Genomic DNA, 121,896 nt, shown 5'->3' with positions numbered 1-121,896 from the left:
ATTTCCAACTCAAAGATTTGGAAATCACAATTTGAAGAAGATTGCTGCTTTCCTACAGAAGTTGAAGTGAAACGCCCATCATCTTCAGAAATCCATGATTCAATTTATTGCTCGTATTCATGACCTAATCAGGAGTGATCAAAAACTAAACTATTATTTTTAGGCCACCCCCACCCGAATAATTAAATTCATCTGCTGTGCTGTGTGTCTTATGTCTGTTAATTGCGTGTGTTCTATGGTCGATTTGCCCGTTTTGCTGAGACCGACTAACTCAGCCACGGAGTGAAAAAAAGCCCATTAAAATTCCTCGCGTCATCGACGGGATTCGAACCCGGGCCTTTTCAACCCGATGTGGGGAGGACGGTGACGATATCACTGTGCTACTTGCGCAGACAATCAGGAGTGATTGACGTGTAACTACCTGTAAAGTTGATAGTGCAATTGGTATTCTTATAAGACACTTCATTTTAACACTGTATTTGGCGACGCATTTCAGCGAAGTTTGTGCCTCGCATTCTCACTGATGATCACAAAGAGCCGCGAATCTCGCATGTGAGGATCATCCTCAGCGTTCTGCTGCTGGCCCACACTTTGTTTCTTTCATCATTACTGGTGACTAATCATGGTATATGGATTTAACCCAGGAAACAAAGGTCTAGTCCTTTCCGTCTTCTCCAATCCTCCCCTCCCCCAAAAGAGCAAAACAATCCGGGTCAAATGTGACAATCGTGCTTATCGTGTTTTTTACTCTAGGGCATTGTTCGTTATGAATTTATCACGCATAGTTCAACAGCGAACCAGGAACACTACAAAATGGTGGAAATTGCTCAATGCTACTCTGAGAAAACGGGCGGAAAAGTGGGCTTCAAAGACGGACAATGTTCTTGAAGCCTCCATTCAATAATTTCTTTGGGAAGCATTCCAGAACTGTGATCCTCCGTACTCTTCCTCTAAGAATTATGAACCTCTTTGAAAACTAACCTAAATTCTCTGCCCTTGTGGATCTCGTCTATCACATTGAGATCTCTCAGGCTAAATATGAATTAGCCATTTTTATTGAGTTCGCGGGCGCTTTTGACTCCCTGTGGTGGGAAAGTGCCCTCGATAGGCTCCTCAAGGTAAATTGCTCCCGACACCTGTTCCACCTAAGTAGAAGCTACTTTCAAGACAGATATACAAGAGCCATTTCAAAACAGCAGTCTCTAACCAGAAAAGTCTGCAGAAGATGTCCCCAAGATTCTGTCTTGGGACCTCTCATTTGGTATATAGACTTAAACAGTTGGTTTCTTTGTAGTTTTGATAAGAAACCTGCAATAGCATATGCAGACGATTTGACTCTTATCTTTGCAGGCAAATCTCGCGCGTATATCGAGTACTGCTCCAACATGGTCCTGTCTGATCTTGCTTGAGCAGCTACTAATAAGCTGAGTATATCTCCTTCAAAGACCAAGATGATGACTTTTATGGGAAATTTTGACTATGAAAGACTCGGCTCATTAAAATAAATGGCATTTCCATTCCATTGGTTTCAGAACTTATATATCTCGGAGTTATTGTGGATGACCAATTAAATTTTGTGTCCTCAACCATCTGACTTCAAAGATCAAAAAGTATGCAAACACTGTAATCAAACTCACCAAGACCAAATGGAGATTCAATGCGTGGTTTCTCAGGGCAACAGACATCAAATTTAAAACTAAACCGATCACACTTCAAAGATTCATGCTTCGGGCCCTGCAAGACAGTATCCTCTGCTGCACTGCAGGTCTTGGAAGGTGTGCTTCCAATGGACTTTCACCTTGTTTACAAAGGTCTCTGCTACCAAATAAAACACAGAATCTCTACTGGAATTCTTAACATAACTTGTAATTTAGATGCAGACGTCAAGCAAGAGAAACATCTGGCAAACCAGATGAAATACCAACCACACTGGATCCTAATGCGAAACTCTATACCAGATGTTACCTTTGCCACCAGAAGTGATATTAAGAAACGATTCAGCCCTAGTCTTTAATCTCCATTCTTAATCGCTGGTCACGGATCTCTAAATTAAAAATTATTTCAATTCGGCCTTGTCCACTCACACCTTTGTTCTTGCGGTGCCGAGGAAACTTGGGTTCACGTGATTTATTATTGCTACAACTACAATGACCAAAGATCAACAATAACATGTTATCACAATAATTTTGCTGAAGGAAATTAAACTATTCTCGTGGAAAATGAAGAATCCTTTCAGGCATTCAAAAGATTTGCACTAGAAGTATTTACAAAAATAAAACAGATGTTTGCTAGTCCACCCCTTGGTTCTTCTCCAATTGTCAGACCTCTGGCAAACGCACCTGCGCCTTCTACAGCTATCTCTTAAACTTCCGACGATCAGTACTTTATGTTTACTGTTCCACAGACTTCTTGCAAATATCTAAAATGCAGAATTCGCACTGATTTGAAAATGTGTTCTAAACTTCAAACCATGGAAGAAATCTTATATTGATTTTTCGTTTAGGCTTTTGGATTCTGCTGAAAAAATTACGAATTCTGCGTACTTATCACTGTTATTAAAGAAAATCATGAATAGGTCTGTTTACCTGACAGAGCGTACCTGGATACTTGCTAGATATTTCTATTCAATTTTTCAAGAGTTTTCAATGTGGCCTTGGGATGATTTACGATAGGACGCACCTGAATGGACTACCTGATTGGGCTTTACCGGTTCCACTTACATTACGATACGAATTTGCTTTCTCTTTCCATGGATTGGAGATTTTATTTTCTATTTATTCACAGTCCGTTAAGGGGCAGAAATTGTGGACTCAAGAGGCGAACCCTTTGCTGGTACCCAGGATTTTGGTCTCCTGTGGTACGGAATTGCTGGCCCTCCTGGTGTTTGCCTGTGGGTGCGGGATTGTTATTTTTATTATATTTATTTTACTAATTTATTTATTTAATTCTTTTTCCTAATCTATTCGTATTTTAATTTATTTTATTTTTCTTATTTTATTATTATTATTTATTTATTATTTTTGTTTTGTTTTTTTTCCCGCTTTTTCAATCTTGTGCAGGGGCCGATTCTTCACTTTGATTGGACCTCAATCAAATTATATGCTTCCCTCCTCAGACAGGTAACTAACCAGTTGACTTTTGAATTTATTCAAGCTGTTAGCCTCAACTTCCTGAGAGGACGGGAATGCTGACACCAATAGGACTTTCACAACTGCTTGTGGGTGCGGAATTTTTTTTTTTTTTTTTTTTTTGCTAGCCTCTTGCCCTTCGCCCGAGGGGAGATTTTGATGGTACCTGGGTTTGGGCTCCCTAGGTTCGGGATCGTGGCATCCGCATCCAATAGTCTTGCACTCCAGCACGTGGGATATTTTTTATTCCTCCCACATATTTGAATGATCCCAAACACGTTTTGGGCATTCAATATGAGTTGGTCGAGGTCCGCCACAGCACATGCGTAGTTGTGGCCCACCTCTCCATGGTATAAACGGACACTGGGCAGGCTTTCCAGGTCATCTAGAAACACACACACACACACACACACATTGCACAGATATAACATTACACACATTTCTCGAATTTTACAGAGGTCTGTATTTAACTTAGTGTTCTAAGACGGAGTTGAACTGGCGTTCAAATGCCGCCCTACATAAGATGCCCTAACCCACAAATAAATTATAAGCTTGGTGGGGTTGAATTAAAAACAGTGGAGGAGGAAAGGGATCTAAGAGTTACAATATGGGCAGCTGTGAAGTTTTCTGAATTGTAAACAGGCTGCCCATGGTGTCCTATTGATGATTTATCGAATGCTGTCCTGTAGAGACAGGGAGGTCGTAATCCCACTGTATAAGACAATTTTGAGATAAACATTTGGAATACTGCGTATGGAGACCTCATCTGAAAGATATTGAGCTTCTTGAAAATGTCCAAAGACGGGAAACTTGAATGGTGAAATCGGCAGAAGGAAGACCGTATGAGGGAGCTTGGAAACCAGACACCTCAGAGATGACCTGATGGAGGTTTATAAGGCTCTGAGATGGATTAGTAAAATGAAGGAAGGCGGAATTCTCACTGTTATAAAGAATTCCAAAACTAGAGGCCATAAATTCAAATTGCAGGGCTTGAGGTTTAGATTAGATTGTAGGAAGTTTTCTTTTAGCCAGCGAGTTATTGAAACAAGTTGTCCTCTCAGGAAGTTGAGGCTAACAGCTTGAATAAATTCAAAAGTCAACTGGTTAGTTACCTGTCTGAGGAGGGAAGCATATAATTTGTATTTTCTTATCTGCTTGGTTTTTTTTTTGCCAGTGCAGCGAAAGCCTGTGGCTTCCTTGCACTGTATGGCAAATACTACTACTATTACTATACATGTCTACATCCTCCGTACCCATCGGATTTAGCTCCCTATGATTTATTTTGTTTCTCAAGCTTAAAGTCCCCTTCAAAGGTCAGATTTGCAACGACTAAGGAAATTATTATTTAGAATACGACATAGGAACTATTAGCAATTCCGAAAGATCAGAAATCCAAAATTATCAGGAATGCTTTATTACATCCCAAATTTTAGTTCAGTCCCGCGTATTCAACTAGTTCCCTTTTAGGTGTGTTCTCAAACGTCTATATAAAGTGCCTCAAAAATGTGAGCACATTTTAATAAATAAATAAAATTAATTTTAAGCTTCAAAACTATTATTGTTTTTTGTGAACTTGCAACAGTTTTTGGCACATGGTGAACTAGTGCAGAAGCTCAGATTTCCACCATTTTACTTCCAGCCACTGTCCACAGCTGAATAATAAACGTTCTTTAATACAACTGCTAGGAGAGCATCATACGCTTATTTAATTTCATCCCTTAATGGTTGATGTGTAGTTGGTTTCAACCACACAATACATCCTTAGGTAGTCCCACAAATAGAAGGGAGTGGGGTTAAGTCAGTTGAAAGTCGAGGAAACTCGATAATTCCTCTTAATATTTCACATAAAATTTCCACTTGGCTCTTTTCAGAATGCGATTGCACTTCTCTGTCTAGTCTCACAAGCAGGTCCCCTTACAAATTTTCGTGTTATCATACGAAATCGATACCATATTATACACTGGTGTGCAAAACTTAAGGATCACTATTTCTAGGGTTACAACCAAAAAATCTTTACTTAAGGTACTCTTTACTGATGAGAGTAGATTCAGTCTCAGTAGCGATTCTGAACGTCAGCTAATCTGGCAAGAGGCTGGCACACGGTATTACCCCGCAAACATCACTGAAAGGGATTGATATGGCGGTCGAGGTGTTCTCGTCTGGGGAGGCATTATCTTGGATGAACGTACACAACTCCTGGAAGGCGGTACTGTAACCGGTGCACGCTACTGTACAGAGGTAATCCTTTCCCATGTGCGCCTGTTCCGAGGTGTCATTGGCCCCTAGTTCGTGTTTATGGATGATAACGCCACACCTCATCGCACTGCAGTTGTTGATATGCTTTTGGAAAGTGAGGACATTGTTCCTATGGATTGGCCTACCCGTTCCACGTTCTAAATCCCATCGAACACATATGGGACGATCTGGGGAGTCGCCTAGCGGCACGTCCACAACAATTAGAAAATATTCACCAGCTGAAGATGGCGCTGACAGAGGAATGGACGATGTTACCGCAAGAACTTATCAACAACATTGTTCTAAGTATGGACAGGCGCTGGAAAGCCTGCATCGACATTAGAGGTGGCCATATTTCCTACTGAGGACCACCTCTTCCCTTTGTTCCATCTTTGGCAGTGATGCATCTGTATCATGGCAGCCAGTGCTATATTGCCATTTTGGAATAAAGTCCCTCTATACCGTTTTGTTTCAGTTGTTGTGTCGGTGTTGTTGCCTGCATCATTTCTGTACCTCACGAGGTTCCTTTGGTATGCTTTTCTCATATCCAGGCCACTCTTATGAGAAGCTACAGGGGAAAACCTGACTGATCCTTTAAAATTTTGCACACCAGTGTAGGTTTCCTCATTATTCGTGATCAGAGTCGTCCAGAAGCTTGCACAAATCTAGCAACAGTATTGTCCTTCTCAAATTTATAACGAATTCTTGAAATTGTTCTCGGTGGCAAATTCAAGTCTCCATTCTCGAATTTCCAGTCGCTTCGTGTCGTTCTAAAGTGAAGTGTCCAGCAGCCTGTTGACATTTATGATGAACATGTACACCCTTTAGATACCCTGTATATTCAAGAGATGTAAGTTTTCCAAATGTTCAGGTATGTTCTGTTAGTCCTTTGGAAAGTCTCTGAATCAATTACGATTCTAAATTCCAAATCCCCCCCCCCCATAGCAATCTATATATAGTTTCGGGTGCTCGGACATTCTTATTTTGATGGCTCCTGGGAAGTTTTCGATTCAGTTCCGATTCCATAGCGTCTCCCAGTTCCGCCCCTTACAGAAATCTATAAATGAAAATATATTTCAGATATTACTTGAGAAGGAAGTTTGATCGATACCAATTTTCAGTACACTTTTCATTTCAGATCCAATTCCAATTCTGTAGTTCCAATTCCAATTCCAGTTCTCCCTACAGAAACTTTGCAATAAATTTGGAACGTCAGCTATGTATTAAGTTAACCAATTTACCTTGTTCATCGCTGTCCTCTTTAAGAAGTGTACTGCTGCTAATTCCACTTCACGGTTGCCCATCAGTTGATGATGGATAACCGTGAGTACAGTACAGACGATTTCAAGGCCTGAGATACATTATTTGATAATCGAACCAGTTGTTGCTGTTGCTGTACGGTTTTAAGAGCATCAGCAGTTCAGGCTATATTGCGCTTATATAATGCTTGTAAATTAGGTGTTCTGTGGTCGATTTGCTGTTTGCTGGACGAAAAACCGGAGTTTCCGTGAATAAAACCATGCTACCCTCTCCTGAGATCGAACACATTATGAAAAAGTCCATAAAAATTCCTCATATCAAAGAAGCGATTCGAACTCAGGCCTTTTCCACCCAGTTTGAGGAGGACGGAGCTTCTACCAACTGTGCGATCAACGAGGGCGATAATCAAACCCACGCGGAAAGTAAACCAATGCGGACTTTACCTAACTCGTTTAAATAACGGCCTATTTCATTTAGATTCGACAGGTGGTGACTGAATATTGAGCTTTTTGACTCTTTAATATTTTGGTTTGCCAGCTTAATTTGCCACAATTACTACTTCGAGACAGAAGATTTTTCCCATTCTTGTTTTAATGTTTGCCTAATTGATTTTTTAGGTTTCAACAAGGCCACATCAACGTTAATTAATCACTTTATTAAATGCCCTTTTAACTCTCAGAACAGCCTCGATTCTTCTTGAAATAAACTCCAGGAAGTGTCGAAGGATTGCCACAGGAATGTTGGCCCATGTTGGCTTCACACAGTTTTTGGAAATTGGATGCTTGCAGATGCTAACGCATTTGATATAATCCACACCGGGTGGAAAAGACCCGAATTCAAATACCGTCAATAACTCGAGGGATTTTGAGGATCTTTTTCACATTGTGGCTGAGGTAGTCGGTCTCAGGCAAGAGTAGCACGGTTTTTTCTAAACGAAAAGACCTGTGGAAATTCGGGTTCTTTCGACCAGAAAACAGTAAATCGACTACAGAACATCTGCAAATTTACAGACATAATATAAATGGCCAAATATGGCCGAAGTCGCTAATACGCCTAAAACCCTACAACGGCCAGTCTGTTGTGTTGGGTTTTTATTTGACTAACTGTAGCTTTTCAGTTACCCTGAACAAATCTTTTCAGTCTCCTTTTGCTTCTTGCATCAATGAACTGTTTCAGACCACAGGATTGAGGTTGGGGTGGTTGTTATTTGTTTATTGGGCCAATCTCGATACACCAGAGATAGTTGTAGGTGAAAATCCCATCAGGGTTGCAATTTATCAGATACTCATACTAGCGCGTCTGGCGTTGACTACAACTGTGCGATCAACTGTGCCACGTTTAAAGTCACGTAAATCTTCTTGCACACACAGCATCTGTCTATCCTGTTTTATGTCGCATGGTACACACACGTGATGCTGTTACTGAAAGAACGCTCCGTTTCGTGGCAAGTGTACCTAATAGAGTGGACACTTAGTGTACAACCATAAGCGACCTTATAAGAAAAGTAAGAAGATTTTCTCATCTTTTCTTGTTTCCTGGCTTGGCAGTATTTAAGCTGTCTGGTTAACGCAGTTCGAACATGCTTAATTCAGAACAGAACTAGCAATGCCTTTACCTAGGCGATACCTTAGTATTGCACTATATTTTATTCATAATTTTGGAACTAGGAAAAATATCATTTTCTATATTATAATTCCAATGTCCGCCAATAAACTGAAGTTATTTTTCAACAACTTCAGCGTACTGGAGTAAAAAAAGGTATTTTAAAAAAAAATTAAGGTATATCAACCTGCTTGGCAACTTAAGTCAAAAACTCGTTGTGCTGACCCCACCATCGGCGAGAGAATTAATCGCTGAAGAGTGGAATCATCAACTATCAAGTAATTTATATACCGTAGTTTTATTATGGTAATTTATTCGAGTTGGATTCGTGTCTAACGGCCTGGCGTCCTTATATCAGTTTGTGTGTTTAATAGCTAAGTGTGTCTGGAGCGAGTTAAAAACCCATCAGGGCAAATAACATTTCTTTGCTTCCATCTGCCCTTCAGTAAATGGCTGAACTCCTTAGAGATCCCTCATTTTCTTTAAATGACTCCCATTATATACAAATGTCTTCATTTGTCAGCACACTCCGACAAGCAGCGACCTCTATGTTCCATCTACTCCAGATGTTGCGTACCATCGATATCAGACGTCAGCTGTACCTGCCTCGCGCGAGGGTTGTCTCGCTCCACGCTGAAACCGTGACTTCAAATTGCCGGCCGCTACGATGGAACTGAAACAGTCGCATGTGGCTGTCGTAAGTTCGCGCTGCTGAGTATCCCCGGTGGCGGGAGATTTGCCGGTGTAACTTTGTGTACTTCGCCGATTTCTTTCGATGATGGTGATAGGCGATGAGGATGGAGTAAAAGACACAATGCGGCAGACAGATTTACGGCATCAATTTCTCTTCACCTAAAACGCAGCCGATTGGATTATAAGAGGATGAAGCGGAGGCTGTCGACATACTTCCTATTTCTTGTCGTGGTGCTTGTGATAACCCCACTGTTTGTCATCATGTTCCTTGTACACAGGACTGGTGAGTTCTTTTCAGTTGAATTCTGGTGAGTTCGCTGTATACATGTCACTTTGTTAGTAATAGATGTGAGAGATATTGTTTGGTAGAAATCCCTTGGTTTGCTTTGGGACTTCGGGATTTCTGAGATTATTCCGGGATTTTTTTCAGACGTTAAAATTAATGTACTTATAAGAATTATAGGTAAGTCAAATATCCGGTGAGAAAACACCATTTTTTTTACCATCATCTTATAAAACGATGCTGATTTAGTGACTGTGACTTGTATCTATTGGTTAAATTTTGAGTCGAGTTCCATTGTTTATGCTAATCGCTAGAGTACACTGAAAGGGCAGAAATCATGGGATACCTGGTTCCTGGGCAAAGCGATGCTGTCACCCCTCTCGCTAGTGGACGAACCCACCTCTTGGCAGGTATATAGCTACACTGCGCATTCACGTACACGGTAATTCGATGTCAGTATGGATAAACGTCGTGAGTTAACCGACTTTGAAAGAGGGATGATAGTGTGTGCCCGACGCATGGGTCACTCCACTATCGCGTAGGTGGTACAGAAATTGCACTATCCCCGTTCGACAGTATAAAGATTGTATCGGGAATACGCCATTTCCGAAATAACATCTCATTGTGGACAGCGCTGTGGGCGGAGAAAGGTGGTGGATGAATGTCGATATCTATTCGCATTATTTCAGCCAACCGGAGAGCAACAGTGGCACAAATCACCGCCGACTTCAACGAGGGAGATGCCAGCAGAAACGTCTCCAATAAGACCATCAGGCGATTATTAGCCGCAATGGGTTATGGGAGCCGCCGACCCCCCCACCAAAGTCACATTGCTAACACCACGACACAGGACTCCTCAACTGGGCTAAAGAACATCGGCACTGAACCTTGGATGATTGGACATGGGTCTCCTGGTCCGATGAGTCCCGTTTCCAATTATTTCGAGCGGAGGGGAGGGTGCGTATCTGGCGGAAACCGCACGAAGCCATGCACCCGTAATGTCAGTAAGGAACTGTTTAGGCAGGCGGACGGTCTCGGAACCTTAACAGTTCAGAGATGCGTCTAGACGCATCTCTGAACTGTCCAGGTTACGTGTCCATCCTTGCAGACCATCTGCATCCCTTCATAGTCATCGTGCACCCACTGGGTAATGAACTCTTCCAGCAGGACAATGCGCCTCCCCACAGAGCTGTGGCGACTACAACATGGTTCGAAGAGCATTCCGCAGATTTTACCACAATGGAATGGCTTCCCTGTTCTTCGGACATGAACCCTGTGGTACCTTTGGGATGTTGTGGAAAGGTCCGCTCGAGCTTTGGATCATCCACCCAGGAATGCGACGGAATTATGGACAGCGGTGCCACAAAAGCATGAATGGAAATACCTGTGGAAACGCTTTTGTGAACTAGTGAACTCAATGCCTCGCCGTGTGACTGCCCTTATCCGGGCGAAAGGTAGACTTACTCGTTACTAGGTAAGTGTCCCATGATTTCTGTCCACTCAGTGTACGTCCACTGGCCAAAAAATAGGAACCTTTTGTAACTGGCATAAGCAGACAGAAGTACGGTATGAAAATGTAAGTTGTCACATAATGTAATCACAACTTCTTTTGTATCAGATAAATACGCTCTCCTGGAGGTTCTTAGTCGAACCAGTCATGAGGAAGACAAAGTGACCTTTCCGATTTTCAAAAGGGTGTTATTTTTCGAGGATGTTTGGCAGGATCCACAATTGAGAAAAAAAGAAATCGGTGGTGTGGAAAGCAACCATTTCAAAAGTATATCCTGAGTCGAAGACGAAAGGAAAATGCAGCTCTAAAAGGAAAAAAGGCGGCAGAAAATCGCTACACCAAGGAGACCGCAGGAACATATTGCGAATTCTTCGTCAGAAAGAAGGTCCAGTGTGCAGAAAATGAGAAAAATTCAATTTAGGGAAAGAAAGACCCATTTTCAACCGAACTGTGCGGAGAAAGTTAAAGAGGTAGTCATTTGGTAGTCATGTACTGTATGAAAGCCGCTTCTTTCTGTACAAAATCGAAAGATTCCACAAGAGTGGTGCCACTAATGCCAAGACTTGACTGTGAAACACTGGACAAAGATTATGTGGTTTGACGATTCTCGATTTATGCTTTTTTTCACCAATGGTAGGATAAAAGTGTGGCGTAAACCTCATACTGCCTTGTATCTACCACTCAAGTGGTTGGAGGGTGGCTCATGGTATTGGTAATGGCTCGTGCAGTTAGAGGATCGAGATATTACGTCCAATGAATTGGGAATAGAAATAATTTTTCTAAAATGTTTACACCATGGAAACATAACACTCGAGATTGACAGTCTCATTAAAGAAGTTAATGTAGTCTTCTTCACGAAATTGCACATGAGACTTCATTTTGCGGGAATAGAGAAGTCAAATACACTAACTGGTCACTTTAGTGGAATCATGGACTAATGGAGTGTTGGACCACAGTTGGACCGAATAACTGCTCCGACACAACGGCGTGGATTCAAAAGGTGTTGAAAAGCACAAATCAGGAGTCAATCGGACCACGGGATTTGCCTCCAGTCCACGTACATACAACTTTTAAGTTCCTGGCATCAACGGAACTGTATTTTACAGTTGTGTATAAAAGATCTAGCACAGCCACCTTTTTCCTGAATTAGAGCCAGTACACGTGGTATGGATTCTACTAGGTGTCTGAGGGAGTCTTAATTCCAGGATATTTGTCAGCTGCTCTCTTATGGTCGGAAGAGAACCGCGAAGCCGAACTGCCCTTTCCAGCAATCCCAGACATTCTCAGTTGGATTCAGATCTGTAGAATTAGGCGGTCAGGGTAGATGTTGGGTATCTTTGGAATGTTCCTCGATCCATTCAGATACAGTTTTTGCACGGTGGATAGTTGTGTTGTCGTCTTGAAAGAATCCATTGTAATCCATTATAATGAAGCATTCGTTAGTTCGATACTACAGAAAGACATTCATTGTAAGTAACGTGACTTTTTAACTGTTTGTTCATACTACAATTCGCTTTAAATTCTTGCAGTGTCTTTCTTGGAGAACCAACTTTCTGCTGCATGTCTTCTTTTTAGAGCTGAATTCTCCTTTCTTCTTTCATGCATTGAGATATTTTCCATTGTTTTGAGATGTTTGCTTTCGACACACACCAATGATTTCCTTTATTCCTTCAATTGCTGCTCCTGCTCAAACAATAACAAACATGCTCAAAGAAACAGCTTTCTTTAAATTGAAAAGATCGCCTGTCTTACCCATGACTGGATCGACTAAGAAGCTCAAGAAAGCGTACCGTATTTATCCAATATCAGGCGATGTGATCATTCCATATGACGACATTTGCGTATCGCACGTTTAATCATCTGTAGATGCTAGTTGCAAAAGTTTTCTAATTATTTTTTTGGCTATTGAATATATTTGTACGGTAGTATTGTGTATGAGTTGAAGGTTGAGAAGACAGATATACTCCCTTCCCCTAAAAGTTTGGAATCACATTTCGTTTTTCTTAATTTTAAATTAATTTTTAAGTTTCTTAATTTTTGCGAAGTATTTACAAAATCTAGAGGTTTCATTTAAAGGAGTACAAACTACCATTCGATGATTCAAGGAGAGTAGTAGTTTAAAAGACAAACCACGATCTGGACTACCACAAGTAACAACGGAAGAACAAGATAAGACCATAGGAACAGAGTAACTCCAGTGTCTACATCCACTGTAAAACTTCGTCTTAAACAATCAGGACCTCATGGTCGTGTAACTCTCCATAAACTCTTATTAAAACTGGAAAATCGAAAGAACTGGTTGGTTTGGGTTAAGAGCCACAAACATTGGAGAATTGAAAAATCAAACTGTGGACAGATGAATCCAAATTTGAAATTTTTGGATCCAAGCGTTGAGTTTATGTGAGACGATCAACGGGATAAAAGTGATGCCACATTATTCAGTGCCTACAGTCATGCACGGTGGTGGATTATCAGATCTCGGGTTGCTTCGCTGTTTTTGGAATGGGTGCCCTCGTCAGAATTGGATGAATTTTAAGAAAATGCTATAAAGCATTCTTGAACATAATGCAATATCCTCTGGACATGCAATTTACTGTCTGTAAATTGCATGTGTTCTGTGGTCGATTTTCTGTTTGGTGGACGAAAAACGCGGGTTTCTGGGAGGAAAAAACCATGCTACCCTCGCCGGAGTCCAACTAACTCAGCCACGTTGTGAAAAATATCCATAAAAGTTCTCGTTATCCATGGGACTCTAACCCATGTCTTTTCCACCCGGTATGGGGAGGATGGCGATTATACTGTGTTACCCACGAGAGCTCTGTAGACTGTAATTTTTATGAAATAGATGTGAAGAAGATCGTTCCAATGAACCGAAATAGGAGGGATAAAGGAGAAAGAGGAAAACTTAGGTCTAAGTTTCGAGTTGAGCAGTGAATGGATGTTGACTAATTGAGGTATGCCTTCGGATTGGTTTGCTTTTCAAGTCTCTTTTTGCTTCGTAACTCTGACTTCTCTGACTTTCTTTCTAATGACCCGTTTATTTATGTAGTTCTAGGAAGAATAGACCCAACTCCTTCCAAAATCAGGAGGTTTCAGTTGCTCTGGAACTAAGGAGACAGCACCCACCCGCAAACCTCCCCTTTCCAGCCTTTCTTAATGATCTAAAACAAAGAACTAAAGAAACTCCATGCCAGTAGGTTGCTTTATGTCTTGAATGCGCTGTATTACACGAATATCTTGTACTTCTAAGAGGATATTCATCATTCTTGATGCAACCATGAGTCATCGTCGAAAATTTGTCTGCACCATCTGGTGATCGCTGTATTGCGAAACGACTATTATTAGAAAACCACGCCATTTCGACCAAACTACTTAGCTTTCCAACAAAATTTATAACCACTATACTGTCACATAATTTTTTATTGCACGCATGTACCAATATTGCCAACTTTATGTCGCAAATACTAAAAGAACATGCTAAGGCATGTAATAATAACAGCATGTGCTAGTATCATGAGCATTATCCTGGCACTTAAAATGTAATATCTCGAAAATTTGAAGGGACCGTGGGCAATTCCAAAAAAAGAATTTGCATATTACAGAAAAGGAATTCGATGATTTTCGCATTGCAGGGAGATAAACATGGATAAATGTGACGTCAATCTTTACTTTATATGAAAACTAATCTCGCCAGACTCCACGTTCCCTTTCATTTTGAAAACTGCTACATTTATTAAAAGGAGTAGGACCGGAGCCGTTCAATGCCACATATTTTGAACCGTCTTTCCTTGTTCCGAGAGCCCCCGCTCTGCTATATTTGCCGAATGTAATGTCGTCCGTAGCGAATGTAAATCTCGGATTGGTGTAAGTCACGACAGTTGGTGTAGGAGAAACAGCTGTTCGCACTGACAGATGTTACCAGGATGATTTAGGGCATTGTGGGTGAGCCTGTTAGCTCTCCTGTAAGTGAAATCTCGCCTTTGCGTACTTCTTTCATTTCCGTCTTCTTACCAACTTTTATTTATTTCTTAAGAAATACTAAAGGATTGGTGAATTGGAAAGCGTTTTTTATATTTTTATGGTACGGATGTAATTAGAAACGTGGCGTATGATTACTTCAACACCAGAAAACGTCTTAATATGGAAAGTATAGACGTGGTTAACTTAGTCGAATATTTCTGCTGACGCAGGTATTTCCACCGGCGCTCATCTTCTGAATAGGCCATTTTCATTTGTTGTTTGCTTCTGGCGTCAATGTATTGTGTCTATAAACCCTCGTTATACCAATATACCAACTGCGTTACCCTCGTTTGTTGGTAACGCAGTTGGTATATTGTTTAATTGGTGTCAGGCGAGAGTAGCTTGGTTTTTTACTCCCGGAAAATCGGGTTTTTCATTCAGTAAACCGACCACAGAACACATGCAATTGATAGACATGATGCTCCTAAAACCTTACAACGATCAACCAATGTGTAAATTGCATGTATACTATAGTCAGTTTGTTGACAACCAAAAAACAGATTCGCATGAGTTTCCAGGGAAGGGGAACTGTGTAGATTCCATCCCTCTCCCGAGACCGAGTTAGTCACAACGTCATTAACTCGGTCACTTTGCGAAAAAAAAAAAAAAAAAAAAAAACCCAACCTTGCGTCGCCTATATTCTGAAAAAGCCGACTGAAGATCCACTGTCACGATGGTATTCGAACCCAAGAGACTTTGTTTAGGGGGAGATTTCAGCGAAATAGTTCTCTTACATCTATACTATGATCAATTTATGTGTTTAAAATACAGAAAACAGATAAACATGAGTGCCCAAGATAAGGGAACCATGTAGTCTGCTCCCCTTCCTCCCGAGACCGACTAACTCAGTCACGTTTTGAAAAAAAGCTCAATGCAACTCCTTACATCATGGATGGGATTCCAACAAAGGCAGTTCCACCTGGCCCGGTGTGGGAGGGTGGTGTTGTATTCATTGTGCTGCCCACAAGACCCTATGTTGTGAAAACGCCGATTGAAGATCCGCTCTCGAGATGGTTTTCGAACCTAAGAGACTTTGTTTAGGAGGTTTCAGCGAAATTGTTCTCTTCTGTGTATACTATGACTAGTTTACCTGTTGAAAACCCAGAAAACCAGATAAACATGAGTTTCCAGGGTAGGGAAACCATGTAGCTTTCCCATTTTCTCGAGACCAACTAACTCAGCCATTGTGTGAAAAAAGCCCAATGCAACTTCTTGCGTCATTGATAGGATTCAAACAAAGGCAATTCTACTCGGTGTGGAAGGATGGTGTTATGTCCACTATGCTACCTACGAGGCTCTATGTTGTGTAAAGGTCTATTGAAGAACCCACTATAGGTATTCGAACCTAAGAGACTTTGTTTACGGGGTTTCAGTGAAATTGTTCTCTTGCACGTATACTATGGTCAGTTTATCTGTTGAAATCCCGAAAAACAGATAAACCTGAGTTTCCAGGGAAGGGGAACCAATTAGTCTCCCCCTTACCTTCCCTCTCCCAAGACTGACTAACTCAGCAGTTTTGTGAAAAAAGCCCAATGCCCTTAAATTCAACTTGTGTCATTGATGGGATTCGAGCAAAGGCAATTCTACCAGGTGTGAGAGGACGGTGTTCTTTCCACTGTGCTACACACGAAGCTCTATGTTGTGAAAAAGCCGATTGAAGAGCCATTGTCAAGATGGGATTCGAACCTAGGAGGCTTTGTTTATGGGGTTTCAGCGAAATTGTTGTTTTGTCTCAAATTTAGTTTGATTTTTATTTGTATTTAAAATAATTCATGTTTTGGGTTTGTTCTTTAGCCTTTCAATTCCGCTGTTGTTATAATTCAATGAACACTGATTTCTACCATCCTTAAATTCAACTTTTTGCTCGATTGATCAGTCTTAGACCAAAGCTTTATTACTTCACTTGGTCATTAATGTAAAAGAATCCAATTTCCTACTGGATATAAAAAAAGGTAAACTTCTCGGGGGAAATCTCTTACCATCCCAAACTCTACTTCTCTTCTTCACAGAAACCTTCCTTTGTATGCAAATGAATTCCAACTGGAACTAAAAATAATCTCTGGCTTTATGTATTCTGGATTAATCCTAATCAGCTGTTGTGTGGCATAGTTGATTGGGTTTAGGGTGGATTAGAGGATTAGAACTGCTGGTGTGTCCCTCGGTTATACAATGGACTAATTGCCATTGCAATTTTATGAAGCATTTAAAGAGCTATTTGCTTGGAATGGAGAATTTCCGCCACACGCTTGGATTCCCACCAACGCACGAACAACAGTTAGCGATACCTTTCGCAACTGACTCGGCTCCAGTTATTACAAGTTCATTATGTGCCATTTCCTCCTCCATCACTTACGCGTGCAATGCCAGTTGAACAACCGCCTATCGTTGTTTCCCCGCAGCGAACATGCTGCTACTTTGAGGTGAGTCGTGTTAATATTTCGGGATCTCTTGCCACTTTGTGGCACATTACCCGGCCCTCTTATACTTCTCCTTACGTTGCCGACAGTGTCGTGTTTGAAACGTGACACCCGTGCAGATACCGTTAACCTTTCAAGTTGAAATATGTTCGTGTATTTCGCTCACTCTCTTCCATTTAATCGATACCATCGTGCAAATTATTTTGCTGGAGTAGCTCGTACATTGGCTCGACTGCAGAACGTGGTAATTTCCATGTCCTGCCGTAGAGACAAATCGAACAAACAAATCCCTTACGGACAGCTAGTTTTGGGTTGTGTAGGAGACTGCAGAGCGTGTTTATTATCTGCACTGATTTCCCAAAATGGAAGAAACTGGAAATTTGCTGAAGATACACTAAATGGCTGCTTTATTAGGTCATTATCATCATCATCATTATCAGCCATTTTCAATCCACTGCAGGATGAAGGCTTCTCCAGCTAATTTCCAGTTCCTTCTGTTTTGTGCTACGGCCATTCGTTTACTGCCCACGAACTCTTGAATTTGTCCATTTCCGTTGTTGTCTTCCAGGTTTTTTTAGCTCCTCTTGGGTACTGTTATTTTCTTAGTCCATCTGTCACCATGTCTTCGAGCTATGTGTCTTTATTAGTACGCCTACTTAATAGCCAGTAGGTCCTCTTTTAGTCCAAGTTGTTGAAAGTGTGCCGTAGAGAAGCAGGTCCCCGTTGGCGCAACTACTTTCCGCAGCTGTTTAAAATTGGATGGTTGTGGATCTTTACTTCTAAGAACTCGTTCCACCTCATTCCACAGGAGCCGAGTAAGATTGAGATCTTGTGAATGGGGTGGTTGGGGGGAGGACCAATACAGTAGGCTCAATTCACTCTCATATTTATTGTACGTTTCTGGACTTGTGATATGTTGCATTATCCTATCGGAAGAATCGATGTGCCGGGTCGGAAACGATTTATGCCTGACCTATGGCATAAGTTGCCACAGGTTATGGTCAAAAGGTTGCTCAATCATGGGGGCAATGTGTATCACAAAAACACTCCTATGCTATTAAACACTCCTCACAGCATTCTCCTACTCCTTCCCTTATTGCTTTCTTTCCCTTCTTACATTATGTCCGCTCTGTTTCTTCTTCATTCATATTACTTTCATTCGTTCTCTCTCTCTCTCTCTCTCCCCAATCTTTCTCGCTTTCTTTTTCTTTCTGTCTCTCCGTGCTTTCATTCTTTCTGTCTCTCCCTGTTTTCATTCTTTCTCACTCTTTATTTTTCTTTCCTTCCTCATCCTGTCTTCCTCTCTCTCTCTCTCTCTCTCTCTCTCTCTCTCTTCTCATTCTGTCTTCCTGTCCTTTATGTCTATCTCTCGGCTCTTTCTCTCATTTATGTATATCTCTCCCCTTTATGTCTTTTTGCCCTCTTTTATTTTCTCTGTGTTTGATTCCCCTTCTTTCTCTTCTTCCTTATTCTGTCGTCCCTCTGTCTCTCTCCTTTTATTTCATTTCTGCCTGCCTCTCTCTCTCTTCCCCCTTTTCTCTCTCTTTTCTTTTCTTTTCTTTTCTTCTCTCTCTCTCTCTCTCTCTTTATATCTTTTTTTCTGTCTCTCTTTGCTATCTCTCGCTCTCTCTTTTCTGTATTTTCTATCTTCATTCTATCTTTCTCTCTCTGTATCTCCCTTTCTTTCCTTTTGTTCTGTCTCTCTCTGTCTCTCTCTCTTTCCCTTTCACTGGTTTCTTTTATTAATTAATCTATTTGTCACTCTCCTTATTTCTCGCTTTCCTCATTCTGTCTTCCTCTCTGCTCTTCCTCTCCTCCTTATTGTGCGCTCTCTCTCTCTCTCTCTCTCTCTCTCTCTCTCTCTCTCTCTCTCTCTCTCTCGCTTTGTCTCTCATTTTTACCCAGTCCTCCATGATGAAGCCTATGTTAGTGTCTCTCTATTTGTCATTTAAAAAAGACCGTGGTCGATTTACTCTGTGTGTGTTTCCTCACATTTTATTTCTGCCTGCCTTTCTCTCCTCTTTTCTGTCTTTCTCTCTCTCTTTTCTTTTCTTCTCTCTTTCTCACTGTTTCATCTTTTTTCCCGTCTCTCTTTACGCTCCTTCTCTTTCTCTCGCTCTCTATTTTCTGTGTTTTCTCTCTTCATCCTGTCTTTCTCTCTGTCTCTCTTCCTTTAATTTTTTTTTCATTTTTGTTGTCTCTGAATCCTTTTCTGTTGTCTTTCCTCTTTCTTTTTTTTCCTTTTTCCCTCTCTCTGGTTTCTTTTATTAAATTCTCTCTTTCTCACTCTCCTTATTTCTCACTTTCTTCATTCTGTCTTCCTCTCCTGCTTGTTGCTCTCTCTTTCATTTTTACCCAGTCCTCCGTGAAGTCACTGTTAGTGTCTCTCCATCTGTCATTTGTTTGAAAAAGACCCGCTGGTCGATTCTGCCTTAGAGCAGAAGAATTCTCTGTGAAGGTTTTTTTCGCTGGAGGCTGCAGTTAACTGATCTGAGGTGAATGTGTAGGATTTTTCCTACTCCTTACATGCACACCGGCCTCAAATAGAAGCAGTTTACACACACGATGTACTGAAGGCTCATACTTAGTTGCCTTAAACAACCCAAAGCAAAAGAATTGTCTCTTCTTCTCATCCTTTCCCTCTTTCATTCTGTCTTTTTCTTCTCTTTTCCCCATCCCCTTTCGTTCTGTCTTCTGTTCCTCTTCTCTCTCTTTGTATATTCATACGGAATGATCATCTCCAAGAGAATTCTTCGGCACCGAATATGATGTACAGCAATTTTCAATCATTTTTCAATATTCCTCAAGTAGGCTCCTACGAGACTTGAATAACCATGCAGGTAATGGACATTGCCTTAAATTACGGTACAATCGTAAAAATAAATTCGGTCCGTCTTCGGCAAATGACCCTACTCTACGAAGATCCCCCTCTTTTCTTCAAATGATGTCCATTAAATTCAAAATGCCTTCATTTATCTCGCGTGTCCATCAGGCAGAGGGCTTTATGTTCGGTTCTGCGTCATACGTTGCATTTTCCTCAAATGATCGGTCCATTAGACGCGAGGCCAGTGCGTTGTCGAACGGCTCCTCACGAAAATTCAGCATGCACCGACTCGAGGCTGTAAAAGGAAATGACATCTGCTTTACATGCTGTAATGTGTTTAAGAGAGTAGAACGAACTACTTTTTAATGTTGTACTGCGTGAGAATGGTGACTGAGAAAAGAGATCCGAATTAGAGTGGTTGAAAGAATCGCGTCCTCCCCACACCGAGTGGAAAACGCTTGAGTTCGAGTCCCGTCGATAATGGGTGAAATTTTTATGGGCCTTTTTCACAACATGGCTGAGTTAGTCGGTCCCAGGCGAGGGTTGTTTGTTTTTTTCTCCCAGAAACTCGCGTTTTTCCAGCAAATAGAAAATCGACTACAGATCACTTGCAATTTACAGACAGTATACACAGAGCAATATGGCCTTAGTCACTGGTGCTCCTAAACCTCTACAACAGCGTAATGACCATCCTCCCCACACTGGGAGGAGAGGACGTGGGTTCGAATCTCGTCGATGATTCAAGGAACTTTCGTGGACCTTTTTCACTCAGGCGAGGATAGCAAGGTCTTCCACCCGGAAACTCGAGTTTTTTGACACAAGCGCAAGAGAACACGTGGACATGATACACATGAGTAGAAGAAGGGATTGTCCTCGGGATGGATCTAATAATACAATTTCATTTATATATTTTTTTTTTTTTTCCCTTGAATTTGCTCATGGTTTAACAATTCAGTGGTTAAAATCATTCAGAACAATGAAACTTCCACTGTTATAAATGATTAAAGATTCTCCTCATTCATTTTACTTTCTTCTCTCAGAGTCTTGCAGACTTCCATTAATTCTCCTCTATGGTGTCTCTTTCCTGATGTCACCAGACACGGAGAATGTCTTTGGACCTTCTTAAAAAGCTCAATACCTTTTTATGCGTGCAGTCTCCTTGTATACAGTGTTCCAAATGTGGTTTTGCAATTTCCTTATACACTGGGATTATGAACTCTCCATCTGTACAAGAAAATGGTCGATAAATCATCGATATATGGACCTTCCAACCATGGACCTTCCATGCCTCCTGTTTAAATTGCTCGAAGAACTTCATGTTCCGCTCGTATCGCAACTCCAAAATCTGCTTTCTCTACTGCTTTTAACTCAATCCCACCAACTCTCTACTTCCTGCAACCCATCTCAGGACGTTGCCTTCCGAACATGTTTCCACCAGCACAGCACAGAGAGAGAGAGAGTCCAGGACGTTGGATATAGCACTCTTTATGGCGTCCACAGTGGCCAGATGTGAATCCTATTAAGAAATATTTCTGTAGAATTAATCATCAGCAAACGAATGAGACCGATCTAAGGGACATTCTCACACAGAACAGCACATCACCAAGGAAACCTAATATTCTGCTCTGTTAGGTATGTGTCTGTGGTGGTAGCTCAGTGGCATTGGAACTGTCCTTCCCACACCTGGTGGAAAAGGCCCGGGTTCGAATCCCGTCAATGACGCGAGGAACGTTTATGGACTTTTTCACTCGGTAGTTCAGTTAGTCGGTCTCAGGGATAGACAACAAGGCTTCCTCCGCCAAGAAACTCGGGTTTTTCGTCCATCAAACAGACAAACTGACCAGAGAATACGCACAATTTACGAACATAAACACTTGGGCAGATGAAAGTATATTCCGCGTGGCCCTGGTGTACCTTTTCTTTTTCTATTAGACATATTCTCTAATATTTTGGTAAGGTAGTATATTTACAGTATAATCAGTTATAAATAAATAAATATCAAAGGTGTTTCATATTAACTTTCCTTAAAAAGATGTCATTTAGCATTTCTAGTAATTAAGTTTCATGCTGTCTTAATTATAGCATCTCTCCATCTTTTTATCAATTTAATTTCCTGCTTCGATCTTTCTCTCTACACCAAATTAATGAATTTTATACTCCTTTTTAAATTAGTCAAATATATTTTTATTTCCATCAGCTGTATAATTACATTTAAAAAAATGGAGTCGATTTCCAAAAAAAATATTTCTAAATTTCATTCGCCTGGAAAATTTCCAGCCATATCTAATTAAATGAGAAACTTCTTCGTTTTCTCATAAATATTAATGTTGAGGTCGTAATTTCATTAGTTTTGAAATGATAACACGATACATTGAGCACGAAAGACAGCTGTAAGTCGAGGAACAGCCATAATCATTCTTGACAGCATAAATTTTATTATTTATAAGATCTATGGCCACCAAATATTAAATCATTTTATTTTTTTAAAAAAAACCGCCTTTATTAGCAAACATTGATGAACAAAATAGTTCCTGTAAATCTACATTTTATAAAATTATGTTGCCACTGTCGAACATAAAAATTCGTTGTCTGAAAATTTTCATCTCATTGAGTTTTTCAATTTCGAAAGAGAAAAACTTCTTGTGTGCCAAATCTGGTTCATAAGTCGGAAATTCCCAACACGAACGTTGCTGATTGGTATACTAACGATGAATATGGTTAAAACAAAAGTAATGAATAAATATGACACAGAAAGGGATACAATCGTTGAAGGAGTAGAAATTGAAAAGATGGATTCTTGTACTTATCTTGGACAAGTCATTAGTTGTAACAATGATAAATGGCTGGAAGTCAAGAGAAGTATAAATTTTGGATGGATAATATTCAGGAAATATAGTCACGTACTGGGGAGCAATATCCCAATTTGTCCGAAACGTAAAGTAATGAACCAATGTATACTCCCACCATGGCTTATGGAAGTGAAACTTGGGCACTCACCAAAAGAATGGAAGAGAAGCTGAGTCCTACACAGCGAAGAATGGAACGAATTATATTTGGGAATGTTAGATAAGAAGAGAAACACATGGATTAGGCAGCAAACTCAAGTAAAGGACATTCTTATCAAAACTAAAGAACTGAAATGGTCTTGTGCAGGACACATAGCTCGAAGACATGATGACAGATGGACTAAGAAAATAACAGAATGGTACCCAAGAGGAGCTAAAAGAAAGGCAGGAAAACAACAACGGAGATGGACAGATGAAATTCAAAAGTTCGTGGGATATGAATGGCCATTGCACAAAACAGAAGGAACTGGAAAGTTGCTGGAGAGGCTTTCATCCTTCAATGGATTGAATATGACTGATGATGTTGATAATAATACAACTAATGGGTTGAGAAACCAGGATAAACTTTTCATATTACATTTTAGTCACTGTTGATTAAAATGTTAATATTCAGAGCACAAGTAAAGATTTATGTTTTTGTCTGTCTAGAAATCTGAGGTGAAAACGAAAGGGAGAAGACGAATCTTTTTAACAGGAAGAAAAAAAAGGTTGTGGAGTGCTTTTGAGAACTTTGCAACCTTGTCTCCGTCTGACTCTGCAAAAAAAAAAAAAAAAAAATCGCTCACAACCTGATACAAGATGTAAATTGAAGTAACCTGATAAAAGCGGCTTCTGTTTTGTTGGAACCTCTGAATTCATGATGACTATTATTGCAAAAACATCAAGAAACACAAGCGTTTGGGGTAAGGTGGAGTAATGTGAAGAATATTAGGGAGAGACACAGTCCCTCCCTAATTGCGTATGATCCGAGATTGGTCTGATCTAACGAATGTCCAGTCAATGGTGACCTTGCGGTCGTAAACAGCTCATCGATCACTTACATTGACCTGCAAGCAGTCTTTGCTGCTGTAATTATCTCTGCTCTCGTCAATTTGCTCAAGAATTATTTTTCCATTACAAGTGATGTGCTTTGATTCCTCATTCCATCTTACAAGAAAGAACAGTCATTTTTCGATAGTCAGAACACGTGGCAAAGAAATATTTCTGCAGGAGTACCTCAAGGGGCGTCCTCTCCGGGTATTATTCGTGGCCACACTTGTTCTCTTTCTTTAAGAAAACCGTGACGTCATCGGTTACGCAGATAACATAGAAATCCTCACAAGAATCGCCCAATCACCGATGCTCTGATATCAACCATGTCATCGGTTCTAAAGTAAACCATCTACAGGCATATTTAACTTGAACCTTAGAATCAACTCATCCAAATCATCTATAACAGTGTACTAACTGAAGAACCACCCCATTGAAGTCTCCGTATTTCTTAATAATTTGCAAATAACCGTAGTCACAACCCACACTGACCTTGAGATAATTTTCCACCCTAAGCAAGCTCACTTTTCATGCCCAAATAGACCAACAAGTTTCGCAAACATAGTGGACTACCAGACATCAAGTGTTCTATGTAAATGATCCAGTACTCCTTATAAACTTCATTTATTTTTCCATATATTCTTCTCCCATCTTATATGGATGAATAAGAAGATCTGCGCTAACGAGGATTGGCTGCTGCGGTGGGTCACCAATGAGCTGAGCATCCCACTCCAACACTCCTGATGGTGTACTGCAGTTTTTTTGATGTAGGCACTAACCTGTCAGGTCCTCTATCTATTTTTCTGGGTGAAACTCCTGGCCAAGCTGGCCGTGAACGCCAGAGGCCGATAGAGGCTGACAAGACTTAAACAGGGTAACAGAAAGACTACGCTCAGTCAAATAACAACCCAATACAGAAAAACTCTCGTACATTGTCATAAATGGAATATCGCAATCAATAGCCGACCCGGGTTCCGCTCTAGTTAACAGAACTCATTAACGGTTATAAAGGACTCAGGAAGACTAACACTGAACACGTGAGTATTGGAAAAACGTCATGGCTGACGAATACTGGTTTCTCCTGTGCAGGATCCTAATATGGCGAAGGCCATATTAATCCAATATTATGATTGGTCCATGGACCAATCCTGCCAGGTATCAACAGCAGGCTCGTGACAGCGGTCTAATGGTGTGGGGAGTGTTTTATCGATTTACATTGGACCCACTTGATATCAATGGAATAAAATTTTCCAGATAATCTATAGGTTATGTGGAATTTTTTTTTTGACCAGGCGCATCCCTTTATGCATTGTATCCATCTGCGAATGGGCTCTTCCAACAGGATACTGTTGAAAGTACCCGTATTCATTCGCCATTTCACAAAGCCAGAACTATATAGAACTGTTTCAAAGAGCATGAGGGCGAATTCAGCCTACTGTGATAGCCTCCCCAATCAACAGTTATCAATCCAACTGATCACCTGTGGGATGAAGTGGAACAAGCTCTTCGGAATAGAGATCTGCGATCATTATTTGGCAAGATCAATGTGAAGCAACATGGGCCAGCTTTCCTGTGGTACTTCGCCACCTCGTTGAATCCGTACCACTGCGAATGCAGGCCGTTCCCCTCAGAACTTCAGCCCCTCAGCTGAGGAGAATCTATTCACTATAGGTAGGTGTATCTAATAAAGAGCTACTCAGTGTATAAGTTATCAAGAGGAGATCTCCGATCCTTATGTTCACCTTCATGTGAAGATTTGTAGTGATAATTAAAGAATGACTGGAGCGCTGCAGCACGAAGTTTTCCAGTCACACAGCAACCCCCCACCGCCTCAGAAACTTCTTTAGATTTGAGAAATTGAATTGTAGCTGTCTATGCAGAGCAGGATTTGTCAAATTGGAAGGTGGAATGTAGTGTACTACTTTCCAAAATATTCTAGATAGGCTTTCCAGTCAATAGGAGAAGGTAAGGAGTAAAATAATGGGTGAAAGAACAGAACTTTCACTATCACCACCATCAGTTGAGAGGTTAGAAGGTAGAGAACCTTCCACCATCTTACGTGTATTCGTATTCATAAATATTCGAACAACCTTCTCTTGACATTATTTACCTTGACACAAACTCTAAATAATTCATTCAATCCATTCAATCTGCCAAAATAAACCATAACACATTCTTCTTGAATCCAAACGTTACATGTGACCGAAGCTGTAGAAGAAACACCAACGGGCGAAGATCTCTTCTGCAACTTCATTCGATTGGGGAACACTGAATACATAAATAGTAAATGAATCTCCATATTTCTTAAAGACATTTCTCTTTTCCACTCGCCAAACTCATCTATATGTTCTTCAAAGTTTCATTTTCGCATGTCCAAAAAGATTTATAGATTTATAGATGCATCCTGGTTTCAGCCAGCTCACCGTGGTCTCATCATAATTGATGGATATCTTCTCGGGAGGACAATGCTCCTTCTTCCCACGTACTTTGATAACTCTAACCTAATTCAAGCAGCCTTATCTATGATCTGTGTGCAACTTCGTGGCGCAGGAGTGAAAGAAATACACGCGCTTTTTATATTCACTCCAACTAAAATAAACATTCCATAGAAAACTCTGTTTTCCCTTCCTCTCCAAGATTTCTAAGAGATTTCTTGTCTTGCTAAAGGAAATGATGCGTGTCTTGGGATGGAGCTGCATCTTCCTTGGAGGAGTAAGATGAATTTTCTGATCATTTGATAAGTTTCGCCGACTCTTTCAAATGCTATTTGAAATTTTATCTGTTACGAAATATTTGCCGTTGCCATGACAACATCAATAAACTGTAGAATTTCTCCGAGTAAAAGTTTTTTCTTTATTTCTTCTTCTTTCGTTCGATTCAAAAGTAAAGCAATTTTTTTGTCGATAAAATAATAGAAATCATAAGGAAGGGGAGGGCAATGCAGATTCTTCAACCTTTGTTCAATTCTGGAAACCCGTCTGCTTCTTTTTCGAAAAGTTTAATCCACGATTTTTGGCATATTGATGAAAATGGAGAAAATAGAAGATCGATTTGGTAAAAATGTGTTCTCTGATAGATTAAGAATTTGCTTTTTGAGAATTTCTTAAACTGTTTCTTCGAGTCTCAAGAGTGCTTTAGATGAATTTGCAATCATTGTCTCGGTAAAGGATACAAATTCCTTATTAATCTAATAGATGGCGCCACATTCACTTGTCTTTCTTTCTTTCTTTTTTCAGTTAACGTCAGAAAAAGGTACGTGTCTAGTTTCCCCGGAAGTCGTCTGGGAAATCTTCCTGATGTTTAGGAAGAAAATATTTTTGCCAACGAAGTCCAATTGGCCAATGTTCTAACATTCTTATCTGCATTAGCTACTAGAAAATGTAAACGAGTGATTCAAAACCCACCGAGTTAAATGGATGAATTATACACTCAGTTTCCACTTTATTAGGTACATTCATCAAATATTGTGCTACACTTTTATTTTTTTCGCTTGCAACATGTCGACGATTGGGGCTCTGCTGGATTGCTAACTTCCAGTAATGTTGAGCTTGCACGTTATATTATAATGACTAATAAGGGGCATTGAGTTGCCAAAATATTGGAGAATGAAATTAATAATGAGTTAGTTGTGGTGTGGTTGTATGGTTTTAGGAACATCAGTGACTAAGACCTTTTGCTCTAATTATATTGTATGTAAATTGCTTGTTTTTGAGGCCGCTTTTCTGTTTGTTGGACAAAAAACTCAAGTTTCCGGGATTAAACCATTCCACCCTCGCCTGAAACCGATTAACTCAGCCACGTTGGTAAAAAGACCCATAAAAATTCCGCTGTCATCGATAGGACTCGAACTTATGTCTTTTCCACCCGGTGTGGGGACGACGGCTGTCCTACCAACTGTGCTACCCACTTGGGACAACGAGTTAGTCCTCAGCTGACACACTCACTGTCCAAAAATTTAGAAGCCTTTATTCAATATCTAGTAGGACTACCTTTTGCACCGATTACAGCTAGTAAACGTCGTGGCATGGATTCTTCCAAGTGTCTGAGGGAGTCCAACTCCAGATTTTACTATTCTTCCATCAGAATATTTATCAGCTGTTGTATTTGTAGTCGGTAGAGAACTGCGAAGCGGAACTGTTCTTTCCAACGTGTCACAAACTTTCCCATTGAATTCAGATCTGGAGAATTAGACGGCCAGGGTAGATGTTGGGAATCTTGGTAATGTTTCTCGAACCATTCAGATGCAGTTTTTTGCATAGTGGATAGTTGTGTTGTCGTCTTGAAAAGAATTCGTCACAATCCAAGTAAAAATGAGGCATTGCAGGGTGAGGTCGGTCCGATATTACATAAAGATATTCTCTTGTTCAGCACTTCAGCAGCTTGAATGGTGAACACGCTACAGTCTGGATAAATGGATTCATGAAGTTCACGCCACATTTTCACTCTACCATTGGTAGAGTGAAATAAGAATTACCAAAAAAGGTTACATTACAGAAGTCGACACAAGGTATTCGAAAACATGGTCACATGATCGGCGTATGATCCCCTCCAACTGCTAAACAGGCCTGACAGCGGTGAACCATGCTCGATATAAAGGTGTCTATAAGATTCTGTGGCAACAAATCCCATTCGTCCACAAGCGCAGGCCTTAGCTCACCAAGTGACTGATCGGATTTAAGTCTATTGATCGTGCTGGCCACGGCAGTCGTTGGATATCTTCAGTTTCAAGAAATTCCTCTACTACTTGAGCTCTATGTGCAAAGGCGTTGTCGTGAATGAAAAGAAAATCTGGGACAACCTCAACCCTAAAAAAGTCGCACATAGAATTCGAGGATCTGTTCTCAGTATCTCTGCGCAGTTACAGTACCCCTAACAAAAACATGAAGAGGGGTGCAGCTGTTGATCATTATTAGTCCTCATACAAGAACACCACCTCAACTGTGTGTCCATTTCCAGGGGTTGGACGGATGGTACCGCATTCCTCGTTGTCTCCAGATGAAATAACCTTAGACTCTGTTTGTAGGCTAAAACGGGACTCATCAGAGAACGGGACTACCCAATTTTTTACCACGATTTCTACGTTTTCTGTTAATTTTTTCGAGCAGTGTAATAATACTAATAACTTTCTCTCCATTCGCTTTTCTTGTATCAAATATTTCATGATGGCTCGATGTTCCACTTTTATGACATCCATTTTTTCCATTAGGTTGCATAAGAAAAATCTCTGCTGCTCTTCCATACTTCACTTTAGGCCTTTTTAATCTCTCTCTCTCTCTCTCTCTCTTCACGCCAAATCGAAATAAATTGTGCACTGTATTCATTCACCCTATTCGTACTCGATGCTGGAGAAATTGGTCTGTAAATCATCGTTTTCTGGAGGAAGAGGCACTGCTAAATCGAAGTACCTTTCTTAGGACTCCGTTCAAGAAATGATAGCCTGTTCACTGACGCTGAAAGTACATCGTCGTGAATCTTCCGAATATATCGAGATCCATCCAAATTAATCAATTCTGTTGTACCATATCGGCGTCTTTGTTTCTACTTCCTCTTGTTAAAACTGAGAAAAACAACTTTTAACCAGCATCTTCGTTTTGTTCACGAAATAGAGAAGAGATTTGTTCCTCTAGCTTCTTTCGTTTTTCAAGTTTCTTGTGTTTTTCTTCAAACCGTCTTTACTTCCTGTAAAAAGAAAGCTTAGGCTGACTTAGATGTGTTGGACTACATATAGCTTAGAGTGTCCAATCTTGTGTTTACTCTAAGCCTTCCTTATCTTTAAGAACTCTGACTTTGACAATGGTAAGCCCATCCTATTCACTCTTCAGTGCTGCCTCATTCTTCCTTTTCAATGTTGTGCGATTTGTTTCCAGATATCTTTTCTTCACTTACCCATATCGACTGCATTTCAGAGTTTAGCTTAAGTCGCAACTTGTTATCTGGATCTGCTTTTCTGTCTTTCTACACTCTCCATACGTCGCTGTTATTTCATTCGTATAGCCGAATTACAGGGGCACTTTCTTCAAATATAAGGAGTAAATGGTAAATACTGAATCAATTGAAGCGGATGATTACTGTAATACATGTTGGACACAATGATCATACGGATACACACCCCCTTTTCCAGTGTCTGTGAGGAAGTACTGTTGGAACGCATCTCTTTCTGTGTCTACCTGTTTCTTTTGCAGAAGGCATCTCTTTTAGTTTCTAGCTCAATGCCCCATTTATTGCAGCTTAGAGATTTTGAGGAAGGAGAAATAGTCGGTGTCGCGTAGGACTTAGTAATAGGAGGGTTTCGGTTGAAAAATCGGATTTTTCATCCAGCAAACATGCAAACGAATTAAGAATGCACTAGTTACGTAAACACAATACACTGACTTAGCTGCTTCAGCGCTTAACCCAAGCCCTCGTGGATAGCACAGTTAGTAGGATCGCAATCCTCCCTAAATCGGGTGGAAAAGAATTGAGTTCGAGTCCCGTCGATGATGTGAGGAATATTTAGGGCCTTTTTCACAACGTGGCTGAGTTAGTCGGTCTCTGGCGAGAGTAGCATTGTTTTTTTCTCCAGAAAACTCTGGTTTTTCATCAAAAAACAGCAAATCGACCTCAGAATACACGGAGCAATATGTCTTTGCTCGCGATTGCTCCCAAAACCCTACTACGACAACACATGGAATGGAAGACGAATGGATATTCAAGAAGTGATTTATGAAGATGCCAAGCAGATGTTTTGACAAAAAAGAGGCATCAGATTGCTCAAGTATGTTCCCAACAAAATTGCTCTGGGATGGCTTTAGCTTACGATTATGCTGGAAAATAGAAGATCAATACTTTTCCTCTACCAATTTAGGAGAGAATCGATTATCGTAATATAGATTTAGAAAAAAAATTATGTTTGTCTATTTAAACTGAGAATCTGTTCTGATGTTATCTTTCCTTTGGATGATTGTTCGAGGTCTAATTTCATAAAGAACCTACCCTCCTCTTAGAAGATATTGCTAACAGACCAGCACATGGGATCCTGCTCGTGAAACTAAATTTCACGAGCAGGATCCCATGTTAGTACACTGCTCGACAAAATTAACAGAACACGTAGATAACGTGATGTAACTCGTGCAGCTTGCGATAAAGCAGGACAAACTTTGGCATGGTGGTGTACCATAGAATAACAATGAAATGAGGAGACAGAGAGAAACTTCAGGTATAAGGGACATTTATAGGGATTGTATAAAAATTACCAAAATGGACACATTACAGAAGTCGATACAGAGGCTTGAATATATGGTCACATGACATCAGCATGACGTATGAGCCCCTCAAACGGCTAAACAGGCCTGATAGCGGTGAACCATGCGCGATCTTAGGATGTCTATAAGATTCTGTGGCAACAAATCCAATTCTTCCATCAGCGCAAACCTCAGCTCATCACGAGACCGGGGAGTTGGCTGTCTGCGACGCCAAACGGCGTTCCACACATGTTCAATCGGATTTAAGTTTGGTGATCGTGCTGGCGACGGCAATCGTTGGATATCATCTGTTTCAAGATGTTCCTCCACTATTTTAGCTCTATGTGTAGTGACGTTGTCGTGCATAAAAAGAAAATCTGAGCCAAGTGCACCCCTGAAATTCGCACATTGGGTCTGAAGATCTGTTCTCGGTATCTCTGCGCAGTTATTATCCCTATCAAAAACATAAAAAAGAAGGATGCCGCCATTGATCATTATCCTGCCCCACACGAGAACACCGCCTCCACTGTAAGTGTCCATTTCTTTTATTTTTAAATGTTGGGGGGGGGGATGGTACCGCATTCCTCGTTGTCTCCAGATGAAATAACATCTAGAATCTGTTTGTAGGCTAAAACGAGGCTCATCAGAAAACAGAGCTGTATTCCATGGTCAGGGCTTCAAGTCACATGTTCCTGGCACCAGTTTCGACGAGCTCTACGGTGGTTTGGGGTTAATGAGACAGAAACCACTGGCTTCCTTCCGTAAAGTCCACTTGAATTGAGCCTTCTTAACAAAGACCGGTTCGAAATGTTTTCTCTTGTGGCCTCAGTAACCTCAAGAGACAGTTGATGACAGGTCATCGTAGGGTTCCATCTTGCTGTTAGAACCTAATAGCGCGGCTGTTCTGGTTGACGTAGCCATCGGGTCACCTTGGCCAGCTCTACTTGTAATGGTTCCTGTCTCCTGAAACTGCTTCCATAGTGCCGAGACGACACTGCGTAACACATTCAACCAAGGTGCCACCTCCACCTGCGAGTGCCCGGCTTGAAGCCTTCCATCGGCCCACCATCTCAAAGAATCATATAAACGACGATGACTTGGTATCCTGATTACTAGAGATGTGACTGTCCCACTGAGCAAGCCAAAAAAAAGAGAATGAAAGGATGTGGTCACAACCCGGTTTTTATAGGCTGGATATAATTTGCATAATGTGAGGCTCTGTAAGGTGATAGATCGATTTGTATTGGATACTCGGAATTTGCATGCCAGGATGTCTACTATATCAAATATCCGCCTTCGGCGATACTGTTCACAATAAAATATTCATGAAAAAACATTTTGTTCTGTTAATTTTGTCCAGCAGTGCCATATTGGATCTTTATTTGAAATAGGGACTTTGAGACTGTCGCCCAATTGTATCATGACTCCTTATCCATTAACCCCGTTCCATTGCTGTAATTTTCCAACCTTGAAAGGTCTCTTAATAAACCAGTTGCTGCTAATTGTGATAACTGATTCTATTTCTTAATTAATCAAACGATTTTTCTGTAGAAAGCATAATAAAAATCATTTGGTCTTTTTAGATATCAGCAAGCAACTCCAACTGCAGGGGAAGTTGGAAGATCTCTACAGGAAACTCCGCTATGCCGAGAGGCTGGACCAAGAAAGGAGGTTGGACATCCTCGCCATCCGCCATAACTTTGCCACCAAAGAGGAGGGAAACAGCAGGAACGCGTCCGTGCACTTGGGCAGGGACACTCTTTGGAAGGACACACAAGAAGTGGTAGCGAAGCCAGGCTTCCAGTTGGATCTGCAGCTGCCATCTCTGGACCACTATTTGCCACACGTCAGAAGACAATCATCCACCAGCCTGCAGCCCAGCTTGAAGTTGGGAATTGGTAAGACAGGAGGTACGTCTACATTTAACTTGTCTGTTATTAATTATTGGAAGAAATTTTGATCAATTCTTTGAATTGAATTTTACGCCATTCCTGTTCTTTCTTCTGCAGCCACCATAACCCTGGGAGTTCCTTCCGTAAAAAGGGAAGTCCACAGCTACCTCATGACCACTTTGGAGAACCTTATAGAGAACATGACTCCGTTGGAGAGGAACGCCACGGTGATTGTTGTCTGTGTGGGCGAGGTACGTATACTATGTGATGAATCCTTTGGCGTTAATAGATAAATAAACGTGCGATGTGTGCATATACGAAAGCCTTTTTTTTTTTTTTTTGCAAAAAGTCGAAAGATTCGACTGAAGTGGTGCTGTCAACACCAAGCATGTACTGTGGAAAAGTGGAAAAAGGTTATGTGGTCTAACGAGTCTCGATTTACACTTGTTTTTTTTTTTTTTTTTTTTTTTGGCACCAGTGATAAGGTGAAAGGGTGCTTTGAACCTCATGAAGATTGTTTCTTTTCCACCACTCAAGCGACTGGAGGTGCCATCACAGTATGGGGTATGATCTGTTGGTACAGACTGGGTCCACTCTTACCATTAGTAGGCCCTGTTACTTCCAATGAATATCTTTCCGTCGTATCTGATCAACTTCGACCTGCAACGCTTCATTTTAACCCGGATTGCGATGGATTCTTTCAAGACGACAACCCAACTATCTACTGTGTAAAAATTGTATCTCAGTGATCGAGGAACAACTTACTAAGATTTCAAACATTTACCCTGGCCGCCTAATTCTTCACATCTGAATGCAGCTAAGAATGTCTGAGATATGGTGGGAAGGATAGTTCAGCTTTGCAGTTCTCTGCCGACCACAATACAGCAACCGAAATATATCCTGATGGAAGAACGGTCAGATGTGGAGTTAGATTGCTCTTGACACGTTGTGAAATCCATAGCACGATGTGTACTGGCTTTACTTCACTATTGTTGGAAAAGGGGAATGGCCTATTCTTTAGCCAGTACACTGTCTGCACTACTCGCTGTGGATAGTACAGTTGGTATAATCACCATCCTCCCTACATCTGGTGGGAAAGACCTGAGTTCAGATCCTCTCAACGACGTGGGGAATTTTTATTGGGCTTTTCCATAATGTGGCTGAGTTAGTCGGTCTCAGGTGAGGATGGCATTGTTTTTGATCCTGGAAACTCGAGTTTTCATCAAGCAAACAAGCCAAAGAACATATGCAATTTACAGACATAATACTGCCCTACCATTAATATCCGGACACCTGCCTTTAGACATAAAAAGAGCTTTTATTGTCATTTAATATTTTGTGGCTTTTAATCTTCGCGGAATACTCTCAACCAGCTTTTTATAAATGTCAGGCGATATGTTCCCCCACGCGGCCTTTAACGCAGCCACCAGTTCGGCCTTGTTCTTTGAGCGATCTCGACGTGCACGTACCCGACGATTCAATACATCCCAAAGATGCTCAATAGGGTTCAGAACTCGGGGTTGGCCAGTCCAACTTTTCCATACTCATGTTCTCAAACCACTCTGTTTCGACCCTAGCAGTATGGCATGGCGCGTTGTCTTGCTAATATAGGTATGGGCCTTCCCCGAAGTATTGCCATAATGTTGGAAGTACATTATCGTCCAGGATGTCCTGGTATTGCACAGCATTCATGGTTTTGTCAATAACGACTCATGGCCCCAAGCCAAACCATGCAAGTAGCCTCATACCATGACACTGCTTCCACCAAACTTCATTGTTGGGAGGATACAATCAGGAAGGAACTGTTCCCCTGGCATTCGCCACACCCAGGAACGGCCATCAGACTGGTAGAGTGCGAACCTCGACTCGTGTGGCCATAGGGCTGTTTTCCACTGCTCTACAGTCCAGGATTCGCGCTCCTTACACCATGTTAATAGGTGTCTAGCATTTGTTGAGGTGATCAACTCTGTTGAACTGTTGAGGTAATTCTGTTGAACTGTTGAGATAATTCTGTTGAACGTGTTATCTTGCATACCCACTTTTGCAACTGTCTGTTCGACGCCCAGTGTGCATTTTTATAGCAGGTTCTGTGATGTGTTGCATGCATAGGACCTGTTTCCCCATCCATGGAGGGGCGTCCGGATATTAATGGCAGGCAGTGTATATACTGCACCATTGGTCTAAGACGCTGATGCACCTAAAATCCCTTAACAACATGTCTGTACCATGTATCGATCTATTCAGGAGAACTTATCTCTAATAATTATCTTAAAAGTGTATACGGTTGTTTTTACATCATTCAACTGTAATCTCATAATATTCGCTGTCTCTCCCTCAATCTACCATCACGTACGTCCTCTCCAAGAAATGAAAGAGGGCATTTCTCTGCGTCTTCTAAATGATCTTCTTAAAACAGAAATTATTTTAAATTACTTCCTTCGGTTGTCGTTTCTTTCTTAAGACGAACATTAGCTTGTCTGTACATTCTTTCGGTAGAGTAGCGGGTTTCTTTCAAAGTAAATTAGAAATTTTGGAAAAAGATTGATCTCTACAAAGAAAGAATGTGAACTCTTAGAATTGCTTTCTCTAACTTCATTTAGGACCATTATGGGATATCTTTCTCTTCTTACATGTTCTCTAATATTTCAAAATGATTTTTCTTTTCAGATACATTCTCAAAGTGGTTGTCGGTACATTTATCCAAAATGATATTTTAATATATTTTAGTGCAAACATGTTTTTTGACTGTACCATCAAAGCATGTTAATGGTCTCATGTCCTCTTGAGGACAGAGACATTTGACTAACTCGTTTATCGTATACACTCTCATCTAAAAGTTTGGAATCACAGCTTAAGATTTTAATAATAATCTTGACAAACATTATTCCAAGCGATCTACAAGGTTTCCAATAAATTTTGTGAAGATGGGCAGACTTCACAGACTTCAGGGTCCAGATGATCCCATAAAAGATCTATTGGGTTGAAGTCAGGCGAATTTCCATACGAATTGCCCATCCCTCCTGTTGCTTAGTTGCTAGAAAGCCTCTGCAACAGCTGTGCTTCGGGATTGTCATGTTGTAATATAAAATTTCTTCCACAAAGTCGAATTCCAGAGGATATTGCATTATGTTCAAAAATGTTTTTATAGCCTTTTCTTAAAATTCCTTCAATTCTGACAATATTACCCACTCCAGAAAAACAGAAACAACCCCAGTCATGATGGAACCACCACCATGCTTGACTGGACGCACTAAACAATTTTTGTCACCATTTTTTCTTCAGTTGATCATCTCACCTAAACTCTATGATTCGATCCAAATTTTCAAATTTGAATTCATCCGTCCAGAGTACGATTTTCCACTCTTCTTCTTCAGTGTGCTGTCTCTTTGCAGAGGTTGGCTGTCATCTTGGCAATGGACAAACTTCAGGTATAAGCCCTAAACAAAACCACTCTCTGAGATTTGCCAACCAAGATTTCCTTCTGTTCCCTCGACTTATTTTTCCATTGATCCTGTCCTGGAACATCTTATATTTGTCATTCCTCATCATATGTCCTAAATATTTTAGTTTCCTCTTCTTAATGGTATTAGTTATTTCTGTCTTTTTCTTTACCGTCTCATGATCTTATCATTCTTTATCTTATCAGTCCATGACATTCTTAAGATTCGTCTGTAACACCACATCTCAAAAGCATTTAACTTATTCTGAGGCTTCTTTGTCAGTGTACAGGCCTCAGCTCCATAAAGGAGGACACAAAAGACAAACCATCTCAATATTCTTGTTCTTAAAGGAAGCGTAAGACCACTGCGGCATAGAAGATTCTTCATTTTAAAGAAGGCTGCACGTGCGTGTTCAATTCTTGAGCGTACTTCAATAGAATAGTTTCAGTCCTCGTTCAGCATACATCCAAGATAGCGATAAGTTTTAACCCTTTCAATTTTTTCATTACTCTACAATTATCTAATGTTGATGGCTGTGGTTTTTTCGAGCAGTGTAGCCGTTCGTGTCCTCCTTGGTATGGTTACTTCTTCCAAGATCTGGTTAAAGAGATGCAGGAGAGGGTCAAAGATAAACGTGCTGCATAAATTTATCAAAAATTGTGGAAAACCGTCTGGTCCCACTGTGGCCTTATTTGGTAGAGTCATTGATGATATTCTTAAGGATGTCAGGAGTTATCCCAGTAGTTTACAAGCGAGATTTTCCCAACGCTCCTACACTTTGGAAGTTGTGAAGCTGCTTCTTTTAAATTCACTGAATTGAATCAGTGTTCTTTCTGGTTTAATAACTTGGGACATTATGTGTTTTTTTTTTCTTCCTTTCCAGACAGATATGGACTTCGTGAAACAACAAGCTGAAGAAATAAAAGCCAGGTAAACATCCATCCCTCCCCTTTGTGATCATTACAAAATGACTGATCTCTTTGCATGGTATCCATATAATCTCTGTAACCATGGCGATGAGAGTATACACTGATAGGATGCTTATTTCCTACAGGTTTGAGGACCATCTTCTTTCAGGACTTCTTGAGGTGATATCGCCTCCTGCCTTTTACTACCCAGACTTTTACAGCCTGCGACAGACGCTAGGTGACCCCATGGATCGCGTAAGGTGAGTAACGTTAACAGGGGAACGATGTTCCATAAGACTTAAGCATATTCATAAGAGAATTTGAGTATCCTTATAGATTTTTCCATTTGTATTAAAAAATAAATTTAAATAAACGTTAAGCGAATATCGTGTACGTTAAGTGAATAAAACGCCGTTAAGTGAATACTTTAATTTTCATGCAATTAAAATTCCATATTTATAATTTTGTTTTGTTTTTTTCAGGTGGAGGACCAAACAGAATCTGGATTATGCATATCTCATGATGTACGCTCAGCCAAAAAGTACGTTTTATGTACAGGTGGGTGGTTGCTCAAATTATGTGCAAGTAATTCTATGTTTACACGAACGGGAGGGAAGTGACTTTTTTTTGAATTGTTATTTTCTTAAATATAAGTGTGGCGCCCTCTTTGTGGAACGCATAGCACTAAAAGTTTTCATCGGATTTTTATAGGACATTGATAGCTGCGAATCGATGCTGGATTTATTTATTTTTTGTCTTTCTCTAATGATGGGGAACTCAGCTTGAAATAACAAATAAAACAATTTTATTTATTTGTTATTTTAAGTGGCGCCCTCTTTGGTGAACCCACGGAACTAAAAACTGAAAAAAAAAATTTGTTTTTTATACTTCGGACATGGTTTTGCTTTGTCTGACTAGATTTCAGTACATGTGAAAGAGAGTATTGGTGGTAAAGGTAAGGAAACGTTTCCTAAAATGAGACTTTTATTTACTTGTTCGTAAGGCGGTCGTCATGGCAACCGATAGAGGTTTAGTTTTTATTTTTGTGCGTTGTTTTTCAGCTGGAAGATGACATTCTAACGAAGCCCCGATTCATCAGTACCATGAAAAGCTTCGCTTACAGACAAATGGCCGTGAACAAGGACTGGCTGGTGTTGGACTTCTGCCAGTTAGGGTTCATAGGTGAGTATGGATTTTGGACAGATCTAGACTTTTGCAAGCGCATTTTTTACCAATGCGTGTAGACTTTTATTTACTTTTAATTTTTATTATTTAAAATCTGTCTGAAAAGTTGAGATAGAAAAATGAATTTTTTCTTCTTTTTTTTTTGTTTGATACCGTGAAATCTCTATAGCAACCACACAACTTTTGGTTCCATCTGACAATTCATTTTTCTTTGCAGCGCTGAATGAAGTGAAGTGTCACGATGGATAAAGTGGAATACAGCCTAGTGATTCGATTCCTCTTTCAGGAAGGAAAAACATCCAAAACAATCCAGGAAGAAATGGTCGCTGTTTATGGAGGAAAACTGCCCAAGTTAGTGTTATTTCACATTGGCGATTCAAATGTGGATGAATTTTAGTGCATGGTGAGGAAATCCCAGGACGCATATTGCCTGCCACAACAGAGGAGAATATCGAAAAAATTGTGGTATTAATCCTGGATGATCGCTGTATTAGTGTCAAAGAACTAGCTCCAGATTAGTATAAGGACCATAGAGAACATCATCCATAAACAGTTGACTTTGAGTAAAGTTTCTGTTAGATGGGGTCCCAGACATCTGATCCCTTACAGAAGAAGGAAAGGGCACAATGTGCACAAGAAATGTTGCCGTATGCCAAGAAAACGAAGCGTAGTTTTTACACAGCTACTCACCATCGATGAGCTTGGATCCATCACTATAATCCCAAAACATTCTTTGCATGCTGCAGTGAAGTTTGCACCCTCGTATTCCTTCCTATTTCCTGCCCTGGAGTCCTTTCTTCTTGGAAAGCACTTTGCTGCTGATGAGGTGATTTTTGTGGTTTGAAGGACTGTTAGAGGACTTCTACAAAACTTGCCTGCGGAACTGTATTGAGGGGTGGCAAAAGTGTAATACATGGTGTTTGCTTCAATCTTCTATCACAACTACTTCTGTCTGAATACAAATCTGTTTTGAAACTCCCCCCGCCCTCGTATAATAGATTTGGTGAAATAAAAATAAGAATAGATAAATTAAAGACTACATTTATTTTCACTTTAAAGACATATACTGTTGATATAATCTTCGTCTTCACCACACAGGGCAGAAAAGATCCGGTCTGAATTCCGTCAATTGCATGAGAAACTCTCATGGATTTCTTTCACTCCGTGGCTGAGTTAGTCGGTTTTGGGCGGATTGCAAGGCGGTTTTCCCCACGAGTCTCGGGTTTTTCATCCATCAAATCAATATATCAACTCCTCTCTTTCCAATTTAATGGAGTTCCATTGCAATTAAAATCCTAATGCAGGGCTCGCTCAACTAGTTAAATTGTTGGCGAGCGACCTATCACGTGAGTTTTTCGAATTTACTCAGTTACGTCACCCCGTTTGACAAAATATTGTTAACTACAGGCGCGTGTAACTGAACCTTCCAAATTCAAATGTCTGATGATGAGAATATGTAATTATTCTTGATATATTCGCAGAAGTAGTTTATTATAATAAGATGGCGCCCATTTACTCTTATTTCATTAAAATAAACTAACGTGTTAATGCATAAACAGCGTCGCAGAAATATATTCAAATTTAAATAAACAACTTCTAAACAGATGCTTCCAGGGAAAACATTCAATTAATTAAATATGCAGATCACAGGCAGTTCCTTTCAGCAGATTATGTGCCTAACAGATCGTAAACCTTTCAAATGAAATCATCGATGATGCTTGGGAGTGCACAGTTAAATTTTATCATCCTCCCAAATTTATTTCAGTAAAAGATTAAATATAAATGGCAGAAACGAAAGTTAAAATCACAAACATAAATAATTTATTTATTTAAGTAAGAGATGGAGTGAGAGGTGGAGGAACAGCTGAAATTTTTATGGAAGAGGTCGTTAAACGTTCACTCTGATAACGAGAGCAACCCTAGATTCAGGCGAAGTCCCTCTCCTGTTGGTGAAACGGGTAACTGTGCATAAGGTTTGAAAATTAAGTTGCAGAGCTAACTCCATAGCATGCATGAAAATTAAGTTTCAGAGCTAAGTCCATAGCAGGCTGAAAAATTAGAAACTTTATTTTGTATCTAGTAGGACCATCTTTTCCTCGAATTACAGCCCATACGGGTCAATGCCGGGCATTGAGCTAAGTTTCTGAGGGAGCCGAGTCCCAGATTTGGCCATTCTTCCATGAGGATATTAGACAAATGTAATTTTGTGGTCGGTTGAGAGCTGTGAGGCCACAATGCCATTTTCAACATATTGCAGACATTCTCAATGGGATTCAGATCTGGACAACTAGGCGGCAAAGGTAGATAACGTCTTAGGAATGTTCCTTGAACCATTCAGATACAGTGTTTACACGGTGGATAGTTGCGTTGTCATCTTGAATGAATCCATTGCAGTCCTGTTAAATGTGAAGCACTGCAGGATGAAGTTGATCTGATATGGCAGAAAGATATTTGTTGGAGGTAACACGACCTTCTAATGATTGTATAAGCGTATGCAGTCCGTAGCAAGAGAACATAACCCATACCTGAATATCACCTCCATCCGCTTGAAAAGTGGACACTTTGGAGACAGTCTGATTGGATGGCTTCATGGTCTTTTCCCATTGTTTCACAGTTCAGTCGGTGGCGTTGAAGGTAAGCTTAGGAGCAGAAGAATCTCTCTTTTTTTGTGATATATAAGACAGAACTGGTTTTAGAAGGATTTAAATTAAGTTTATCTTTGCCCATTGGTGAATTACATGGAGATCAGCATTTAAGGAATTGGTAGTGGATATTTGAGAAGTTGAAGCTCTTTTTACAGGGCATAGTTTCTCAAACTAAAATGTGGAATGCAATATGCCATCACCAGCAAAACTATGAATAGGATTTCCAGTGAGCGGATGGTCATTAAGTGGAGTGTACTAGGAATGGTAGGAGGGGGCTTACCAAAATCCTTAATACAAGAATTAGATACGGTATTTGGGCTGTGATCTCGTGGATCCGTTAGGAAGCTTCAGATTGTCATTATGAAATCAGTTTGCTAGCATAAGAATGGATGAACGTCAGTAAAGAGGAGCTCCGACAGAACCCCACTCTGAGGCACACCAGCTTTAACTGTCTGTATGAAAGGTTTTATTCACTGTCAGATGGATTTCCCTTGTCTTTAGGAGCGACTTTATCTGATATAAAGGACTTGCAATCATACCACGTGACAACATACGCTCATACTGCAAATTTAATTATTTGTTGACGCCAGTTGCAAAAGGTTTCTAATTTTTGGCCAGTAAGTATGATATTTTAATAGTTCTGGAGCATTTAATTAAACAAAATTTGGGAAGGAGAAAAAACTGGGCCCGAAGCCAACTAACTTAGCCACATGTGAAAAGCCAAAAAATTTTCGATATATTATTAATGGAACAGAACTTTTTTCACTTAGTTCTGGTTGATGAACTGCAAGGCTGCCGTCTTTTATCAACTTTTATCTTTACTAGGTAAGATGTTCAAATGTGTGGACTTATCCAAGCTGGTAGCATTCCTAACTATGTTTCACAACGACAAGCCTGTTGATTGGCTGTTGGATCACATGGTACAGACTAAAGTGTGCAGGTTCGATAAAGACCCGGTAAGCAATCTTCCCTTCTTGGTAACTCCTACTTCGTTTATACTGAAAAGGGAAGTTTAGAAAATAATTTTTTTTATTTACAAATTATGAACAAGTACAACCATATTATTTATTAAAATTATTTTGAAAAATAAAATAAATTAAATTAATTTAAATAATTATTTTAAGCATTAAAATATATTAATAAAAATAATTTTTAATATATATTTTAAAAATTATATTAAGTTAAACAGTAAAATACCACACTGGTTTTAAAACTTAGTATGATATACGTACACTACTCGACAAAATTAACAGAACCAAATGTTTTTTTTATGAATATTTGATATAATAGGTATCCTGGCATGCAAATTGTGAGTATCCAATATAAATCGATCTGCCACCCTACAGAGCCACACATTATGCAAATTTTGGCAATTCTTATCGAACTCCTATAAATGTCCATCATACCTGTCCAAAGTTTCTCCCCGTCTCCTCACAAATTTTGTCTGCTTCATCGCAAGCTGCACAAGATACACCACGTTTTCTAGGTGTTCTGTTAATTTGGTTGGGCAGTGTATTTATCTGTGTTTTCATTTGAATCCCGAAGTGCAATTTTATGGATGAAATGCATCTAAGTTAAAGAGCATAATTTCTCTTCGTAATTACTCATCTTATGATTTGTAAATAATTTCTTTTTACAGCGTGAATGTAGAAAACAAAAGGCCGCTGTCTGGCTTCACTACCGTCCGTCCCTTTTCCAGCACGTGGGAACACACTCCTCTCTTAGAGGAAAAGTCCAGAAACTGAAGGTGATTATCGAAGTTTTAAGATGAAATAAAACTTATATTAATTTAAAAGATAAGTTTGAATAAATATTTATACATAAAATTGGAAATATATTGATTACTTAAAATGTCTCCCAACTTGCGCCATGTTAATTTTAAGAAACTAAATATGGATTACAACATTGTAGCACGTAAATTTTATACGAGATTCAAGTAACTTTAGATTTTTGTCCTGTTTGGTCACCTTGGAGGATCAGTTCCAGCAGTAACATTTGAATGCTACATCTCAAAAGAGTTGTGGTATTTGAAGTATCCTTCAATTCAACGTGCTCTTGCTTCCATATTCTCATCACCTTTCGTTTGTTGCTAGGCAACTGTATCCACTCCCGGCATGCAAGTGAAATGTATAGCCACAGTTCGTGTCACGTATCACGAGTGTAAGGTGGTATTTTGCGATTACACCCAAGTGGTATCTCGGTAAAATCGAGGACCATGGTGCGGTTCAAAATGTATTGAACATTGTCCTGTCTGGGCTACATTTAGTAAAACACCCACAGCACAACCCTAGTGGGTAGCACAGTTGGTACGATCGCCGTCCTCCCGTAGTGGAAAAGAGTTGAGTTCGAGTTTTTATGAGCCTTTTTCACAACGTGGCCGAGTTAATCAGTCTCAGGAGAAGGTAGCATGGTTTCTCCTATCGAAACTTGGGTTTTTCTTCTAGAAAACAGAAAATCGACCACAGAACACACGCAATTTACAGACAATTTCCAAGAAGCAATATGACCTTAGTCGCTGATGCTCCAAAATCGCAATAACAACAACCAGGACAGGAATTCTCTCGTGGTAGCACATTTGGTAGAATCGCTGTCCTCCCTACACCGGGCGGAAAAGACATGAGTTCGAGTTCTGTTGATGATGTTAGGAATTTTTATAGACCTTTTTCAAAACCTGGCCGAATTAATCGGTCACAGGAAATGGTGGAATGGTTTTTCCTCCCGAAAACTTGAGATTTTCTTCCAGCAAACAAAAAATCGACCATAGAACACTTGCAATTTACAGACAATACACAAGGAGCAATATGGCCCTAGTCGCTGATGCTCCTAAAACCATAAAACAACAATCAGGACAGGAATCATTAGTCCAATTGCTATTGCAGATGACAAAAGTAGAATATGGAGAAAACAGAGCTAGTTCGTTTGACCTAAAAATTTGGAAACCCTTATTCAATATCTAGTAGGATGACGTTTCGTCCGAATTACAGCCATACTGGCTGTAATTTGGATAAAAGGTGACCGGGACATGGATTTCGCTTGGTGTCTGAGCAAGTCAAGTTTCAGATTTGACTATCCTTCCATCCCGATATTTCTTGACTGCTATGCGTATTGTGGTCGGTAGAGAACTGCGAAGCCGAACTGTCCTTTCAAACTATATCTGGATATTCTGAATTTATAAGATCTGGAGAATTAGGTGGCCAGGATAGATGTTGACGTGTTGGGAATGTTCCTCGAACCATTCAGAAACGATATTCATTGGAGATAACACGGCATTCTAATAGTATGAGCTGACCCTGTCCGTACCAATATAGTATACCCCCCACTGGATCGTATCATCCCAGCCACTTGAGTGGTGGACACAACAGTCTGTATGCATGGTTTCACGAAGTCCTTGCCACACTTTCATACTTTTATTTATCCGTTGATGCCAATTGAAAAGATTTCTAATTTTTTGACTAGTGACTGTATAATCTGATGAACTCAATATTTTATATTCCTCTAAAATATCTCGTGCTGGTTATTTTCTCAGGACAAGCACTTTGGCAAGTATTTCCTGTACCTTCCCCATCGTAACCCAATAGCAGAGGTCCAGTCCACGATGATGGCTTACGGTGGACATAGTATAGAGAGGGCTTACACCGGAGAGACTTTCTTCTGGGGATATCCACCTCACAAAGATGATACCGTAACGTTCAACTTCACTCCTGCCATTCAAATAGAGAGGTAACACCATCTGTTGAATCCGGTTCCTGTTATCCTGGAGTGATTTCACTATTTTAAAAACTGCAATATGTAATATACTATCGTACCATTCTGGTATTTATTTTCAGGTTTTACTTCCGGAGTGCAAGCAGCGACCTGCCAGACAGTAAGTTTTTCAACACGACGGTAGATGTCCTACCAGCATACCCTCACAACCTTACCAATTTTGTTCCTTACGTGCCGTCTACGGAAGGATTCCTAGTGGTTGGACAGTTCATTGACGAGACCGGAGTGGCAGAGGGCAAAATCCACCATGCAGTCGGGCCAATCCGAACCCTCAGACTACGCGTTCACCAGGACAGTGACAAATGGTGTGTGCTTAGTCAGGTTAGTACTAAGGAAATCAAAGGTACTTCGTATATTCTCGCTTGTGCATCTTTAAACAATTAAGAAAGCTCCTTTCTGTCTTTGACTCACTTTGAATGACATTTTCCTCCTTAGATTTACATCGAATCCCGTGACGTTACGCCAGTGGGGACATCTAGCGGCAGGTAGCGATAGCTTGTGGATTCGTTGGGTTCTCCACTATTTCGAAGTGCTTTCATCCCAGCAGCACACACACAATTTGGTCTTCACTGAGACCAGCAAAACGTTTGCCTTTCTTTCAGAGGAGACAATCGGTGACCTGTTTTATCTTCAAGGTGAGCAGGCACACACGTGGCGCCATCTGGAGATGTACAGTTTATACAGTCAGAAAACTGCGATATGTAAATGATGAATATTATTAAAATATGAATAATAATTTTTGTCTGTCCGTTGATTTAGTTCAACTAGTTCCGGGCTAGCCGAGTGGGTAAAGTACCTGCCTGGCAACCCAAAGGTCGCGGGTTCGATTCCCGCCTCGGGCTTGGATCAAAGTACTGCAAAAACCTTGGGAGGTGTAATATGGCCACAGAAGCCGATGCGCCAACAACTACCAAATCAAAAAAAAAAAAAAAAAAAAAAAAATCAACTAGTTCATGTCCATCTTCCAATTGAACTATACCATAAAGTTCAATATTTATACACTGAGTTTATCAGGAACACATTCTTTTCACGAAATAGGGTACTTCAATAACAGCATCAAGCTTTCTACCATGCGATATAAAACTGTGCTACTGTCCAACTGTGCTACCCACGAGACTGATCGCTCCCAGAACCATAACACCAGCGGGGCAGTAAGGCGTTCATTGCATTGCAATCAGAAGCGGGATTAATCTCTGAAGACCACTTGATACCATTCTGTAGCCAAGGTGAACGTGCGCGGCATCATTTGCTGTTGACGATGGGCAACGGTGGGTGAGTAGAAGGATATAGAATGTGAGTTTATGAAGGTGGTACCAGGACCATCACATCAACTGCACCGTATACACCATGAAGATACAGACTTGGTACAATAGGCAATATGTGAATCGAGTGTTGTTTGTGTGGATTGTGCTGTGTTACTGTATGTTGTAGTGGTGTTTGGCCTCCTAGACACCGGAGAAACATCGATCACCTAGATGGCTGCTACCTAGTTCCATCCCTGGCACGGGGAGCAGGACCTCAACTAACACTGTCTGCCCAATCGGCGTGCAATGGCTCCACAGGTGAAGGGGTGACAGCCAGCTGATATCACAGCTCGTTGGATAAGACGATCCTCCCGGTTCCGTAGTTCTCCGTCAATCTGCACTACCAGTTCGATGAGCATTCGTACCTTCCAACAGCCACTGTTGTCAACACCTGTGCTCTGTAGTATTGTCACGATCCACACGTTCCACTGCACTACGAAGCGACCATCCAGCCTCTCGAAGACCAATAATCCGCCCCCTGTCGAAGTCATTGATTTACTGACATCGGCCTATTACCTATTGCCTTCCCTTGTAGCTATCCAATAATCCATCTAAGTATCTTACCAGTGATCTCAATAAGTTACAGCTTACGAGTATATTAATAAAGTCTTGCGCTAGATAGACTCAAATGTTTTGCTAAAGTGGAAACAAACAATGTCAAAGTTGTATCTTAAATCCAACTCATGATTGGCACTGTCAGAAGTTATCAGGTCATCAGGTTAGGCAAGAATTTCCTTTACAAAATTAAATTACACTCTTAATCATTTCCTCCATGATTTACCCTATCACCGAAGTCATAATGACCGGACTATAGTTACCAACTTCCTTTTTTGAACCAAGTAATATGGACGCTAAATTAAATGTTTGTTTAGAAACAAATCAACAGATGTAAAACTATGGTAAGGTTACCATGGAAACATTAATGGAATGCATTGTAATAGGAAAGAATTGCCAATGTTTCTTTTTGCTGAATATTTAAATAAAGCGTTGCTTGATCAAGAGCGAGCAGGTAATTGGATTTGCATTTTACCCATCCCTGGGTCAATTACCTTAAGGAACACAGACTAAAAGAGCAGAAGTTACCAGCCGAGATCACGTGACAAATCAATCCACGTGGTGTCGTGTTACTGTAGAAGAATGAGGATTGATGTTCCTTGAGCCTGATTGTGTTACTTCAAGGAGATGGGTATTTGCTGCATCCAACGTGTTACTGCAACATCAATTCTCGTTGGGACCGTCACTTCGTATTTTGCCACCCGGTCGCGATATTGTGTTTCGCGTTCTCAGGAAAAAACTTCGGAATGGGTGCCTGCAAAGTATTTGTTTATTTTAAGGCACCCTCGGTTGCAGAGTAGAGGTGATATTCTCAGAGATCTCCATTTTTCACAATGTTTGCCATTTCGCCTAGATTTCATCCTTTAAGGGGTCATCGTGTAGGGGTCGGGCTGCATTTATAAGTTAAAAGTGGGAAGACATCTACGTTGAGCGAACCAATATATTCTGATGTAAACGTACTAAGAAATCGCAGACGTTTCGATTTTGGTATTATAAAACCTTCTTCAGTGTTGAACAGTAATTGAGATTTCTGAGAATATCAGCGATTCCGATCGATTGAAGTGCTCGCCACACTTGGAATTGCCTAATTGATGCCCTCGTAGGTCAGTTAGTATAATCACGGTCCCCCCCCCAGACTGGGTAAAAAAGAACTGGGTTTGAATTCCATCGATGACGCCAGGAATTGTGGGCTTTCACAACATAGCTCGGTTAGTCGGTTTCAGGCGAGGGTAACACACTTTTTTTAATCTCGGAAACTCGGATTTTTCTTCGAGCAGAACAGACAAGTTGACCACAGAACACAAACAGATTACACTGACGTCTCACAGCCTTAGCGGCCTTGGCGCTTAAAACAAAATACATTAGGCTCAACAGTCTGCTTTGGATTGAAGTAGAGGTATCCACTGAAAAGGAAACAAAGGACTGATTGTGCTTCATTGGTATGGAGTACAATCAGGTCCATTTCTGACCATTTGAAATGTATCCTACTCCTGAAGGAGTGCTGCATGGTACTGATCATTAACCACTCTTCCAATCTTTATATCATCTGCAAATACAGAAAAAAAAAAGTCCAAGAATTGAACCTCGGGGAACTCCACTTTTAACATTTGACCAAAGTAAAGAATAATTTTCTACACTGTTACAAGCAACGTTTCTGGATCATCTGCATCCTGTGTCATCAGGCCAAAGGATGGAGTTTAATTGAGACTACGCACCTCATCAAACCAAGTCAGATTTTTTCTCAAAACACATCTTGCGTGTGTTTTAAGGCTGATTTGTGCTGAGAAAACCGAATAATCGAGAAAGGCGATCTCGCTTGTTCAGCAAGACAACTTGACCGAGAGATATAAAATCAAAGCCAAAATTTCCTAAGAGACCATCAGAATAAATTTTTAAAGTAGTCAGCGCCACCTAACGCAATATCATAAAATTTATTTAAAAGAATAACTGCTGGGCAAAATTAACAAAACTTTGTTTTTTGTTGAATATTTTATTGTGAACAGTGTCACAGGAGGGTATATAAAAGGCATCCTGGCATGCAAATTCGAGTATTCAATATAAAGCGATCTACCACCTTACAGAGCCGCACATTATGCAAATTAGCCATGCCTATATACACTGAGCAGACAGAAATCATGGGATACCTACCTAGTAACGGGTAGACTCACCTTTCGTCCGGATAAGGGCAGTCACAAGCGAGGAATTGAGTCCACTAGTGAACGAAAGCGTTCCAAAGGTATTTCCATCCATGCTTGCTGCACTGCTGTCCATAATTCTGGAATGAACCTTTCCACAGCATCCTAAAGATGCCCCACAGGGTTCATGTCCGGTGAACGGTGAGACCATTCCATGGTGATAAAATCTGTGGAATGCTCTTCGAACCATGTTCTAGTCACCACGGCTCTGTGGAGAGGCACATTTGTCTTGCTGGAAGAGTCCATTGTCCAGTGTACCTGCCAAGCGGTGGGTTCGTCCACTAGCGACTCCTCGAGAGGAGTTGCAGTTTCGTCTTTAATGTTAAAAGAAGAGAAGAGCAAGTAAACATCTTAAATACACTACCCTGCCAATTTATTGGATAATCCACATATCACAGTAGTAACTGTAGGGTTCTGGTCGATTTGCCTATTGCTTGGATGAAAAACCCCAGTCACCTGAAAAAAAAAAAAAAAATCATGCAACCCTCACGTAAGACCGACTAACTGAGCTACGTTTCCAAATATCAGATATCTACGCGTCTTCCGTCGTAGGCAAATCAAATAGTCGTGACCTGTGGGTCACGTGGTGCGCATGCCGTATAAAAGATTCACCCGCAGCGAATGGAACCAACAACCAACAAATATGGCGATCTATTGATCATTCTCGAGCAAAAAGGGAGCATCACTACCACGTCTCCCTTCCAGAGAAAAGGCCCACCTTTTGGCAACATCGGGTGGGACAGAGTGGCGAACTGAGATGGTACTAACTTTAGTGAGACTGGCTCACTTTCCCGTGTGGATACCCAGAATCATCTCTCTAGGTGACTGATGGGTACCCAAGTGGCCAGAACACACAATGCACACAAACCTACACTGCTGGCACATTTGGCCCTTTTACAGTGGTACTGTTCTTCACAGAGATACGAGGCGAAGGTGAAGTGACCTTCTAGGAACCGCCCCTTACAAAAACATATCCACATGGGAATATGGTAGTGATGTTCCATGAATGTGGTACCACATTGATCTAGCTAAAGGTGAACCTTATTAATATGAGATATTTCTAATATTTTGGTAAGGTATTGTATTTAATAAGAGAAACACCATCTACAAGACCTAGATCAGTGGACTGTCCAGATCAATCTCTAATATACTGTGGTCGCGATCTAAGTCTCCTGATCATTGATTACCCTAACGAGGATTTGGCTGCAACCCTGATTTGGACAGGGGGGAACTAGTACTGTGACATTTAAGAGAACACGTCAGTTAATAAAAATTATATAATAAAGTAGTTATTATTATTAATAATAATAATAACAAAACACGTTTTTTATAAAGCAACCATTTTAATATACGCAGTTCCTAAACCAAAGAAACAAATATAAAGAAAATCCATTCAATGGAAGTCGAGTTATTACATGCGGACGGACATGCTGAAACTAATTGGCCCTTTACACACGCGAATGTGTCTAAAAAGTTTTAAAAAAGGGAATTATATGTAATTCGTGGAAACATTTCGGAATAATTGTAATACATAATTGATAATTGTAATACATAAGTCAAGTTATTACATGCGGACGGACATATTGAAACTAATAGGTCCTTTACACATGCCAATGTGTCTATGTGTTTTAAAAAAAGGGCATTATGTTCGTGGAAACTTTTCGGTGTAATTGTAATACACAAATGACAACTTTCATGACGCGCACACGCACACACACACACACTTGCGTAGAAAATTGTAGTTCTCCTCTTTACCTGGGAGCGAGCCGAATTTGCTTAACATGTTTTATTCAACGCGAAATGATGCGCGTGCAGCGTCTTATCACATAAGTACTCCGCGGTGATATTCCATCACCGGAAGCAACTGCTCAATGCTAAACTCGCGTTCTTCAGTTCGAACGAAGATGGAGTTATGTAAACATCACGGGATTGATCGGACCCGTATCAATGAAAAGGTCGAAAGAAATAAGCCTCCCCCTCCCCCTCCCCCCTCGACCCTTGCTATTCTGGAAATCTTTCGTCGGTTGTAGAATTCAAGGGTGATAACAACCGACCACATGTATAAAGCGCATATTTTCCGGCACGAGCAAAAGAATAAGGACACGTGTTTTACAGATGTACAGGAGGAGAAAAATTAAAGTTCCAATATGCTGACCGGGAGAAGGAACAGATTGCAGAAGGAAGGCACTTTTTAACAGGAAAAATAGTTCGAGAATTGAACACCAGAGGAAGGTAGTTTTGATTCGTGGAAAAACTATTTCTATTCCTCCTGGTGGCGAATTTTGGTACTGTTTTTTTTTTTCCTCCGCAAGTTTCCTATGTATAATTTGAAGTAAGTTATAATGCAATCCTCCCTCTCTTCCTTAGGGCAACAGGGGCCCTCAAATTATGGGAACTTTCTTAAGACCACTATGTAGAATACGAAATCTTCAAAATTACATCTTTAAATTGATTTTAAGTGTTATTTACAAGGTTCAGATAAGAAAGATAGTACACGAGTAGGAAAAAGTTTAGAAGGATGTTCATTTTTTTTTCTAGTGATATATCATGAAATTCCCAGTGTTGCAACATATTGTCCTACATCTGGTACAACTAAATCAACTTTGATCAAATCAAATGTGATCCTGCTAAATCAAATCTGACCAAAATCGTGTAAGATCAAATCTGATCAAAATCATATTCTGATTCTACTAAATGAGCTTTGATTAGATTGAATAAGATCCTAATAAATCAACTCTGATCAAATTAAATCTGCCCAAATCAAATCTGATCATCCTCATATCAACTCTGATCAAATGAAATCTGATCCTACTAAATCAGCTCTAAACAAAATCAAATCAGATCAATTAAAATCTGATCTTACTAAACCAACTGTTATAAAATAAAATATGATCCTATTAAATTAACTCTAATCCTTCTAAATTAACTCTAAAATCAAATCAGATCAATTCAAATCTGATCCTACTAAAAGAACACTGGTCAAATGAAAACCGATCATATTAATCAACTCTGATTAAATGCAATCTCATGTTACTTAATCAACTGTGAACAAATCATCTGATCTTACAAAATGAAATCTGATCCTGCTAAATTATATCTGACGAAATCAAATCTGATCCTACTAAATCAACTCTAATCAAAATCAAATCTCGTCGTAATAAATCAACTCTGATCAAATCACACCTGATCTTACTAAATCAAATCTGATCCAGCCAAATAAATTCTGATCAGACCAGATCTGACCGTACCAACCAACTGAACAACATTTGATCCTACCAAATCATTTCGATCAAATTAAATGTGATCGTAATAATCAATGGAACGACATCTGATCATTTCAAATCTCGGTGACCTTTACTATCGGCGATTCCAGATTGCATTTCCCATTGGGTGTGTCGCCTGTATGAACAGTGCTGCCACCTAAAGTGTGTTGATATCTAGCGGCACCAGGGGTCCCCCCATTTCCGCGTTGCTTACGTTGTGGGTGTTCACTGGGAATGCCAGAGATTTAGAAGTGCGTGGGGATTGTCTGTCCAATGGGATGCGTTCCACGTTCATATTAAGCGGGCGACCGACCCGCATTCGTCAGGGTTACCGCAATTTGCGCTGTCCACCGACGAACGAGGGCTCGTTAGCTAATGTCCTAAATTTCAGCCCGAGGGATGCTTTGCTGCTTGGCAAGCGCAGTACGATAATTACAACGACGGATGGAGACATCACGTTTGTCGCAGTGCAAAAGAGGCGGCGTTTCAGTTTGGGGAAGTCGACGAGTCCGCTGCCGCGAAGGAGTCGTAATTTCCTACGGCGAAACAAAATTACGATTCGGGGACGTCAATGTTGCGCGCGGACATATCTCGCGTGCTCGGACAGGTATTGTTTGAAAAGCGACAAGGGCTGTCGTGTCACTTTCCTGCCACGCCACGCACGTCCACGCGAAACCGAACGCGAGAAAGATTAATGGATGCGATAGCGCGCGCCAATTTCGCGATTATTTTGTCCTCGAGGCACGAGCGACGCAATCCCTTCGTTCTATCACGTCGACGATTAATTTGCATTCTCCCACCAAACGCACTTTGTAAACTTCTCCCAACTTATTAATTAATCACGTCCCGCGCTAAAAAAATCCGGAATTACCCATGAATCCCCGGTCGCAGAGTACACTGACCGCACAAAATATTAGCAACCCTTCAATTAGAAATGAGCACACGCTGACATTTCGCATAAAACCGTTTCGGACGGAGAATCGTTTCCTCTGGTGAAGCGAAGACCCCCCCTCGAGCATTGAACTCGAAATGGAATGCTTTGTTAGAAAAGTGTACGAAAGAGAGAAGGAAAAAGAGAGGGAGGGAAGGAAGCAAAGGAAGAGAGATGGGAAGAAAGAGAGGGAGAATCAGAGAAGGAAGGAAACATACCAGAGAGAGAGAGAGAAGAAAAGGAATAAAGAGAGAGAGAAAGGAAGAATAACAGAAGGAAAGAAAGAAAGAGATAAAGAGAGAAATGAGAGAACGAAAAGATAAAGAGAAAGAGACAGAAAGAGAAATAAAGGGACAGTGACAGAAAGGAGAAAGAAAGGGAGAGAGAGACGCAGATGGAGGGAAAAAAGAAAGAGAGAAAAAGAAAAGGTGAGCGACAGAAAGAAAGAAAGAAAGAACGAAAGAGACAGAAAGAGAGAAAGGAGACTGTTGAAAGATAGCGGGAAGAAAGAAACAGAAAAGGAGAATGAGAGAAAGAGAATAGAGACAGAGGGAAAAAGAGAAAGAGAGGAAGAACCAGACAAGGAAGAAAACATATGATAGAGGGAGAGAGAAAATGAAAGGATGACAGAAAGAAAGAAACAGAGAAAGAAGGAAAAGAGAAAAAAAGAGAGAGAGAAGAAAAGCAATAAAGAAAGACTGACGGAAAGAAAGAGAAAGAGAACAAATGGGGAAAGAGAGAAAGGAGAAAGAAAGGGTGAGTGATAGAAAGAGAGACCAGAGAAGGCGTGAGAGAGAGAGAGAGAGAAAGGGTGAAAAAGGTATAGACGAAAGCAAGCAAGAAAGAAATAAAGAGAAAGTGACAGAAAGAAAGAGATGAAAAGGGGACGAAAGACAAAGAGGACAGTGCAAGAAACATAGAGGGAAGAAAGAAAAAGACAAAGAAAGAAAGAGCGACGGAAAGAGGAAGAGAGAAAAGAGTGTGAAAAAGATAGTGGGAAGAAAGAAAGAGAAAAACAGGTGAGAGAGAGAGAGAAGGAGGAAGAAGGAAAGAAAGAGAAAGGCGAGCGAGGGAAAATAGAAAGAGAGGAAGGGAAACAAAGGAAGGGAGATGTGGAGAAAGAGGAAGAAAGAGGAAGGAGAGAGAGGAAGAACCAGAAAAGGAGAGAAACGGACGATAGAGAGAGAGAGAGAGAGAGAGAGAGAGAGAGAGAGAGAGAGAGAGAGAAAGAAAGGAAGAAAAAAAGAAAGAAAGAAGGAAAAGAGAAAAGAGAGAGAGAGAAAGGAAGAAAAGAAAGAAAGAAATAAAGGAGAGAGTGCAAAGAGAGATGGAAGAAAGAGAGAGAGAGTGGGAAACATATAGAGAGAAGAAAACAAGGGAGAGAAAGAAAGGGAAAGTGAGAAAGGAAGAAACTGAAGCAGACGGAGAATTGGATGAAAGAGAGAGAAAATAAAAGAAAGAGGAGGAAAAAATTAAGAGGAAATAAAGAGAGGGAAGAAGGGAGAGTAAGAAAGAAAGAGAAGGGAAGACAAAAGAAGAGAGAGAGTGAAGAAGGTGCGCCGCATCATTTCCCCCCATTGCGTGTGACGTAGTGATGATTGGGTTCGTTGCATGAAGTGTGGTTGGAGGGCCTGCACGGGCAACACTCAGTCCTCTCCTTCCAGGACCGCTCCATCTGGCGTTCATCACACAGTGAGCAGCGGGAGGAATCCGACATGAGACCGCAACGAACGATGCCCAGTCGCCGTTTCGGTCCAGCGGACGAACATTCACGAGGGTTGCTTCCATTCCGAAGTCCTCCTGAAATGTGCAAAGCGCGCTTCTTAAGAAAAAGTCTTTTGTTTCTCGTCTGGACATTAAACCGTGCAGCGATTAAATAAATCTTTGTGAAGTAGAGTTACAGCACAATATCTCATCACGGCGACAAGCGCCAGGGGTTCACATATAGCTGTTGTTGTTGTTGAAGTGGGGTTTAATGGCGCAAGGGCTGCTATGGCCAAAATGCGCCTATAACTTAAGATTGTTGGTCACATATAGCAGTTAGAGAAAAGATAAGTACAGCGAACAAATACAAAATCCTACAAAATACAGTTTACAAATTCAAAAGGCTACAAAATACCGATCACAAAAGCAAAATAAATACAAACATAGCATAAAAACGCAGAGCTAGACATAAATACAGAAACAAATACAACTTGGCAATATATCAGGGTTCAAGGGCTTTGATAAAGTCGTGTCTGTCCTTCTTCTTACTTATTATGCTGTCGATGTCGGCGTCCACACGGTTGAGGGGGGGGGGAGCATCTGCTTGGGCAGAAATCTTTCGGTGAGTACAAGCCTGTTGTGGTGAGCCACGAGTGCTGGTACCGACCTTAGGCTTGGCTGTGGAATCCTCCAAGAGCAAGCGTTCCAAATATTTGGAGATGATATCTGGCCCGTGATGAGTTTGGCTGTGAAGACCAGCCTCTTTTCCACGATCAGGAACTTCATCCTCGGGATGTCGAGTGCTCGTGCCATCATGGTGGTTGTGGTAGCGGGAGGTAGCCGAAGCTTGTTATTGGCCCATTTCAGTAACCAGTATTCAGCGGTGTACACCCGCTTGAGGTTTGTAGGTGCAGCAGAGGCCCATATTTCTGCACCATAGAGAATGGCGGGGTAAACGGTGGAGGTGATGAACTTTTTAACAGTGACAGGATGTCGGACATGTAGCAGCTGCTGCTTTGAGATCCACCGTAGACGAGAGAATTTGGTACCGATTTTGTTGATCTGGTTGACAAAGGACATCTTTTGGTCAAACAGAACGCCAAGGTGTGTGTGCGAGGGTACGTTTGGTATTCGTCCCCCTGCGAGTGAAACGTTGAGTACTGTCGGGTTGATTTTTAGATTGAAGTTTGCCAGGTACAATTCCAGATCCTCAAGTTGAGAATTGATCTTGTTGCTGAGCTGAACGGGATTGTCGCCAGTGTTAATTTGAGTCAGCAGTTTAAGGTCATCGGCATAGCATAGGAGAACATTCATTGAGACAATAATGGGCACGATGATAGCTGTGAACAGGACACTCCCCCCGCGGCACTCCAGCAGTAATATCGCAGGATAGGGTGTGTTGTTGCCGATGAAGAATAAGTATTCTGTGACAGAGATGAGATTCCAAAAAGCACAGCATATCACCTCGAATGTGAAATTTCTCCTTAAGTAGGAGGAGCAAGGCCGGGATCGACACGGCATCAAAGGCTGCGCGTATGTCGAGATATGTGGTTGCTAGCTCAGTTCTTTGTTCGAATGCTGAGAGGATGCGTTCTGTGGTGGCTGCCAAGTTAGTGACTGATGATTTTCCTGCGATGGCATAGTGGATTTCGGATGGTTTCGTCTGGAGGATTTGGTGAGTGGTTGTGGGTAGCAAAGCCTTTTCAAGAGTTTTTAACAGACAAGAAGCAACTGATATGGGTCTGAACTGGCTGATGTTTGTGGCAAATTTGTTTTTAGGGAGGGGGTATACTCTGTACTTATTCCACTAAGGTGGGAAATAATGCTCAGTGAGGCATCTGTTGTAGATCGAGAGAAGAGGGTTTATGATGAATGTGCTCAAGCATTTGATCATAAATTGCGGAATTCCATCCTCCCCAACAGTGGCTGTTGTGGGAAGGGAATTGATGGCACGTATGAGCTCCTGTTTCGTAATCTGAATAGTCCCTAGGACATCTGAAGGGTTTTCATAGTCAGGCTGGACAACTGTAGATGGGACTATGGTTGTATTTGAAAATCTGGCGATGTATTTCAGCCATTCTTGAGGGTCAGGCATATGATTAGATCCACCATGTGGGGCAGCATAGAATGGCTTTCCTTTCCTCAGAGTGCGGTTAAGATTTACTTGGATTGCAGCAGCTTTCTTTCGATTAAAGTGGGCCCTAGCGTGGGAAAAGGCTATTCTGTCTTGACTGCCATTCGTAAATTTCCATTTCTTATGTATTAAGTCATCGAAAGGGGCCCACCTCGGACGGGTTTCTGGGGAACCCACCTCGCAATTTAAAACACAATCTTCACGCTGTCCTTTAAACCACCGAAGTGAAAGGGTTTAGAGGAGGGGAGGGGAGGGGTCAACAGTGACCCGTGTATTCTTAAAGAAAGCCCCGATGATGAATGGGTGTTTGCGCATTATCTAATTAGGAGGAATGACGTGACGCCCCCCCCGTTAGATTAATCGCACTTTTTCCGGTACTTCGGAAACTCCATCGTTCATCCTCGCCGCAATTTGTTTTGATTAGGCGTCTGCGCTGCTCGTAATCCCCGCGCCTCCGCTTTCCCGTCTCTTCTTCAGTCTGCCAACCCCCACCAAAAAGAGATGGAGCCGTCCCTCCTTCGCTGTAAACAGACGACATAATCCCGAATTCCCCCTCCTCCCACTCTCCCGCCAGCTTTGTGTCATCTGGGAGGGGGGGAAGAAAGGAGGATCTTTAAGGATTTTGAAATCTTAAGAAACCTCTTTGACAGGCGTCTCGTGCTAAGTACGTTTCCCATAGTCGGAGGGGGGGCTTAAAGATATGCCCCGATCCCTTAAGGGATTCGAAATTGCCTCCGTTATAAATTCTTCGAGACGTAGCCTGGTTCCCAGCTTCGCACGCAGTCCTTGGTGCTGCAGCGCCATCTATCGGCAACGTGTGGAAGTGACCTTTTTCATAAGTGACAGCCGCCGTGGGATTTTACAGGGCCGGAGCATAATTGGCGGGCGAATGGACATAAAGTGGAAAAAGAGACAAAATCCGCATTCCTCTAAACGCTGGTTTCGTCGGGGGGGGGGGAACAATCCCCCCGAGGAGGTTTCTTTTTTTTTCTTTAAGCCGACCTCACGGAGCGAAACTCACTGGCAGTGCGCAGATAAACGTCGGGACAATGAGCGAACACCCTCTTTCAGTGCACGAGCGGAGGATTCGGATTTCGCTTTTTGTTTCGGACAAATGAGTTATTATTATTATTATTATTAACAGCTACAAAACAGCAAACAACGTGCCTGAGGGTGCAGCTACAAAGAATTATTACATAGCTTCAAAAAGCTTGGAGTATACATTTCCCAAAGTAAAGAAAAAAGTATATGTACAGATAAAATAAACTAAATAAATAAAAGGACTCATCCGTCCTATTTAAGTGAACAGGCAGAGCACTGGTATTTCTTCACACACAATCAGAGTCTTAGAACTTAAAAGAAGAGTCAATTTTAAGTCAGGTACCGGATGAGGTTAGCAATTTCAGTTGCCTCTTGAAGTGTCCGGGGGTACCAAATATCTCAATATTTGCTTTGTTCATTGATCTTGCAGTCCTGTTGTAGAAGTTGTAGTATCCATAATTTGTTCTCGCATAGGATGGTTTCAGCAGTGGATGGTTTCTTAGCGCTCTTGTCGGAGCGTTGAAATTTATTTGTGAGACGAGATGAGGGCAATTCAGGGTACCATTTAATAGTTGGTTAAGAAGGAGTAAATCGGCTTTATCTCTTCTTTTTTCCAGCGTTTCGAGTCCAAAGAATACACACCACTCTTGGTAGGATTTCTCATAGTATTCAAGGCCACTTTTAAAGCAAACGTACTGGATTGCTCTCCTTTGAATATTTTCAATTTCTAATTTTTGGTACGCAACATGTGGGGACCAGACCTGTGAGGCAAATTCTAGGGCTGGCCTAACATAGATTTTGTAAAGAAAGATGAAAAGTGCCAACTGATTGAAGTCTCGGTTAATTCTTTTCAGGAAACCTAGTTTTTTGCTAGCTGCCTTTACAATGTTAGAGACATGGACATCAAAGGAAAATGATTCTTTAATAAAGATACCTAAATTTTTGGCTGTACTAACTTTTTTGATTGCCTTGTTGTTGATACAATAAGAAAAATTAAGTTTGTTTTTCTTGTGTGCATTAGCAAAGCTCATCAGCTCACACTTGTTTTCATTGACTGCCATTTTGTTCTCCTTCAGCCACTGAATAACTCGTTGAAGAGCTTCGTTTAGGATGATGCAGTCATTGGTACTGCGAATTGCTTTATAGATTTTTATGTCGTCTGCAAATACGTTGATCTTGATTTGGTAGGCTCCAAGGGTGCTTGGCAGGTCGTTGATGTAGATAAGAAATAATAGCGGGCCTAAGGATGAACCCTGTGGGACACCAATTTCAGGACTGAAAGGATATGAGGTTTTACCTTTAAATGTCACGGACATTTCTCTACCTTCCAAGTAGTTTTCAATCTAGTTTAGTGCTTGTCCTCTGAGACCATAGTGATGCAGTTTGTTGATTAGTCTCTGATGGACTACCTTGTCGAAGGCATTGCTTAAGTCAAGGAAGATGGAGTCGACTTGTTTTCCTTCGTCAAGCGCCTGGGATATGTTCGAAACAAACGAGATCATATCTGTGCAGGTGGAACGACCCTTGATAAATCCGTGAGAGTAATCTGACAAATTAAGTTTCATAAAGTTAAATAGCTGCTTCATTACAATGGATTCAATTATCTTTGAGAGTGTATTCAATTGACAAACTGGTCTGTAATTGTTGGGTGAGGATGGGTCTCCTTTTTTGTAAAGAGGGGTAACAATGGCCTTTTTCAGTTGAACTGGATAGATTCCACTCTCAAATACCAATTTTATTAAGTGAAGTAATGGCTTTACAAGTGTGGTTCCACATTTTTTCCATAAGACAGTAGGGATACCGTCCGGGCCTCGTGTGAGATCCTTTTTCATACTGTGGATTGTACTCAATAATTCTGCTTGGTTTATTTCAAATACTGTTAGGGTATCAATGTAGTTGAGAGGAAAATTTTCGTTACCTTCCATCCCGTCATCTGCTGTATCTGTTTTGTAAATTTCTTCAAAGCTGCTAGCAAGGTAGTCTGCCTCAGACAAAGATGACAATTCACTGGGAATATCTAGCGTGTTTACAGCCGCATTTTGATTTTTTGCTTTGAAATAGCTGAATATAGGCTTCATATCTTTTGCCTCGAAGACTCTTCTTTCGACAAAACACAGGTATTTGTTGTAGTCCTGTTTTAATGTCGTTTTAACCTGTCTTCTTAAGGAGGAATATTTATTGTAAAGGCATATTTCTTTATTTGTCTTAAACCTACTATGCATTTTTCGTTTTTTTGCCAGTAGGGATTTTAGTTCCTTAGAGAACCAGTGTGGGTAATTTTTATCAGGAACACTATAGCATGGAACAAGATTGTTAGTTACTTCATTAATGATTTGGTAAAAGCAGTCCAGTGCTTCTTGAGGATCATTGATTTTTAATAGTAATTCCCAATTACAGTTTTTAAATGCATAATTCATATTAGGCCATTTCACTTTATTGAAATTGAGCTTCTGTTTTTGTTCTAAATCCGTATTTTTAACTGATCTCTTCTTGATGGAAAAAGCCACAGGAATGTGATCTGATTTGAAAAGATTAGTTGGCTTAAAGACCACCAAAGGAAAGTTGATGAAGACTAAATCCAAGTAGTTTTCATTTCTAGTTGGAAATTCACAGATCTGATTCAAATTTAGAGAGATGAAAATTTTTTGAAATCTACCCTTAAGTGTCCAGACATTAGTTGGATTGGCATTACATCCATTATAGGCATGTGGCATATTAAAGTCCCCTAAAACAATTAAATGGTCTATTCCCAGATGTTGATCAAGAATTTGGTCGATAGTGATCTCAAATTCCGTCATAAGAGTGTTATCTACAGGTGGTGGAAGGTAGACAAGCATAACATAGCAGATATAAGAGCCACTGCCCAGTTGGAGAAAAATTCCTTCAATGTTAGCCAAGACTTTGATTTTTGAGATAGGAATCTCTTTTTGGCAGACGATCATGAGTCCGCCACCTCTCTTATCCAGTCTATCCCTACGAATAACAACAAAGCCCGGTGGGACCAATTCACTGTCCTTAACATCCTGAGTGAGCCATGTTTCCACTAAAAAGTAGATGTCGTAGTCTTCTTGTAATATAAGGGAATAGGTGTCTTTATAGTTGCTATTGTTTAGACATTGCACGTTTTGATAGTAACATAGCAAATCATCTTGTAAATTATTCTTATTTTGCCGAACTGGAATCCTATTTTCCTGTATTTTCTTGATTGTCTGTAGTTGCTATTTATTTCCGTTTTCAATATTCGTAGGTGAGGATGGGTTTGTTGATTTTGTCCTTGTATTTACATTCTTGAGGAAAGGCAATATCAGTGTTCCTTCGGTCCAGTTGTTAGTGTCCAGAATTCTTGCTTCGTTGCAGAAATCACCACGAAGAACGCGAAAATCACCACGAAGAACGCGAAAATCACCACGAAGAACGCGACTGCAATTCTTGCAGTCGCGTTCTTCGTGGTGATTTTCCGCACTTGTCTCAGTTGGGGGGGGGGGTTAATGGCCCCTTCCTTTCTTCGTCTTTTTCAATAACGGGGTTCTTTCCAACATCGCTAGCGCTTGAACTCCCCGCTGAATGAGAAATAGAAGAGTTTAACGACCCCACGACCGGATTAAGGAATCTAAATTGGGATGTACACTGCGCTGTAAAAAGTATTTGTGCAACTGCCTCTTTCAACTTTACAACAATTTTCAGAATGTTAAATTACTCTCGGTTTGCGAAACGAACAGAAAGAAAGAAAGAATGAGATATATAAACAGAAAGAGCGAGAGAGAGAGAGAGAAGAAGACAAAGAAAGAAAGGGAAATAAACACATAATAGAGAGTGACAGAGAGAGAGAGAGAGAGAGACAGAAAGAGAGACTGAAGGGAAGAGAAAGAGAGAGGGATATAAATAGATAGACAATGAAAGAAAGAAAAAGGGATAGGAAGAATTTACGGAAAAAAAAAAGAAAGAGACTCTCTTAGCGAGAAAGAGAGAGAGAAACAGAAAGAATTAACCAAGGAATGAGATAGGAAGAGACAGAAAGAGAAAAAAGAGAGAGAAAATATACAAAAGAAAAAGAGGAAGAGAAAAATTGTATCAAGAAAAACTGATTGAAGGAGGCGCATAAGAACGAAAGAAAGAAACATATTTTGGAAAACAAGAGAGGAGAACAGGAAGAAAGGGAAATAGACGGAGGGACAGATTGAAAAAAAGAAAAAGGGAAAGAAAGATGTACGAAATAAAAAAGAGAGAAAGAAAGAAAGAGACTCTCTTATACAGAGAGAGAGAGAGAGAGAGAGAGAGACAGAGAGAGAGAATTAGCCAAGGAATGAGATAGGAAGAGACAGAAAGTGAAAAGAGAGAGAAACACTAGAAGAGAAAAATAAGAAGAGAAAAACCAATTTTTGTTATGAAAAGAAAGGGGCAGTAGAAGTCGCGTAAACGGGCAGAAGGAAAGAATGAAACACTGGGAAAAATGAGAGAGGGGAAGAGAAAGAGAGAAGGAAAGAGGGAGAAAAGATGAAACAGTAAGTAGAAAGAAAGACAGACGGAATGTCTGTCACTTTGTTGTAAATGAACGAATTTTAGTGAATGAAAAAGAAAGAGACAGAAAAAATTAACCGAAAAAGAGAACTTAATCTTTCATAAAGACAGAGAGAGAGAGAGAGATAGAGAGAGCGACGCGTACAAGTAGAACGATAAAGAGAGAAAAAGAAAGAGAAACGGAGGAGGAAAAGAAGAGAAAGAAATAAAGGGAAAGGAAAAGAGAAAAAGATAAACAGACAGAAACAGAGGAAAAACAGATATAAATAATTAACGAAAGAAAGAGAAAAGTACAGACTGAAGAAAGTGAACGAAAGAAAGAGAAAAGTGAAAGAGAAAAAGACCTGGTTTGCTATCAACAGACAGACGGACACTCGGAAAGAGAGATGGAGAAAAAAACAGACAGAAGGAATTGGCGAAGGAGGTGATGGGAAGAAAGAGAACTTTTATGTTACCAAGAGAGAGAAAGAAAAAAAAAGAATTAACGGAAGAGGGAAAGAATTTCATCGCTCAGTCGAACAGGATCAGATCCCAAACATCGCCCGATTGATAATCTCGTGCGCGGATGTCGCACGTCTCGAGCTTAACCAACCACTCGACGGTGCCCGATAAACGCGATGAAAACGCACTTTCCTTAACGGACGCTTTTTCATTTCCACTCCCCCCCCGCTTCGGAATTGTTCGTTTCGTCCATTTTCAAAACGACCCCTTCGTTACCCGTAATGCCGGTCGCCGAGTGCGTTCCCATCGCGTCCAAATGAAACGGAACAATTTCGCGCACGTGCTCCTCGTAGTCCGATTCCTGCCAAAAGAGAGAAAGCGCGCTTTAAACGTCCCCGGATGAGACGGCTCGGCTATAAATAGCCCCTTAATGCCCTCCATCTTCCGATGGCTCCCACGGACGCCGCAGCATTTCGTTTCTGAGAGCACTAATGGGCGATCCGGTCACGTAAGGGGAACATTTGCGTCTCAGATCCACCCCGAGACAGCGGGCGATTAATGCAACACGCAGATCGCAAAAAAAAAAAAAAAAAAATCCGCTCCCGCAACTGTCTTAAAAGAACGCACCTTATTGACACGCGCGCACGGTTTCTGCGAGCGCACACGTCACCTCGATCTCTAATCGTAATAACGAACTTCCTTCGCGTTCGCGCAGTAGTCACGTGATCTCATTGTTCGAACATAACGGAAAGGTTAAACGATTTCGACCTGTCCTCCCGCTTCCCGCACACGACACAAAATTACCCGCCTCCCTTTGTCGCTTATCGGCGCCCGTTCATTCGCCGAAACTTTCTCGTAAATTTCAACTTCCGTCTTCTGCTTATCGACTGGCCATTCCGGAATACCGACTTCCGGTTCAGATATCCGAATTTTTTTAAAAAAATCGCTAGATGGCGCTGTAGTCTCAACTCGAGACCTCGGCCAGCCACTAGCGCCATCATCGAAATCTTTAACGAGCGAAACAACTAAATGAGGCGGGGCCACCGAGGAAAAGAAGGGCACCACTATTCCTTAGAAGTAGAGGCCGATTTCAGCCTTTCTTTACCTTTCGTTGGTTAAATTGTTCTCAGACAAACGTTATGAACAATATTATGCGGGGCCCCCGAGGAAGAGCAATTACCTTAATACATTCTTCAAGTATGTATTAAGCATTTGGCGAGTCAGGTGGCCCGACGGTCGCTTAATCCTATCCAGGTTAAGTTCGATTGGCCAGTTAGGTTAGGATCAGATGTTTGGGGTGTTCCTATTCTGCATTGGCAATAGGGTCTTGTGATGAGGACTTTCGCAAACTTGGTAATCTGGCAGTTTTCTTCTGTGATGTTTGTGTTCATTTCCTGAGGGATCCTTGTGTATGTGCAACCAGATGCTGCAGGAGATCTTCATAACGTGGACAGCTAACTCCCAGATGGTTCCACTCTTCAATTTGACCACATGCACAGTAGGGATTTCCAATGATTCCCATGGATACTAGTTCGTGGTTTATTGATCCGTGTCCGGTAGGTGCGATAAAGACCAGGAGTGAACCAATTTGAAGATTTCTGAAAAACAGCATTCACGTCAGCTATGGATTCCTTGGTGATTGGGGCCTGGTCTGTAGAAGTCCATCTGTCCTACCAGGCCTGATTTCATTCAGGTTATTGATGGAGTGTCCGGGGATAGTTGCTGGTATGCCCCTTGATAGACAGTAATGGGCCCCCCGTCTAATAACCTGCAGATCGAGCGGAACGACACCTGCAAGAACCTGAAGGGCCGGGATACTATCCATGCAGCATGCCCTAGTATATATAATATCTTTATCGCAATCAAGGAAAAATAGTGGAAGTCAGTCAGTTGAAGCTGAGAGCTGCTCCCTGATGATACGTCTTCTGTAGGCATTGTCCTCATTGAAATTCTTGTAGTCAGCAACCTTTGCTCCAAAATGTCGAATATATCGGACATTTTGGAGCATCTCCACTGGCAGGAATCCTGAGCCTCCACGCCACTGACTGTGAAGGAGGGCGGGCCCTTAAGGGTTTCTGGGGAATTCTCCAACTACAAATCTTTCAGATGGCATGTTTCAGATCCGTAGGTAATGACTGGCTGAAGAAACCGGTAAATATATTGGATGGTGTACTGGGACTCTGGGACATGAAGGAAGTGTTGTTTGGCAAGCCATCTGGATCGGCAGACCTTGTTGTGAATATCTACCACATGGTGTTTAAAGCTAACCTTAGGGTCAAAAATGACCTCGAGGAGGGATGGATGTTCCATGGATTTCCAGGTTTAGTTGAGTTGGGTGTGATTTGAGCGAGAACACCATTTGTGCAGATTTATTTGGGTTAATTTGGAGAGAGAACTGTGCTAAGTACGTAACTAGAGCTTTTAGGCTCTTGTTGATGGTGTCGGAAGCAGTCTCAGGTTGGTCGGTCCCATGGATCGGATAGAGGAGCTTCAAATCATTTGCTTAGCTGAGAAAATCCATTTCCGGCATAGGAATGGGTGGATGGCAGCAGTAAAGAGGAGCCCAGACAGAACTGCGCCTTGGGGAAAACCTGCACTGACTTTCCTAGTGAAGGGTTTTTTTATTCACAAGGTGAAGAACCCTGGTTGGAAGAAGTGGCCTTAAGAATTCAAGGATATTTCCTTTGATCTGGTGACCTTCCTCACATAGCTGAAGGAGGAGCTACACGTCAATGCCGTCGAAGGCAGGCTGGGTATCTAGATATACAATTGCCATCTCCTCCCTGTCTTGTAGAGCCTCCAGAATGGTGTTAGAGGTTGCCAGCAGGTTGGTGATGGTGGACCTGCGTTTCAGTGCATAACGGATAAATTGTGAATTGCGTGGGGGAACTTGCTTGGTTAAGATGGGAAGAAGGCACTTCTCCATAACTTTGAGGATGCATGGCGCTTTCATAATTCGCCTGAACTGTGATACTGAGATAGCTCCATGTGTTTTTGGAATTGCCCGAACTATATATTGGTTCCAGGCTGTTGAGAAACTTTGAGTTGTGAGAATTCCATTTAGGATTCCTAGAAGCGCATCATTGATGAAAACACTTACGCTCTTAAGGATAAATTGTGGGATCCAATCAAATCCAGCACAAGATATTGGTGGGATACTATTGATGGCCTGGATGAGCTCTCCTTTTGTAATGATGATGGATGGGAGGGTATCTCGCTGACAACCGTTGTGAAGGTTCTTAAGTTCTGACGCAGACTTGGGCTCAAATCTTGTAATGTAGTCAAGCCATTCGATCGGATTAATTTGCTGAGGGAAATCATCATGTCCTGCCTTAAAAGGCGTCTTCTTGAATGTTTTATCAATGTAGGCTTTCATGGCTTTAGATTTACATCTGTTAAACTGAGCACGGGTTCTTGAGTATGCTGTCCTATCTATTGGGTCTGATGTGGCTTTCCATTTTGCATGAAGCCTTTGTTTATTCTGAAATTTGAGGTTGAGTTGTTGGTTCCACCGTGCTTTGCTCCGGCGAGAAACTGACACGGGTTTTGACGCTGCAGATCGAGCAATGGAATTCAGCCAGCAGGTAAGAAAGTGCAGCCTGAGCTGTGGATGACATTGGTTTAGGACATCCCAAGGAAAGATGGATGCTGCAAAGCAGCATTTCTGTGGATCGAGGAGTGAAGGACTAATCACAGTTTCCTTAACTGGTATCTAATGTTGCCATGGTGACTTGGAAGCAATTGGGAGACAGAAGGCTATTGGTCAGTACAATTAAACAAAATGATAAATTTCTTCTAAAGACGGACTCACACACGAGTTGTAATAATTCTCTTTAGCAATACGTTGCCATGGAAACTGGGTATCGTAGATTAAAAAATTCGATAGATGGGGCTGCAGTAGCAGCTCCAATCCCCGGCGCTAACAAATTAAGGCGTTACAGATTATATTATGCGGGGCCCCTTGATGAATAGAAAGGCCTTCTTCCTAAGAAGTGCAGGACGATTTCAGACAGCAGAAATCTCAATCTTTAAGTTCCTGAGAGAGAGAGAGAGAGAGAGAGAGAGAGAGAAGAAGAAGTAAAATTACCTGTTTTTGTAAATTAATTTTTCGATTTTCCCGGAAGTTTCGGGAGGCTGTAAAAATGTAAACCCCTATCTTTTTGGCCGTGAAGGGCATTAAAGATTATCTCTCTCTCTCTCTCTCTCTAAGAACAGATGGAAAGATGGACACGCAAGTTTTTAAAATGCCGCCATAATTCTGTTTAGGAATGCGTTGCCGTGGAAACGGGGTAATGGCGTCTTATCGGGGAAATGTGCCGCGCAGTCTCAGAATCTGTGGCCACCTGAGGATGACGCACCCGTAGCGTCTCTCCCTCGACCAATTCGTAAACGTCCCCGTGTGGGTTTTCGCAAAAGATTCGTGTTCCCTGAACGGTCGACGTTCCGAGTGCACGATTCGTCATCTCGTGTTCGGGATGAACTGAAGGTGTCTCGTGCATGTTTCGCAGAAGCATTTCGCGTTCCGTAGAAGGAGGGCGATCAATCGGGAATGAAGCGGCGTTTTTATCGATTCGGCCGTCTGTTGCGACAGACGAAACGCGCTAAGAGGACACAATTAATTGCGTGTCACGAAACTGGCAACCCTGACGGAAGAAGTCGCGCTTGAAACGTCAAAAAGAGAGAGAGAGAAAACAAGAAAAGAAAGAGAGACAAACATAGAGTGAAAGACAAAAATAGAAAATAAAAACAGAGAGAAAGAACATAAGAAAGAGAGAAAAAACAAAAGAAAAAAGGAAGATAGAAAGAGAAATAGAAAGAAAATAAAGAGAGAGAAAGAGAAGGAAATCGAAAGAAAAAGAGAGACGAGGTTAGAAAGAGAAAATAAGGACAGAGAAAGACAGAGGGAAAGAACAAAGATAAAGAGTTAGTAGTAAAATTAAAAAGAGAAAGTGAGAGAGACAGACAGACTCAGGGAGAGGAAGAGACGGAAAACAGAAGAAAAAGAGAGAAGAAGTCCTCTCCCTCCGTCTGTCTCTCTCACTTTCTTTTTTTAATTTTCTCTTTCGCTATTTATTTTCTTTTCTCTTTCTGTTCGCTGTCTCTCTCTCCATTTCTTTTATTAATCCAACTGCTGACCAATCACGCTTCAAATAACAAATCGTTGTCCACTGAGGGCCCACCGAGAAGGACATTTTGGGTGTGACAGAAAACAAAAGAAAGAGAGAGAGAAAGAGAAATAGACAACAGAGACAGAGAGAAAGAAACAGAGAGAGAGGAAGAAAAGGAAAATGCGGGGACAAAGACAAAGAAAGAAAAGGAGAAACAGAGAGAGATAACGAGAGATAGACAGGAAGATAAAGAGAAAGGGAGAATCGAAGAAAGAGGAGGAAAGATAATGAAGGAACAAGAAAGGAAGAGAGAAATTCACGGAGAGAGAGAGAGAAACGGAGATTTCTAAACGTAACACGAGAAAAGGAATACAAACGAAACAGACAGATAGAGCGAAAAAGAGAGAGAAAGCCGATAAGCGGAAAACAATGAGAGAAAGAAGAGAGACAGACAGAAAGACAAACAGTTAAGCCCGAAAAAAGTAAGGAGAAACAGAAAGAGAGGAAAACATCAAGAAGAAAACGAGGGGGGGGAGAGAGAGGGAAAATGAAACAAAAATTGAGAGAAGAATTGGGACGAAAAGAAACAGATTGATAGATGCATAGAGAGAAAAATAGAAAGAAAAGAAATTGAAATTAACTTGCTGACGGACAAAACGAAAGAGAAACGCAAAAGGAGAATGAAAGAAAGAAAGAAAAGGAGAGGGACAAACAGAGAAAGAAAGAAAACAAACTGAAAGAAAAAGAGGGGGAAACAGAGAGAGAGAGACAGGCAGATAAAGAGGTAGAGAGAGAGAGAGAGAGAGAGATGTTTTCTAAAACCCAGTGACAAGCCAAAGGGGAGTGGGGGGGGAGAAGGGGGAAGGGGTGATTTCGGACCCGGCGAGGCTGAAGGAGTCCTCGTGAGTGCAAAAGAAGTCCATCCATCAACGCTCGTCTGTTTCTTCTTCGTTTTTCTGTTTCCGAAACTTCCATCAAACTTTCCTTTGTTACTTGGCGTTCGCAGTCTCGTGCGTGGTATCCGCCCGTCGCACAGCTGATGGCGAGCGGATCCGCTACTTATGACTATCGATTTGTACTTTGCCTTATTGAATTCCCCGTCTCCGGACCACGAATCTCCCGCACGTGACGTGAGTGCGGACAACCGGTAATCTGCTCACACATTTGTGACTCGGCCCTTATCGTCGCGCGGTTCTTTCAGTCGACGCAAACACCCACTAATAACGGAGTTATCGGAGGACGGTCGCCATGCCGAAACTGCGAGAACGACGTCACTTTATTTCCTCACCGAACGCCCCCTGGTGGGAACACAAAAAACCATAAAGCAAACGACAAACCGAACCATTCGACAGATAATTATAAAATTTAATTTAATTAACCCCTTCGTTAGGGACACTGCTGCCGGTTCCGAAACGTAATGAACATTTCCTCCGCTAGATGGCGATAGTAAGAAATAACTGTCTCGTAGGAGGTTTACAGGATATTCTCGCTTTGTGTTTCTTTCGATCGACTGCTTAAGGGATCGGGGTTGAGTGGGGATGTTTATTCGCGGAGAGACAGAAGAAAAGAGACGTACAGGAATGAAAGAAACGAGGACAGACAAGTCGGGAAGTTTTTTTTTTCCGCTGTTTTATTTTCCCGGAAAATCGAGTTTCGGATAATTGAATAATAACTCGCGGATTTGCAGCGCGTGATTTCACACGTGCAGTAACGAAATCGACACTTTCACTTGACTTCGCGCGATGAAATCGACAATAGCGCGTGAGCAGTTCAGCGCGAGAATTTTCCTTTCTGTCGGGCACGTGTAGTAGCACCCATTGTTGCGTGGTTGACGGGCAGCATCCATTGTTGCGTGTCGTCTGCCACTTTCTAAAAGTTACCGAATTAGATAAGCGCGAGTTTCAGCTGCGAGACAGGCGGAATTTTTCACGATTTTCGAGCGTGCGCGGGGTCAGAACGGTCGCATCACGTGACACGATCGCGTATTTGTCGCGGGGCCTTCTTCGTTACAATCAGTCACCAGAGGGCGTCACGGAAGGTTCTTTTTTTTCTCTTTTATTGAAGTTTTCCGGACAGAGACAAATTCCGCTGTGCCCGGAGTGCATCGCGACATAATCGGGGAGGCCCATTGAGAAACTGCCGGGGGGGGGGAGTTTAAACAGCCATCAATCTTTCTCTTCTTCTTAACCGAAACTTCCGAAAGACTTTTCGGCTGCTTAATATGCAGACGAAACAAGCTGATTATCAGACAGATAATTGAACTTACTTGGGGGGCAGGGGAAAAAAAAGACATCCCTCTCCCTCATTAACTTGGCAATCACTCGGCGGTCGCCGGAGTGGGATTTCCTCCAATTAACGGGGTTCTTTGATGAAGAATGGAAAGTTGATGGGAAGATGGGGGGGGGTAGAAAATGAGTTGTCATTTGGCTTTTTTATACGCAAGAAAACACGGGGGGGGTAAACAGACGAACAAAAGCAGAGATGGAAACAGAGAGAGATACAGAAAGAAAGAAGAAAGAGAGGAAAGAAAACATGAAAAGGAAGAGGGAAAGAAGAAGGAAAAATGAAAGAAAGAAAGAAGAGAGAAGGAAAGAAAAGAAATAGGAAGAGAAGAAGAGAGAGCGACAGAGGGGAAAAGGAAAGGAGAGCGAGTGATAGAGAGACAGACAGAAAAAAGAAATAAACAATGTTAGAGAGAGAGAGAGAAAGAGAGAGAGAAACAGAAGGAGGGAAGAAGAAAGAAAGAGGGATAGCAGAGAATGAGATAACGAAAGAGAGGAAAGGAAAGATAGAAAGAGATGGAGAGAGAAAATGAAAAGGAAAAAAGAAAGAAAACGAAAGAAGAGGAAAAAGAGATGGAAAGAAAGAAATAGAGTAAGAGAGAGAGAGAGAAACACAGACAAAACAAAAAAGGAAGGAAGAGAAAAGAAAGACGGAAAGAAAGAAGGAGACAGAGAGAGGGGGGAGGAGAAAGAAGCAGAAGGAGGGAAGAAGAAAGAAAGATAAAAAGCCAGGATAGCGAAAAACAAAAAGAAAGAGAGAGAAAGGAAAGACGGAAAGAAAGAGATAAAGTATGACAGAGAGAAAAGGAAAGAAAGAGAGACAGAAGAAAGAAATCGAGTTAGAGAGAGACTGATAGACAAAATAAACGAGAGAGAGAGAGAGAGGGAAAGGAAAGACCAGGGCCGAGAAAATAGGGATGCTTTGAATGCGCCGTACCACGACCCCTGATCTAGAGGGCCCAATCGAGGGAGCCATCGAAGTCTGAACATAAATAAACGAGGTCCCATAACCCTTTTACGTCCGGGCCCCCCAAGTACCCTTTGCACCGACCTGGGAAAGACAGATAGAAAGAGAAGGAGAAAGTGACAGAGAGAAAAGGACAGAAGGGGAGAAAGATGGAAAGAAAGAAAGAGATCAAAAGTGAGGGAGAGACCGAAAGAAAGGAAGAGCGAGAACTCGATCGAGAGAAATAGAACAAATAAAAAAAGGAAGAGAGAGAGAGATAGAGAGAGAGAGGGGGGAAGGGGGGTGAACAACTTTTCCGTCAGCGGGCGTGTTTAAGGAAAGTTGTGCGGTGTGGAGCTGAACAAAGAAAGAAAGAAAGGTGTGGAGAAGAGCAGTGCACTCACTCACTCCCCACGGTCTGTGGACCTCGCTCTACGCAAAGCGAGACGCTGTTACGTGTCGGAGAACACCCTCATCGCTTGTCGGGCAAATACCCGGATGTCAACCTCTTGGCCCAAACACTTCCCGAGATCCGCTTTCAGATCGTCACAGAGTGAGTCGGGTTCCTCTCGTCATCGGTACTTTCTTCCGCACGAGCGAGCGGAGTTCGCGGGAACGAACGAAAAGTGTCTCCTTAAAAGCTTCTTAGCCGGCTTTTTCTCCTTCTTCTTCTTCCGGCGCAGCCACGTGGATCGGTTGCTGTCGACAGCGCGTATGCGTTGAACTGCAAAACGAAGAAATGTCCCTTCCAGTAGCTGAGTTGAAACTGCGGCTTCCAATTGACCTCTAAAATACGCAGAAACGAAAGTTGCAAAAATTGAAACTAACAATTGTCATCGGGTGTTTAAAACTTAAGGGGGCAGTCGGAGATTACAATAAGGGGCGAGCATCCCTTATTACTACGACGTTCTTAAGGGAATACCGAAGAATGTCGAACGCAGTCCTGTGATTTGCTGTGGAAACGTTCCGTTCTTCGCGTACTTTTTCTTCCACGCACACATCCGATGACTCTGTGGAAGTTGCGGGGGGGGGAAGAGTTGATGACGTCACATCTGATTCCAGGAGTATTCGTGGGATTACAATACGATTTGACGGATTACGATGTCTCAGTCTTCGAACGCCAATCTAATCACGGAAATATGGCTGAGAAGGGCTCTCTCCTGCTGCGATTGTCTTTTGGACCCATGTACGCTCTCCTGCTGATTGGCTCATTTTGCTTCTTCAAAACGAAAGTTCTGCAGAAAAACATTACCATTAAGCAAACAGCGCCCTCTTTTGAGTGGCTCAAACTAGTGACATTGAGACCAAAGAAATTAACGAAATTAATCTTGCGTCCATGGCTGATCACCAGCATTGTTCTCGCGCTCAATGAACAACCCCTCCCCACCCTCAGAGAGTAGCTTTAATTATTTCAAGAATTCGGTCTTTGAGTCGAACTTCCACGCATCGCTGGCGTGATGGAAGCCCCGCGCACTTCGTAAAGGCACGTGCCGCTAGTTAATTACGGTTAAAGGCGAATAGAATTCTTAAGAAACAACAAAAATATTTTTCTCAATACTGACACGCGCCCATTAAAAACCCCAATAAAATCCAACCAATCGGCTTGCAGGAAATTGCGTCCGAAGATTTAAATGGTTTCAACCACGGTCGCAATCATCCAGAATATTGGTAATTGTGCATATTGATTCTCAAAAATTCACCGATTTAAATCTTCTTTAATCCGCCTGCTGTGGATTATATTAATCCAATAAAGCCGACATAATCCACCATGCTTAATCTATCAATCATACTAATCCGTTATAGTTAATCCCATCTAGTAATTCATTCTTTATAATCTTTTACAGTAATCCATTTTTATAATCTTTTTCAGTAACCCACTCTTTCTAATCCTCCTCACTAATTCCTTCTGTTAAGTAATAATAAACTTAATCTGATAAATATCCACTGATCTGCTCCAATGACTATCACTTCACATCACATAATTAATCACAAAAACTGAAAAGAAACAGTTCCATTCACATTAATCCCAAAAACCAGCGTGTCGAATGAAGTTTAATCCAGGAACTGAATCCCATCACTAATCCCCCCCCCCACTTAATAAATTATACACATAATACTTTCATTAATCTATTCACTCAATCCAACCGGATAATTTAATCTGCTTAACCCCATCTGCATTAATCTTCCTTTTGCATCGTCTTCCTTAATTCACTAATCCATGCCACTTAATAATTTACCCACAAACCCCTCGCTAATCAATCCCACTTAATAAATTACACAAGTAATACTTTCGTTAATCTTCTCACTCGATCCCACTGGATAATTTAATCTGCTTAACCCTTTTGGATAATCCCCTTCACTAATCCATGCCACTTAAATTACACACAATCCCTCGTTAATGCGTCCACTTAATGATAATGAAATGACTCACATAATACTTTCTCTAATCTGCTTACTCAATCCAACTGGATAATCTACTCTGCTTAACCCCTTTGGCTAATCCATTTAATACCTTCAATAATCCACTTCAGTAACTGTAATTTTAGATCACACATTGAAAGAGATTTAATAAGAACTATTGGCGTTGGAGATATATCCAATCTTCACGATGGAGAGCGCTGTAATACTGGGAACTGTTCAAGAGACGTTCGCATGAGCTGATCGACTATCGCCCTCTACCGGAGAAAGCAAGAATCTCACTTTATTTCAAATACCTCGGCATTTTTATATAGAAGTAACCATAGAAACGTATATTCCACAGGCATAACATACTTCTAGCAACATGTAAGAGGTTTAGGAAAGAATTAGGAAAATAGACCACTTCTCTAAAAAGGTAAAAGGACCGGAAACGACATAAACCTAGAAGGGTGTGGCAGCCATGATACCTGCAGCACCTTCGCGTAGGGGGAAGGGGGAGATGAATTTAAAAATCGAATGCGAGACATGATCGATTGAACGCTTGCTGAATTAGGAACTCGTGTGGTAAACCTTCCTTTGATGGATGATGGTCTGGTAACCCCCTGTCATGCTGACGTATTACCTGGGATGCGAACGAAATCCTTAAAGTAATGAATTATTCACGGATCAAGTGATGTGCAGGGGGACTTTACAGATATCCGAAGAAATCCACCTTGGAAATTCAATTGGAGGGAGGAAGTATGAAGGTTGGCCTGTCCCCATCCTGTTTTCCATGCCACGTGAGGGTAGTCTCGGTATTTGTACATAATTTATGTCATCCTCTCTCTTTTCCACAACGATAGGAATATTCGTTCCCATGGAAACGACACATAAACAAACGATCCCTCGCTCAATACATCGAGTGGGAATTCAAAGGCGAGATTTGCAATGCAGATTGCAATCACGAAGAACTGCAGGGTGCAGAAAGAAAAGCGATAAGATGAGGAGGAACAAGAGAGTAACCGTGGTAACTCTCTTGTTCCTCCTTAATTAACTTCTGATGCAGTCAGTGAATTATGTAATTTATTTCGGCATTTTCCCATGGGTCCGACTCATCACTTCCACCCAATTTTGCAATCCAGGTGTATCTTCTTGCATGCTGCCAACTTGAAAGTAACTGTGGCATTTAACGACAGATGGCGCTCGCGACTATTGTCTCTAATTGCTTTTCCAGTTGGGAAATGCTCCGCTCATTTAAACAGAGAGGGCCTTCGGCAGATTAGTCGCATTAGCTTCACGTGCTCCCACCAGCAAGATTAGCCACGTGGTGATGAGGCATACCTCGAAGGTCAAGAAGTGTAAAGAAATAATTTTCGCTCGTGCTTAAGGCAAACACAACAGCCAGAAGGTTAATAAGGTGTTACGTGTGCGGTTGAAATGCTTCCTCTGGTTAAAATCTGGATGAAACAAATCTCCATCTAATCTTTCAATCCCCAAATTACTCTTTTGGAAGATCTAGAAACACTTCTGGAAAACGAGGATATTTTCTGGCGTAAATTTTCTTACAGATCTGCAGAAAAACTTCCAAGAAGCCTCTAGGATCCCCCAGAAAACTTCCACGAAGACCTCTAAAGGCTTCCTTCTAGAGACCTCCAGAAAACGTTTCTGGGAAGGTTGATCCTCTAGAAAAGATCCAGATCTCTTCCAGAGATCTTTCCAAAAACTCCCAAATATTGTTCCAAAGATATTGCAGAAAAACTTCTAGAGGTCCACCGGAAAAGCTTCCAGAAATATTTTAGATCTCATCGCGGAAGACCTCTAACACATCCAGGAAGACTTCTAGGATCCTCCATAAAACTTCCTGAAAAACTTGCGGAGAATTTTCAGATCTTTACTAGAGATCCTACAGAAAAACTTTTTGGAAGTTTTTCTGAAGGAAAAATTCCAGGAAAACCTGCAGATCTCTTCCAGCGATCTTCTCAAAAACTTCTACGCAAACTTCCAGAAAGCTGAAGGATCTTCAAAAGTTGTGTGCACAGAATCACACTCACTGGTGAAGAAAGTAATCTTATCAAAATCGTTTGTTGTAGTTCTGTGGTCCTCATGATTGTCAACAATGTGTGGTTACCTTAATGAGAAGATCACAAGGGTGGCTTCTTAGGGTTTAACTTCAGATCAAACCGTTGTATATGGTTAGCGAGATTAAGGAGGTCTGCTGACTGGAGTATATCTTATCGGTCTCGTGCATTCGGGATGTCGATGACGTGAGGAATTTTTATGGCCCTTTTTCACAAATTGGCTGAATTAATCGGTCTCAGGTGAGTGTAGCATGGTTTTTCTCCGGGAAACTCGGCTTTTTTCATCCAATAAACAGAAAATCGACCACAGAACACACACAATATACAAGGAGCAATATAGCTTTAGTGACTGATGCACCTAAAACCCTTCTACAAAAACAATATCATAGAGGATAAAGAAGATGGTAAACAGCAATCCTGACAGCATACCTCCGTGTGGGATACCTACGTCCAATTTTCTGAAATATTATTATATTAATTATTATAATTATTTTTCATTAATTACGGCACTTATTGATTATTAATAATTATTATTTATTAATTATCATTATATTATATTCGCTTTTATCAGATTTATATTAATATTTTATTTTGATTTCTAAAGCATATAAATTGAAAGGTGCGCGCCCAGCTGCCGTTTATGTATAGAGGTGATTAGTTGAGATCATTGAAGAAAAATGGAAAAGCAGGATAAAGTAAACATTGAGGATCCTTTTTTTTTTTTTAAGTTGCCATAAAATGTTCACTAATGTTACTGTACTCGTCGACAACAGTATTGTCTTTACTGATGCCTCAACGAAACCCTGTTATCATAGAAGAAATGGTTTTTGCAATGACTTATGGGAAATAAATCCCGGAGGATCCCAGCTTCTCTATAAGCTCTGCAGCGACATCTAAAAAGTGAGTTAAACAAAAGAAAGAAAGAAAAATCTAATTAGCTTTCCTTACATAAATAATGTATCAGGTTGCTTATATCTCTCGTGGGAATCCATCACGTGTTTGTCTTCTGTTCAAACGGAAGGCGAGATGTTGAGTGCGTAGTCCATCTGGGTTGGAGATTAACATCTGCTGTTCACAACTCGTCTGCTTTTTTTCCCATAAAGTTAATTTTCCGTCAGAGAGGAGGGTTTTAAAATACAAAGACGCTATTAAAAATTTCTTAAAAGCCAGCAGTGGCTCGATACGAACAAAATCAGAGCGCCACCTGTCGGCAAAACGTGAATTTGTAGAAAATATAATTTTTCTCGTTCAATTTTGCTTCAGAAACGAACTCGTTTTACCACCAGACGCGGTGATTAAGAGAAATCCCGGTAGACCGCACTCTGTTAGTGCGTAAAGCGCTAGGAATTATTGGAAATTGGCTTTTAAACGGTGTTTGGTGGTAATCGTTAAAACAGGAGAAGGAGGAAGTGAAGTCATTGTAGTGAATATGAGTTATGGCCTGAAAATTGATCCTTTACTTACTTCTGGAACTTTCTAAGGGGGGTTTCGAGTTTGCGATGTATTGCGAGAGAACAAAGGAAAAATCAAAGAGCTTAATTAAGACTTTCTTGGCGCGATTTAATTGAAAACAATCGCCTCGGAAGAGGGGCATTGTGGAAGTGGAAAAAATCGGGAACCTCTTGGGTTGATGTTGTCATAGCAACAAAAGGATGCCGCTGTGTCTAATTAGAGGTGTTCATAAATGGAATAAAAGAAACCCATCCAACTATCTCGCTGCTGTTTACATTACCTTTTTTTTTCAGTTTTGGTTTATCCACAAAAAAATCTTGTCGTCTGCTGATTGTCTCGAGCTAATTAGCCGCCCTATTATTTACAATGCCAAGATTGCGTTTACTATTGCGCATCACTGACGTCATCTTTATGCCATCTAAAGCTAAATTTCAAAAGATTTTATATTTTGTTTCTTCCAGCAGGTGGCGCTGATGGCTCGGAACTGTTTTTAATTTCACCTCTTTAGAAAATACCCTTCTATGAAACAAAGGATAAAAATGGCGGGTGTGATAAACCAAGTGATGCAGCAGACTCATATCATCCCCCATGATGGGTTTCCATGGAAACCACTTATTAAGTATGGAAAAAATTAGTCAGCTTCCCTCTTTTACTTAATAAAGAGACACCAAAAGATTGCGAGTCCTTGGTTTTCAGGCGTTATCAGATATCAGTGTGGAGAGGGGAGGGCACTTTTTAATGAAACAAAGGGATGCTGGAGAGTGATGCGTTGTCAAGGGCAACGTGAACATTATTCATCCGAAGTGTTAGTTGAACACAAACTTGGCAAATGCGAATCGCGCGGTGAGGGATGCTAACAGTTGCTATGGCAACGAACGTGTAAATTTTCTTTTGTTCGCGAAATGTGGCACCGATCTTGGAAGGGGTGCCTTTGATTCATTGGATTATTAGAGCAAATCAGAAATGCTTTTAAAGCACCAATCCGCTACTGAAGATTTATCGCTGACGACATTAGCGGTAAAACAAAGGGGCCCCGCCATTTATTGGTCGAGACACATTAACGTGGCCGTCTTTCACCGCCGAAGGTATTCGGGGAGATAACAGACAACCCCACGCATTTCTTAACCTTTTTTTGGGGTCCGTGATTCAATAAATCCATCATCTCTCTCGGTTTCGATCATTAATCTCTCTGTGGCCAATGGAAAGCGACCTGCGCAGACGCAGAAACCGAAAAGAAGGAATAATTCCTCACAAATGGACACGAGGGGGTGGTATGAAAAAAGGGAATGGATAAGTAGATACCGATAGATTTCTCCTGGAATACGTAGTCGATCCTAAAGAATGGTGCACCCTCTTGGTGGAAAGAAATTCTCTACTGGATTGGTGCGCGTTCAAATTATTAATTAAATTCTTTATTCGCTCTTGTTTAAGAGGAATTTTGTTGCGAATGCGTTCCCCTCACCCCTTTTCGAGTCGACGTTGCCATGGTAACGGGCGCGTTATTTGATCCGTTCGCGAAGAGGTATCGAATTTCTATTAGACTCGGTGATGGAGAGAGTGAGGCGGAAGATCAAAGGGATGATAATGGAAAATTAATTGCGAGGAAACACTTATCTCCTCCTCCTCCTCCTCCTGAAGAGCATCCACTCTCATTCCATTAACTGTCGCCATCCCTCACTCACTGGCGGCTTGTATCGCTTCGCTGCGCAATCAGAAAATGAAACTTTTGGTTTTATCAAGATGGCCACCCTAGAGGTGTCACGTGTTTGTGGACAGTTGTTTTGCGCAGGTGCACGCGTTGCAATTTACATTAGGATAATACGGCAGGTGATGTTCTAGCAAGGGTCGGGGTCTGTTGCTCAATGTGCGAAGTCCCTTAAAGACATCTGGAAGTATGCAAATGAGATGCGAGCAGAGTCCACCAGCAGTTTCAGGAAAGTCGTTTTAAAGAGATTTCGTTTTAACGAGACTGAGCTGCTGAACTGAGTTCCCAACGTAGAAAGAAAGCGAAGCAAAAGGAAAAAGGGAATGCTAGAGAAAGAGAGACACAGTGAACGAGAAGAAGAAAGAGTTAGAGAGAGGGAGCGAAAGAAAGATGGAAGGGAAACGGGAGTGAGGAAAAAATAGACACGAGGGAAGAGAGAGAGAGAGAGAGAAAGAGGGAAAGACAAAGAGTGAGAGAGAGAGAGAGAGAGAGAGAGAGAGAGAGAGAGAGAGAGAGAGAGAGAGAGAGAGAGAGAGAGAGAGAGAGAATGTGAGAAAGAAAGAGAAAGGATGAGAGAAAGGAAGAGATAGAAACAAAAGAGTGAGAGAGAATAACAGAGAGGGAGAGGAAGAAAGAGTAAGAGAGAGATGGATAATTCTCTTTTTTTATAAGAGGGAAGACAGAAAGAAATAGAAGGAGTGAGGGAAAGAAAGAGAAAGAGAGACAGAAAAAGATAAGAATGACAGTGAGAGATAGAAAGATTCAAAGGGAGGGAGGGAGAGAAAGAAAGAGAGATTGATAAAAAGAGAAAAAAAGGAAGAGAGAGAGAGAAAGAAAAGGAGAGCGAGAGAAAGAGAAAGAAAGAAAGAGAATGAGAAAGAGAGAGACAATTTCGACATAAGTCGGGAAAAAAATGAAATTTTCTTCGTTTTAAGGCGCGTGTTATTGAGACGCACCCGCAGTCTGTTCGCAAAATAAAGCGGCGACGCGAATGGTTGACAGACACCGTTGACATCCCGCGATAGGAGATTAAGCTCCCGAAACCCTCCGTGCAAGTTTTCCCGCTGACATCTCCATGGCAACCAGTCTTCACGGTGTCACGTTCGGAGCGGATGCCCTCGTAAAAACCTTCCGAAAACTCAGCGGGAACGCTCTTCATTCTTCTTATCTCTCCTCGGACTTTTGTCTTTCTCTTCTTTGGGGATCTTCCGCAGCGGTTTAGTCACCAAAAAAAAGTAAGACGGCAGCGACACCTGTTAATGGAAATTGTAATCACGCGATTGAGGCTGCGGAACCGCCTTCTCGGTTGACGCAATCCCTTTTGAGCGGTCGACAGATGCGCAATGCTCCCTCCCTCCTTCCCTCCCTCCATCCGCTCACCTCGTAATCAAAGTTGGGTTAGGTCACGTCTCGGCATACGCCCGACCTGATTGAGCGGCGCACGTGCGGAGACTATAATTAACTCCGGTGACCAACCGAGTTAGCTCCGACCGCTTCCGTGAACCGTCAGAACCTGAGGGACGCTGCCAACCTCAACTGACACTTCTAATTAGACACCGGCTCGCCGCCAGGGGGCTGCAGTGTTCCAAACGCGTACTCAATTAACGGCTGCAGCGCCCAGACAAGCGATCATCCAGCAGTCGGGCGTCAAGAGAACGAGGGGTGTTCCGCCCCTAATTAAGTGGGATTGCCGGAGGGGTATGAATTTAATTTGAGGCAGTAACCGGACCTTAAAAGTCACCCGACATTGGTGGTGGAACACGATGATCGTTTGGGTGGATACAGCAGCCCTACACTGCCTCTAAAATTATTAGAAACTGCAGATAATTCAAAGGTATTTCGTGAGACTGTATTACACGTTCTCGCCTCACTGGGGACCACTGCTGCCGTTCACAATGCCACTACAAACTTTTTCCTCCGTTTCTCTAAGTACACAATGCATTTACAAACACGACCTACTGGTGCTCTTTTGGTCTAATTGAAACCATTCTTCCAGCAAAATATCGCGCAGCTGCTCAAAGTTGAAGCAAGAGGACTTCGTTGCCAAATCTCCAGCATCCCACACATTCTCAATAGGATCGGGTTCGGACGAATGTGAGGCCAGCAAAGATGGTGGAAATCCATGTCGTGTTCGAAGAAAATGACACGGATTTCCACCATCTTCTGTCTGTGACCGTTTTAATTCAAAGATTCCTATTTTTGGAGGAAGTGCGTGTAGTTCGACCACCCTCAACAGTAATTGCGCCCTAGACCCACTAAAACGTGGTCCGATGCTTAACATGTGACCTGACGTTGAAATAGACAGACCACGAACTGATTATTCAGACTGGCAGTTGGCCAAGTGAATCCTGGTGTTCGCACTGTCCATGCTTCGGCGCACAAAGACCACCCCCGCTGGGTTCCAACTACCGGTAACGAGTTCGTGTACGTAGCCCATCCATAATGGAGAAAGGCATTGGCAACCCTGTCGGCCAGAAGAGGAGCAATCATCCATCAGAGAGTCTCTGTTGGCGTTACGTGATCACTTAGATGGATGATGGGTTGGAGTGTTGGCTGGAACTGCTCAACCTGTTTCATTAAGTTGTCATTGGCACCTGTCCGGCTTCCACCCAAACGCCACGTACAACCTCGGGAAATCGTTCGCACTTCACGACTCCGGCTAGACCCCCCACCCTCGCTCCAGACTGCACGAGATTCCAAAAAACACGGGTTACGATGGACAGTTGCCATGGCAACGCGGAATGCCGACAGGTGGCAGTATATGTGTTTCTATTGGAAGATATTATTTCAGTTTAATTAATTAAACTAATTAAAACCATTATTCACTTTCTTTGTCTCAGCCAGACCTCTCGAACCGCGCAGTGTTCTTTCGCGCATGCGCGGTTATTGCCACACTCTAATTACAAAAGTTGTCGGGATGGCGCGAGACTTTTTCTTTAAGGAAAAACAAAACCGATAAGAAAACAGAAAAATTTCATTTTTATTCGTTCTCTCGAAGAACTTCTTCGGCTATCGTTTTATTAACAAATTCAAACAGCACGGACCGACCGCGCGATTCCATCGATCGTCTGCTTCAACCGCCTTACTGCATCGTAAATAGATGTGTGCAGCGGCAGAACTTTCGCATCCCCCCTCCACCCCACCCCACCTTGTCACGAGGATGAGAAAGTAATAAGAAATGTGTGGCGACCATTTGTTATCTTTGGCAGATGCAGCTGAGGTGCCTTATTAAAATTCCCGATGCTAATCCACTGGACACGTGATTAATGACGTCATAAGGTTTGCATTTACGTTCACCATCCGTTCCCAATCCCCTTCTACTTTCCTTATGGCTATCTATTATTTTAATTTAATTTTATTAAAATTATTTTAATTTTAACTAGAGGGATTTTGCCCCCTGCTCACCGCGCTCGCTTCTTTTGATAAAATAATATACAGAAGCTTTCGACACAGTGTGTGTCTCTTCCTCAGCTATGAATACATAAATATTACATATAGAAATCAAGAATGGTATTGCATGGTCATGCTAGGTAAATAAAGCGCGTGCACGAGGTTTGTCTACCATGACCACGCTAAAACAGAAGCTTCTGTTACGTATTACTACGTAACAAATACTAAATTTTAATGTATAGAAAGATAAATAAATAATGTAAAATTCAAAATATTTTAATGAAAATAATTTTTTTTTCTACAAAAGCAAAAACTTATGCATCGGCCGGGAATCGAACCCGGGCCGCCCGCGTGGCAGGCGAGCATTCTACCACTGAACCACCGATGCCTAGTTACGTTCCACCTTAATTTGTCTTCTATATAAACAGACGAATTCTTGATCTGTTGGCGACGGAAGCGACACCTGTTATCAGTTTTAAGACTTCACTGATTTCGAAAGATTTAGCTGCAGAGTTCGATCTCCGTGTGTTTACTTAAATTGGAATTTCCGGAAGCACTCTCGCCCAGATTAGAAAACGGCCATTTATTATTCCGGGAAAATGCACGCGCATCGAAAATAGCCACCGGTTATTATGCAAATCTTAATATTCGACTTCTCATTTCGATATTGGCCCCGTAAGCCATCGAAAACGAGGTTAAGCCATCCGACTGTGATTGCTAACTTTTTGTTTCCATAGCAACGAAATTTATTAACTTATCGTCATCCCGCTCGTGCAATTTCGGATTGGATCACGTGGTACGGTTCACATCCCGGCGAGTACGATGAAGAACAATTTTCGAGCAATCCAGGCCAATTTCAGAACAGTCAGCAGATGGCGCCACTAACTCCTTGGTCGATTGAAATGTCTAAAAACTAAATGAAGAGTTTCGTAGTCCACCTCCCCTAAAAGGCAGTGTCACGTGACGTATTTCTGTAGCGTTCTTCGGGTGTCATTCTGAAACAGCTGAGGTAGAAACACGTCAGCTTAATTCACGGATAGCTGCACGTGCACTTCCTTGTTCCTTAAATTCCAACAAAGACAGCAAAATCCAGGGGGGGTTGCAATTCCTGGTCGGCGTCCCTCAATGTTACAAGGCAGTCACAATTGCACTTCCACTGTATGCTTAAATATTTTTTTTCTTTCCTTCTAGATGGCGCTGATGTTACCCATGTTTCACTAAGATGGCAATAGAGAGACAACTGACAGTTTATCCTTGGGTTTGAAATCATACCTTCACAAATAACAAAATAGAATAGTTTTTTTCGCTTTATTTTTGCCTTCCTCCGAAAGTGGGCGCTCAATGCGCACTACATCAAGCTGTCATACGCCCCTCCATGCATTGGCAAGTGTCACAGGTACCATCCATCACGGTCATTCGCCTTCTCCTCTGATGTGATCCATCACGTCTTCATCTGTCCAGAAATGATGGATTTCGGAGGAAGAAGCAGAATCTTTCGTGCCACTTGATCCCATTTACAACGTTGCTCAAAGAGAACATGAGGGTTTTTAGATCAAAAGCAAAAGTGGGAGGTGAAGCTACCAAAGTATGCGTGACAGATAGAAAATAGTATGCTGGCCACCTGCATGTGGGAGTTCATTTTTTTCTCACACCACTGTACATTCAGTTGATGTATTATTGCAAGGATGAAATGGGCACATCAGTGTGCATTAAATGAGTGAATTAGTGTGTATTAGTGTGAATTAATTCAGTATTAGTGTGGATCAGGCTGGTGGATTAGTGTGAATTAATTCAGTATTAGTGTGGATCAGGCTGGTGGATTAATTGGGGATTAGTGTAGATGAAGTAGATGGATCAGCGTGAATTAATATCGTTGATTATCATGGATTAAGTTGGTGTATTAGTGGGAATTAATTGGGTATTTCAAGTGTTAGTGTGAACAAGGAATTAAAGTGGATCAAGTTGGTGGATTAATGAAAATTAATTGGGTGGATTATTATGGGTCAAGTGTTAGTGTGATCAAGGAATTAATGTGAATTAAGCCACCAAATTAGTGTGCATCAAGAGGGTGGATTAGTGTGGATTAATTGGGGATCAATTTGTTCGATTATTGTGGATAAGTATGGATCAAGTGTTAGTGCAAATTAATCCAGTGAATTAGTGTGGATCAGAGTGAATTGATTGGGAATCAATATGTTCGATTAGTGGGAACTAAGTAGATAAATTAATAAATACTGATCTATTCTTCCAGTTATACATACAGATTAATTCACCTTTTTTTTGGTAGTTGTTGGCACATCGGCTTCTGTGGCCACAATGCACCTCCCAAAGTTTTTGCATTTCTACTCTGATCTAAGCCCGAGGCGGGATTCGAACCCACTACCTTTGGGTTGACAGACAGGCACTTTACCCACCTGGCTAGCCCGGTTGGCGATTAATTCACACAATTAATGCTAATCCGATTTATGTTTCAAATGAATGGATATAGGTTTCAAATGAATGAATCAACTGCACATGGATTAACATTGATATAGATTTAAAAATTAAAATCATATGTACAAAAGAGGATTACATTAAGTTATGTTACCGGTAAAATAAATAATTAATTAGTTAGAGAATAGAAAAAAAATAATAATTAGATGTGAGCTAGTCACTTTGCAGTTTAAGAGAAGAGGCAAACTTGTGGATGGAGTTGATCAGTGACAACTCCCAGTCACTGTCTGGGAGTTGTCAAAAAAGTCAATGCGAGAGTCATTTGCTGATTTGCTGATTCTGTTCAGTGGACTGAACTTCATAAAGTCCGTGTTGGCAGAGTCAAGGCGAAACGGTGTAAGGTTCCTGACTTGTCTACAAGGAGCATTGAAGTTTATTTTACTCAGGATATCAGATGCTTCATAAATTCCAGTGATTACTTTGGCTAGAAGGGCGATGTCAGCAGTAACTCTTCTGGTGCACAGAGGCCTCAGATGAAACACAGCGATTCATAATACACTGAGTGATAGAATAGAGGATTGCAGTACGTAAGGTAACAGACAAAATTTTTTTGGACTGCTTCAATTTTGTTAGTTAAAGTCTTTGTGTGAGGATTCCAGATGGGTGAACTGAATTCAAGGATTGGCAGAACAATAGTTTTATAGAGGATAACCGCATATCTGTAGCTTTTGAACTTGTATGTGTTCCGTTTGATGAATCCCAGTGTTTTGAATGCTTTGCTGGTGATTTTAAGGACATGGGCATCGAATTTAGCACTGCTGGAGAAGAGAGTCCCCAAGTCGTTAACTTGGTCACACCTTTCGATGATCACAGATTTAATAGTGTACTCATCTGCAGGATGAGAAAGATTACTTTGCACTTCGAGGGGTTAGCAGACAATCCATTGAGAGATAGCCACAGAGAGAATGAATGGATATTAATGATTAGATCAATGAGAATGGATTATGTGAAAATAATGTGGACCACGAGTGAAGGATTAATAATTCATCAGTATATTAGTCACTTAGGCAGCTGAGACCATGAGGCAGCGCTACAGCATGTCTCTGGATGTGTTCGGTGTTTGAGTTGAATGTTTTGTGGGATAAAAACCTGAATTTCTGGGAAGGAAACTATAATGCCTTTGGTTGACACACTCTCTCAGTTGGAGTGAACAGATGAAAGTCATTTAGCGGGACACTTTGTGAAAAGGATTAGTGAGAAAGATTATGTGGATACTTTAATTCTTCACATATAAATGCAAAGAAGAGAAGGACAAACCAGATCGGACCCTTATGTATTGGGCGTTGGGCAGTTTTAGTTACCCGAGCTGAAGTTTCAGATGAACTCAACAGTTATTTTTTGCATCGATATTTATAGAAGAAAAACCCTTCACGTCAATGAGAAATTCTGAGATTGAAGTTGAAAAAATGTAATTAATAATGTTGAAATTTCACACGTTTATTTAATGAAAATACTTTCGAGCCTACAGGCCACTAAGGCTCCTGGGGTTGATGGCATATACCTCATAATCTTAAGGGAGGCGGCAAGTGAGTGCATTGAACCATTGAAGCTAATTATGAAAGCATCACTGGACTCGGGAGTGATTCCGTTGGATTCGAAAAGTGCCAATGCGTCTCCAATACATAAGGGCGGTTGTGAAGTGGGAAATTAACAGCCGATTAGTCTAACTTCATTAGTAGGGAAAATCATGGAGGCAATGATCAAGGGTGGAATTCAGGATCATTTAGACAGAAATGGAATTCTGAAGGATACTTTTGTAAAGGGAAAATCATGTTTAATTAATTTGGTTAGCTATTTTGACAGGGTCACTCAAGGGCTGGATTTAGCAAATAATTTCGACATTGTTTATTTAGATTTCAGCAAAGCTTTTGACTCAGTCCCACATGAGCGGTTGCTTTATAATCTGGAACAGGCTGGAATCACTGGGAAAATCCTTACATGGATAGAAGGATGGCTTCAGGGCAGGAGGCAGAGGTTTGTGATAAATGGCTATTCCTCAGATTGGGTTGATGTAAGAAGTGGGGTTCCCCAAGGATCACTATTAGGACCACTGTTGTTTTTAATTTTCATAAACGACATCGATGAAGGGATAGAGGGTGTGATGTCTAAATTTGCAGATGATGTTAAAATTGGTAGAGTAGTTAATGATCACTGTCAAGCTGAGCTTCTTCAGAGAGACCTAGATAGACTTCAGGAATGGTCAGAAAAATGGCAGCTGTGCTTTAATCCAACAAAGTGTAAGGTATTACACTGGGGAAACAGTAATCCCAAAATAACTTATTCACTTGGTGGAGTTCAACTAAACCCAGTACTGGAGGAAAGGGACTTGGGTGTTACGATACGGTCAGACATGAAATTCTCTGAGCATTGTAAACAGGTTGCAAGGAAGGCCCATGGTGTCCTATCGATGATCTATCGAACTTTTACAAGTAGAGATAGGGACGTGATAATCCCATTATATAAGGCTTATGTTAGACCACACTTGGAATACTGTGTTCAAGTATGGAGACCGCGCCTAAAGAAAGACATAGAGTTTCTTGAAAGGGTGCAAAGACGGGTGTTTTAGGCTCTGAGAGGCATGAATAATATGAATGAGGACGAAATTTTCAAGATTATAAATGATGCTAGAACTAGGGGACATAAATTAAAGTTACGGGGGGAAATGTTTAGATTGGACTGCAGGAAGTTTTATTTTAGCCAGCGAGTTATAAATTACTGGAATAAGTTGCCTACATGGGTGGTAGAGGCTGACAGTTTGGGTTGGGGAAATTCAAAGATCAGCTGGATAATTACTTACGGGAAGAGGGGAAATGCACAGGTTGCCCATTTCGTTTTCTCTTATTAATTATTATAAATTTTTAAAATTTTCTTCCTATTATTATTATGTTTATTTTCTTCTTATTTTGTTTTATTTAATTTTTGTTTTATTTATTTTATAATTATTATTATTGTTTTTTTTTTTTTTTTTTTTGGCTGGTGCAGCATAAGCCATTGGCTTCCTTGCACCATGTGGCCATTGCTGATACTAATAATAATACCGATTATTGGAAAATGTGGAAAGATCAGTGACAGATTACATGGAGTGGATTATTTAAAGTATTTAAATGGTTATTAATGATTGGGTGAACTGGTTGGATTAATGATGGATCAAGTGGATGGATTAATGACTGTATGAAGTGACTGCATTAATGTTTTTGAGATTTGGATTAGTGAGACGTTTTGTGAAGTGGATTAGTGAGCAGATTGTGTAGTAGATTAAATATTGGATAAAGTGCGTATATTGGTTAGGGTTAAGTAGAACGGATTAATGGATGGATTAGTGGATTAATGTGAAATGGATGATTAATTATTTGTTGGTCGGCTGGATTAATGGCTGTCCTCAGTACCATTATGCCTACCAGCAGACAGGTGGCGCTGTTAATGAACCAAACTTCTTCGCATTACGATCCAGTGATGGGAAGTAGATGGAACGAAGGAGTAATTCCCGAATTGCTTTGCAGAAAGTGAAATCGCAATTAACTCGCTGGTTTAATGAACCGACCGACGTGGTTAGTTAGCCGCCATCTTTAATGACACATCACGCGGTAATTAAACTCCGTACGATGGCGCAATTACACACGACTAAAAACCTCGTAAACGACGCCTAATTTCTGTTGGCAATTTCGCGCAGAAGCAATCATCATTAAAAACCACAATTCCCCCCCCTCCCCTGCCTCCTCCTCACTTCATCGTATGCTGTACGTGATGACGTCACACGATGCTACAGAAGTGAATTGGAGAGCGCCAATCTGTCGTGTCACAAATTCCATTGTTGGGAATCTGCTGCCATTTCAGTTTCTCGTTACCATGGCAACTATTTTTTAACTCGCTAACGATGTCTATTTCGCATATCTCGTGACTTTTCCATCTCGCGTCACGCGCTTTATCTTTTGGTTATGCAATCTGCCCGTTTTTATTCGCCATTTTTCGTTTTAATGTGAACCGCAAACGCACAGCAGCCACAGTACCCTGCCACCGAGGGTAGGTAAATTTGATTTCTGGTGACACGTATCTGCGCAGTCCAATATACCGAAGCAATCTTGGGTGAACAGATCTAGCCATATGTCACGGCGACAGTAATGACCTTAATCCCGCACTTCTGCTTTCGTAACAAGGGCCGGAGATCGACGAACATTCGCCGTTGGTGGAAGGGGACAATCCTTGAAGCTCGAGGTCACGTTGCTTTGACATGTGCCAGTACGTCTTCTCCTGCCACTGCAACCAAATAAGGGAACGAATGAAAGAAGATTGAGAGAGAGAGAGAGAAAATTGGAGCAAACGATAGAAAAGAAAACAGGAAATAGATTTAAAAAACCGGATTTGTTGTCAAAACGCGTGCCGTTTTTTAACCCTTCGATATAATGGGCTGAATCCATAAAAATGAAGACGGAAGACGTGTCACGTGATGTAAAGTGACGTCATCGAAACAATGGAAATGTACTTTTATTGTTGAAGCTCGTGAGATTCCGTTAGAGTGGTGGCAGTCGACAGTGGCAACAATGCAGTTCGCGGCAACACCTGTTGGATGGAAGCTCCCAATTTTTTCTTTAAACGAATTGGACGTCAGGGGGCGCTGTTAAAATAGGACGGATCTTCGCAGCCGGTTTCACCCACCCCTCCCACATGAACTGATCCAAGACAAACATTAAGCAAAACACGTTCCGTTATGTGTTGGCGACACATCCGTAAGCCCCGTTTAATGATCTCGCAGGTCACAGTGGAAAGCCCGCCCGACGATGATTCTAGTGATTGTTGAAGTCGTTACAACAGCGCGCGCTTAACAATGCAGTTGCAAATCCATTTGGTTGACGTCACAACAGGGGAATTACCATGGAAATAAAATGATTTCGTCCTTCCGAAGGGATAAACAGCGAGTTTCAATTTTATCGTTAATTGTGTTCCTTGTGGGGGGGGTGGAGCAGGCACGGGGAGGATGGATATGGGGGGTGTCCTAAACGAAGAGATCAAGAATTGTTATGCACATTTGTAATTGGTAGGATGATTTCACCGCCAGCGCCACAAATTACTCCGGAATCCGAGTAATTATCTCAGAGAGAGAGAGAAAGAGAGAGAGAGAGAGAGAGAGAGAGCCAATGAATGATTAATGAACCAAATAAATGTCCATTGTGTGCGCGTGAGGCTCTTTTAAATGAACTTTTGAATCCTCGCTCTGAAAACGTGGTAGGGTTGGTTAAACACGTGCTCGAAATGCGCAAAAAATACACGCTGAGGAAGGCGGAAATGAGTTCATTTAAAACTGAGGTCAATGCCATCTGGCGACGCACAATATATGTTTCAGTGCCCCGATGTTCTAATGTTAGTTAATTGTGCGCATATTTTTACTCTTTTCCTTTATATTTCTCTTAACTGCACTCTTCTTTCACCTCCCACTTAACTCTCTCTCCTCTTTCTGCCTTCCTCTTAATTTCTGACTCTTAAATGCTCCTCTCTCATTTTCCTCCTTGCTCACTTTCGCTCTTATCTGCTTCTATATGTGTGTTTCTCTCTCTCTCTTTCTCTCTTTCTTTCTCTCTCTCTCTCTCTCTCTCTGAGCTGCTCATTCCGTCCCTTTCTCTTAATTGCTCTTTCTTTTCGCTTAACTTTACTCTTAACTAATCTTTCTATCTTCCTCTCTTAACTTCTCTGTCAGAGCCACCCTCTCTTAACTTCTTGTCTCTCTCTCCCTTTCCCTTAATTCCTCTCTCTTTCCCTTTTTCCCTACTCTCAGTCTTTCCTTTTCTCCTAACTCTCTTTTCTTTTCCCCTTTCTCTTAACTGTTCTCTCTCTTTCCCTTTATCTTCTCTTGCTTTCCCTTTCTATATACTCCTCTCTCTCTCTCTCTCTCTCTCTCTCTCTCTCTCTCTCTCTCTCTCTTTCCCCTTTTTCTCTACTTCTCTCTCTTTTCTCTTTACTCCTCTTTCTTTTTCCTTTCTCTTAACTTCTCTTACTTTCCCTATCTCGCTACTCCTCGCTCTTTCCTTTTCTTTTGAATTCTATTTAGTGCTCTCTCTTTTTTTACATTCTCTTTATTCATTTCCCTTTCTCTGTACCCTTCTGTCTTTCCCTTTTTCTCTACTCCCCTTTCTCTTAACTGTTCTCTCTCTTTCCCTTTATCTTCTCTTGCTTTCCCTTTCTATATACTCCTCTCTCTCTCTCTCTCTCTCTCTCTCTCTCTCTCTCTCTCTCTCTTTCCCCTTTTTCTCTACTTCTCTCTCTTTTCTCTTTACTCCTCTTTCTTTTTCCTTTCTCTTAACTTCTCTTACTTTCCCTATCTCGCTACTCCTCGCTCTTTCCTTTTCTTTTGAATTCTATTTAGTGCTCTCTCTTTTTTTACATTCTCTTTATTCATTTCCCTTTCTCTGTACCCTTCTGTCTTTCCCTTTTTCTCTACTCCTCACTCTTTAGTTTTCTCTAAACTTCTCTTCACTCCACTCTCTTTTCCCTTTCTTTCTTCTTTCCTAACTTCTTTCTTTCCCTTTCTCTTAACTTCCCTGTATTTCTCTTTCTCTTAAGTCCCCTCTCTCTTTCCCTTGCTCTGTACTTCTGTTTCTTTCTCTTTCTCTTAGTTTCTCTCTTTCCCTTTCTCTTAGTTTCTCTCTTTCCCTTTCTCTTAGTTTTTCCTTCTTTCCCTTTCTCTTAACTTCTCTCACTTTCCCTTTCTCTCTACTCCTTCTGTTTCCTTTCTCTTAGCTTCTCTCTTTCCCTTTCTCGCTCTGGTTCCCTTTCTCTTTACTCCTCTCTTTCTCTTTCTCTTTACTTCTCTCTTTTGTTGCTTTATGGCCTTAGTAGCCCTTGCACCAATAAATCCAACAACAAACAACTCCTCTCTTTCCCTTCCTCTTAACCTCTTCTCTCTTTCCCTTTCTAATCTTCCTTTCATCCCACTTGCGATGCTAATCGAGAAACATCAAGATCAATTTCGTCTACTTGGGATGAGTAATCGAAGTTTGAGCATGCAAACATCTCATAATCCGCTAACGGCCCATCCTGTGACACTTTTCCTTACGCGGGCCTCTCAGTTATCGTTTCCATGGCAATTGCATCCCGAGTCATCGACCATTACGATACAAAATGGGAGATCAGCGCCGTGCAGGGAGGAGGGGGGCACTTTGACGAGAGGGAATTGAGGGAAGCCATTGCATGAATATTTACCGAAATCATACACCGGGGCATTATTGTGGCTCGTGCGGTTTCTAGAGATGAGGGCCGGTGATGGATAGCCGCATTATTCGCCGTTTATTGGAACACGCAACGCTCTTGTGGGTTTGGAGTCACGTGACACAAGCTTACATACCTGCGTTGGAGCGGGATGGAAAGCAGTTGCGCGAGCCGAAAACAGAAATAATACGTCTTTACGGAACAAAATGCGGATCAGCCTTTGAAGTTACCATGGAAACGTAGACAATGGACTCTATTAAAGTGCGCCCGGGTCTTTCGGACATTAAACAATCGGAGTCATTGTTTACCTTGACAAGGCAGACGACGAATCGGCAGGTCTGCTGAGCGCCCGAAAATATGAAACAATTAACGTCTTTGTCACCACGGCAACGCTACTAATGAAACTGCAGTTACGTCTGTTTGGCTCCATCAAATATTCAACAATTAGCCTCGTCAGTTTACGTGTCGTCTGCTTGTTCACGTGGGGATAAAATGATTAATTAAAATTTGTTCGTTAAAATATTAGCGTGCCGGATGTTAGGAACGCGATAAATCACCGCTTTGTCGTCTGCTATAGTGTGAACTGCCAGATAAGTGGCAACAGACAAACAACCGTGACAACCAATTTCGGTGACGTCACTGTACTATACGTTTAATTAACAAATCGGCTTGCGAAATGCACGATGGGAATAAGCAGCGGTACATTAGGTCAATAGTTGAGAAATACGTCTATAATTAAACCGCCAGTTTTCCACCAAAAATAGAAAGCGGCACCTGGCGTGAAACTGAACCAATATTTGCCCTACAAATGACAGACGCTTTCTAAAAGTGACATGCGCAATCCATATCCGACAGACTTTCAACAACTTTTGGTTAATGTAACTGTCGGGTATTTATAGCTCGGACTCGCCCCATTGGACTCGAAACCCGATAGGGAAACACTAATGAGGACCGGCGGCGTTCATTCTGCACACCCCACTAAGAAAACGATTGAAACACCCGCTCGGCCGTAGCTCATTACTCGATTGGTTTCGTCAACCGGCAAAGCGAAATTGGTTTGAGAGAAAACGCACGCCAACTCGCCTGACCTTTCCGTAGCGGAAAATTTTAGGAGTGCCGAATGAGGAGGAAACACGACACGTAAAAAAACGACCCCTTCTACGAATTCATCCTCGATGTTGACTCATCCGGAAGAGCGGTCAGACGTCACATCCGGCGAAAATGTCGCCGGGAGGCGAACCTATGATTGATGACGAAGCAGAAGATCAGACAATTAACCGCGTCTCTGTTACGGAATATAAGCACCCTCGACACTAATGTCACGTCATATGACATAATGGATGCGTGCACGTAACGCCCTCTTTAAATAAACGCGCCTGTGTCACGTGGTACTTGCAAGATGCAGTCCAACTCTGTAAAGGAAACCATCCGGAGACGCCATTTTCGGAACGAATGTCGGCGAGGATCGGCAGTGTACACTTCCGAGACAGACGAAACGAATATGGAAATGAGTCCGCCAGAGGGAGCTGTCTCATGAATCGTGGATCAATCAGAAATGTGCTTTCCGGGCTCCACACGAGTCTAATCCATCAGCCTTATCTGATATCTCCGGCCAAACAAACACTCGGGTGGGGTGGGGTGGGGTGGGGTGGGGTGGGGTGGGAGTTACAGTGCAAGGTGATCTTCCACACCCCTCTGAGGTGAAGGCTGAAAGTAATTTGGAAGAAGCAAACTCTTAGAATTAGAGTGGTCTCACTCTAGTACTAAGAGAAACAGAAGAGAAAAATAGTAGATAAGAGAGAGCGATTAAGAGATATATAGGAGAGAGAGAGATTAAAAGAAAGAGAAAATAAGGAGCAGTTCAGAAAACGAGAAGAAATATAACAGTCAAGGGAAAGCGAAATAGAAAGTGCGGTTAAGAGAGAGAGAGAGACAATAAGAGAAAACAGAGAAAGAGGAATCCAAATTAAGGCATAATAAGAAAAGAAAGTAAAGAGAAAGAGAGAGTGATGTTAAGAGAAAGAGAAGTACGTTGGTTGAGAAAAGGGGAAGCTAATGCAATTTAAAAACAGAAAAATTTTATAATTTCTCTTAATAAGGAAAGCCTTATTAAGAGAATTGAAATAAAATTAGAGGAGCCGGTGGGTTAGAGAAATTGAGAAATGTTTAGGAGGAGAAGAAGACCGGTTAAGAGGAATAAATTTGCGATTAAGAGAAAGATAAGGAGACAGAGAGCGAGAGAAGTCTAGACAAAGAGGAAAAGAGAGAGCAGTTAAGAGAAAGAAATGAACAGTTAATGGCGGAGAAAAGAGAGAATACAGACCAGTCAGCACTTAGAGAAAGAGAATATGAGAGAGCAGTTAAGAGGTAGACAGGATTAAGAGAAGATGAAACGTTATTAAGAGAAAGGAAAGAAGAGAAACGAGTCGGCTGTTTAGAGAAAAACGAATCCCGGTTAAGAGGAAGAGGACGGAGATAGATAGAGCGAGAGAGAGAGAAGAAGGATCCGTTAAGAAAAGAGAAGAGAGAGCAATTAAAAAAGAGAAGACAGAACGATTAAGAGACGTTGAAACTGTACTGAAGAGAAAAGGAGGAAGTAGTAGTTAAAGGAAAGAAAAGAAGAGAGAGAAAAGTTAAGAGATTGGGAAGGATTGGGATAGTACCAAGAGCAACTACCACCCTTCTCTCTCTCTCTCTCTCTCTCTCTCTCTCTCGATAACGCATATTGCAGTTCAGATAGGGTAGTGGAGCTCTTCTGTCTGTCGTACCACGTGACAAAAAATCTCATCTGCTGTTTCATTTTGCTACGACGAGAGGCACGCTTCATTCCTGCTCTGAATTTTTAACAAATTGATACGGCCCATTGGCAGAAATCGTAATCTCGGAACACAGACGACCACCTGGCAGACGAATTCCTGGCAGGAAAGTGAACGCAGCTGCTGGCCATTGTTAAGAACGTGCGAGACTTCTGCTTCGTCTGCTGCAACGAGTAACAAGAAAGAGAGCTGTTCATTGTTATGCTGGAAACAGTCCAATGTGCGCCCGATAGGTGTAATTTAGGGCAGTTTAAGCGAATGTCGAAGGGGGGGGGGGACACATATGCGCCACCTACCTTTCTTCTCGCAAATTATCTGTCTGCGCAAGTGGATTGGAGGCGACTTTAACGTTAATGGATTATTGCAAACTCTTCGGGATCATTCACTACATCGACGGTTATTGTATCCTTGCCAAATTCTGTTGCTATAGCAACCGATATTTCCGTGCGCAGAACGCATTAAGGGAACAAATACCCGCAACTTCCAGAAATCAGAAACTTTCTGCGCAGAAAATCACAGATCCAGTTTTGTGTTGGAGCTGTGAAAAATCACAGATCGGCATAAAACCAGATCTGTGAAAAGCTGTGATTTTATCGATAAATCAGCTAAAATCACAGTCACCGTTTACTACATCACTCAAAAGTAAAATATCTTCTTTATAAGTTCCTATATGCTGCCGGCAGATGGCGTGTTGCTCAGAATTCTCTTTTATTCCAGCTTATTGATGGATTTAAAAAAAAAAAAAAACGTTTTTGTGATGAACACACTCGGTGGGTTAGAAGAGTGCGCGCGCGCTGGTTATTTCTAATTAAAGGGGAGCTATTTATAAAGCCCATTCATTAGCACGAGGTAATAAATAAACCTTTTGTAGCGTTCTGCTGGAGCGAAATAAAAAAATAAGAAAGTTTGGTCATAACTTCGAAGTTACTATGGCAACGACTTGCGACTAATTTTAGGGTTGAATGCACGCGGGCGATTTCTATTCTTAGGCTATTAGCAGACGATTTGTTAAGTTGAAGAACGGGTGAAGGTTATGAGTGGAGAGGGCACGCCGCACTCTAAATACTCAGCATCCTTGGGGATGAGGAGAGATCCCTGCGATTATCGAGAGTTGCTCTCCATCCTCTCACTCAATTGCGCTTTATTGTGGTCTCCATGACAACGTTGCTCTCTTTTGTTTTCTGTTTACACAAATTTCGTCCCATCGCGTGCAGATCTGGATGCTTTGCGTACGGCAGTCATTTTTCCGCATCACGAAGAAGGGATTCACAACCCTTTTAAATGGCGTCTGAATATTGACGACCCCTTTCTGAATGCTTGTCGACTACACAGTGGGGATTCTGTTGCACGTTGACAGGTCATTGCTCATCTAACGTCTTCGGGACATATGGCGTCTTCGATTTTCTTTAAGGATTGCCGAGATGACACACCCGAGTTGGCAGGAAGGCGGACTGGTCGCTTGAAGGATGACACGAGAAGTGGATTTCAATATCTCCGAGCTGTCCGAGAGGGTCTTGTTTTCTTCATCCTCTCAATGCGCGTGACATCTCTCTCTCTCTCTTCTCGAAAGAAATCCCATTTGGAGTAAGGGACGGATACCGAACTTTGTTCTTCGTAAATATCCTGCGCGCAGTTTCTACCACCGGTGAACATCCACCGTTGGAATGTCTTTAAATGACTTCGGTGCGTGCCGATCCCTAATATTCGTCTGCCATGCAGAGAAGCATCCTCTACAGGGTGCATTAGGGCAGCCAGCAATTTCCTTTAATGTGTTTACTGCCAAAGAAATCTACTTAAACCTTTTAAAAGGGCTTTCAGGCACCCCTTCCCCCCCTCTGTTTCTTTATGTTAACTTCTTTAATGGTGCAAACGAACAACAAACACAATTTCTAAGGTAATAAATAAGATTCGATTTCTTAAGACTGTTGGAACGCGGCCAACCCTGCTGACATCTCTTTGCTGCTAAAAGGAAATGTTAACTCTATTTCGAGACTCGATCGAATAAATCCAATTCCGTTTAGCGCGCTTTAACTCGATCGACACCGCTAACGCAACCAGCGCCACCTACCGTTTGTTCTGAATTCAGTTTCTCGCGATGAAGTTATATTTCTTGGACTCTGTTGGGCGCGTTCTCAACGATCAAATATTAATTCTCATCCAACGATATCCCTTTAAATATTAATTGTTTACAATGGCAGCGATGCCTCAGGCCTGGAAGAGAAAGAAAATGCTAGAGGAACGCGCTCCCTTATTTGAGAAGGGCGGGTTTTATTGCATTCTCCTTATCAGCTACCATCGCGATTTCTTTGTTTCCACTTCAGAGAAAGAATAAAGGTTAAGTACACAACGAAAAGTCTTCTACCGAAATAACGGTTGCCATGGAAACGCGCGAGCGTTTGTGTGTGTGTGAGTGCGCGCGACTAGTTCCACTTTCGTTTCTTGTGTGCATTCTTCTTGTTGCCTCGCAACGAAGTTGTGTGTGTGTGTGTGTGTGTGTGTGTGTGTGTGTGTGTGTGTGTGTGTGTGTGTGTGTGTGTGTGTGTGTGTGGATGGACCAAGGACTGGTCACAGTTCAACTGAAGATCTCTTCATTTGCTGTCCCACAATCACTGGAAAGTCAAATAAAGATACCATCCAGCAGTTGTGCAACTGTTCACCAAGGAAAACAAAACCAATGGGCATCAGGCCGGACACAACGAATCAGGTTCAGAACCCCAAAATTCCGAACATCAAGAATCAAGCACTCCAGTCGCCAGCCAGAGTTAGAATCCAATAGGCAATGTTCTCCAAAGTTCTCCAATGTGAAGGCAATGTTCTCCAAAATGTCAGATCCGAAACGTCCACAGCTGCTACTGTTCTAGTTGAAGAAGGAAAACCCATAACCTTATGGGCTGCCCCTCCCACCTGTGAAGAATAAAAACAATATCAACACTTTGTTCCAAAGCAATCACCCTTATTTCATCAACAACTGCTTCACAACGCTGACCATTTATTTGCAAAATTTTTAAATCCCTCTGTCTTCGCAATACTCCAGAGGTAAAATCAGAGAAGGATCTATTATCCATGACTGATACGCATCTTTGTTAATTCCACTGCTCCAACGTTCTCAGGACGCTTAATGCCCCTTACAGAGTGATTACAATCTCTGTTTTTTCTCTCACATTGTGGAGGATCCTCCTTATGAGGGCACTCAGCAAAAACATGACCTCCATTAGCGCAGTGACCACATGAAACAGTCTTGTGCGTACATAATTGCTCAAAATAGATTTAGTTCAAGGGTTTTTTGTAAGATGTGGTGCCACTCTAGTTTTAAGCAAGATTTCTTTAAGATATGGTTTAAAACAACGATTTGAAATTTTATGGAACAGGTCCAAACAATTACAGGACTTAACCACTGTCCCTAAGAGTTGAATATTTTCTTTTTCAATCTTTGCCAGGCCACGTGGTAAAGGGAATGAGTTCTGATTACTGCCACAGTTCCTCCTCTGATGCAGTCATCCACGAGTACCAACCAAATAACTGTAGGGTTGTGGAAAAGCACCTGCAACTGACTTTTGCGAAATATTATCGGATGCTTCCAGTTCCACTTGGGCGCATTGCTAGAAGTGGCGTTCAGATATTAACGAGGCCATCCAAGTGTCATGATTAATTTTCTCCAATGGAAGCCACAGTTGTGTGTGTGGGGATGTCAGGATGCGCGCTCGCTGATAGAACTACATTAACGGGACTTTATGGGATTTGGAAAGACTTACCAGCAGCTGTTTGAATACGATAAAATTTCCGGTTGCAGGAAGGGGTGAAATAGGTGCCGTCACCATGGCAACGCTTTTGGTCAGGTCCGTTGTCATGACGACGCAAATACATCGCGCGGTATCATTAAAAACCATATCTTAGGCGATATTTTATGACGTCACTAGGATGGCCTACAGCAGCGCCACCATTTGAAAGATGATGTCAATGGAACGTTGCAAGTTCCATTGACACTAAAGGTGTGTCGATCGCTGAAGGTGCTTTCTAATTTCTTGAGAAACCAGTCATCAACTTTTAGGGGCTTTATTTGCGCGCGATCAGGCAGCGTCTTTATTGCCCACCATCAATTTTTCTGTAGGCTCAAGTATCTACTTGAGTTTGTGATCAACTTAAAAAGTCATCGAGGGAAAACACAATCCCTCGATTGACGAATAAAACCCTCGAGGATCTTCAATTTCTTTAAATCGCTGCCATTAAACAGAGAGTGCGTCATTTGTTAGCACTTTCTGCGCACAGCGACCTCTGTGGGCAGTCTATCGCCGAGACCTGTTCTGATCGATTTCGATTCGGGATGCTGCGCGTGTCTTCTTCCACCAGAAAAAAAATCACAATCACATGCGACTGTCGACTCCAACTAGATGACGTGCTCCCTAATCATCCTTGTACCAATGGGGTGATTAAGGTTGTAATTTGTGGGGTAATTATCTGGTCTACGATGGAATAGAGCGGCTAATTACGCATTGTGATCAATCCATCCCAAATGAACTTGAACTGAGGTAAATGCACACTACCAGACCAAAATATTAGAAATTCTACCAATAAACACAGCGAAAATTGCATTAACCTCTTAATATTTTGCAACTCCTCTACATATAAGGGAGGGGGTGCTCAAAGTTAGGTGTTGAAGTTGCATCAGTGGAGTAGGCAGCGCAGAAGGAAGGGATTCCTAACCAACCGTGTCAAATTAAATGGTTAGCGCATCCTGCAACAGGTGGAGCTGGCGCTCACTTCGTTTAGGTACTATTACATGGAGGCTGTATGTCCCGAAAAGATTCTTCTTCGTTCCTATTTTCGGTGTTCAAATTCCCATTTTCCGCAACACACAGCAAATCGAACAAACTTGGAGTTCTTCTTTTCGGATCTTTATCATGCCAACATCTTGAAGAGAACTGCATCCATGTTTTATTCAACGCGTGCAATGAACTGCGTGCAGCATCTTCTTATCACAGAAAGAGGTCACGGTGGCATGCCATTTCCAGAAGCAACTAACCGAGAATGATCTTTCCACCTTTTGTAGACGGAGATGGAGTGGTCAAATTATTTCGACATGGAATCCACATCCAATGAAAACTAATGTTACGATAGCCCTTGGTCGGATGTATGAAATCCAGGTGGGGAAACGTTTCTTTTCTTCATCCCCCAGTCTATACATCGAGCATAACTATTTAAAAACTATTCTGGATAAACCATCCAAATACTAATGGATTCTTCCCCAGTTAGAATGAGCCGGTGGAAGTTATAACTGGATTACAGATCATCAACTGGATTATTTGGTTTTGACAAAGGCAATATCTTTGAAACCTAAGAAAAAACAAAGAAAAGGAACAAAAATATCCAAAACAAGTCCAGATTTTCCACTGAATTATTTCCATTGACCGAAAAATAGTGAAAAATATTTTCACTATATTTTCTTATCCAGAGATGGATAATCTTATGGATTAGCCATAAATGTTTTGGAATCTCAGGAATCTCATGGATTCTTTACATCAGGATCGGATTGTTAATCTTTTTTGATTAATAATCCATAATCGCACGGTTAATCCGATAATCCTTGTTGATTTGTGGATTATCAACATGAAATCTATAATATATAATAACATTGTAAATTCCAGTTAATTCAATAACCCAGGATTAAGTCTACAATCTTGTAGATTAGCTTTGGTTAATTCCATGTTCACTTCTGGATTAATCTGGATTGTATTGTTAATCTTTACTTAATATGCGCTAATCGTGTTATGCTTAATCCGATAATCCTCGCGAGTTATCAACATTAACTCTAAATATTATGGATATCTCGTCCTTCTCTTGTGTATTACCAGGATTAGTCTATAATCTTATGGGTAATGTGTAAATTACATAAGTTATAGATTAATAAGATTCTTTGTCTTTGGTTAATATATCATAATCGTAGTACTCTAAAATAATCCAGTTAATCCGATAATCTTTCTCATGTATGGTCAGGATTAAGTGTAGAATACACTTTTAATTACATGATCACTTTAGGAATAATAATTTGACTTTGGTTAACATGCCCTAATTGTATTATGGCTAATCCAATAATCCCTTTCGTGGATTACAGAGATTAAGTCTAATCTTAATCATAAGCTTTGTTAATTACATGATCACTTCTGGATTAATGATGAGATTGTTGATCTTTGGTTAATATAGCCTAATCACAGTACTCAAATAATCCAGTTAATCTAATAACCCCTTTTTGTATTACCAGGATTAAGTCTATAATCTTATGGATAATCTACTAAATTACATAACTTCTGGATTAATGAGATTGTTTATCTTTGGTTAATATATAACCTATTTGTAGTACTCTAAAATAATCCGGTTAACCCGATAATCCTTCTCGTGTATTGGTCGGATTATGTTTATAATCTTATAGATTAGGTTTTTTAATTATGTGATCACTTCAGAACTAATGATTGGATTGTTGATCTTTGGTTGATATGCCCAAATTGTATGATGGCTTATTGTATGTTTGGTTGATATGCTCTATTAAATAAATCCGTCTTGTGGATTACCAAGATTAACTTTATGATCTTATAGATAAGCTTTGTTAATTATATGATCACTTCTGGATTAATGATGGGATTTTTGATCTTTGGTTAATATAGCCTAATCACAGTACTCAAATAATCCTGTTAATCCAATAACCCGTTTCCTGTATTACCAGGATTAATTCTTACAATCTTATATATAATCTACTAAATTACATAACTTGTGTATTAATTAGATTATTTATCTTTGGTAAATGAGAATATTTATCTTTGTTTAATCGTAGTACTCTGAAATAATCCGGTTAATCAGATAATCCTTCTCCTGTATTGGTAGGATTACGTGTATAATCTTATGGATTAGCTTTTTTAATTATGTGATCCCTTCAGGACTAATTTATTGATTGGATTATTGATCTTTGGTTGATATGCCCTAATGGTATGATGGCTAATCAGGTAATCCGTCTCGTGGATTAATAAGATTAACTTTATGATCTTATGGATAAGCTTTGTTAATTAGATGATTACTTTTGCATTAATGATGGGATTATTGACCTTTGTTAATATGCCTAATCTTATTTTCGTTAATCCCATAATCCATATTAATCCAAGGACGTTTTGGTGGATCATAAGTTATTAAGGGCTAATGAAAGCAATTCTTCATGCAATAATTTTTTTGTGTGTGTTTGAGTTGGAAATGTCTTACTTTTTTGGGGATGTGTTAAATGTTTTTGAAATCTGATTTTACTGATGGGTTTCTTAATTTTTGGAACTCCTTAAGACATTTTGTTAAGTTTTAATTTTGAGCATCGAATTTTTTTGTACGGTTATGTGGATCAAAAGATCTTTCGCACTACTAATGGTTCTGAAGACCTGTATGGCCACCTGGTGGCAGTGCCTGAAACTGAATAGAGTAATTGGAATACAGCAGACGGAGAAGGAGGGAGGGGGGGAGGAGGAGAGAGAGAGAGAGAGAGAGAGAGAGAGAGAGAGACTCACTTCTCACACATTCGTGGATAAAAGCATCCATTTCAAGCGCAACTTTTTTTTTTACAGCTCTATCAAGAAAAAGGAAAAACTCTTCCAGACACAAAAAAAGAAAGGACAGGCACTCTTAAAAACGTCTTAAAGCGCTACAAGAAAATAACAGCAGTTTACTTAAGGACATTTTTCTTATCCCTCTCTCTCTCTCTCTCTCTCTCTCTCTCTTTCCATGTCTTCCGGCTACGCTTTTTTATCAAGATACGTTTTTGTTTGCAAACATTTCCGCGAAGTGCCCTTTTAACTGACTTTGAACTCGAGCGCCCTCTGTTGTGGGAAAATGGAAACAGTGTCAAACGAAGTTTTTCCTTCTCTTTGATCTGGCTGTTCCGCGCCATCATTGTCAAGAACGGGATTAGCGAGAGGGTAGTTACTAAAGCCACGCGGATCGTGACGCACGAGGAAGTGAATTTTACGACGCGTGTAACGAACCCGACACGAGGGGAGTCAACTCTTCCCGAGTGGAAACTTTCGCCGAACGCACCGTAATCCATCAATGTCTTCTGTCATTTCTTACAACGCACTTCTATTAGATCGTTCGTTGTTACTTAGCGTTCCCGAATGCTCGTGCGTGATCCGCACACGCCCGTGAACCGCGGGCGGATTGATCCTCTATTCGATGTTAATCGATTGGTTTTTTGAATAAGCCCGACTCGGAAACACGTCATCTTCAACAGGTCCGTCTTTGTCGTCCATTACTCTGTCGAGCACAGCTCCCTCTGGCGGACACCTTTGATTATTTTTTCCCACTACGTTCCCCTTGTTATCTGTTACTCTGTCTACCGCAACTCCCTTTGAACGATCTTTAATTTGCATAAAAGGGAGATGTTCCTTGACGTTTGGACAGATTTAATTTGCGCCCCTTTATTCAACCGCCTCGCCTGACTTTTACCAAAGTTTACTTTGTCCCTGCGATTGACGCTGAGAGATAAAGAAAGAAAAGAGTGACAGATTCAAGCGCGATGGGTTTTTTGTTTATTTTTATTGAGCAAACGATAGGAAGAGTGACTATGGAAACCGAGGGTGACACGCGGATCGATATTTAATATTCAGGAAACAAGTTTCCAGCGATGGAGATAAATGCACGAAGTGAGCAGGGAATTCCCTCATTCACTTTATTCGGAATTTGGTGAATGTCTCGTGCACGCAACTTCGAGGGATAGCAGAGATATTCCCCCTATGCCTCTGTTTCAAAATCGGAAAGTGAATGAAGTGGAAAATTATCATTGCTTCGCTTTTCTCAGTAACGGATCGTCTCAGTTGAGTCCCGTTTCAGCCTACAAACGGATTGTAGATATTTCGTTTGCAGACCATGAGAAATGCGGAACCATCCCTCACTTTCTGAGTTCAAGTGTGCGCTGGTGGAAGAATGGATTTGTCGCCACAGAATCTTATGGACACCCTTATATCGAGGATGGTTCACCGCTGTCAGGTGTTCAGCCTTTGAGGGAATCGTGACCATCTTTTCTAGCATCTTGTATTGGCTCCTGTAATGTTACCTCTTTGAAGATTCTTATACAACTCTTATACCTGCTCGAAGGTTCTCGCTGACTCCTCATCTCATCGGTATTCTCTGGTACACCAGCATATCAAATTTTGTCCCGCTTCATGGCAAGCTGCATGAGCTACAGCACGTTTTCTACGTGTTCTGTTAATTTTGCCAAGCAGTGTAGGCATGTGTTTTGGGTGCTGTTCCCCACAAATTAATTGACAAAATACAAGCGCGTTGTGGACGCAGTGCATCTGTTGCCCCTGCAATGGGAGAAGCCCATAAATTCCGAATATTAATGATTATTGACATGTATATCTGTCTGTCTCTGTCTCTCTCTCTCTCTCTACTTTCGTCCACTTTTCATTTTTCGCTGTCTGTCTCTCTTCTGTCTTTCACTCTGGTTTTCTTTTCTTGAGCTTCTCCTTTCTGTCTTATAACTATCTCTCTCAAATATTCTGTCTCTCTTATTCTCTCTTTCTTTCTCTCCCTCCTCTCTCTATTATTCATTCTCTCTTTCTCTTTCTTAGTCAATCTCTCTGTCTAACATTTCCTGCCTTCTTTCCATCCTTCTCTTCTCTCTCTCTCTCTCTCTCTCTCTCTCCTCTCTCTCTCTCTCTCTCTCTCTCTCTCTCTCTCATCCTCTATCGTCCTTTTATTCTTTCTTTCTCTCACTTCCTTTCGTTCTCTGTCTCTCATTACTTTTTCCTCTTTCTCTCTGCATTTCTCTCTCTCTATCTTACTTTTTGTATCCTTCCTCCTGTCTCCCACCCTTTATTTTCTCTTTTCTCTCTCTCTCTCTCTCTCTCTCGCTCTCTCTTATTCTTCTTTCTGTCTTTGGTTATGTTTCTTTCTCATTCTCGCTGTTATTCTTTCTTTCTCTTTCTTATTCAATCTGTTTCTCTAATCTTTCTCTCTCTTCTTCCCCTTTCCTCTCTTATTCTTTCTTCATCTTCCCATTCATTCACTCTCATTTTCTATGCCCTCATTCTTTTTTTTCTCTTATTTTTCTCTCTCTCTCTATTTATCTATCTCTCTCTGATTCTCTTTCTCCTTATCTTTCTTCCTGTGATTTCTCTCTCCCTTTCTTTCTATCTGTGTTTATGTTTCTCTTATTCTCCTTCTCTCCCTTTATCTTTCTCTCTCTTTCTCTGTTTTTTGTCTCTCTCTATCTATCTATCTTTGTCTCCCTGATTCTCTCTCTCTCTCTTTAATTCTCCCTATCTTTCTGTCTCTTATTTTCTTTCTTCTCTTTTTATCTTTCTCTCTCTCTCTCTCTTTATATTTCTCATATTCTTTCTTTCTTTTTATTATTCGACATTTCTAATGTTCCCTTCATTCTCCTTTTTCTCTTATATGTGTGTGTCTCTCTCTCTCTCTCTCTCTCTCTCTCTCTCTCTCTCTGTCTTTCTCTACTCTCTTCACTCTTCCCTCTCCTTTCTCTTCCTGTCTATCCTGTTCTCTCTTCTTTCTCTCTCTCTCTCTCTCTCTCTCTATATATATATATATATATATATATATATATCCCCCCACAGTTGTGTCTTATGCATTGGCGAAATGTGCGAGAACCAACTCGTTCCGGGGGGGGGGGTTCCGCAAATTCCACCGTAAATTCGTCGACCCTGAAGAGAAAGTCGGCGAGGTTTTCGAGCCGCCACTCCGAGTGATCCTCACGTTTCAGCTCCGCTGCCCTCGCGCGCTGGAAGCGTTGTTATGCGGTTGAGAAAATCTCATCATTTGTTTGTTGCGGAACCGCTTCGACGGAAGGCTTGCGGAGGATGCGGAGAGAAATTACTTCGGCGGGGATTAAAGATACGGAACGCAGCAGTAAACGTCGGATGCCAGCGTCCTGTGATCCCTCCTTGGAGAGCTCATTACACACAATCCGTCAGTCCGTAAGTGAGACGGGATTTTTCCACTTCCATCCCTCGCCTCCCCCCCCGCATCCCAGGGTGGGCCGCTACTTCAACACGCATTTAATCAGAGCGCTGCTCTTTTGTTTGCTTCCACTGGCTTCTTTCTGATGTTAATTAAGTTTCTTACCGTTTTTACTCGCGCAATCACTGATTAAAAACTTTCAACGGGCTGTTCAAGGTCACCTTGAACACCATCTCGGGTTTAAAAAGTTTAAATGCCCGAAATATAAACAATCCGGTGTCAAAGAAAGTGGCTCGATGAAAGCGAGTCTTAAAAGCAAACCATGTTTTTTTTTCGCACGCGCAGACGCACGAACAAGCTGTCTTTAGGAGTAAATCCCTTTCTGTGTCGCGTGGCTTTCTTTTTGTTTCGAAAGGGGACATTCATTCTCCCCAGCATTCTAAGACAAAATTAATAACAGTTAGGAATGTCCGCTATTTATTTGCCAGCTCGCCAAACGATACTCCCCCCCTCCTCTTTTTTCTCGTTGCTAGACAACAACGAACAATTCAGACGAAACGATCAATTTCTCCAAGTCAAACATATGGCACATCTGCTAAATGTTTTTTAACGTCGAAATAACGCATTATTCTGACAGCAGGTGGCGCCTCTATCTAATAAGATCATTAAACGGTCTTGGCGTTTTTTCCCTTTCCCATCTTTTAAGTGTCCTTATCCACACATTAAACGTCATCACTTAATCTCTCAAAGGAACTCCTGATGACTTTAATTCGATTTCTTATCTTATCAGCAATCTTAATTGTTTTCTTGTGGAGTGTTAAAAGGAAAGGAATTATGAAAATTAAAAAGTAGATAACAAAACGTCACTCTAATTATTAAAAGAAAGAATAGGAGAAGAGAAGAGCCTCCACTTGCTCTGACCGATTTTTAGAATGATAGAAGCAGCAGAAGCCCACATCTCTGCCCCATAGATGATGGCAGGGCAGGCATCTAGTATGTATTTACTTGTAGTCTACGTTAGACTTCAGTACACTACACTTATTATAAACGGATGTAGAGCATACGTCATCAACTGATGATGTTGCTATGGAAACGGATTCAATCCCAAAACGTTGTAACAGAAACACGACCAAATCACTGCCATCCGTCGGAATAGTTCAAATATTCAAATTAAAAAAATCGGTAGATAGCTCAGTTTCCACCACTAGGTGGCATCCTCTGTGAGATGATTTCACCAGTTTCTAATGGAAAGACCAACAAGTTTACTTTTGACATCAACGCCTCTGACGTGTCATCACTTGTGGTTGTGAAGAGGAAAATTTGTTGGGAAACCTTCCACCGAGGCAGCGTTGCTGACAAGGGTCGCCTAATCCTGCCATTCACTTGTCGACGGGGTCGAGAGTAGAATTGTGACACCTTCGACGGAGTGGAGAAAATTTTCTGACATTTCCAGCGAAGTTGTGAAAATTTCCACTCACTTAAGAGGTTTTTCTTCTTTTAAAAGCTTTTCTTCTGTCATCCGCACACTTTAAGCATCTCTGGATGGATGCGCCCTCTAGCGCTAGAATAATCGAAATCGATTTTGCACACGACTATTTGTATATTAATTAAAAACACGGTTTCAAACTAGTGAAGTATCCAGAATCTCTCTCGAGTTGCTCTTCTGTTGTCATGTCAACGGATGGGATGTTGCAGCCAACAATGATCTTCTGAGAAGGCGGAAAACTACTTCAAGACGGATGAAACATCCCCGAGTGAAAGACGCTAGTGATGTTTATCTAAATCTCCTCATTTCCAGTTGATATATGTCTCGGAAATAAAAAATAAATCGCAAAGAGCCATATCGGGTGTACACGGAGGATGGAGGGCTAAGATAACAACGGAGTATCCAAATAAAAATGTTCCATTAGACAGATTCTAATATCATCGATGTTAGTCTAATGGAGAGAGAAAGATGCTCGTGGTTGCTATGGCAACGGATACCTAAGTTTCCATTTAGCGTCGATCACTGAATGTTTACTGCTGTCCAGGAGAATTAATAGACTCAAACTAAAGATGCTTTTAAAGTACGAGTCCATTATTGCAAGATTGATTGTCCAGCATCTCCACATCTATTGGCCAAAGTATATTAATGTCATCATCTTTCATCCATAGGAGAACTCCCTCCTAATCTTCCAGCACACATTGCTTAACAATCCTTTCGCTTCAATAAATCTATCCTCTGTCTTTCCTTCAATCATTAATCATTCTTAAAATCGCGCGTTCGATTCGAATGCCACTTGCAAATCTAAATACGACATCCTTCTAAGGAAGAGGTCGTGTCTTGGTTGCCATGGTTACGTGATGCGCGAGAAGCCACTGACCAGAAATTCGCAAATGGGCCGTTGATCAAGATTACTGGCCGCCATGTTTATGGAATGTTCGCGGTCACGTGATCAGTAGTACTTTTGCACTTGGGAGCACTTTAGGTGACGTCATTGATGAGTTGTTTTTTTTTCTTCCACCGAAGATAAATTTAATGGAGAGTTAGAAATTGCTCCATAAAATAGGCTGTGGATGAAGGAGATTTCCCGGTGTGGGTTCATGTCTGAAGCCACGCTAGAAGAAAAAATAGAAGAAAATCCAGAAAGTGGGAATATTGTTCCATTTAAAGGAGTACAAACTACCATTCGAAGATTCAAGGAGAGTGGCAGTTTAAAGGACAAAGCACAATCGAGATGAACGCGCGTGACAACAGAAGAAGGTAAGATTATAACACTGGTTCATAAACTCAATCGATGGTTTACTGTACTTCAACAGGAACAGAAAATCTCCAGTGTCCACTCTCGAATTTCCTCTTAAACAAGGAGGACCTTCATCGTCGTGTTGCGGTCCCTTATTAAACCTGTAAAAACCTAAACAAACGGTTGGTTGGGCTAAGAACAATCAACATTAGACAATTAAAGAATGGTAAAACGGTGGATGGATGAATCCAATTTTGAAATTTTTGGATACAGTTTATATGAGACGATCACCTGAATTTAAAAATGGTGCCACGTTGTGTACAGTTAAGAACGGTGGTGGATCCATCATGGTCTGGGGCTGGTTCTGTTTTTCTGGAGTGGATGACGTTGTTAGAATTGAAGGAATTTAAAGAGAAGCATTCTTGAACACAATGCAATATCCTCTGGACTTCGACTTTGTGGATGAAGTTTTATTTAAGAAGACAATGACTCGAAGCACATCTGTAAGCTCTCCTTAGAGTTTTTACACTTTGCCAACTCCTCTTTCATTTCTTCGTGGCCATGCATCCAAAGATATTTCCTTCCAGCGCTAATCCCCTCTCCAGACGCCTCTTTATCCTGCCCACACTGTCGTCTGCAGATGAAGCTGTCAGTCGTCCAGTCTGGTGACATCCCGTCCCGACAGACGACCTCATGATACATCACCGCGGTGTCACCGTCTCCTACGCGGCTCCAGACTCGTCTCCGATTGCGATCGAAGGTCATGGAGCACGAACGCAAAAGTCTGCTGTACTGTAGCCTCGACGACACCTCCCTCCAGCAACGCGGTTGGACCATACCGAATCCGGGACAGCAGTTCCATCAATCAGTCCCATCTCAAAAGGCATTTTAGACAACAATTGTTAATTCCAGAATCGGTTTTAGACGAGGTAGGGGAGGGGGAGAGGAGGGAGGGTTCATTTCGTAGCCTATTAATTTGGAAACCGAAGTATGGAAACCAAACGACCACTGAATATCGTTGATGGATTTCGATTAACCGAATAGCAACGGTGTCACGTGACCCTAAGTGTTTCATCGTTGGTTTGCCGCTACTTTCGCGTGTGTGCGCCTCTAAAGGAGGGAGGTGTAATTTAGGAGAGCGTTTTAGTCATGAAAGATTCAGCTGAGAACCATCTCATTACTTGCAGGTGGCTTTTCAAGTGGATATGCAGTGAAAACTTAAGTACATCAGATGGGAGAAAGTGCTTTCTAAGTATCCGGGGGGAGGGAGGCGAGGGGGATCGTTTGGCCTTCGAAAATGAGGTAAGAGAGAAATCTACAGAACCTTGACGATGATTGATTTCGTTATGGAAGGCGTTTCTTATCAAACGCGCCTGCTCCCCCGAAGTTTATATTTAAATTGGCTAATTATGTGAAAATTGGAAGGTGCAAGATCAGGGACTCGACATCTAAAGACGAAAATCTTTACTCCCTTCTGCAGAGATATACAAATTTTGTATATACACCCTATGACCTTCTGCAGAGACTTATAAACACCCTATGACCAACTACACACGTTTTTCCTTTGACTCCGGCCCTTCAGACCAATAAGGCTGCAGCGGCCTACGCCGAGATTGTTTCTTTTGTTTCCACGTCGGTTTTATTCATCGGAACGGACAGCGGGGTGATTAGTGGATCGCACGACAGACATTGTCGCTAACTGCTACTCCCGACTATTATGGGAACAGCGTTCATCATTCTGACGACCACGTGACAGCGTTAACTTGACAGTTGTCATGGTAACGCGTGCTTTGTGGAAATTAATGATCCCCGGAATCTCAGCAAATTGTCTCCGAGCGAGGTTTAGACTTACTGCGGCCCTGTGCGGGTCTTCGGCGTCCGTTCACCGTTCCGTAATGGGTAGGGGAATGTCTCATCCCCCCCTAGCCACCGGTATTCACGATTGCGGTAAGAGGAGATTAACATCTCAAAGGAGATGTCCACGATTCTCTAGATCAATGACAAATCGCATTTAATGAACATCACGTGACCAACAACTGCGTAATAGTAGGAGGTCACGTGCACCGATATCCAACTCAGCCATATGCCAATTTTCCTGCATTGTGCATGCTATTAGGTTGGTCCCTAATATTTTGGTAGGGTACTGTATATTAATACATCATGGAATCATCCTGCCTATGCTGTTCTATCTGTGAACGTACAATGTGGGAAAATCGGCATTTGGCTGAGTTTGGTATCAATACACGCACTAATATGCACTGCCCTTACAAAATATTAGACACCTACCCATCAAAGACCACAATGGAGTGTGTGTTTAATAAATCCCATTAAAATATTTTTCCTTTGACTCCGGCCCTTCAGACCGGAGACAGAAGTTCGCTCGAAGACAGAAATTAAACATTTCAAACGCCGGTAATTCCCAACAATGGAAATTGCCACACAAAAACTCAACAATACAGCTAAAAATTCGTATTGCTGACGTCACAAAGTTGGAATCACCATGGTAATGGGATGCTTTTGTAAGTAGGTGCGGGATTTTGTTTGTCTTCTTTTGCCTAGGCACCCAAGGTAATGAGGTATCAGCATATCTGAGCATTGTGCAAACAGCGCATTCTTCCCACCCGCCTTCACTATCCACGCACTCATTAAGCGTATATTTTCTGTCTTCTGCCGAACTTATTAAGAATCTTCTCCCTTCCTCCTCCACCCCGATTCTGTCGAATTTTGCAGAGTTAAATTTCGAAGCAGGAAACAGCATCGAGAGTGGATTAATTGTGCTCGCAACTGAAACATAATTAATTCTCTTCGGGGCGCACAGGAGAAATCAGTGCAAGTGCACGCATGCGTGAAATGGACTTAATTCGGGAGTCGTATTTGAGCGTATGAATTTGCGCGAGGCTCTCCTTCGTACAGGAAGAAGCGGGAGGACTCTCTGCGTCATGAAAACGAAACGAGCCCCACCTGGCGGACGACTGAAGAAATTCGTGTTTTTTTTCGTACGCAATTCTTTTCGAGTGGTTTCGTTTGCAGTTGAGTGATAAAAAGAGCACAAAAAAATGAGACAAAAAATTTTTTGTCTCATTTTGAGATGAGGAATTTGAGAGGATGGGTTGTTCTGACTCTAAATGTAATCTGTTGTTTTCAATTAATTTGTAATTGTTATTACAATTTTAATTTTTTTTAAATTTATTATTAAATTGTATCAGTATTTGTTTCTTTTATATTTTTTTGTTTCGTAATAATTTTGTGTAATAATTTACCTTTTTAAATTTTAGTTAAGTTTCTAATCAAAGTTTCATTTTTTAATATTAAAAATTTTTTTAAATTTATTTTTAACTTTCACCTCTTAATTTTTTGTCTCGTTATTTTTCAAATGTTTACATTTTTTTCTAATTTTTTTATTTCGTTTCTATTTTTCATTTATTTTATATTTTTAAATTTCAATAACACTTTCGTTCTATTTTACATATTACTTTTTTAATTTTTATTCCTTTTAATTTTTTATGGAAATTTTTCTGTTATTTTGACATTTTTTTCTGTTTAATTTAAAATGTTATTTCTCGCTTTAAATTTTTTCATTTAAATTTTAAACTTTTATTTCGTTTTAAAATTGATTTTTTTTTCATTTTAATTTTCAGATTTTATATCACTTAAATTTTAATTATTTTTGCCGGTTTTTAAATTTTTTCACTTTAATTTTAAAATATTTTATTTTATTCTAATTTTTTATTTTATTTCATTCTAATTTTTTATTTTATTTCATTCTAATTTTTTATTTTATTTCATTTTAATTTTTTAATTTTTATTTTGTTTTTAAATTTTTGCATTTTAATTTTAAAATTTTATTTCGTTTTAAATTTTTATTCCGTATTTTTAAATTTGTATTTTATATTTTAAATATTGTTCATTTTTTAAATGTTTTTTCATTTTACTTTTATATCGGAAAGATACTTATTTCCGTTTTATTTTTTTACAATTTAATCTTAAATCTTATTTCGTTTTATTTTTTAATTTTAATTTTTATTAAAATTAATAAAAATAGTTTTAATATTTTTAAAATTTTTAATATTTTTTAATATTAATTATAAATATATATATATTTTTTAATTTCGTCTTAATTTTGTTTCTCTAATTTTATTATTTTAATAAAATTTAATGTTTTATTTCTAGTTGGATTTATTTATTTAATTTTTTTATTCCTCCTTTAATTTTTAATTTAAAAAATTATTTAAAGCTTTCTTAAAATTTTGCAAATTTTTACTCTTCACTATATCATTATTGTATATAATTTTAATAGCTTTTTATTCCGTTTCCAACTGTTCATTAAATAATACAGGAATTGTTTTTTTTTTACATTTTAATTTTTTAAATTTCCTTCACGCGATATTTCTTTGAAGTGGGGTACATTCCCAGTTATTGAAACCCTGAGGTTAATGGAAAGGAATAACCTATTTGATCTTCCATTCAAAAACATCATTTCTTATTTCCAAATATCCCTAGAGGAGCTCTCACTTCTTATTTCCAAATATTCCTAGAGGAGCCCTCTTAATTTCTCATTTCCATTGGAAAGAATCGTACTAATCATTTATGCAGTAATTTCCCAGTAGCGTCACGAGGCCTTTATTAAATAATTCGGGCGAAGAAAAGCTCCCCCTCTCCTCTCGTGCACGTGCATCAGCTGATTGGGATTCACGACCCACGTTTTCAAACAATACTTAGAATCGAGTTCATTTTCGTTGCGGTAATTTATTTAAATATTTATCGCTCCGCCTTAATAGGCTTAATGGAATTTCCGAAAACTCGGAGGTTGCTATGGCAACACCCTCCATCCCTCCCTCTCTCCTTCCTACTAAAATTAGTGAATGGGGGGGGGGAAGAGGCTAAATACGCCTAGAATGCACGCGAGGATAAACAAGCACAAAACACGGATTATCGAAGTCAATGAGAGCCAACGATCTCAAAAACATTTATTTCACGCGGTAACCATGGCAACAGTTTCTTAATTTTCTTACGGCTCATTTTGTTTTAATGGCGCCCCATGGCAACCAAATACACCGGGAATCTAACCTAACCCTACTTTTCGCATACACCTTGCCCATGCCTTCACGCATGCGCGGCTTACTTCAAAATTAAATACCGAAAATTACAAAAATAATAGGAACGCCGTGAGCAGCGATGGGATGTCGCACTTGGCTGACAAATACCAACGCGTGTCGTAGCAATTCAGGAGTACTGTCGTCAGGGGGTTCCGATGTCACGTATTGTTCCGAAAGTGTGCGACAGTTGTAGTCCGTCAGCTCCGAGAATGCCCTGCGGGAGTGGTGAATAAAACATTAGCGGCGTCCGGTGTCCCATGAATTGGTAATGGGGAAAACGAACTCTCCAAGTTTCGGTTTTTCTTTTCGTGCTCGTGAGATGAGAACCCCCTCTTTCCCCTCTTTTTTATTTTGAAATCGTCACTCTACCTGCTTGTATAGATGTCTTTTCGCGGAAATACCAAATAATCCACTTTGGTAAACAGTGTTGTAAATACCTGGTGAAGCTCGTTTTTCCTCAAATAGCTAGAAGCAACAACTTTTGCGCATAGTACTGAGCGGTGGGGTGCAAAATTATACATACAATGATATAGAGAGAGAAACCCCACAGTTTTGCTCTAAACGCTATGCTCTCTCTCTCTCTCTCTCTCTCTCTCTCTCTCTCTCACACACACACACACACACACACACACACACACACACACACACACACACACACACACACACACATATATACACTTTCACTTCACCTCTCAGTATCTTTTTCTCTCCATCTTTCATTATCTTTGTGAATCTCAGCCTTTCTTTATTCTCTCTCTCTCTCTCTCTTTTAATATTTCTTTTCCTTTCTTATTACAATTTCTCTCTGTCATCTGTGTTTTTCTTCTCTGTCTCTCTCTCTCTCTCTCTCTCTCTCTCTCTCTCTCTTTCTTCTTTCTCGCTCTTTTGTTGGTGCTTTTTCTGTTTTTTCCCCCGCTCTTTCGCTGTTTCTATCTTTCTCTATCTTCACTCTCTCTCTCTCTCTCTCTCTCTCTCTCTCTCTCTCTCTCTCTCTCCATCGTTCTTCTTTCTCGCTCTTTTGGTATTTTTGCTCTTTTCTATTTCACTGTTTTTCCCTCATTTGTCTTTCTTTATTCTTTCCTCTCTCTTCTAATGTTTCTTGTCTTTCTTATTTCGCCCTCTCTCTCTCAATGCCGGATTATGGTACGGGCTAGGAGGGCCCTTGCCCAGGGCGCCATTATTTAAGGGGCGTCAAAAAGCAGAGCAAGGGGGAAAATATATCCACAGTAAAGGGCGCCTAAAAATCTTTCTGCCACGGGTCGAAATACCTTGGTTCGGCCCTAGCCCCTTTCTCTCTCTCTCTCTCTCTCTCTCTCTCTCTCTCTCTCTCTCTCTCTCTCTCTCTATTTTCTCCCTCGTTTAGTATTTCTTTCTTTCTTAGTACTAACGTTTCTGTCCCTGTCTCTCTTTTCAATTTCTTTCTCTCTCTCTATCTCTCAGTGCCAGATTAAGGTACGAGCTAACAGGGCCCTTGCCCGGGATGCCATTATTTGAGGGGCGTCAAAATACAGAGCAATGGAGAAAAAATATATTCTCAGTAAAGGGCGACAAAAATCTTTCTGCCCAGAGTGCTGAAATACCTTGGTCCGGCCCTAGCCTCTGTCTCTCTCTCTCTCTGTCTCTCTCTCTCTCTGTCTTCTCCCTCGTTTAATATTTCTTTCTTTCTTGGTACTAACGTCTCTGTCTCTCTCTCTCTCTCTCTCTCTCTCTCGCTCGCTCATCTGTCTCTTTTTTTTATCTGTCTTTTTTTTTCCCTTCCCTCAATTTCTGTCCCTCTCTCTCTCCCGTTGTCTATCAGCAGTTAAACTGAACCCACTCTGTTATAAAAAAAAAAAAAAAATCGAGCAGTATTAGCAACAATGATCACTTATACAACTCCATATCGGCAGCAACCTCCTCCCCCTCAAAATTATAAAAAAAAAAAAAAAAAAAAAAAAACAATAGACAATTTAATGCCACTCGCTAGACTTCCCTCACCTCATTCACTCCATAATGCGAGCATTGGATAGTTACGCCTAGTGACCTTAAATACCTGGTGAAGCTGGATTTTCCACAAATAGCCACAATCAGTAACTTTTGCGCAGTCACTGTATAAATAATTAATTAATAGATGGCGCTGTGTTATAATAACTCAAACCTGCTGTCTGAGTGAGTGATACAAACACAGCGCCATCTACCCAATATTGGCATAAATAAAGTAGAAAACAAAAGTTGAAAGTAAAACCACTCTAAGTCGTAATACAGACGCGCTTTATTAATTCCAACTGGAATGACTACCCAGTTGCAACTTAAAGCCCACAAAGAACTGCTCGATAAACAGCAAACTTATTTTCTAATCTCTCAAGAAACTAATCAACTATTAGGCAGTGGCAGTATTAAACCAGCGTCTTTATTGCCACCATCAATTTTCTCTCAACTCAAAGTGGCAAAGCGTCTTTGTGATCAACTTAAAAAGTCATTAGAGAAAAAAAAAAAACACAATTCTCCAGCGAACGAATAAACTCCTCAAAAGATCTTCAATTTCTTTAAATGACTGCCATTAAACAGAAAGATCTTTATTTGTCGGTGCTCCTGCGTACAGCGACCTCTATCGCCGGACTGGTGCATCTCGACAATTTCAGAGCTCCTCTAGCTGCACGAGCGAAATCTCCATCGTGCAGATTTTGCTCGAGCGAAATGGAAACTATAAAGGAACGGGCTGCGTTCTACTTAAGGTCCCTTGACTGATAAGATTCGCATCTTAATTATTTCCTAATTACTGTACTTTTCAATAGATATCGAAAATGAATATAGTAGGCATTATCTTGTTAATGCGAGTTTCTGTTTTATTGGGAGTCCCACAAGATTCTTCGTTAGGACCATTTTTCATTCATTGCAATATTAATCACCTAACGTTTTTCAATTGATTAATGATTGGTACAGAAAGTACAATGAGCGTATGACCTTCAAAATACCTTGAACCTATCCGCAACACTAGGACAGGACTAGGGTGACCGTGACTAGGGGCATGAAGCCTTCGACACCTTTCTGACATGGTAAATCGGAAAGCATTACGGATTGAAGATGACATCTCACCGGAGATTAATGGTGCGAATCTCGCGTGCAATTGTGGGCGTGGACAGGCGTCATGTTATCAGCGGGCCGTTGTCACGAGAACATCAGTCACGCGCATCGTTATCTTCCCTACCGAACGTTAAGTGGAATGTGAGTCACATGGCACGGAATAGTATCGCCTCGCGCGGATAAATGAGCCCGCCCAGCCCATTCTGCTGCCAAAGTAGAAATCGTAACGGGATCCCAGATGGGTTGTGACATCATAATCACGTGATGTGATCAAATATTACTTGAAATTGAAAAATGGTTTTCTAAAAGTAACTGAAACACCTTTTCCAAAGATTAAGAAATCAGCCAACATCCAAACTCTTAAACTCTCTGGAAATCTTCCATTTCTTCAACGATCTCCAATGTAGCTTCCATCAACATCAAACCGTATTCCATCAACAAGATTTCATCTTATAGATTGTCAACTTCATTTAGTAATTTTTATAATCCAGCTTTCTCTCTGAGTCCTCACTACGGGTGATGGTACATGCTCTCTGTCCTCTAACTTCCCCACTAAGATGGTGTTCCCCAAGATTCAGTTCTTTCTCCAACTCTTTTCCTCTTGTATATCAATGACCTTCTTCTATTGACCGGAAATCCTATCCATAGATTTTTCAGATTGCACACACCATTCCACCATCTATTTCGGGAAACCCTACCCTACCCTTCCCCAAACAGCTTTATCTTCTCAGATATCCACCATCAATTTCTTCAACGCAATCTTCAGGAAATTCTCCAATGGAGCAAAGATCACTTAATTGATTTCAATCCATCTAAAACTCAATCCTGCTGCATGCATTCTCTCCATGGGCACTGTCCTTCTGAAAAAGCAACTCTAATCCCTCCTCCTTCTTACAAAAGACGTTTCGGACTCGATTTGATGTGGTCTTCCCGACCTTGTCCCTTGCATTTAAGATCTTACAGTCCAGCGTTCTATCAATCCCAAAACCTTCTTGCACACCAAAGAAAATCTAATGACCCTTTTTGGTTACATACCACTGAACTGATCTTCATTGATCTTTAAAAAAATCAACAGAGGGCGCTGTCCGTATAGTAACTACATAATCGGGTGCATTAAATGTGGAGAAGAATGCGACAGAATTGCAAGGGAATGATCAGCGCCACCTATCGGAGGAAAAGGAAAGAGATTGCAGGAAAAATATTGATTGGTTGGAATTGAATCATCGCCAAGTTGAGTATCTGAAAATGGTGTGTTCCACGGCTTGTTTGTTCGTACAGTAATGAAAATCTCTAGTTTTTTGACAAGATTCGAACCCAGACCTGAGCAGGAACGGTTGGATATTTTCCCGAAAGCGCCAAATTTCTTTGCTGAAAATTAGTTCCAAATCGCATCGCCAGAGGTCTCTGCGAGACTTTTAGATCGAATGGAAGTGTGATTGATTGGATGTCCGCGCAATTAGGAGCTCGTGCGGTAAACCTTCCGTGATGGATGGTCGTCATGTTATCCCGTCACCGTGATGTATTACGCGGGATGCGGGGCCCTCCCTGAAAGTAATGAATTATTCAAGGATCAAAGGTAAAGCAGAAGAACTTTGTGCGATATCCTAAGAAATTCACTTTGGAATTCAATTAAGGATAGCGCGTGCGAATGCGGGGTCCCTTCTTTTTTTCTATGTCACCTGGGGGAAGGTTACTGTTTCAGTTCGTTCGGATGTCGAAAAGAAATGAAAATTTCGCTTTTTCCCAAACGAAAAAATTTTTCAACTCAACCAGTCACGTGACACCAGTGATGAATTAAAGGGGGTGGAGAAATGGCGTCAGACATTGCCCATCTCCAAAGCGCAATTTTTTTTTCTACTTAACCATAAAATCCGAAATTTTTTTCTAGTCTCCATAGCAACGCTATTTCGTTTTCAATACATTGTTAAATTTAAAGTGTATTGTGACGTCACATCTCCACGTCGTTTGGTCCAGGTGTGTGAAGAGTGAGGTGTTTTGATTTATGTAATTTCAACAAATAATTGCTTAACAATCACTGAGGAATTGATTGCGACGCCATCTGGTGATTCTTTAGTGTATTAAAGGGTTCCACCAATACCCAAGAGAATTAAAGTTTTTTTTTTTTAATTTAGTTTAGTGTATTAAAGGGTTCCACCAATACCCAAGAGCATATTGCGCAGAATCCAGATTGCAGAATCTTCTCCAAGATTAAAGAGAATTATTATTTGAAAGAATTCATCAATATTTGCCATCGCAATGAGAAATATTTCTCTTCCAAAGTTTGATGGAAACTCCAACTTATTAATTAATAAGTGGGGCATAAAAGGGTCTTCCAGTCTTTGAACTTCTGTTTCTTTTATTTTCGTGAGGATGGTAAAAGGGTTGGATTCCTTTCTGGACGAGAAATATGAAGTGGTGATTGAAAAGAAAAGCTGCCCTAATTGATGGATCCGAAGAGGAAGATGAGTGTTTCTTTGTAATTTAATTTTCCCTTTGATATTCACTACTCCGAAGTAGTTCAAATAAGACGCACGTGTCCAGGTTGCCATGGAAACCTTTCATAAACTGGCATAACTCGGAATTTCCATCGACAGAGGGAGCCACAGTAGAGGTTACATTAGACATCTTCGAGTGACGTGTAAACAGCCGTCTGCAAGATTTTAACCAAATGAAGTGGAATCACGTGACCGTTAATCTGCATTTACTTAGATAATGGGCCCCGCGATGGGCGAAAATTTTAATCTAGGAAAAAGGCTGGTGAGTATGAAAGATGCACAACGTTTCTTCTGGATATTTAGCAACTACTTGAGTAGATTAAATTGGTTCCTCTAAGAGGGCATTGTTTGAAAGATGTCTTTATTACAGAGAGACTCGGTAAGGATGGTTCCGACTGACATGGTCCGACTCTTTATTAAAATATCTTTAATGGAAAACGTCTGGGACTCGAATAGTTCTCATTGATTGTGATCCAACTCCATTAATGATATCTTTAATGGAGGCAGCCTGAGATTCGGATAGTTCCGAGTAATTCTGCCTCAGTAGTCCCATTCTACCTCAGAAACCTTCTCAGATGCATTACGCATTGCCTGACAGATCAACGATCAATAACCTCCAAATGACAACCAACCATATCACTGAATTCGAAGAAAGATTTGTAGTAACCTATCTGGACTTGGAACTTCGGATAGTGTCAGCAATTTGGTACTCTTAAAACATCTTCAATCCTTCTATAACATCGACAGGTCCATTATACTAGCTGTGGGTGGCTGGACCTATCGAAGAGACATCAGATAAATGGGCCATATGGAAGTCTCAGTCAGCTCTGCAGGAGTGACCCACAGCGATAGCCACGGCTCTGGGGCTGGAACGATTGCCAGTGAAAAAGGAACATAAACGCCAAATCTCCTCTGTGAAAGCGCTCACGGGAAAGATGTCTGCCCACAACATCCGGGACGTGATCCGCTGGAGAGTTCCTCCTCCTGCGTTGAGAGTTGTGCTTGAGACTGTACATGCTAAAAGGTTCCTCCCCACACAAACCTTAACGATGGTACAATCGCTGGACGTTGATCTGCACCAGGTTGCCTGTGACAAGCAGGTACAGGAGAAGAATCCTAACGAAAGCACGTGATTGTCTCCCCACCCAGTAGAGTGACGAATCTGAACTGTAAGAACTCTGAACGAACTCGATCTGTGCCATTGTATTCGATGAACCACGAATCCTGTAATCTAGATGTATGGAGGACTGGTTCACTTGACATCTGTCCATGGATTTTATTTTAGAAGAAGAACTCTTTATTGTACACAGAAGGCGCATTGCTGTACACAACACCCTTCACGTCTACAAGCGAGGGGCATTAGGACTAAAGAAAGGTTGGAACACTGGATGATGGATCCATGGCAGTGATGGACAGGCCCTTGGGAACAGGTTCTAATGTTCTGAAAAGGAAGTCGATGGAGTAAGTTCTGCCTATATTTCTTATCGACTGCGAACTTGTAGTGGGGTGGTCTGTGTGTGGTACACAGGACAGCTTCTGGTCAAAAATAACACCCGGATAGATCAATGATAGTTCCGATTCTTTTGAACTTCACAAAATTGTTGCAAAGACTGTCTACTTCCCTTGTACAGTGTTGGATAATCGAGCGCACACGCCAGGCTACAACCCATTCGGTCCTGTTCATTAAGCTGTCATCAGCACCTGGCCACATACCACGTCAAGGGCCAGACTCGTCCGCAAGTCACTGCTACCATCAGGAACTGGATGCTGCAAAAAGGAAACAAAAAGAGAAAACGTTAAAAAGAAAGAAAAAAGGAAAAGAAAACAGTTCTTTGGCTCAATTAAGTTTTGTGTAACTACAAAGAAGAGAGAGAGAGAGAAAAAAAAAAAAAAACACTCGAACAAATTAGCGTTGGAGTCTCGTGGCAAGGCGACTGGCCCGGAGAGGCAGCAACCTAATTATCAGTACGGAGCTCCCGCTAAATGACTTCGGCATCGGAGGCGGAATTTTTACCGCGGTTAAAAGAAAAAAAAAAGGAACGCGAGCACTCCACTAAGTCACGCGGGGTTGAGCAACCCCAAATTAAAGGCCCCGGACGCGAAAGAAAACACGATTGCTTCGAAGAAACAGTTCCTTTTCTTAAATTACCGTTCGCCCGATCGAAAAAAACCTCCCAGTGGTCACGTGACATCCGGTGGCACGTGAAGGGAACGAAGAAGAAACTTTAACCTAATTCTTCTATCTTTGACTTTTCCATCAATCGGATTACACGCCGAAAGTTGTTCGAGCTGTTTGCAAACACCCAAAAGATATTTTAAAATGAGCCAGGATCTGGCTGTCTGCATCACGCATGCGCACATTGGATACGCTAATCGTTTGGCTGACACGAAAAATAAAAAAATTGTTTCTTTCACTCCGAACACTGCCTTTATCGTCTTTTCGACAAATAGCAACTTTCCCGCACTGCCCGTAGTCATTCATCGATCGTCTGCCGGCTTTGGTCCGTCATAAATAAATGCGCGCCGTCAGCATCCTCCACGCGCTCTCCCCGAAGTGATTAAAGACGTAAATAAGAAGTTTGCTGGGTGGCATTCTTTACCTCTGACAGATGCAGCTGCAATGTCTTATTAAAATCCCCGATGAGAATCCTTTGGACTGGTGATTAATGACGTCATTGCCCGTGCTACTTTTCTCGTAAGCGGATGCGTTTTTTTTTCGTCTG

The 121,896-nt window shown here is 41.1% G+C and overlaps 1 protein-coding gene and 1 non-coding gene across 2 annotated transcripts; one reads left to right on the top strand and one right to left on the bottom strand.

Annotated features, from left to right (window-relative positions):
* Positions 1-8,838: 8,838 nt before the first annotated feature.
* On the top strand, positions 8,839-45,638 carry LOC150086429 (alpha-1,3-mannosyl-glycoprotein 4-beta-N-acetylglucosaminyltransferase B-like). The gene is made up of 12 exons (XM_090371376.1): positions 8,839-9,201; positions 32,651-32,977; positions 33,077-33,210; positions 37,283-37,329; positions 37,454-37,567; positions 37,790-37,865; positions 38,369-38,489; positions 41,963-42,093; positions 42,777-42,884; positions 44,664-44,857; positions 44,965-45,223; positions 45,338-45,638. The coding sequence occupies exons 1-12, from the start codon at positions 9,108-9,110 to the stop codon at positions 45,389-45,391; spliced, it is 1,659 nt and encodes a 552-aa protein (XP_090227502.1). The 5' UTR covers positions 8,839-9,107; the 3' UTR covers positions 45,392-45,638.
* A 37,025-nt stretch (positions 45,639-82,663) lies between these two features.
* Positions 82,664-82,734, bottom strand: TRNAG-GCC (transfer RNA glycine (anticodon GCC)). Its single transcript has one exon. It is a non-coding gene; the product is annotated as a tRNA-Gly (tRNA).
* Between the last annotated feature and the right edge of the window lie 39,162 nt (positions 82,735-121,896).

This window comes from Mastigoproctus giganteus, chromosome 4, assembly GCF_048544385.1.
Source record: "Mastigoproctus giganteus isolate SK-2022 chromosome 4, ASM4854438v1, whole genome shotgun sequence".
Taxonomy (NCBI): Eukaryota; Metazoa; Arthropoda; class Arachnida; order Uropygi; family Thelyphonidae; genus Mastigoproctus; species Mastigoproctus giganteus.
This window is presented reverse-complemented; position numbering and strand designations above follow the sequence as displayed.

Excerpts from the sequence above, each read along its gene's own strand:
- LOC150086429 (XM_090371376.1), top strand. The coding sequence starts at position 9,108 with ATGAAGCGGAGGCTGTCGACATACTTCCTATTTCTTGTCGTGGTGCTT. Across the intron at positions 33,211-37,282 it reads TTGTTGTCTGTGTGGGCGAG|ACAGATATGGACTTCGTGAA; the intron begins GTACGTATACTA and ends CTTCCTTTCCAG. Across the intron at positions 45,224-45,337 it reads AATGGTGTGTGCTTAGTCAG|ATTTACATCGAATCCCGTGA; the intron begins GTTAGTACTAAG and ends TTTCCTCCTTAG.